Here is a 118003-nt window from a genome sequence, read left to right as displayed (position 1 = left end):
AGGTAAAAGAGAAGGTCCTCCACTGAAGCCTAAAACTGGTGGTTGGGCTTAACATCGTGACTGCTTTGTGGTCAGGGCTACGATTTCAGCAGACCCAATCTTAGACTCCAATGACAGCATTGTTATGGTTATGTATGTGCGTGATGGTGAATTGCTCTATTTCTTGATGATAGCGATTCAATATCTGTTATGGCTTCAATGGATTACAGATGTGGGTTGAAAAAATGACATGACACAGCAAGTGCTTGGTATGTCATTTAAGGAATTGAGATTTATAATGTTTAAAGTCAAAAAGTTTCAAAGCCTCACTTGTTAATATTCTGTCAATTGTTTACATACAACATGCAGAAAGAATTTATCATATTTCTTGACTTGTCACTCAAAAGAATTAGTTTGAGCTATGTTGGGAACATGTGGCATCACGGTTTGATAGATATATTAGTCTCGCAACTTGTGATTTTTTTTATTTTTTTTATAAGAACAATCAACCATAACTCACCCATGGTTTTATTATTCGCGTTTCACTTGTTTTTAGGCGTTAAGTGAAACGTGCGTTTCATATTGGAGCGTCTAGGCTAATATCCACGTGAGTTTCTTTTGCAACTTATATTTCTAATTAATTAATCAAACTAGAAAAACACAATTTAATTTAGATGGTAAAAGCAAAACTGAAAAGCAGTGTTTTTTTCTTTCTCCAATGATACTATTATGTTTCAGCACTGCTCATATTTTCTTTTTCTTTTAGGGTGTCATTAAGTGAAACGAGCATTTCATTAATCGTCCATATATCTCGTGTAAACTTTCTTTGTGATAAGACTTTTTGTGATAAATAAATTTTCAGAGTGCAATCCCATAATTAAGTGTTTATAAATCACCAATTATCATATAAATATTATGGCTCTGAGTCTTTTTCAGTCTTCAGATAAGTGAACTATCGTGACTTAGCCATCAACTAATATCTTTTTTTAAACTACCATACATACATTACTAGCTGAACTCATTGACAATGACATTAGTTAATTTCTAACCAAGTGACTTTATTTAGGGAGATCGTTACCCTTAAAATAAACATATACTTTCTGTAAATTATAATATCCATTTTTTTTTTAATAAATTGTTCTTATTATTAAGAGGATAAGAGAGAATTTGAAATTATTGCAATAATTTAGAAAAATGAGGAATTTCGAACTCGAGACGTATGAGTGAAAATCTAACACCATATCCTAAGTGTATGTGACTGGGTATATGGCACTTGCAATTTTTGTGTCGGTTATGGTAACCGAGTGAGCTGGACATGGCAGCGTGGGACTGAATTCGAAAAGGTGAGAAAAATTAAAAACACAAAAAGGTGTTCATTTTGTCACATTCTTATTACTAAAAATTCAATAAAGTACATTCATTAGTATGGTAACTTAACTATTTAATTCCATCTCATTAAACTAAAAAAAAAAAAAAAAAAAAGACAATTACAAAAAATAAGGGAAAACTATTTGGAAACCTTGTCTAGAGAGACCTGAGAGAAAGTGACGACTTCTCCTCTCATTCCACTCCCTCCTTGATCTCTAAAGTTCATTTAGCATGTAATTGATGTTCAATTTCAAATTCAGTGGTAGCAATTAGCAAAGCTAATGGAAGAATCAAAATGAAAGAAAAAGCATCATGAAAGAAATCAAGATGAAGAATGAAATTTTGGCAACTCACCATTTTCTTCTTTTATATAAAAGATACATCCTATTTGTAGTGAAAACAGGTCCCGGCAACCCCAGTTATCCTCAAGAAGTATTTTGTCTGACTTTAAAAACATAATCCGTGAAATTATATCTATTAGCTAAGAACAACAAAAAATCTTCATGCATCACTTGTACAGAAAGACATCAGGCATATAAAAGAACACGCAAGCATAAAATAAACAAGCAGGGAAAACCAAAAATACAATTGAATAAACTGTCAAAAGAAGATGAATAAATGAAAATTACAAAACAAAGAAACGATGAGAAACCAATTGCTTTTTAGATTGCTTGCCATTTTTAGTTCTTCAATTTAGAGAGGAACCATAATTCAGCACATGAATAAAGCGAAAACATAAAGGATACGTGGGATAAGCTGACAGCCAGCCATCCCTGCGTAATGCATTCACTTCTGAACCCCAAACACAACGAAACAAAAATTCACACACATGAACTACTGCTTCCCTATGTAATAAGAATTAAAAGCATCTCAAAACAAAATGGTAAACTATAAGAGCACTGTAAAGGTAAAATTGCAAGAAATCTAATACTTGGAGGGCAAGTACTAATCAGACGAAAATGAAGGATTGAACTACCTTCCGTGGAACTGTGCCTTGGTTTTTTTCCCATGCTTACAGGAAGCTTTGCACTGAGCTCTTATAGCCCAAATTTTCTTTGAAGGGAAAAAACACAATTTTGAAATAAGATTTTCATAGTATACCTTAAAAGAGAAGAATTAGAAAATGAATAAGAGAACAATGAGTACTTTTCATCATATATTGTTAGAGTATGTGGTCCTCTGGTCCAATGGTCCTGCAGCCATATTTACTTTATAACTCTTTCTTTTAGTCTAAAAAACATCTTGGATCTCAAATTAATATGAATACAGATTCATACTTTATAACTAAAGATCTTACTGCTCATGATAAGATGAACAAAACGCCATTTATCGCATGCATTGCATTGCAATGACAATGGAACATCTCAGTAGACATCCCCACACAATAAAGTTTTTATTGCTACTTTGATTTTTCCTTATCCTTTTCCTGAAGCATGAGGGAGTTAATTTTTTATTTTTATTCCAATAACGTTATAGGGTTGCAAGGATATTATCAATTTAAGTGATTGTATTTGATTGGTGGAACTTCTACGTCTATATTTCAGGTTTTCAATTTTAGCACTGGGAGAGTCATTCATAAAATGTTCGACATTTTAGCACTGGGAGAGTCATTCATAAAATGTTCGACAGCGAGATTACCTCCATGAACTATGCTCACAATGAACAGCTCATTTTCTGCAGTGATGGGACAGTATTTTTCAGTCATTCGCTATTCAATCAATTCAAACCGAGGAACAGGCAACATCAAGAGGAGGATCTGCCATGTCAGGATCACTGTCGTCCAATTAATACAAAAAAATCAAGATAAAAACGATCAATTTACATAACAGCCTTTCATTTCTCAACAACCAAGCAAAAGAAAATACCTATCCGTTAAACACTCGATTTGGGAGTAAATGTTGCTGAAACTGGGGTTCAATCCCCTCAACCGCAACAACCGAATCGAGGTGTGCAAGTCATTGAAAAACTCACCCAAGATTTCAAAGCTGCATAAAGAAATAAATAAGCACATAAATTAGGCTACCCAGAAATCAAAGAAATCAAAATCACACACAAATATGCAAGACAACTCAAATCTGACATGAGTCTTCTTCGGAGTTTCATCCATCCATGGATCCATTTGGTCTGAGCGTCGCTTCTGGGTCGTACAATCTTAAGATCTGCAAAAAGAATTTAAAGAATCAATTTTTACGATTGAAAAGCCAAAAATGCTACAAACTCCAAATTACCGAGAACCAAAGTGGAGTAACACTTACAGGTCACGAGAGGAGATGAGGACGTTGTCGGATTTCAGGGCGAACCGGATCATGGAAATTGCATCTCGGATCGGGCTTTTGAACTTCAAGGGAGCTCCGCTCATGGTGGACCCAATCAACTATCTTTCTGTCCCCGCAATCGTGCAGCTGCCCTCACCCTCTCTCTGCACCCAACTCCCTCCCAAATCACGCCCCCACAACATCCCATCAGTGAAGAATCAAATCCAAAAGTAAATTGCAGTTAACTATTATGGTAGTTCCTAAAGTAAATCCCATCATGTTTTCCAAAATTTCTCGTCATTTAGGAAAGCCACTAAGCCTGTCTACCCGTACTGTGCACCTAATTAGTTTCCTCATTCTTCTTGGAAGTTGGAACATACATTCCTATTTCCTTATTTCCTTTAGGAAATAGGAACAAGTAATTGAGTATAGGGTGCACCCATAAATAAAAGGGTATAGCCTATTTTCTAAGGCACATCTATTCAACCTTCAATTGGTCTTCTGATAAAGCATCGATATCTTCTCTATCTCAAGTCTCAACCCAGAAAACCAGAAAACATTAATCTTTTCAATTCTTCTGTTAAAAAATACACCTCTTCTACTTTTGACATCATGCAATCAGGCATATGCTATTTTATGTTGTTCTTACTTTTTTTTACAAAGGCTAAAACGCTCAATCTTTTCCTAGTTTCTTATTATACCATTCCACCAAAAAACTGTAACTTTTTTTTATCATCGTCAACTGATCTTTGATGTTTTTTCTTTTTTGCTTGTCAGATTGGGCGAACTTGCCAACAGATGTTTTATCTTTGATTTACGATAGGTTGTCTGCTGCATCAGATTGCGTACAATTCATGGCCGTTTGCAGGTCATGGCGTTGTATGAAAAAAGACAGAAAATATAAACGTGCTAGGTTGACAACTCCAATGGTCTTCGTTTCTGAGAGGAAAGAAAATACATGGAATGCATATGATTTCGTGAACAATCAAGTCCTTGGTTTTCAATTAAAATTACCAAAGACGCGATTTTGTGGGTCTTCCAACGGATGGATAATAACAGTGGAGAACTTTGTTGTAACCCTAAGGAATCCACAATATGATGTTAAAGGGAGGACAAGGAGGCCTTCAATCATTCGTCTTCCTCCACTAAAACCTCAAATTAATTACAAAATACGAGGTTATGCTAAAGCTCATTCTGACTATTTTGTTGTCAAGGCTACGATGTCGGCAGACCCGATCTCAAACTCCAAAGATTGCATTGTTATGGTTCTGTATGAGCCTCTTAGTCAATTGGCTTTTATTCAGCTTGGTAAAGACACAAGGTGGACTTATATTGATAAGCATGGTGATGAAATCTATCCATGGATTAAAGATGTTGTTCTAATTGAAGATAAGATTTACGCCGTCGATAGTCGGAGCAGACTTTGGGCTTTTGAATCTACGTCCAAATCCACCATAGATGTACAATTGGTTGCTACTGGAATAGCAGAACGACCTCAGAAGATGTATCTTGTCGGTTCAAAGAAGAAAGGACTATTGATGATTTACAGATTTAGTGAGTATCAATGGTTTACTCGCGAGTCGAGGAAGTTTAGAATTTTTGAATTGAATTCTAATGACGAGTGGATTGAGAAAAATGATTTAGGTGATATTGCTTTGTTTGTGGGTGATAACGATTCAGGATCTGTGGTTGCTTTAATGCATTCAGGATGTCAGTCAAATTGTGTATACTTTGTCAATGACAATGATGGTATACAATGTCGGCATACGTTTGACGATTTTGGGGTGTATAATATCAAAAGTCAAAGCGTTACAAAATATGCTCGTTTGAGGAACCCAGTGAAGAGGACGAGGTACCCTCCATTTATGTTTCAACCAACCGTTTACATGTAACAATTTATTATGTCCCTTAGAATTATTTTAAAGTTAAGTTACTGTGACTTAAGGAATAAGGGGTCTTGTTTTTCTTCTCTGAGTTTACCCCCTTTGTCTTATCAGATTGGGCGACTTTGCGATTGAACTTTTTTATATGAATAATTTTGACAGTTTGTAGATGATTTATGGTCATTTGCATGTCATGGCGTTGTCTGATAAAGAACGGAAAATGTAAACGTGCTAAGTTGACGACTCCATTGCTCTTGGTTTCAGACAATAAAAAGGATACACGGAATAAAGTCCATGCATTTATGACTTTCTAAAAAACCGATTTTGTGGATTGTCAAGAGGATGGTTATTAACAATAGATGAAAATTCTTTAGTAACCCTAATAAATTTAGGCTTTTTATATTAGCACCCTAAAAAATGTTGAATGCACCCCATATTAAAATTTAATATTAAATGACTTATTTACCCCACTATGCAATGACAATTTTGACCTTACTAGCTAGGTTTACAATAAAAATAAAAATTTCTAACTACACCCTAAATCACTTTTAGCGTATTATTTATCTTCTTAACTATCAACATCATCCCAACCTCCATTGTTGAACAAAACTACAAACATGTTGATTGAGAAAAATTGTTTTTGACGAATGGAACACAAAATCTATGTTTTAGAAGTTTCACATGAGGTAAGACTTCATATTTTTCATGTATATTGAAAAAAAGTTGTCTAAAATGTTTTTCGGTAAAATAAGTTTTGTGAGGAACTTTTTATGAGTCCTTCCTAGATTTATTTTGGAATTGATTTACTCTGAAGGGTTACAAATTAACATGACAAAAAGTGAGTATTTGTATTACGACATAGATCACTAAGTGTGTATCAAAGCTGTACAAGCAGAGCAAAAATATCATATTTCTCGGAAAAACACCAGCACCAAAATCCCAACGTCAGGAGGGTGGGTGGCTTCCCATCCAGCAATAAATTGGTAATAACAATACAGATAGAGCCTAAAACTTGAAGTCCCCTCTTCTTGTTTTTCCCTTCCTTGTCTTGCTTACGTTTCCTCTTCTTCTCGTTCTCTGCGACCATGTCACTGAAATCTTCCTTCTGACTTCGCAGCTTCTCCTCCTCCCTTGCTTCTTCGTACTTGTTAAATGCGACACACTAGTTATAAGCTATCTACTGCTGATAAGGTACATTGTTAAAGTAACGTACAATTTTTTCATGTCTCGGACTTACTTTGCAGGCAAAACAGTCTCCATATCATCCAATTCTTCAGGTTGTATAGTGACCTCAACTTTATCTGCTTTTTGACCTCTAAGCAGCTCAATATAAGAGAACAATGACAAATCAATCAATAATACCCAATGAAGCCATTGCTGATGTTACCCTACTTAACGAAGGTAGACATATGTCGACGCAAACTATACTAAGATGATTTCAAATCATCATTTTGAAATCATTTGGCAAACTAAACGTTCAGATGATTTGAAATCTTTCGGCAAACTAAATGTTCAAATGGTTAGATTCAGTTCTTGAAAATTAAAAATGAGTGTTATAAGATTTGAGAAATGTAGAATGTATAGAAAATGTGAGGTGTATGTACAAAATATAAGGTGTATATTGAGAATGTGGGGTGTGCGGGTATTATGGGAAAATACGTGGGGTGTATTAAGATATTTTTAAGTGAAAAAGTAAATGTGAGATGTATTAAGTATGTGAGATTTATTTTATAATTTATAGGGTGTTAATATAATAAGCCTAAATTTATTAATTTGGGTTCAAATTAGAAGAAAGGCTCCTTCACTGAAGACTAAAACTGGTTGTTGGGCTACACATTATGACCAATTGTCATCAACGCTGCGATATCAGCAGATCCGATCTTAAACTCGACAGATTTGCATTGTTATGGTTATGCATGTGGTGTGATAGTGAATTGCTCTATTTCTTGGTGATGACGACTCAATATGTGTTGTGGCGTCAATGCATTCCATATATGGGTCGAAAAAATGATAACGACGCGATAGGTGCTTGGTATTCATTTTAAGGATTTTGGGAGGTATAATGTTAATGTCAAAGACTTACAATGACTCACCTGTTAAGACCCTATCAGTTTTTTACATGTAACATGCAGAAAGAATTTATCATATCTTTTGACTTGTCACTCAAAAAATTAATTTGATGTATGTTCGGAACATGTGGCATCACGGTTTGAAAAATTATTCTCGCAACATGAGATTTTTATTTGTTTACAAGGACAATCAATCATAACTCACCCATAGCTTTATTTTTTGCAATATCACTCAAGCCCTTAACGGAACCTAATTCACCTATTATTAAGGCAAAGAGTAAACTGCCAATTTCCCCCATGAACTTTCACTTAGCTTTCGATTTTTCTCCTAAACTTTTTAATTGTAAAATTATGGACTTAAACTAATTTTTTTGGCCGATTTCCCCCAATCGTTAGTTTTCCATAGATTCCATCCAAAAATGTTAACTCTTATCACAAGCACACCACGTGACACTTATTTGTGGATAAAAGCATCACTTCACTAGACTTTCAGACACAAAACTATAGAATCACACATATTTGCACAGGTTGACATTGTAGAAATCTAGGGTTTCCAATTATTTTAAAAAATGAAGTGATTGAACTATCGTTACATGTTGTGGACAGGCTTCCAATGAGCAAAAATTCAGATGAAATGAATAAAAACTAACATCAGGGGAAAATCAGCCAAAAAAAATTAGTTTGAGTGCTTTATTTTCCAATTGAAAAGTTTAGAGAAGAAATTGAAAGTTAAGTAAAATTTCAGGGGGGAATTGATAGTTTACTCTGAAAGCAAATGAAACTACTAGCAATACATTCACCTCTAACATCATATAAGTTCAAGTAAATCATCCTTTGGTTGTTCTAATTTATTATTATAAGTACATCTACAAAAGGCAAACACCGGTACACCATTCAAAATTTCACATTAATATCTTTATATTGTCGAATGAAGTTTGCAACCCTAGCTAGCAAATGGACTACAAATATTTCTGGTTAAATTTTCGTGGACGGGAGGAGCATTGAAACTGGGCACAAATTTCTCATATTTAGTTATATCACACTTGAAGAAGGCGAAATTGATGAGTATTCCACTAAGGTAACATTCAACACATTTGGATAATGGCAATCCAACTAGCATACTTGCTATCCACACTACCTCCGCAGCAGCAGCAGCCACCCTTGTAATCACGCTGGTGCCCGGCACAAATCTCTCTCTCAAAACTGCAGCTTCAGTCAGTCACACCATCAGCCGTCGGTGTGAGAATCTCTAAGGCTGGTGCCCAATTGTGTTAGTGTTTGTGTGTTCACTGTGTATTTCAATGGAGGTTTTCTACATTTAAACCGAAAACAACCATTAAAATAAACATTTGAATTGTTTCTTTGGCTCCAGGTTTCGGCTGAAGAGGTTACACACCAACAAACTGGGTGTGAGAATCTTGACTTTATTTGGGAATTTTGGTTAGGGCTAGGTTCAAAAAACTGAAAACTGAAAAAAATCGAAAACCGCACCTAACCGAACCCGAAAAAAATGAAACTAAAACTGCCAAAACCGAACCGAATCAAATCTGGTCAGCTCGGTTTCAATTTTTAAGGTACAGAACCGAAAAAATAATCATATGCAAATAATCAATAACATGTTGGCTATTTGAACCCTTGACCTCCAGGTTGGGTAGTTGCTTGACGCCAACTTGACTATAATCTTTGTGTTGTTATGATTGTACCGGTAATATATTTATAGGTTTCTAATATTTAACACTTCATAAAATTTCTTAAGTTACAAACCCAAATCGTCACTTACACTCCCATTTCAGTTTTTCACATTTTCTCAAACTCTCTATCCCCTCCGCTGCTTCCTCCCTCCCTGAGTCTCTGCCTTTGCTTCCTCAATCTCTCTCTCTCTCTTCCTCCAAATCACTCTCTCCAATCTTCTCATGTCCTCCTCATGGATTCCTTCTTCCAAACCATGATTTTCCCTCCCCCCCCTTTCAAATCGAAACCCCTCTGAATTGGGAGATTCAAATCCGGGTTTTTCGATCTCTCACAAGTAATTTTTGAATCAAAATGAATATGATTTATATTGTGATTTTCTGAATTAAAATGGGTTTTTTTTTTTTTTTTTTTTTTTTTTTATAATTATTTTGTTGGGGTTTTGCATATTATAATCTTCCAATTTGGCAACAAATGCATAAGTGTTGCCATGGCTGACGAGAGGTTTGGGACTAAAATTAAATCCCGAAGGTAAAAATCTCTCATGGCTACTATTTAGTTCTATTGGGTTTATTTTCATGGAAAAATCAAAGATTTAACACATGCATGCGTTTTCTCTGCAAGAGCTCCTGGATTCACAAATATATTGAGTACACGGTACACCTATAAATAAAAGGGTTTAGCCTATTTTCTAAGGCACATCTATTCAATCTTCTCTATCTCAAGTCTCAACCCAGAAAACATCAATCTTTTAAATTCTTCTGTAAAAATACACCTCTTCTAGTTTTGGCATCATGCAATCAGGTATGTGCTTTTTTATGTTGTTATACCATTCCACAAAAAAACTATAACTTTTATTATCATCGGCAACTGATCTCTGATGTTTTTTCTTTTTTTTCTTGTCAGATTGGGTGAACTTGCCAACAGATGTTTTGTCTTTGATTTACGACAGGTGTGTGTTGCATCAGATTGCGTACAATTCATGGCCATTTGCAGGTCATGGCGTTGTATGAAAAAGGACAGAAAATATAAACGTGCCAGGTTGACAACTCCAATGGTCTTTGTTTCTAAGAGGAAAGAAAATACATGGAATGCAAATGATTTTGTGAACGATTCCTTGGTTTTCAATTAAAATTACCAAAGACGCGATTTTGTGGGTCTTCCGACAGATGGATAATAACAGTGGAGAATTTTGTTGTAACCCTAAGGAATCCACAGTATGATGTTAAAGGGAGGACAAAGAGGCCTTCAATCATTCACCTTCCTCCACTAAAACCACAAATTAATTACAAAATACGAGGTTATGCTAAAGCTCATTCTGACTATTTTGTCGTCAAGGCTACGATGTCAGCAGACCCGATCTCAAACTCCAACGATTGCATTGTTATGGTTCTGTATGAGCCTCTTAGTCAATTGGCTTTTATTAGACTTGGTAAAGACACAAGGTGGACTTATATTGATAAGCATGGTGATGAAATCTATCCATGGATTAAAGATGTTGTTCTAATTGAAGATAAGATTTAACCCGTCGATAGTCGGAGCAAACTTTGGGCTTTTGAATCTACGTCCAAATCCACCGTAGATGTACAATTGGTTGCTACTGGAATAGCAGATCGACCTCAAAAGATGTATCTTGTTGGTTCAAAGAAGAAGGGACGATTGATGATTTACAAATTTAGTGAGTATCGACGGTTTACCCACGAGTCAAGGAAGTATAGAATTTTTTAATTGAATTCTAATGACGAGTAGATTGAGAAAAACGACTTAGGTGATATTGCTTTGTTTGTGGGTGATAACGATTCAGTATCTGTGGTTGCTTCAATGCATTCAAGATGTCAGTCAAACTCCATATACCTTGTCAATGACAACGATGGTATACATTGTCAGCATACATTTGATGATTTTGGGATGTATAATGTCAAAAATCAAAACGTTACAAAATTTGCACGTTTGAGGAACCCAGTGAAGAGGACGAGGTACCCTCCATTTATGTTTCAACCAACTGTTTACATGTAACAATTTATTATGTCCCTTAGAATATTATTTTAGAGTTAAGTTACTTGGACTTATGGAATAAGGGGTCTTGTTGTTCTTCCCTCTGAATTTACCCCCTTAAGGAATATGTTGCTTGTATATGATTAATTTTGACCGTCTGTAGACGATTCATGGCCATTTGCATAAGTCATGGCATTGTCTGATAAAGAACGGAAAATGTAAACGTGCTAAGTTGACGACTCCATTGCTCTAGGTTTTAAGAATTTTTTACTTGTGACAGAAATACGGATGATACACAACGTGTTTTTATGCAAATGGTGGAAAATTTTAATTTTTAAGTTATTAACCTTTTAACACACATAACACATCATTTATATAAGGACATATAGTGTACTACCTCATATGACGGTCACATTGAAAAATCTCTCATAGGTTTCAGACAATAAAAAGGATACACGGAATAAAGTCCATGCATTTAAGACTTTCTAGAAAAGCGATTTTGCGGATTTTCAAGAGGATGGTTAATAACAATAGATGAAAATTCTGTAGTAACTCTAATAAATTTATTAATTTGGGTTCAACGTAGAAGAAGGGCTCCTTCACTGAAGCCTAAAACTGGTTGTTGGGCTACAAATCATGACCATTTTGTCTTCCACGCTACGATATCTGTAGACACGATCTTAAACTCCAAAGGTTTTAATCGAAACATAAAATAACCACCAAACATCAAAATTCCAAAAACCTAAAACACAAAGCAAACAATTACAGTAAAATTAATATTTAGCAAAATCAAATGAACAAACAATGTATACAAATTCCTTTTCCTAGCTTCTTGCACATTCTAAATTTGTGGGAACCATATACAGATTATTTTATTTTACAAAATTTATTAAGCATTTAATTAACATAACAACATTCACAATTATAGTGGTTCTCTATGGTGCAATTATAAATTACAGTGGAAATGTAAACTTGCAATTGAAGTTTATGCACCTGATTGAATTTAAAATGTTTACATATTAATCGCAGTTATGTTGTTAAACTCTAATTCCACCAAATTGAACTCTACAGTTCCTTATGGGATCAAATGAAAGTTGTATATGAAACCTATTTTAGTCTAGTATTATAACTTTTAACCATATTAATGATGTTGAAGTGAATAATTAAAACGAAGAGTAAACATAGTCATACAACAAATTAACAATGGCATGCAAAAAACTTGCTCGTTGGACAACTCAACCCTGTATTCCATCTCCTCATCTATCATACCAAAAATCTGCACAATTGTTTAAATCCAAATTCAGGTCTTTCCAAAACCTGCATGAATTATTTGAAAAACACGAAGTTACAATAATTCAAAACCAAAGAAAAGAATATCCATTGCTCAAGGTAAAAATTAACCATCTCGTTGCTTCCTAGCTCTAAGGAAATGCCTAGGTTTCACTTTTACTAATGTCGAAACACCGCCACACTTCATGTAAATTAGCCAAACCAGAAATCAAGGAAATCAAAATCCACCCAGAATCAAAGAAATCAAAACCCATCCAGAACCAAAGAAATCAAAATCACACACAGATATGCAAGACAACTCAAATTTGAAGCCTTACTTTTCGGGTAGCTTGGCGGCTGACATGAGTCTTCATCGGAGTTTCATCCATCCATGGATCCATTTGGTCTGCCCTTCGCTTCTCGGTCGTACAATCTTAAGATCTGCAAAAAGAATTTAAAGAACCAATTTTTACGATTGAAAAGCCAAAAGTGCTACAAACTCCAAATTACCGAGAACCAAAGTGGAGTAACACTTACAGGTCGCGAGAGGAGATGAGGACGTTGTCGGATTTCAGGGCGACCCGGATTATGGAAATTGCATCTCGGATCGGGCTTTCGAACTTCAAGGGAGCTCCGCTCATGGTGGACCCAATCAACTCTCTTTCTGTCCCCCTAATCGTGCAGCTGCCCTCACCCTCTCTCTGCACCCAACCCCCTCCCCTATCTCCCCCAAATCACGCCCCCACAACATCCCATCGGTGAAGAATCAAATCCAAAAGTAAATTGCAGTTACCTATTATGGTAGTTCGTAAAATCCCTTCATGTTTTCAATTCCAAAATTTCTCGTCATTTAGGAAAACCACTAATTAGTTTCCTCATTCTTCTTGGAAGTTGGAACATATATTCCTATTTCCTTGTTTCCTTTTGGAAATAGGAACAAGTAATTGGGTATACGGTACATCTATAAATAAAAGGGTTTAGCCTATTTTCTAAAGCACATCCATTCAACCTTCAATTGGTCTTCTGATAGAGCATCAATATCTTCTCTATCTCAAGTCTCAACCCAGAAAACCAGAAAACATCAATCTTTTCAATTCTTCTGTAAAAAAATACACCTCTTCTACTTTTGACATCATGCAATCAGGTATATGCTATTTTATGTTGTTCTTACGTTTTTTTACAAAGGCGAAAACGCTCAGTCTTTTCCTAGTTTCTTATTATACCAATCCACAGAAAAACTATAACTTTTTTTATCATCGTCAACTGACCTCTGATGTTTTTTCTTTTTTTGCTTGTCAGATTGGACGAACTTGCCAACAGATGTTTTGTCCTTGATTTACGACAGGTTGTCTGTTGCATCAGATTGCGTACAATTCATGGCCGTTTGCAGGTCATGGCGTTGTATGAAAAAGGACAGAAAATATAAACTTGCTAGGTTGACAACTCCAATGGTCTTCGTTTCTGAGAGGAAAGAAAATACATGGAATGCATATGATTTCATGAACAATCAAGTCCTTGGTTTTCAATTAAAATTACCAAAGACGCGATTTTGTGGGTCTTCCAACGGATGGATAATAACAGTGGAGAATTTTGTTGTAACCCTAAGGAATCCACAATATGATGTGAAAGGGAGGACAAAGAGGCCTTCAATCATTCGCCTTCCTCCACTAAAACCTCAAATTAATTACAAAATACGAGGTTATGCTAAAGCTCATTCTGACTATTTTGTCGTCAAGGCTACGATGTCAGCAGACCCGATCTCAAACTCCAAAGATTGCGTTGTTATGGTTCTGTATGAGCCTCTTAGTCAATTGGCTTTTATTAGGCTTGGTAAAGACACAAGGTGGACTTATATTGATAAGCATGGTGATGAAATCTATCCGTGGATTAGAGATGTTGTTCTAATTGAAGATAAGATTTACGCGGTTGATGCTTGGAGCAAACTTTGGGCTTTTGATTTTACTTCCAAATCCACCGTAGATGTACAATTGGTTGCTACTGGTATAGCAAATGAACCTCAGAAGATGTATCTTGTCGGTTCAAAGAAGAAAGGACTATTGATGATTTACAGATTTAGTGAGTATCGACTGTTTACCCGCGAGTCGAGGAAGTTTAGAATTTTTGAATTGAGTTCTAATGACGAGTGGATTGAGAAAAACGACTTAGGTGATCTTGCTTTGTTTCTGGGTGATAACGATCCAATATCTGTAGTGGCTTCAATGCATTCAAGATGTCAGTCAAACTGCATATACTTCGTTAATGATAACGAAGGTATAAACTGTCGACATACATTTGATGATTTCGGAGTGTATAATGTCAAAAGTCAAAGCGTTACAAAACCTGCACGTTTGAGAAACCCAGTGAAGAGGTCAATGTACCCTCCATTTATGTTTCAACCAATTGTTTACATGTAACAATTTATTATTTGTCCCTTGGATTATTATTTTAAAGTTAATTTATGAGATCTTGTTTGGAACGTACACAGGTACATGAACTAGTTGATAGTCGATATATATATATATATATATATATATTTTTTTTTTATTTTTTTTTATTTTTTATTTTTTTTTCATTAAAAAAATTACAAAATCTAGTACAATTCAAGATAATCAGCTGATAAATTACAAGATGTTGGGAGAGGGCGGGAGGGAGGGGAGGTTCATTGGATGAATTAGAAAGGGGAAAATGAGTTCAGGAAATAGCATCAATTGTAAGGTTCCTTTTTGGTGTAGACTTGTCTGTAAATTTATCAATATAAGCTGATCTAGAAGAGTAAAGAGCTTACTGTCCTAGGAAACTAAACAATGACATGCCAAGGGAAATTAAACAAGATAGCGCTTGCAGTAACTCATAACTGAAAGCAACTGAGTCCCAGGAAAAGAAATACAATGCACTCCTCACTGCGTTGTGCTTTCCAACCAAATTGCAACAGTATACTGCCAAGAATTAGAAACGAAAATGTTGATTCATTAAACTGTCAGTCCGCCTATTGCGTCAAATTCACGTAACTAGAAACTAAAATGTAGCTATGCATATGTGTTCACCTGTAACTGTGCGCGTGCACGTGTCTAGTTTTGTGAAGATGATGAGAATATCTATCTCTGGGTGCTTGCATATGTGTTGGTTTATGAACCCCAGGAAGATTATAAAAATAACATGAAAAGAGAGAGCAGGGAAAGCCGAAAGAGAGGTGGTGGTGAGTGCAAATGGGCAGGGAGTGTGTTTCAAATACCAAGTGAAACCTCCAGTACTTTATCTATGTTATAATGCGAGCGTTGCCACTTCTCGTAACCAGTATAATCACAGCATAAATGCAACACACAACAAAGCAAAACACTTAAAAACTGCAGTTTATATATATATGGATCTTTCGCACTAGATAAGTAAGATAAACTGATACATGGAGTAACTGAGATACGGTCGAGCTCCATGTGGTTACTTAATGAATTCAGCAAGCTTTCCAACATTTCATAAATAACTTACTAGAGTTCTGTAAATTCTGATTACAGCCTTTGGTTTCCACGACTTTCCTAGCCATGATTGCCTCGCCGAGTGACCACAAGTGCTGGGGAATTATTACTTGTACCTAAGGAATAAGAGGTTCCTACACACTCGATGTCTCTACGACCTGACGGATCTAGGGTTTAGAAGTACCTACTCCCTCCTCCACCTTTGAGCTCTTCGTCTTCTTCTTCAGCTCATTCTTGGTTGGAGTCCTTATATGCGTAGCAACACACTCGTGCGTGTGGTGCTTCGGGTACACCGGGTAAGAGCACACCGGTTTCTCCAAGCAAATGTAATGCGTTCCAAGGTGTTTGGCATGGAAATGGGTTTTCAAGCTTTCAAATGATAAGTAGTTCTTGCTCTCAGTGGTACAACCATCACAATGAAAAGTTCGAGACATTTTGGAGCTCGAAAATGTAGGGTCTGGGAGAGAGAAGTTATAACAGAGGAGTTTTTTAGGATAAAGGAATTAAATTGATGGACTTAGACAAATGCAAAGAGGAGGAGGGATTTTATAGGGCAAGGAGATGTTAATTGCTTCGGAAATTCTAATTACTCGAATTAAAGATTTTCACCCAATGTGAAATTTTTTTTGCGGTCAACTAGGTTGAGTAGGTCAATTAATCTTCCATTCATATGATACTTGACTTCAATTAATCACACAAAGATGTAGCAAAAGATTTATCCAAAATGAAAAAGCAATCATTACAGTTGCAGGGCAGCGAGAAAAAAGATAATGGTGCCGTTTTGTTTTTAGGCGTTAAGTGAAACGCGCATTTCATATTGGAGCGTCTAGGCTAATACTCGCGTGAGTTTCTTTTGCAACTTATATTTCTAATTAATTAACCAAACTATACAATTTAATTTAGGAAAAATTAGAATGCTCTACATCTTTTATATAATTGTTAGATTAAACATTCATCTCTTTTAAAGATTTGATTAAAGTGCTTTGATCAATTGCCACCTCAATAATTTTCTACTTATTTAATTTCCATGTCATTAATTTAAATGCATTTATATAGAGGCATAAGGTAGGTTAACAACTAATTGCCTATAATATAAGAATTTAATTTCGTCAATCCCTAAATGACATTTTTTTAATAAAATAAAATAAAAAATTAATTAATTAATTAATTCCTCATTACCTTATTATCAGTATTTAAAAAAAATAAAAATCTCTTTCTATTAAAAATGTCTCAATAAAAGTTTTCAATACATATTTTTTCACATATTGATATATAAAAAATATACTTAAAACTTATGGTACATTTGAGAACAAAAGTATTGACTTTTGGTATGTTTAAATTTCAAATATACCGAGAAACCAAATATATCAAAAATTTTAATGTACCATAAAACCAAATGTACCCATTGTTATGTAACCATTTTGGTACGTTTAGATTTCAAATGTACAGAGAAACCAAATGTACCAAAATTTCAAATGTACCATAAAACCAAATGTACCCCTTGTCGGGTAACCATTTTGGTACGTTTGGATTCCGAATGTACCAAAAGACCAAATGAACAAAAAATCACAAATGTACCACAAAACCAAATGTCTCTATTAGATAACCCTTTTGGTACATTTACATTCCAAATGTACCGAGAAATACAAAAAATCAAATCCACTATAAAACTAAATGTGTCCATATTATAGGAAACTAGATGTAGCTATATAATCAAACAAATTTTTATTATGTGTTGGGTCTTCTAAATAATAAAATCTGACCATTTTTTTAATTATAAATATTCTACTATATTCACACAAAAAAAAAGTAAAATTATAACAAACAATAAAAAAAATGCATAGAGATGGATAATAAATGCATAAATATAGGGATAAGAGGGGAAAGAAAAAAAAAACGAAATGTCTAGGAAAAGTCGTGAAAAACTAAAATTCTAAACAAAATTGAACTTATGTAAAAAACTGAAATTAATAACCAAAATTTTAGGAAAATGTTTGATCAATTTTTCAAAAAGAGCGTATGTTTAGTTTAAAAAATTAAAAACGAGACGCCTATATCAAAACGCCCCTTTAATTTAGATGGTAAAAGCAAAAACCGAAAAGCAGTGTTTTTTTTCTTCTCCAATGATACTATTATGTTTCAGCACTGCTCGTATTTTCTTGTTCTTTTAGAGTGTCATTAAGTGAAACAAGTGTTTCATTAATCGTCCATATATCTTGTGCAAACTTCCTTTGTGATACGACTTTTTGTGATAAATAAATTTTTAGAGTGCAGTCCCATAATTAAGTGTTTATAAATCACCAATTATCATATAAATATTATAGCTCTGAGTCTTTCCAATCTTCAGATAAGTGAACTATCGTGACTTAGCCATCAGCTAGTATCTTTTTTTTTTAAACTACCATACATACATTACTAACTGAGCTCATTGACAATGACATTAGTTAATTTCTAACCAAGTGACTTTATTTAGGGAGATCGTTACCCTTAAAATAAACATATACTTTCAGTAAATTATAATATCCATTTTTTTTTTAATAAATTGTTCTGATTATTAAGAGGAGGATAGAGATTTTGAAACTATTGCAATAATTTAGAAAAATGAGGAGTTTCGAACTCGAAACATATGAGTGAAAACCTAACATCCTATCTACTAAGAATTTGGACCACATGCAATTGATTTGTTCTCATCCAATTGATTTGCTCTCTATTTACACACAACCAATGCAACCACCTACCCACAAACCATGCATATAATCATAACCTTGGGTTCTTTGCTCTTAAGTCAAGGAAGTGGACGTCTCTTGAAAGTGAAACGAATGTCACTTTCGATTTTTGTAATCGACCAAAATACGCTTTGATTATTTTTTGTAGTATCTTAAACTTGTAAATGAGAAATTTTATATACGATTTCTGTAAGTGACGAAATTAATTTTAATTCACTACAATAATTCCATTACATAACTTAACCTAAATAGCTCACACTTATTATTGTATCGAGCTAAAAAGAAAATCTTCAAATGAGAAAATCCACCTAAATTGTGGATGCAGTAATACATTGTGTCCTCCAGCTCTGCAGCAAGCAAGAACAGAAGAAAGAGTGAATTCATTAACCTGCAGTAATTAAAAGATCAGCACCCAAAGCATCATTACTTGCTAAGGCTATTGCCACTTTACCGGAACAGGTAGTTTGTGTGAGGTCGGTCCCCTTCAAGATTTGCTGCAGAAATCATTTATTTTTTATCTGCTATATTATTATTACTTGTACCGGTCTTTTTCTCTAAACAGCTTGATCACTCCTATATTGTCATCCCTGGGTGGTGTGTTGGTGTTTAAAACATCCGCAAGGAATGAACGATAAAAAAACAACGCGGCTTTTGCCTCGTTCCTCTTTTATGGAGATATTTTTCAAGTACCCAAAATACAGGGTGGTACAACGCACATTATTATATAAGTGAAGGAACACTTGAAAAATAAAACTTCCCTTGACTTATGTTACAGACTTCAAGTTTTGTTCGATGTATTTATTCTTTAAGGACTTTGTATTACAAATGGTTCTCAAAATTGGCATGTTCACTCAGTTCGGTCCTTCAGTTCAACTACAATCAATGTCGTTCTTGAATTTAAGTGAATACCTAAGGCTGAAGAGAATAATATCAACTGAAATTGAAAGTATAATCATCCATATTGTAACAATATGCTCTGCAAATTTATATATAATTGAAATAAGTTATGAGGTTTTATAGACACATAAGGTATGTATCACCAGAGGTTTGCTATCATAATCCAAGAAGCACTTTCTGCCAAACCAGTGGTTCGAAATAGTATCTCTTGCTAGTTAAAATCCGATATGCCTATTGCAAGTACAAGCTGAGCAAAAATTTCACGGTGCTTCAAGCATTTTATATTTCATGCATTTTAATCCTCAAAGCATAATTTATGTGTTTTTTTTATCAAAAATTTAACAGTTAAAAAACAAAAGTATCATATTCCGAAACAGCGATGAAAATCCCCAAGTTGAGCCATATACTTTGTTGTGAGGTAGGTCCCTCCTCCAAATTTGCTGCACCAATATGAATCATTATATTAGGTCCAAGTCTCGTTCTTTGACGGTACCATGTATCTCTGAACGTCTTGAACTCATCCTGAGTGGGGTGTGATTCAAACATTTGCAAGGAATAAACCATAAAAAACAAAGTGGCTTTTGCCTTCTCACACAAGATAGCCTCCTAAAGTAAAGTCAGTGGCCCACTTGTAGAAAAATACAACCATTCTACAGTTCTACTAGTAATTTTTTTTTACAAAAAATCTTCTAATAAGAATAATATTATGTGATAACCTATTACCAGTAATATTTTTTTAATAAAATATCTATTTTCAACTCTTGTAGATGACACGAGTTTAATTATAATTTATAATGACTCGCACAGTTTGCAACTTACTCAAATTTATCACTACGTGCAATATATTATTGTATCAAACAGTGACGGTTATAATCCACCTAGCTAGACTATGGACGCGGTAATTAAGATTATATCGGTGCAAGTGTGATTTTTATGCACTTTCATAAACGACTTTCACATATGTCACATTGCTAATTTGATTGCAGTATTAAACAACTAAACATACATTAATCATAAATTAAGGTGGATATTTCAATGTGCAATATGGAGAAAATTAAAACTAAAGAGGATTTAAAATGGAGTTAGTTCATTCGTTTAACTAAAAGTCAACGGATTTCATCGTAACGAGTTATTGACTTGGGCACCGGGGCTCATATTCTTATTGCTTCATTGGTTTTGTGGCAACAAATGTGCATATCATATATGTCCGATAGTGAATAATGTTTCATAAATACCATATAGACATTACTTGGTGAGCTCGTTGACAATGAGTTAGTTAATTTTCCAACAAACAAGTGATTTTAGGAAGATTGTTACCCTTGAAATAAACATAAATTTTCTACAAATTATAACCAAGTGTGAAAGTTCAATGTTGTTCTCATCCAATTTATTATTTTTTATAAATTATTTAAAAGGAGGTCAGAAAAGTCAAAACCATTACAATAATTTAAGAGAAAAGATAATTTCAAACAAGAGACGAGACGCATGGATAGAAATCTAGCATTCATATCCACCAAAATATTATACCAAATGTAATTTATTTGTTCTCATCCAATTTAATTGTTCTCTATTTACACACACCCAATGCAACCACCCACCCACAAACAAACCATGCATGTAAGACAATCATAACCTTGGATTCTTATAATCGACGAAATAACCTTTTAAGCATTTTTAGTGGTATTCCTAAACTAGTAAATGAGAAATTTTATATACAACTTTATAAATCGTGAGATCAATTCTAATTCACTACTGCTTGTCCATTGCATAACATAACTTAAATCAGCTCACGCTTAAATGTAATATGTTGTTATATCAAGTTTAAAAGAAAATCTTCAAATGATAAAATCCAACTGGATTATGGATTCCAGCTGCAGCAAACAAGAAAGAAGAAAGAGTGAATTCATTAACCTGCAGCTGCAGTAATTAAAAGATCAGCACCCAAAGCAATGAAAGCATCATCAGTTGCTATGGCTATTGCCATTTGCCAGAACTACTGGTACTTTGTTGTGAGGTTGGTCCCCATCAAGATTTGCTGCACCGATCATTTACTTTTGATCTGCTATATTATTACTATTTGTGCCTGTTTTTTCTCTGAGCAGCTTGAACTCTCCTATAGTATCATCCTTGGATGGAGTGTGTGGGTGTTTAAAACATCCGCAAGGAATACACAATAAAAACCAACATGGCTTTTGCCTCCTTACACAAGATAGCCTCCTAAAGGAAAGTCAGTGGCTCCACTTGTAGAAAATTACAACCAATCGACTAGTAAGAGTTCGATTCTTATTTATAATGACTCGCCGGTTGTGAAACTTAATCAAATTTATCATCTCTTAGTGTAGTATATTACTGTATCAAACCATGATGCATAAAATTCGCCTAGCTAGACTATGGATGCGGCAATTAAAATTCTAATAGTGCAAGTAGGGATGGGCAAAATAACCTCAGGCATGGGTAACCGTGGTTACCTGTCCATTTGAAACTCACGGTTATGGTTATGGGTAACTGTTTAAAACAAATAAATACTTATGGGTATAACTATTTACTTGTGAAATTTAAATGAGTGATTATGATTATTACCCGCAGGTACCCATTTAACCGTTCATTTTAATATATGTAAATGAAAAAAACTAAAAACTCTAAATTGTTCGACCTCTCCCATACTTCTGCCGCTCATCTCTCTCTCTCTCTCTCTCTCTCTCTCTCTCTCTCTTTCATCTCCGCCTCGTTTTGACTTCCATCAACTACAAAACCCAGTTTTCTCTTTTTATTTTTATTCAAAATTCAATGATTTATATTTTGGATTAATTGGATTGGAGGTTTGGATTGGTCAGACATGTGATATATAATTGAGGAAGGGAAGCAATTGTTTGTGGTGCCGCTGACTATCCATGCGAGAGTCCTAGACTGCTTCCTAATTTATTTTCATGGACACCGAGTTGCTATTTTGAATGTCTCTGTGTTTGTTTTATTCTCTTTTTCTTATAATATTAATTGATTGCCAACCACACAAGTTTTGTAACGATAACAATTTGCATGACGTGAGCATACGACAATCGTAACATTTTCCATCAATGATACAATAATATGTATAAGTTTTTTGAGGATTTAAAATATTAAAATACGAAAATACATGTTAAATATACCAATAACAGTATTTAATTGTCAGAAAAAAAAAACTCATGACAAATTTCTGTTTTAATTTTCAAGTTGTTAAAAAAATGTGACGGGTGAAAAAAAGGGGTAAAATGAGTAAAAAAGGGTAAACGAGTTTAAAACGGGTAAATGGTTACGGTTATTGGTATGGGTATAACCGTTTATATAATTACCCAATGAGTAAAGGGTTATGCAGGTAAGAGCTTAAACGGTTATTGGTAAATAACTGCGGTTCCCTGCCCGCCATAGCCATTGCCCATCCTTAGGTGCAAGTGTGATTTTTATGCACTTTCATAAACGACTCTCACGTTATTCACGTTGCTAATTTAATCGGAGTATTAAACAACTAAACAAACATTAATTGTAAATTAGGGCCGACATTTCAATGGGCAATGTGGAATTCATCGTAATGAGTTATTGACTTGGGCTCCGGGACTCATGGGCTTTGAGGCGTTCGTGTTAGCCCGATAGGAATGATCACTAAATGGGCCGAGAATTCGAACTTCAGAACATATCTATTGGGCTTATGGTCCAATACAGTTTCAACCTTGGTCAATCTCAAGTAAAAAGACCATCCTATCATATTGATTGGAAAATGATCATTTTTCTAGGGATCCGGAATATTCTATAATTACATTCGTTCATTTTACATCATGCGATAATAAATTATTTAAATTTTAAAATTTAAAATTCAAATATAAATAGTACCTAACGAAAATTAACCGTACAATATACGATAAACGGACACAATCACACGATCTCCCGAATCTCCAGGAAGAGGATCCGGCGAGGATCCTTTTCGATATTGATCAACTTATGTGACGACCCCCTCCCCCACCAAAAAAGGATCAAGAGTAGCAGTTACATTATACTAAACTCAAGAACATGAATGTTGGGTTTGCTTGGAATGTCAGCAAACTAAAGCGTAAGGTTGTCGCAAACTGAATCCTTGTCGGAGTCATAACTTTTCTGCTCTCTGCCACTGACCTCCTGCTAAGCCAATAAGCCCTCTCTAAAACCGGCGAATAACTTTATGAAACGATAGTGTCATTATGGCAGTTTTATATGATCGCAAATTAAGTTTTATTGTTAGAGTTGAAAAGTTAAAACGCATGATAAATGTAGGACTTGCTTGAATGCGATGATTGTGGCATTCTTATTATAGGTCAACCTCTCCTCAGTAGTCAATTACTTTTTTGGTATCTCAAATCAATCACACAATGTAATGTGATAAAGTTAAAACGGATGACAAGACATAATTGAATTTTGAATATCGTTATAGCCTTTCTGTCACAACCCGTCCCAGAATTTTAATTCCGAGGACGTGAAGTTATGAAAATGCCCTTAAACGGGACTAAGGGGCGTAAAATTTGTTGTAACTTGATGATTTGGGGATTGGGTAGGAACCCCACATCCCTCAAATCTCTCCCTCATTCCCGTACCTTGTCTCTCTCTCCTCCCTCACAAATCTCTCATTCTCTCTGTAAGTTCTTTCTCTCTCTCTCTCCTTCGAACTCACACGGACCACCCACAAACCACCCCAAAACTATACCAACGAAGGATCTAAGACCACCATCGTACTCCTGAGGACCACACGAACACGATGGTACCAATTTCAGGTGAGTTTCACTTCGGAAAACATGGATTTCAATTTCACTGTGCGTGTGCACTGTTCATGCACACGTAAAGATTGATGTTTTTTGGGATTTTGAAGCTTGTAGGAAGCTTGGTGAGGTCCTAAGGAAGCTCGGAGTGCTTCGTTTGAAGGATTTGGACGTCGGGATCACGAACTGTAAGTCCGGCCGAATTTTCGTGATTTTTGGAAAAATTTGATTCCGTTGTTTTTAGGCCCTAAAACTAGTCCAACGTGGTAGATTATGATTAGGGCTTCATTTTGGTATAGATTACATGAAAAATGGACGAAAGAACAAGGAGAATGACAAGTTCAAAGTTTGGCCGGAGCTTTCGGGGCATTTTCCGGCGAAACCACGGCGAGTTAGGGGTCAAGGCAGGTATGGATGTGTTCGTCTCGTCAATACCTTCATTTTGATATATAGTACGTCGAAAATGGTTAAGAAATGAAGAAGTTATGACACTTTGAAATTTACCCAGAAATTCCGGCAAAACACTATTTCCGGCGAAACCAGTCCGGCGACGCGAGGAAGAAGATGCGCGCGTGGGCAGCGCGTGAACAGTGCGCGTGGGGGCGCGTGAGAGCTCCAAATTGAGTTCTGAAAATTGTCACGCGTTCGTGACGTCGTGTAGATCACCGTGGTATATTCATACACCCAAATTGAGCAACGTATGAGAAAGTTATGGACGAATGTTTGGTGTATGCGCGTTAAATAACGTCAATTTGGTTACTTTTTGTATAGGTGAAAATTATACAGAGGAAGAATGTAACCAAGCTAGGGGAGGTTCAGGGACCTATGAAACGTCGATGTGATCAGTGAGTGGGCAGTTATTTTTCAGTATATATATATATACGTATGCTTGACGTATTTCCCAGAAAACGTATTTTAAAAGAAATACGAATTAATTATCCTGTCATATATGCATCATATTTTAATATGTGCATTACCATAATTATGCATACTGTTGCATGGTGCTGAGGAGGCCCAGGTAAGCTACATTTGAAATACATTTGATATACGTATGAAATACGATTGAAATACTATCATCACATGCATTAGTAGTGGCATACATTTATATATGTGTATTTGGTGCTGTGGGCGCACAGGTAAGTGCCAGGTAAGCGGTGTTCACGTTGTTATGCATTCCTGTTTATTATGCAATAGTAGTTTGAGATGCTTAGAGAGTTCATAATCTGCACCCCCGGTGTTAGTGCTCCCGCCCGAGGCCAGGGCACAGCCTTCACGTGTATGTTCACCAGCACCGCATGCTCGCCTTGGATCCAAGTTAGGTGCAAGCCTGTCGTACAGACCACATTAGGTGGTTCCGACTTGTAGGTGACCCGCGATTTATCGCACAGCTTCACGTGATCGTAGCACTAGAGCATATATATATTACACCCAGCCTGTCGTACAGACCACAATAGGTGGTTCCGACTCGTGTGCAGATTCAGATGTTGAGTTGAGCGTGGAGCTCTATCTACAGCCGTACAGGTCACGTTAGGTGACTCCCGGCTGCTAGATTATATGTTATTGATGTGAATTACGCTTGAGCATTTATATTTGATTATGAGATTCTGTTGTGGCATATTCTCGAGCATAAATGGCATATTGTGGAGCATGAATGGCATACTATAAGAGCATGATTGGCATATTTATACATACGTATATATGTTTATTTTCTGGGAAACTATATTTGTTTTACGGCGAGGGGTTAGTATATTCAAAGAGAAAAGAAGGTTTTGAATACGTACGTTTTGCTGACCCACTCAACTTTGTTTTGCGCCCCTCCAGATTCAAGAATTGCAAAGGTGTGGTGACTACGAGGAAATTCAACGGTGTTCTGACAGAATGGACCATATAAGGACTCATCTTCGGGTGTTGTATTTTAGAAGTTGTATATTTTAAAGCTTCCGAACTGTGCAAATGGTTACGTCACTCTCACGTGACGGCCAGCATGCCCTCCTTCGGGACGGGGTGTGTCAAGTTGGTATCAGAGCCTAAGTTTCAATCTTGGACATCTTGAGAAGTTCTAGTGAATTCTGTCAGAACTACACCGCCTCGTAGCAAACCACGTAGTTAGAAGAATTTAGTCTCCCTGATTTAGCTGTTAGGGGAAACTATTATTTTGGTGATTCAGTATATTATTTAAAAGGGACATTTTAAGATGGGTTATGAGTTGAATTTGAATCACCTTATGAAATGATGAACCTGAGGGAGCAAAGTGATGGATTAACCAATTGGAAAAGATGTTTTAGATTATGCAAGTCAAAGGAATCTTCCTTTTGACAGAAGGGTTGAGACGACTACCTGGTTTGAGTTATGAACTTGTATCCTGGTGGAAACAGGAGTATAATGCGTTGTCACCAAAGGAAACAGCCGATTGAGAATTGTTTAAGGACTTGTTTAAAGAAAAGAATTATTTCCTTTGGCATCTTATGATGGTAGAAAGCAAGAGTTTGCAAATGTGAGACAAGGAAAGCTGACGATCAATGAGTATTATAAAAAGTTCTCAGACTTGCCTTGTCCCATTCGAATATTGCCGTTATTTTGATTGAAGTGTTATATTGTTTTAGGCTGGGTGGCATAAGGCAATGGTATTTTGGGTGACCACTATCCATTGTAATTCTTACCAGGAGTATACAAGATGTTGTTGAGCCTTAAGGACTCTGAGAACATGTTCAGCGAGAGTAAAGAAGAATGATAAAAGAATGGGAATCAAAAGAGGACGATAAAGTTAATGATTCGTCATATCAAGAATATAGAGAGATTCGGAACTTCAAAAGAAGTGAAGCTAATTCTAGTTCTTTTGGCAAAGGTTTTAATGCCATTGACCAGAAGCGAAGTGATAGATGTATTGGTAATCCCAGATCTCAGAGACAAGGTGATTTTGGTAAAAGAAATGTACCCTTGGGCTGTAGGTACAATAATGGACACCTTTGAGAATATAGGCGAGAAAGCAGTGGACGTTTTACAAGTGGATAGATGGGACATAGAACTGCAAATTTTGTCCAAAACCAACAGAAGCCCTAGCAGTTTTCTTTGCCATAACTGGCGCCGATCCAGCAAGTTCCTGGATCTATTAATTATGGTCAGTTAGGCCGTGGTGTACACGAGCGAAGTATTTACACTAATAGAGGTTGTGGGAGACAACAACAAGCCCAGGGATGTGTTAACCACACATCACTGCAAGATACTCGGAATTATTTGGATTTGATTAGGAGTACGATAATTATTCTTAATGACTTAGCTAAAGTCTATTTGTTGTTAATGTAGAAATTTTACGTTATTAATGTTATTACCTTGAAAGTAGTATTTAAACGCGGTCGAGACGTGTGTATGTATTTCCTAATGAGTGGCAAAATAGTAATATTACACCCTCGAGAGTTGTTGCTTACTTATCGAGACAACGATGATTTATCAGTATTGCGGGCTGCAGACCGTAATATTAATAACTTATTCGTGGATTCGTTAAGCAAGTAAACCGATAGGTTATCCTATGTTAGTATTGTACTTATTCAGAGTGCTCAGTATTAATAGAGTATGTATTGTTGCTAGCTACTTTTGTTCCATTAGATTGTAGATTTCGATGTTATTCTAGAGCATATTATGTTATATACATGATATGACGAGTTGATTATGAGCCATATATGCAGCCGAGGGCTGAGTTGATTAGAATGAAAAAGTATGAGCTATGTTTATAGCCGAATGTTGAATGGATTATATATTATTTTCCATCGGTCTGGATGACTAGAGATTACTTTTGTAAGTATGCAAAGTGAAGTGAGGCAGACCGTTAATTATGTTGTGAGAGCAAAGAGATTATTATCAAAAGGCTGCCAAGGATACTTATCTCATGTGGTGCTAAAAGATGTCACTTCTAGTAGCGTGGAAGAAGTGGGAGTAGTCAAACATTTACCTGACGTTTTCCCTGAGAATTTACCTGGATGGCTACCAGTTAAAGATGTAGAGTTCACTATGGATTTGTCTCCAGGTACAAACCATATATTATAGAATGTTGCCTTTTGAACTAAGAGAATTGGAAATTGGTTGATAAAGGTTTTTATTCAACCTAGTACATTACGTTGGGGGAACCCCAGTTTATTGGTGAGAAAGAAAATGGACGTTAAGGCTGTGCTTTGATTATAAGCAGTTGAATCGAGTAACAATTGAAAACCGTTATTCGTAACCTCACATTGATGGTTGTTTGATCAGCTTCTAGGTGGTTGTATATTTTCTAAGATGGACTTGAGGTTTGGATATTATTAGCTGAAGATTATCGGTGAGGATGCCCTTATGATAACTCTCAGGACTCGTTAAGGTCATTTCAAGTTTTGGTGATGCCATTCGGAGTGACGAATGCATCTACTACTTTATGAATTTGATGAATGAAGTATTCCAATGATATCTAGACCGATTTGTTGTTGTTGCTATTGAAAAGATTGATAAGACTAGAGAAAAGTATGCTAAACATCTTAAATTGGTATTGCAAAGATCGAGGGAACGTCGATTGTATGCTAAGTTTAGCAAATGCCAATGTTGGATGAATCAAGTAGCATTTTTGAGATATATTATGTCTGCTTCAGGTATTCAAATGAATTCATAAAAGGTAGCAGAAATTGAGAATTTAGAACAACCACGAATCGTGATTGGGATTTGAAGTTATCCTAGCTTAACAAGCTATCATGGACGGTTCGTGAAAGATTTTTCAGTCATTGCTTTGTCATTGGCAAGATTGTTGAGAAAAGAGGTTATGTATGAGTGGGAAGGAAGTTGTGAGCAAAGAATTCAACAACTGAAGTATTTCCTCACTCATGCACGTATTTTAGTATTCCCAGAGATTAGTGGTAATCATAAATTTTTAGTGATGTTTCTTGAATGGTATGGGATGCATGTTGATGCAAATGTTAGGGTGATTACATACGTTTCACGACAAAAGGAACCTCATGAAATGAATTACCCTATTAGTGATTTGGAAGTCATGATTACCATTCTTGCTGTGAAGTTATGAAGACATTATATTTGGTAAGAATGCAAGATTTTTACGAATCCAAAAAGTCTCCAATATCCATTACTTGGAAGGATTTTGATATAAGGCAGCGAAGGTGGATTGAATTGTTTAATGAACATGATTGTACGACCTGGGTGATCGTAAAATTGTTCTAGCTGATGCACTTGGTGAAAAGACGGTGGTAAGAGTTGATGTCTGGCACGCTTGCCAAGGTTGTCTTCTTGTGGATTGGAAATCAACTGAAGTAAAGTTGAGAATGGAAGTTTGAGAAGAAGTTGTAATTGCTAATTTTCAAGTTAAGTCTTTTTAGTAAGGTCGTACTCAAGACTCAAATGGTTAACGAAGAAAATTAAGAATTAACCAAGGTAAAGAAAGAAGGGAAAAAGAAAGATTGCTGAGTTCGAGAATAGGATGGTTATGATTGAACTTGAAGTGATAGTTGATCAATGTACCAAGTTAGTACATTTACTCCAGTGTTGAGTAACAACCACAGTGCAACAATACTTATATGTTTTATGGAGAAGAGATTTGGGTTACGGAACTGCTGAGTTTCTTAAGTATGTTGGTTGCACAGTTTCCAAAGTAACGCCATAAGGACCATGAAATGTGTCGATTTTTGGCTGATTTGTGGGAGAAATGCTTCTGGATAGAGAAGATTCGATCACGAAAGAGTTTTGGTAGGCCCTGAAACTATGGATGAGTCTTCTCAAAGTATTCAAGTGATTAAGTTTAACCTGAGAGTAGCCAGGAATGGCAAAAGAGATTAATAGTTGAACATGTCACTAATCGAGTGTTTAACGTAGATGATTTTATACTTTTGAAGTTTTCACTTTAGAAAAGTATGATACAGCTGGGAAAGGAAAGCAAATTAAGTCCTAAGTACATCGGACTTTATGCGATCATCGAAGAGTAGGTGAAGTTGCTTGAATTACTTCCAGAGTTATTGTAAGAGCATGATGTGTTTCATGATTCAACATTTTTAGAAATTTCATCACGAAAAGAAATAGTGAGGTTTGGAAAGGAGACAAATTAAGTCTTAAACACATCAGACCGTTTTTGAACACTAAAGGAATCGATGAAGTTGCATACAAGTGGTGATGTCTTCAGAATTGGCTAAGGTGCATAATGTATTATATTGCGATGCGTTGTCACTAGGTGGCAGATTCGTCACATGGAGTTCCGGTGCAACTATTGAGAATTAATCCGGATTAGACTGGTTGAGGAACCAAGGACGACATTGGATTGGAAAAAGAATGTATTGAGAATTAAGACAGTGTAATTGGTAAAGAATTTGTGAAGAAAACAGTCAGTGGAAGAAATTACGTGGGAGAAGGAGAATCGGATGAGAGAGATTTACCAGAAGCTATTGTATGAGTTTAGTTGATTAAGTTGGTTGTTGGAATTTCGGGGACGAAATTCTATAAGGAGGGAAGGTTGTCACAACCCGTCCCAGAATTTTAATTCCGAGGACGTGAAGTTATGAAAATGCCCTTAAACGGGACTAAGGGGCGTAAAATTTGTTGTAACTTGATGATTTGGGGATTGGGTAGGAACCCCACATCCCTCAAATCTCTCCCTCATTCCCGTACCTTGTCTCTCTCTCCTCCCTCACAAATCTCTCATTCTCTCTGTAAGTTCTTTCTCTCTCTCTCTCCTTCGAACTCACACGGACCACCCACAAACCACCCCAAAACTATACCAACGAAGGATCTAAGACCACCATCGTACTCCTGAGGACCAGACGAACACGATGGTACCAATTTCAGGTGAGTTTCACTTCGGAAAACATGGATTTCAATTTCACTGTGCGTGTGCACTGTTCATGCACACGTAAAGATTGATGTTTTTTGGGATTTTGAAGCTTGTAGGAAGCTTGGTGAGGTCCTAAGGAAGCTCGGAGTGCTTCGTTTGAAGGATTTGGACGTCGGGATCACGAACTGTAAGTCCGGCCGAATTTTCGTGATTTTTGGAAAAATTTGATTCCGTTGTTTTTAGGCCCTAAAACTAGTCCAACGTGGTAGATTATGATTAGGGCTTCATTTTGGTATAGATTACATGAAAAATGGACGAAAGAACAAGGAGAATGACAAGTTCAAAGTTTGGCCGGAGCTTTCGGGGCATTTTCCGGCGAAACCACGGCGAGTTAGGGGTCAAGGCAGGTATGGATGTGTTCGTCTCGTCAATACCTTCATTTTGATATATAGTACGTCGAAAATGGTTAAGAAATGAAGAAGTTATGACACTTTGAAATTTACCCAGAAATTCCGGCAAAACACTATTTCCGGCGAAACCAGTCCGGCGACGCGAGGAAGAAGATGCGCGCGTGGGCAGCGCGTGAACAGTGCGCGTGGGGGCGCGTGAGAGCTCCAAATTGAGTTCTGAAAATTGTCACGCGTTCGTGACGTCGTGTAGATCACCGTGGTATATTCATACACCCAAATTGAGCAACGTATGAGAAAGTTATGGACGAATGTTTGGTGTATGCGCGTTAAATAACGTCAATTTGGTTACTTTTTGTATAGGTGAAAATTATACAGAGGAAGAATGTAACCAAGCTAGGGGAGGTTCAGGGACCTATGAGACGTCGATGTGATCAGTGAGTGGGCAGTTATTTTTCAGTATATATATATATACGTATGCTTGACGTATTTCCCAGAAAACGTATTTTAAAAGAAATACGAATTAATTATCCTGTCATATATGCATCATATTTTAATATGTGCATTACCATAATTATGCATACTGTTGCATGGTGCTGAGGAGGCCCAGGTAAGCTACATTTGAAATACATTTGATATACGTATGAAATACGATTGAAATACTATCATCACATGCATTAGTAGTGGCATACATTTATATATGTGTATTTGGTGCTGTGGGTGCACAGGTAAGTGCCAGGTAAGCGGTGTTCACGTTGTTATGCATTCCTGTTTATTATGCAATAGTAGTTTGAGATGCTTAGAGAGTTCATAATCTGCACCCCCGGTGTTAGTGCTCCCGCCCGAGGCCAGGGCCCAGCCTTCACGTGTATGTTCACCAGCACCGCATGCTCGCCTTGGATCCAAGTTAGGTGCAAGCCTGTCGTACAGACCACATTAGGTGGTTCCGACTTGTAGGTGACCCGCGATTTATCGCACAGCTTCACGTGATCGTAGCACTAGAGCATATATATATTACACCCAGCCTGTCGTACAGACCACAATAGGTGGTTCCGACTCGTGTGCAGATTCAGATGTTGAGTTGAGCGTGGAGCTCTATCTACAGCCGTACAGGTCACGTTAGGTGACTCCCGGCTGCTAGATTATATGTTATTGATGTGAATTACGCTTGAGCATTTATATTTGATTATGAGATTCTGTTGTGGCATATTCTCGAGCATAAATGGCATATTGTGGAGCATGAATGGCATACTATAAGAGCATGATTGGCATATTTATACATACGTATATATGTTTATTTTCTGGGAAACTATATTTGTTTTACGGCGAGGGGTTAGTATATTCAAAGAGAAAAGAAGGTTTTGAATACGTACGTTTTGCTGACCCACTCAACTTTGTTTTGCGCCCCTCCAGATTCAAGAATTGCAAAGGTGTGGTGACTACGAGGAAATTCAACGGTGTTCTGACAGAATGGACCATATAAGGACTCATCTTCGGGTGTTGTATTTTAGAAGTTGTATATTTTAAAGCTTCCGAACTGTGCAAATGGTTACGTCACTCTCACGTGACGGCCAGCATGCCCTCCTTCGGGACGGGGTGTGTCACTTTCGTTATAAATTTTTGTTCTTAAATTATAAAGAATAATTTGCATGTAACGAGTTTTACAACCTCATCTCTCTACATTTTTCACAACTTAAATACATATATGCCTCAAATTGTAAAGAATAACTTGCATATAACAAGTTTTACAACTTCATTTATCTGCGTCTTTCGTTACGTATAACACATGGAGATGAAACATGCGACAAGTAAGTTGGTTTGATGGGTTTGGCATATCTTATTAGTAGCTCTACCTATAAAATTAGAAATGATGGAGTTTCTTAGCTTTGGCACGAAGGGTTGAGTGATGGGTATACTCGATCTCGCTATGATTACGATGATGACGACATTGCTTCTTTCTCTTTTGGGCCACTTTTCACTAATCTAAGATTGAGTGAAATGTGCAGTTGGTATAGGCCATCATTATTTTCGTCTCCAACTAAGTATCTCACTTCACTTGTGGCCCAAAGATATATTAACGAAAAAGCTTGATATGTGACATCTAAACCATATAATTTCCCAAAGTTGTTGAAGTGTTGATAAACAAGCATAGACCACACTTCATGTAATTGATTTTATATCTAATAGATGATGTGAGAGTCCGAATCACGATTCATATAGTTATCGACGATTTGTTCTAAATTTTTTTAAATACCTGTTGTTATTTATTATTAATAAGAAGAGAGATTCGAACTTAAAACCTAGTACAAATTTAAAATGAGTAATACGATTAGACTTTCTTAGAGTTAGTTTATAATCAAAGATATGTTCTAGTACTAATATCACAAATGATAACACCTTATAAAGAAGAGAACACAATTTCTTGTGCTCAGATGACCGTATAAGTGTAGCGATCACTAAGAGTGAGATATAAAAGAAAAGAGGATGAAACCATAATATGAAAAAAAAAATAATATGACTTGTATGTGTGACCCAATAACCACATAATATAAGTCAATCTAAGAATTAAGACCTGATCCTATAAATATAAACACATGCCTTGTGATGTATCCAAAGTTTTGAGAAAAAAGAGAAAAACACTTACTTAAAAAGCACCCGCTCCAAAATTAAGAACATAAACACATACTAAAATTTCTTAAAATTAAAAACTAAAAACTAAAAACTAAAGGTATCAGGTTTGAAATCTGCTGCTGGTGTGGAAGCCAAGCTTGTAGCCATGGATAGGTTGAAATGCTTTTACGAGTCTTCCCAGTCTCAAAAAAAAAATGGATAATCCGTGACTTGTCACCTATTGTTCTTATAAAAAAAAAAAAAAAAAGTGCCACTCACATGACCTATTATTTCCAGTCACGTGTGCCGGTGAGAGACTCATGTGCGACTCCGCAAGACTTTCTCTGTGCACCATCCAAACCAATCCGACATACCCCACACTACCGCTGGCGCGTAACCGTCATCCACCTCAGCGCGTAGATAACAATCTCTGCAGTCGTTTCTCAAGCGTTAAACACCGCGTCCCTGCAACCACACCAATCCCTCCGTATTCCCTATCATCTAAACTGTCAATCCCAGTTGACCCCCACATAACCAATCATATCAACGGCTTACATAAAATCATGTACCTATCATGAATGCAAGAGGGTGGCAGACTTCTGCCTCCCAAAATTACAGGTTCGCTTTTCAAAATTTAAATTCCCACTCAAACCAAACGGCGCCGTCAAACTCGTCCGTCATCTCACCCCGCTATAAATCCCCAGACGACAGTCCCTCACTTCCCCAAACCCTTCGTCTTCTTCCGTGACCATTTCTCTCGACGAGAACGTTCTTCTCTCTCTGCCTCTCTCTCTCTCTGCAGTCACTCTCTCTCCTCCACCGCTCTCCAAAATGCGTGAGATTCTCCACATCCAGGGAGGCCAGTGCGGCAACCAGATCGGCGCCAAGTTCTGGGAGGTCGTCTGCGCCGAGCACGGCATCGACTCCACCGGCCGATACCAGGGCGACAACGAGCTCCAGCTCGAGCGCGTCAATGTCTACTACAACGAGGCCAGTTGTGGGAGGTTTGTCCCACGCGCCGTCCTCATGGATCTCGAGCCGGGAACCATGGACAGCGTCAGATCTGGGCCATACGGCCAGATTTTCCGCCCGGATAACTTCGTTTTCGGCCAGTCCGGCGCCGGAAACAACTGGGCCAAGGGTCACTACACCGAAGGCGCCGAGTTGATCGACTCCGTTCTCGACGTCGTCAGGAAGGAGGCCGAGAACTGTGATTGCTTGCAAGGTATAATTCGAGTTCGATTTTAGTTGCTAGATCATTAGATCAGTGTGCATTTTCCAAAATTTCGAGTTTTTGGATACAATTTCTGCGTTATAGTGTCCGAATTGTGAGGTTTATGACTTATTTGGCAACAGGATTTCAGGTTTGTCACTCTTTGGGAGGCGGGACTGGGTCCGGAATGGGAACTCTTCTCATTTCCAAGATCCGAGAGGAGTATCCGGACCGAATGATGCTCACATTCTCCGTGTTTCCGTCGCCAAAGGTGTCTGACACCGTCGTTGAGCCATACAATGCAACTCTCTCTGTTCACCAGCTTGTTGAAAATGCAGATGAGTGTATGGTTTTGGACAACGAAGCTCTCTACGACATTTGCTTCCGGACACTGAAGCTCACTACTCCCAGCTGTGAGTTTTCTTTTCTTTTGTTTGTATAATATATCCTGTTGAATCGTAATTGAAATTTACCTAGTTGAATTTGAATATGTTTATGCTATACTATCTTGGATTCGGCATTAGTATGTGGGATTCGATATTGTGTTTAGTATGCTTATGTGAAGTAAAAAGGAATTGAATTTTGACTTGGTTGAATAGTGATTATTACATTGGGTTTCGAGAGTGAATTGTTCATATTATCTTTGTTTGTATCCGTATCCAAAGTGCAGAAGATTCAAATTGTATGCAGCCATAGTTATGCACATGGTGCAACCAAAAGGTTGCTCCTTTTGTGACAAAAAGGTCATAGGTTCGAGTCTTTGAGACACTTTTTGCAAAGTAAGAGTAAGGCTGCGTAAGATAGACATTCCCCCTGACCCTTGCAGAGCAAGAAGCATTGTTGGCTAGGGGTTGCCTTTTTTTTATATTGACAAATTGTGGTTGAGTCCCCTTGCATTGGTAAGGTTATCTTGCTGGTCCTTTTCTTTCGGGTCACCATTTTATAAGTTATGCAATTGGACTAATTGGTCCTGCTTATAAACACAGAAGCCTTTAGCCTTGTGCTTATAGGTGGAACACTAATTACTTGGCACCTTTGAAATTTTCCTTCACTTGTATTCCGTAACTTCTTAGGCACTGTTTCACTCTTTGATGCACCATTTTCCAAATGCCTTTTGAAATTGGCCTTAAAATGGCTCTGTTGTTACATTTATATCCTATAAATGTTTGTATTTTTTGGTTCCTGCTGCTAAATTGTGAAACATTACATAATCTAACCAATGATTCCTTCTTGGTTCAGTTGGCGACCTCAATCATCTTATTTCTGCTACCATGAGCGGCGTAACTTGCTGCCTTCGTTTCCCTGGTCAACTCAACTCAGATCTTCGCAAGCTTGCTGTTAATCTCATCCCATTCCCCCGACTGCACTTCTTCATGGTTGGGTTTGCTCCCCTCACATCCCGTGGATCACAGCAGTACAGGGCCCTTACTGTTCCAGAGCTCACTCAACAGATGTGGGATGCAAAGAACATGATGTGCGCCGCTGATCCACGTCATGGACGGTATTTGACTGCTTCAGCCATGTTCCGTGGCAAGATGAGCACCAAGGAAGTTGACGAACAGATGATCAATGTGCAAAACAAGAACTCATCCTATTTTGTTGAGTGGATCCCAAACAATGTCAAGTCCACTGTTTGTGATATTCCACCAACCGGTCTGAAGATGGCCTCGACCTTCATTGGCAACTCCACCTCCATTCAGGAAATGTTCAGGAGGGTGAGTGAGCAGTTCACTGCTATGTTCCGAAGAAAGGCTTTCTTGCATTGGTACACTGGAGAGGGAATGGATGAGATGGAGTTCACCGAGGCAGAGAGCAACATGAACGACCTCGTTTCAGAGTACCAGCAGTACCAGGATGCTACAGCCGATGAGGAGGGGTACGACTATGAAGAAGAGGAGGAAGTTCAGGAGGAGGCTTGATCTCGGATCTTGATTCTCATCTGTTCTCTGTTTTGCTTCAGTTATGTTGTGGATTTAATTATGGTTTTGTTTCTTAATTCCTTATTTGGGGTTTGGATTGCTGGATTCTCGTCAGTTCTTCGGCCATTATTCACCTGTTTGGTTTTTTTTCATTTTTCTTAGTTTTTAGATGGTAGCAGTTCAGTGGTCTGAAAATATGTTTATTGAATCTGTTAATCGAGTCTGTGATATGAGGTTGGTGTTAAGTAAACATTGTGATGATTAAAAGTGCATTTTGTTTGATGGTTGATTTATTTCATGGCCTCTTTTAATCTTTGTTTTACATTTGAAGGGCTTCAAAATTTCTTGATGACTCAGTTAACTCGCCAAGAAATGACGTAATGTAACAGGTTTGGGGTCAATTTGTTAATAAGTTTGGTTATTATTGAGTCATTTGTTAAGAAACTGTTAATCAGTTGGATTGTTATCACGTCATTCATTAAGAATCTGATAAGATATCGTTTGCTATATTTTGATATTAGGTATGATAATTTTTTGCATGATCTGTAACCGGACACGAAACGATACGATCTATTAACGAATCGTGTTGTTATTGAATTATTTGTTAAGATAACGAGTTTAACACGATACAATCCGTTAAAATAATAAATATAACACGAAAATAATACAAACACGATTTATTTATCAGCCATTCATTAGTACCATCTTTTGCATTGTATTCATGAATTGATAGAAAGTACGAAAAGCAAAAAGAAAAAGATAGATAACATGTGAAATTCTGGAAAAGTACTAATTTCTGGATTTGTTTGCATGTGGGATGAAAGAAAGGCTGATGGGTTCCTTGTAGATAGGGTTTTCAGATTACATACATTTTTCAAAAAAGTACGAAACTTTTTTATACTTTGGTGTCAATAAAATTTTGTGTGTGATGGTCGGATCAAGTAGACTGTTCAAACTTCAAACCACACACAGACGGTCTAGCATTTGCGTTACGGTATGTACGAGGTCATAGTCATTCAGCCATACTTTCTATTTCCTCGTCAACGTTAATTAATTTATTGTGGACTGTTGCTCCTTTGGATGGTTAAATCTGAGTGGTCCTCCTTTGAATGGAGTCTGAGTGGTGATGGAGGAGTAAGTTAAAATTAAAGGCATCATACTAAATACTAATGTGTGCTTTCAGTTGGATGTCTCTATCGTCCGGGTCCCTGGGGGCCAAACCCTAAACCCACCAAAATGCCAATGCTTATCAATGAACGCAATTTGACAGACAAACTGACGTGCTCAAAAGCATATGCTTGGGCAATGTCTTATTCAGTGAGCAGAAATAAGAGAACGATTGTAGAAGAGAAAATTAAACTAGTAAAATTCACTAAATTATTGTAACAGTTAACAAATTCAAAACTTTCTCTGCTTTAAATTATTACAATAATTTCGAATCATCTCCACCTCTTAATAATATTGTGATATCAATTTGTCCAACGTTTAGGACGATCAAACTACAAAGCTATTGGTGTGTCCGCTAAGTTAACCGATACATATTTTCTTTTGAATATTTTTAGTTTTCAAATTAATTTTTCTTAAATACATACTATCGCTCTACTTCTTAAATACTCTAAAGGAACCAGAGTCATAGTAAAAAAATGTTCTAACCATCAAGGTAGTCTATCACTTGCCGTTTTCCAATTAAATTTAAATGTTGACTTATGCCTCAGTACTGTATTTTATTTTTAAGTTTTAGCTTTCCATATACCAAACTAAAAATTACTTTTTATCCTCCCAAAAATGACGCCAACTCAAGGAACAAACAAAACACATAAAAGTTGTAGAAAAATATCTTTATTATCAAATCCATCCGAATATTAAAAGCATACACAAGCTAGAACACAGTCTTGCATACACACATACACACATACACACATATATATCTCATCTAATTAATCTAAGTTGTATTTCTGAATTCTGAGTTCCGTATATATAATTTAAATAACACATAATGATATTCTGGTGTAAATTATCAAGCCCGGCCGGAAACTCAGAGCCCTTAGTGCATGCATGCTGGTGTACTTAGCAAGGAGCCTGTGCTGGGGCAACCTCCACTGGTGGATAAGCAGTTGCCAACTTCCCTGAGTTGATTGGTCCTGGTGCTGTCAATTTCGCATTGATTGGTCCTGGTGCGACATATCCAGAGCTACGAATCTCCGACAACTCTCGACGAGCATTTGCTCCTTGTGCTGCACATAGTGTTGGTAGAAATACACCTACAACCAAAAATGTTATTCCTATTAAGATTTTTCGAAAATGTTTCGTTGCTTGACTTATGTTGTTAGATTGTGAATTGAACAATTATTTACGTTGATATGTACAAATACGCAGTTTGAATTTACAGTCTTAATTAACAATATATAGTTACCTTCACCAGCAGCAAGATTGAAGTAAAGGTCAACAATGTTGGGGCAGCTGCCGTAGCACTGAGGGGAGCAAAGTTTTTGTGTGAAGCGAGACTCCAGGAGAGAGTCTGATGAGATGCCGTAGGATTTGCGGTCAAGCCCACAAGACTTGATGCACGTCTCGCTCTCGATCCAGTCCTTTAACTTATCGGCCTCAATTTCCGATGTTCGGCACGTGTATGCTTCCTCCCCGCTTCTTCTCACGTGCTTCTCAAGCACACAGCGTTTGCCGGACGATGACACCGCGAATGCGCATGCATCGTGGTCTAGATTCTCACATGTTATTCCTCCTGCAAGCATGCAATGTATTACATATTTTTTGCACATAATTGGCTAGTTATCTCGATAAATATTCGATAGATAACAGCATGTTTGATAAATATTGTTGGTTTTCAAGAAAGTTAAAAACCGACAATATTTACTAAACAAGTTTTCAATTTTCAAAAAAAACAAAATTGAAAACTGAAAACAAATTAATATCAAACGATCTAGTAATTTTTACCAAAAAAAAAAAAATGATCTAGTAATTAACACAAACAAACCTAGAGTGGCTTGGACACAAACGGCAAGGGAAAGAGCCAACACTGCGATGTTCTTCAAGCACATGGTAGAAGCCATCTATAATTAGAACAGAAGAAGCTAGGGTTTGTGAACTTGAGCTAGAGAGATGAAGAGGAGGAGAAACTTGTATTGTATGTTGTAAAAATGCATGGTGGGGAGAGCCATTTTATATAATCGTATGTTTACTGTAGTATATAGGAAGAGAAATATATATTTAAATTATTAATTTACAGATGGTGGTCGACTTTGAATATGTGAAAAAATACACGCGAACCCTACTTTAGATTTTAGTGGTGAGATAGAGGACTCCACGAGCGAACCCCGTGTTCGAGGGGTTTCTCTATATTGACCTTAACACCAATTTTAACTTACAAGTCAAATTGTATATGTCGCAACTTCTTTCCTCCGTTATCAGTGGCGTAGATGCATGGTTTTGTATATATGTATATCAATATACCAGCCGCTGTAGTCAGGTCATGGGAGATTGTGTAGGTATATGCTTAATTAACATAAGATATTTTTCAGTGTGCCGGAAATACAGGCTAATACACCAAATGTCATAATACAAGTGGTTAAAAATTCTTTTTCAATTATTCAACCACTTATATTATGACAGATAATGTCCCAAACAGTATTCCTGGCACACTAAAAAACCTCTCGCTTAACACAGAGTTTCATAATCACTAGTGTATATTATATATGCCATATTTTGTACCCATAAATATACTTATACTATTGGCACATGTAGCATGACTCATGATTGGAAATGCTAATTAATTGAACGCTCTGTTGTTTTTTAAGTTAATCAGTTATGCTGGTGATATAATCTATGTTATGCTTCTTCTAGTGGAAAAAAAAAAACCAAATTAATTTATGCTATTTTACTTAACCTACTTTGCTAATCATTATGGTCATTTAATGGAAAACAACAAAATTAATTATTTGTTTAAATAACATCAGTCAATCCAAAAAATAAAAAATTATGGTATTAAAAAAAAAATAAAAAAAATTCCACCATGTAATCAGACGTATCTCTCTCTTTCTGTCTATTTTTTTTGTTTTTTGAACAAATGATAGTATCTACCCTAAGAAAGTGGGAGAGTATGTAACATCCCACATCGCCCAGGGGAGTGATCCTTATATGTATATTTCCATCCCTACCTAGTACGAGGCCTTTTGGGAGCTCATTGGCTTCGGGTTCGATAGGAACTCCGAAGTTAAGCGAGTAGTGCGCGATAGCATTCCCAAGATGGGTGACCCATCGGGAAGTTCTCGTGTGAGTTCCCAGAAACAAAACCGTGAGGGCGTGGTAGGGGCCCAAAGCGGACAATATCGTACTACGGTGGTAGAGCGGGCCCAGGAAGTGATCCGCCCTGGACCGGGATGTGACAGAGTAGGCTAAGCCTTACAATGAGTTTGCCATAATAATGTGGTTCAACTTCGTCTTTGAGAATCGAACGTAAGACTTCTCACATACAAGTAGAGAGAAATACTACTATACCGTAGTACTAAGTGACTTTTCCTTTTGTCTATTATACTCTAATTACACCCCAAAATTTTGTCCTCCATTACACACTCATTTTCTTTGAATTTTGGTTCAAAACTAATGCATGTTATTTTATCAACTTAACCAACCTCATTTTCAATGTAACGAAGAAATTCACCTCAACATAATTTTATATTTCAAAGGCTTTTTCGTCAAAATGCTCTTTGAGATTCGCATAACTCCTCATTCTGGTCCTTGATAATGAAAATCAGTAAAAGTGGTCGCTGAGTTCGTCCACCGTAAATCATTTTGATTTGTCTGTGAAAAATCTGTTAATATTCTCGTTAAATTATCACATGAAGGACTATGTGATTATTTTAAATTGTCACATGAACAACATGACCACATTTTTAAGAGTATTTTTGTCAAACTAACCCATTCACTTAACGATGATATTGACAGATTTTTCACGGACAGATCAAAATAATTTATGGTGAACAAAATAAAAAATCCTTCTATCGATTTTAAATATTACTAACTAAAATAAAGAGTTATGCAATTTCAAAATTCATTTTGACGAAAAGGTTTCTATGATTGTATTAGTGAAGTCAATGGAGCTAACGTTCCTCACTATTTGATAACGACGCCTAAATGGCAAAAGGCATCCCATGTAAAACCAATCGATACTTTCTTTTCCTTTCAGCAATAGTTCCAGTTCCAACGAACACAATCACAAAAAAGAGTATTTTTTTTTTATTTTTTTTTTAACAAACATAGTATCTACATTAAGGAAGTAGGAGAGTGAGTTAAGCCTTACAATGAACTTGTCATAATAATATGGTTTAACTTCGCCTATGACAAAAATCAAATATAAGACTTCTCAATTACAAGTGAAGAAAAACACAACTAGACAGTAATACTAACTAACAAAAAAATACTAATTAAAAACGAAATTTTATACCAACAGATAAACAAGAAAAGGCATAAAGTTTGTCTTAAACGTTATGATGTATGGTAAACCAATTAATAATTTAGTTCGATCTATCAGCCCAACTTTCAGTTGTACCGTATAAATATAATATGCATGGCTAAAAGCTGTCCATGGCTATGGCGCCAACTCACTAATCTCGACCATTTTACAAATAGGACAATATTATATATGGATTAATTAACGAAAAGTCCGAATTAATTAGGCGTATCTGCGTATGCATGCAAAGTTGTGTACGAAACTGGATGATCTACCACGTTGTACGCATATGCGCAATGTCATAAACATATTAAATTTGATTTGATGTTGATTTCTGTGATGATTCTTGGTTTTTTTTTTTTTTTTCCTAACAATATTATCTACACCAAGAGAGTAAAGAAGTAGGCTAAACCTCATAATTAAATAATAATAATATGGTTCAAATTCATTTTTAATGAGAATCAAGTCTAAGACATCTTATTTAAAGTGATGGTTCTTGTTTTTGTCCTGATTAATTTCAGATGATTCATATTTCATAGGGCAGCAGGTGTATGTCTTATGGACAGATCTTAAAGCCGGTCTTTCGTCAATTCTTGGTCAGCTTGGTGGAGAGAAAACTAACACATTATATCGGAATAAAACATACGTTTCCCTATTTCATGGGCCATGGCAATTACCGGTATTTGGAAGAAATTATTGAAAAGTAAAACGTAGACCGGCTTCCGTAAGACCTTGTTGAACATTATATACAAGAAAAACTACAATCTTTAATTTTTTTTTTTTTTTAACACAATAAGGTGGTCTGTTAGAATTTTATACATGTAAAAACCGTTGGTTGTACGTCTCGAATATTCAACATGTTTTTATACTACAGTTATATATCATCTTATGTGGCATTTGATGGAGACAGCCACATCATTTAAATTAATTAGAACTTAATTTAAATTAAAAATCATTTAATAAACCAATAATTAAAAAAAAAAAAAAAAAAAAAAAAAAAGCTGGACTCAGCCGATGCTTTGGCGGGTGAGTCCACTTTGCTTTGCTTGGGAGCTGCATATTCTGAGCCTTTGGAGGGAGATCCTTTTGCTGCATTTATCTCTTCGCTTCGAATTTCCAGTACAACTTCACCTCCATTGGAAGAAACTTTTCCGACGTGCTTACTTCCCCACCTTTGAAAAGCTTTTCTCTTTCTATGACCTTCATTGAAACCCTACCACATCAAACATCACAAAAATCTTACATTAAACCCCAACTAAACAAAACACCAAAATCAGAATGGCATTCAAAAATGCGAATTTTTCATATTGTAGATAAATCCCAAGTTCCTTCTTTTCTTTCAGGATTAATCAAATCTTTATTTTCCAAATTAAATATTGAAGATTTATATCGATGGCTTTCTAACAACACCATAATAAACTAGTTTTGATCGAACTCTACAACATTAAACATCACAAAAAGCTTTCACTAAACCCCAAATAAAGAAACGACGGTACACCAGAAACAAAATCACATTTAAAAATTCTGACTTTTCAACCCTTTAGGCAGATATATCCAATCTCCATCGTTTTAACCAAAGATTGAAACTTTGCAACAAGTAATCTACTTCCCTTAACTGGAAAAGAAGTTAACTTGGCGCCAAAAAGATCAAATCAAACAGTACAAAGTGTCTAAAACAGTAAGAAATATTATTCTTATTCACCTAAATATATAAATAATTAGACTCACCACACCAGAGCTATTCACAGAGCAGAGACCACCCCACCAAGGAAAAAAACATGGAAGATCATTCCAGCAAGTTCTTTGATTCAATAGTGGAAGAAGAAACGGGAGAAGAAGCAGGATTGAACGGAGAAGGAAGGAGAAGACTCCTCGCATGCCACAATCACCATTTAATTCTAGCTTTTTTTTTTTAATTATTGGTTTATTAAATGTTTTTTAATTTAAATTAAATTCTGATTAATTTAAATGATGTGACTGTTCACATCAAATGCGACATAAGATGATATAAAAATATGGTATGAATAGCATTACTGATTCATAAATATCCATATTATAATTTGAGTAGTATACTAATATGACGTGATTCCAGTTACATGAAAATAAATTTATTATAAATGTTGACGAAAAACTACCTCCATATAACATGGAATGCTCTCCCCCGTGGTTTGCGGAGTCAAAGCTTTGAGTAAACAATGGTTTGAGATTGCTGTTGTTAGGGCATGGACTAAGGCGCAGAAATAGTTGTTAACCGACTGAGACATCAGTTTAGACATTCAAGTCTGAATTCCTTTTTGCCTACTAATTCCATGCCCATTTTAATGTCTGGGGAGCCATGCTTTCCTCAATTCTTTGAATTACCCCGAAATTAACTCCGGGTGTCGGAACAAAAGTGTGATTAGACCTAACTTTCTTTTGAATTTCTTGTCAAGCACTTAAACTCAAATGATTACGTTAAGTATTAAGTCATAATTAACTCATGGGAACGAGAAAAACTGTCCCACAAACAGTAGCTCCTAGTTTCTGCGTTTGCGGACGAGGTGGAATGTACTGTATGCGACACAATATATAGTATATTGCACATTTATTGATTCGGACATTGTTTTTAGGCCAAATTTTTTTCGTGATTCATGTGGTGACACGATACTTTTAATGTGACTCTCGTGGTGAAAAAGTTGTTAATTAAACCCTCGTAGTGAGCCTTGTTAGCAATTGAGGTCCAATTCAAGCTTCCATTATTCTTCATTCAAATAAAAGGAAAACTAATAAAAAATGCTTGAAAACTTTGAGTTTTAATAATAAGGACAAAATAAAAGGTAAAATGAATAATACTAGGATTGACTTTTTATTTGTTTATTTTGTGGAAAATATTTTTAATGACTTTTTGTTATGATGAACCACAATATATTGTGGAAGACATACTTTTGTCTTTGTGTGTGTGTGTGTGTGTGTTTTTTTTTTTTTGGGTTGGATATATGCTTTTGTCATTAGTGTGCAAAATACATTATGGTATGAGAAATGATGACTTTCGTGAATGGTTAATGTAAATTATCTCCCCTTTGTTTCAATTTGCTTTGTACATTGGAATCAAATGCCAACTCACAAGAGAAACAAGTGCATGTCATAACTCACCCAGAAAGAGCACATGTATACGGTATACCTAAGTCATGCTAGATGTCTATGGAATAAGATGTAATTTGAATTGAAATGATGAATTTGACTCATCCACATGATAGTCACATGAGTTTATTTAACGGATCATTAACAGAAGTTTGGATTTGGACCTCAATTGCTAACAGGGCTCACCACGGAGGTTTAATTAATAACTTTTTCACCACAAGGGTCACATTGAAAGTGCCGTGTCACCACAGGGATCAAGAAAAAAAAATTTGGCTTTGTTTTTAATACAAATGATATTTTTAACTAAAGGGTGGATAGAATAAATTGGTATCAAACTCATCATTTACGAGATTCAGACTTAAGACCTTTAACTTATAAGAGGAATACTAATAGACTGTAGTACTGAGTAACATTAAATTGCTTTGGACTTTAGTCTCAATTTAATTTAATAAGATATGATAATTGATTTGGAAGACTTAATATTTCGCCTTTGTTTGCATGACATGAAACATGCTCTCCTGTTCATTTGGTTAAATCTAAACGCTCACTCGTTAAAAATGATGTGCGGAAGAGGATTTCCATGCATGGGACTTGAGGTATTGAATCGTAATTGACTTCCATGCATCGAACTGTGAGTCTGTGACTTTTAGACATGGTTTGGGCTTCTGTTAAGAGCTATCGTTAAGAGGGTTTGGGGACTTTTGGGCTTCTTAACCATTTCATTTTCCATGAGATCCAATTGCAATTTTTCAAACATTTTTGTAATTATTTTTTTCCAATAAATATGCATTTCTCTTTATTCTCAAAAACAAGAAAAATGAAATACGCACCCCTGGTTAGTAGCAGGCAGTTATAATATCCATTATTGCAATGAACATTAGGTTACAAATCTATGGATCCTCAAGAGTAATCATGCATCGCCTTCTTACTCTCCGAGATTCTATTTCTTGACGTCCAAGGCTTATGATGTGTATATATAAAAATATTTACTTTATGAATGTTTTAAATAACCATATATATTAACATTTCTACACAAATTACTATCAGAGACCGTGGATGAAGAAAAGTGAGTACGTTGCTCCCTTAGATTTGATCTGAATCGATTAAACCTCACACTGCAAGCATGAGGGAATTAGCCACCATTCCAATCCTTCACACTTTCAGCGTGAGCTTTGATGACGTGCTAGAGACATGACCACTTACTTACATCAATTAATTTGACAGATGACACAATATACACCCTTTAATGTTTTAATCTTGGGCATCCATTACAAATAAGAACAAACATAAAAACTTAAGAACATTTCTAACTAAGAACCCAGAAACTGATTCTTCAAAGCTTCAATTCTTCGATCTTGCACCAACAGAGCTCATAGCTCAGCAATTTGAACATGGGAATATGATGCTCTGTACGGATTGGTAGAAACTAGTAGCTAGCGAAAGACAGTGATAAATAAATATCCAGTGTAATGGTGTTACTGTTGCTTTAACTTGTTTTTTTATTGATGATTATTCGTTCATTAATCATGCGGGGTTCCTTCACACCTGCCATGTCTTTGAGTATATATGTTCATATATTTGGCCCTGATTCCAGAACGACAAAAAAAATGAAGGGTTCAGAGTAGTAGTTCAGCTCTCATGCATACGCATAAATAACATATGTGTGTGTGTCCATCAGCGAGGCCCCATGGCTCCATGGGGCAAGAAAATATCCGACAATAATTACTGCTTTGATGCTAAATTTCTTGATGAGACGTTGACTTCGACATTTGTCTGATAAAATATCTCGTGCAGGATTTTGTAGTGTAAGAAGACTGTTCTTAATCTTATTTTATTTGAATCCAGTGATTTAAAACATCACAGTTTCTTGACAATGATAATATGCATGGCTATGAATTTCTATAAAAATATGGATGAATTTCTATAAAAAAAATGGATGATGAAATGATCCATCTTTTTGCCCTGCGTGATCACAGCAGGCGCATGGTGAACTGAATTGCACGGAGACTCCGATGATAATGGAACAACCATTATCAAACTAAGAACGAACCCTATCAAGAAATTAGCACAAGAACAAGTAACCACACACACACACACACACACACACATATAATTCCATAAATAATATTGACGAGTGATATACTCATCAGCTATATGCTTATGATCAATCTAGCACTTAGGTGGATATATTATTTGCAACTATTTTCCAGTTAAAAAAAACCTAGCCAGTGAAGTTTCTGCAAACATTTCATGCTTCACCCTATAATAACCAGCTGCGAATTAACTAAATTAACTAAATTATAATCATGAAGTTAATAAGCTCTCAAAAAATTCATCAAATTAATTCGCAAAGTAACGAGGGTTTACTTTTGATTTCATACCTGGATAAACCGATTATCACATGAGTTAGAAGTTTAGAGCAGATGATGGAAACGTCCGAAGGGATTGCATGATCCAACTATTTACATAGACGAAAACATAACCCGCCATGTCTGTATTGACGATGTTTGACATATATGATCAATTAGATCAATGCGATCCCTTTGGAAGCCTCCACCTGCACTAGATATATATTCTTCAAAATCCTAGCTCTCAAAAGAAATATGCATATGGCGTATATGGTGATTCAAGTCTCAGGAACTGGTTATTTGGGTTCTTGATGAGAAGGTTAGCTGTCTTTTAAATGCACAAGCTAAGCCCTTTTTGTTCTGTTCATGCATTTCGTGTGATGGGAAAGTTCATTTGCGTATGAGTCATGAGAATCGAGATGCTTATTTTCCTATCAGTCTATCTTTTCCAATCTACCTAGTTACTAAAGGTCAGCCAACTACTTTTCTCAACAAGTACTGTCAGAATCCACACGCTTTCAAACCACATTTCAATAATATATTAGCTACGTACGTGATCAATGATGCATACAATTAATATTTAAAGAGATAAATCCTCTTAAATAAGAGGACGGATCCATGATATCATTTTTTTATATAGGTTTTTATGGGACTTACTTCGTAATGTATTTTAACGATCTGAGTCTTCTATCTTTTAGAAGATCATTCATAGCCTAGGTCATCCTTGAAAAAAATTAGACAAATTCATTACCATTTAGATATTCATTTGTAGTAAAAAAAATAGACGAATACAGTTCTACAAAGAAACCCTAAACTCTTAAGAGTTTTAGATTTATGTGATTTTTTGTAGACATGATTTTTTAGGAAATATCTAAACGATAGACGATTCGGATCGTTTAAATACATTACAAAGTGGGTCCTACAAAAACATGTGTAAAGAAATGGTGTCATGTATCCGTTCCTCTTAAATAATAGGGAACTTTAACGAAAAACTCCTCGTATTATTTACTTTAACGAAAAATCACATTGTTACACTAAAATGTCAATTCTGGTACCATTCACCTTATCATTTTTTTTGTCTTTATCGTTAAAACTCAAAATTTTCAAAACCTTTTGATTAGTTTTTCTTAAATAATATGACATATAGCGACAATGCCATGCAATACAAAAATATGATCTCGCTAATACTTTCTTTTCAAATATTTCTTCATATACCATAAGTAAGTTGTATGTAAGGATTATTTGGGCAATTAATTAATGGGGGGTATTATGTATGTAATAACGAATGAATACCACATCATATATGAACATATGTGGCCTACGGCATTCAATCGGTTCAAAAGTAATCAATCTCTAAACGGGGTATAGTAGTAGTAAAGGGAACCGACAAGATAATATGGGGGCAACTGCAGAATTGCATTTGCATGTTCATATAAAGCAGGTAAAAGTTGTAATCAAATATCTATTCTTGCCACCAAAAAACTCAGCATTATTCCCTATATAGAAAATGACATTTTGCTTTACACGCGTGTAATTTTCTCTTTTTAAATTTAATTTTTATTATTTTAAATATTTAATTGTATTAAAAAATTAATTTACTGTCTATAATTTGAAAAATAAAGGTTAGTAACTCTCTTTACGTCGGGTTGTTTTCTTTTGATTATTTTACTAATTTGTCTTATTTAATTAAACTATTCTTGTTCAGAGTTGTAAGAAGGGAGGGGCATTTTGGTACTATGAATGAGTTACCAATTTGCCTTCTCCCTTCATATATATAGAGAGTTTTAATTATTTTAGTATATTTAACACTGTTCATGCATGTTCACACGTATACATACACGACTTTATTTATAGTAAAAGAAATTAATGTTGTTAACCTCGATGTCACATGAACAAATGTTTAATTGCATTGGGGTTGATTTGAATGTGATCGAAAAGACATTTATATTAAGACAAAATTAAGGAAGCCAACTACCACTAGCAAGTGCATAGTTTAATTTGCAGCTTAACCATGACCATACCCCTCTCAAGTCTCAACATTGAATATGACACATTTTCGTTTCAATCATTCATAAATACGGAAAATTATATATATTTTTGATCGTATACACAAGTTTTAGTGTGTCAAGTAAAATAAAAAAATATAAACGATGTAATCTCAATACATTCCTTGAAGTAAATCAATTGAACTTTTCAACAATTCTCAAGGTGATCGGTAGTTTTTTTCTTTCTTACAATCGATATTGAATGAAGGGAGAATCTAAAAATCTCATATTTAAGCACGAATGCTCTTAACCAATTGAGTTACAAACTCTTTACCGGATAATATCATTTTTAAATTTAACGGATTGAGGTGATGTTTCTCCTGTTTCAAACAAAGAGATGATGTTTCTCTTAACAAATCCAGTCTAGAGGTTGCCATTCGGCCCAAATTACGGACCAGGCCTACTAAGGGCTAAAATTTGGTCCTTGTTAATCGGCCCGTATTAGCTTAATAGGGTTCAATCGGCTGTGTTTGAATTAAAGGAAAAAAAAACCCTGAGAGCCTGCAACTCTCGCCTGTGCAGTTTTCTGATCATTTCCCGCCTATCTTTGCCGCTCCTCAACTGAGAAGAAGAAGATGCCGGCGACCCACTTCGGCGTCAAGTACGCCGTACACATCATCACCTCCCACTTCGGCAATCTTGTCGCTGTACTCTCTCTCTCTCTCTCTCTCTCTCTAAAGCTTCCACCTTTCCCCCCTCTTTTTTCCTAATTTTTCTGTAATGATTACTAATTAATGTGTTTACGGATGCAGAATGTGTGTGAAAATCTTCTGAAACGAGGACCCCTAACACTGAGACTCCTAATTGGGTTCACGGAGCTCACCCCTCAGCAAGTCAAGAACTCCCTCCTCATCCTAATCCAGCACAATTGCGTTCAGCCCTTCTCCGTCGACCAAGCAGGTACTTCTCTCACACCCTAACCCTAACAATCTTAGTGTTCGTTGAAAATTTTGTGACCCCTTTTGGGATTTGATTGATTTGATCAATGTGCATGATAAAGTGAGTGACTTGGTTTGTGAATGTGATTCAGAGGGCCCGAAAGTCACTCAGTATGTAGCGCTGTTCGATAACATACTCCATCGATGGAGGTTTGCCAAATTCATGACGGTTGTTTCCCAGGAATTCGATAAAGAGGCTAGTTTTTTGCCTCTTTTGGTTTTGACTTTGGTTTGTTGTTTTTAATTGATCAATTCTCAGATTACTGCCTTTTGCTCATTGTTTTGCAGTGTGAACTAATTATTAAGGATTTGCTTGAGAATGGTAGGCTTACACTAAAACAAATAACTGAAGGTAACCCTTTTCTCAGCGTTTGATTGCATTTTTTGTTGACTGGTTTTGCTTGAATTTACAGCTATTTGGGTTCTTGCGTTTGAGCGTACAACTAGTATCAGTTCCCATAACTTGCTATGTTTTTGTTTTGTAAATTATAGGTTTTTGTTTTATTTTTCAAAGCAGGAGAATATGCAGTTAAGGATACTGTTGAGAAAAGCTTTCTTAAACTTGTGAACGCTCATTTTGTGGAACGCTGCCCTGCTCCTGAAGCAGTTCTTGAAGAAGCAAGTAAAGATGCTCCAAAGAAGCGAGGTCCTAAGTCTTCCAAGGTAAAGACTCCACTTGTATGCTTGAAAATTAAGAAAAGAGATCTTTAGTTATGCACCTCCTTAAGTTGCACATTTTTTACTTTGTTTTTTCAAAAGTGTATTTTATAAATCATTTTTGGAATTTCAACAGATTGTTGAAGTACCGGAGACTATAGAACAACGTGTTGTAGCAGCAGCAGCACCTTCAGCAGCTATGAGATTTTCAATCCTGACTGATTCTGAAACCGATGCTCATGGGGGTAGTTCTTCTAGTATGAGTACTGGGGACAAGGTTGGTATAAGTATGGTCATTTTTAGACACCAGGGATAGTTTGTTCTAATATAAAAGTTCTTGAAAAGCTACTCTATCCTAATGTGCTATTTTCTGCATTTACAGCGAAAGCATGATGCTTTGGAGTTGGATGAAGAATTTGCTAATAATGAAGTGGTTATTTGGCGTGCTAATTTTGAGGAATTCATTCGCTGCCTAAGGCACAAGGTCAGTTTTCTGTCTGCTTTCTTTTGAATTATAATTATCCATTCATACTAATGAGAGCAGTTGGATTTTCTGGTTAAACATTATATGTTGAGTATGTTTTGGCATAATCTGGATTTGTTTATGCGGATGCTCTGTATGCTCTATTGATACTAACTGGTAGAGATAGTTCAGTTTTCGATGACTAGAAGAAGGTCAAGAGTGAGTTAAATATTGCCATGCTTTTCAGAAACTACATGTTGGGTTTCCATTTGAGTTCAAAGTTCAAACATTTCCCTCTTTTGTAAGTATAGAGTTTGGTTCATTGAAATGAACCTTAGAGTAGACTGAACATCCAAATGGGCATTGCTTGGTTGACAAAAAAGAATTAATTATGCAAGGGAAAGGGAAATCCTCCGTGGAATGTCCAAATACTACCTGAGTTCTTTCTCTGCATTATTAATTGTGTTCCTATACGTAACCTTATCATTTTACGAGATGCATTCCTTTATCTTTTGATATGGTTCTGCATGGTCTGCCTGAGGTGAAAGTAAATTTTCGTTTTATGGTCTAGGCTTGCGTTGAGAATGTGAGAGCACGTCTGGATGACGGAGCTGCACTTGTCTTAAGAGCAATGCTTAAGTCAACTAGAACTGCAGAGAAGAAAGTAAAGATGGAAAATTCAGGTAAACTTGAAGTATGGATTATTGCGTGGTGAATTGGTTATTTTCAGTTCAATTATTCGGCCAAGAAAATGTTGATGAATTTAGAAATAACATGATACGTTAATAATTTCTATAGGCCAAGACAGTGTTGATTCAGAACTACTTAAAATACAAACAATTTAACAATAGTAGTTGGGGAGGAGTATGATCAAACAAAAAAGAAAAGTTCGAAAATTAGCCAAGGAATAACCTTAATAAATTAAACCAACAAATACAAATAATAATTATTTTAGAAATAACATGAAACCTTAATAAATTAAACGAAGGAATAGTTTCGTTGATTGTTTTGCTGATTGATTTTGCAGTTCCTGTATCATTCAGTACTATTTATGAGGAGGTGATAAACAGTGAAGCTGGTCGTAATTTGACATGTGATCGCGTCAAAGCTTCCCTCAGCCTGTTGTGCGATGAAAGAGATGTAGATGAGGATGAATCCTATAGTGTTGGTACAATTCGCTTCTTCTCATACAATTGATTTCTGGTTTTTATTTTTCCTTTATCTTTCTTATGGATAACATAGTAACAGATTTGCACTGAGTTTTCATTGACGCATTTATTTCTTGTACAGACTTGAAGAAAATTCTGGAGCTGGCTCAGAATGATGAGGTTTTATCTGATTTTGTTCTTTCAAGATATATGAAAATTCATTTTTATTCACCAGGACCGATGTCTAAGTACCTTTTCTTTTCTGCAGGTGGAGTCAATTGTTTTGAAAAGATATGGGAGAGATGCTTATAAAATGTTTAGGCTACTGTCGACTTCAAGTCGTGCACTTGAGACGGATAAGGTAATAACTTTGTTATGATCTCCACCGCTCGCATCTGTACGATGAATTATTCAGTTTATCATGAGCGTTGGTAGCATGACCACAGAATTTAACGTGTTTGGGGCAAGTCAAGGTTTTTGTTGTTGTTAGAATAGCACATTTGATATTTCAAATACTTACCCCAATACTTTATAGATTTCAGATATGACACTTGTTGAAAAGAAGGAAACTCCCACAATTCTCTATAAGCTGTGGAAGGATGAGTACTTGCTTATGGAGGTAAAGCACTTCCCTGTTATATGTACCACATGCACACGCACACGCAGCCGTGCTAGTGTTCTTACTTTTGCTCTCTACGACAATGTGTCATCTCGTTGCAGAGATTAGCTGTGACGGGAGCCAGACAGGCACAGTTCTTGGTGTGGAAGGTAGACAGGCCCATTGTTTGGAAACATGTTTTAGATGAGATGTTCCACGCAGCGCTGAATCTGAGTCTTCGACTGGCGTACGAGGACGAACAGATTAAAGAGGTTCGTAAAAACACACAATGTTATGGTTCTAGTATGTTCAGTTCGGAAACGGTTCACATTCGTATTCTGAACAATCGAAGTTGTCTCATATTTGCAGGTGCAACTTCTCCCAGCGCACAAGCGAACGGGGCCATTGGGGAAACAATGGCAAAGATTTAGAAATGTGGTTTATGTTATGCACGCATCCCAATTGAAGATTGATGATGCTATCATGCTCTTCCATGACTTCTGATTCTACACTAATTGTAACTCTTATTAATATGACTCGAAAACATTAAAGAATATTGCTTTGATCACTTATATTTCTATAAGATGCTGCAATGGCAGCATGGTTTATATACAGTTTGCATATACACGCATGCAATAAACAATATTAAAGGTGACAGATAAACAACAATAAATGTGGCAGAAGCCATGTGATTGTCTGGCTGGGATTATTCCTTCTGTTGTCCAGGTTGTACAGCAGATAGTTGAGTCCAGGTTGTACAGCAGATAGTTGAGAGAGTTATGTAGGTAATGGACTGTGTTGTTATGATCCTTTCGGTTGCAGATTGCAGCGGGAAGGTTGTGGTTGAATTGGTGGTGCTGACGTGGACCTTTCGTTAGGGTGTAGAGATTTATCCAAACTAGGTTTATCACGCCCCCGCAAGCTGACAGGGCGTTGACGAACAGGAAGCTTGGAGATAAGATAATGGAAGTGAACAGATGACAACCCTTTGGTTAAAAAATCGGCAATTTGGTCTGTGGTAGCCACATAACCAACTTCGATTTCCTTGCGAATGACCTTGTCCCAGATGTAGTGATAATCCACTTCAACATGGCGCATGCGAGCTTGATAAACGGGATTGGAAGCAACAGCAATGGCGCTGATATTATCACACCAGAGACGAGGTGGCTGTAATGGAAGATATAGATCACGGAATAGATTGCGAAACCATGAGAGATGGGCAGAAGTATAGGCAAGTTGACGATACTCCGCCTCTGTGCTAGACCGTGACACTCCACGTTGCTTTTTCGAACTCCAGGAAATTAAATTATCGCCAAGAAATATGCAGTGACCGCCAGTGGAACGACGGTTATCAGGGTCGCCAGCGTAGTCAGCATCAACGAAGGCAGTTAGAGTGAGAGGACTGGGTTTGTAAATTAAGCCATGATCATGTGTGCCTTTCAAATACCGTAATATGCGTTTGACTGCAGCCCAATGTGCAGTAGTTGGAGAGTGCATGTACTGACATACTTGGTTGACAGCGTAAGCAATATCAGGACGGGTAAAGAGAAGGTATTGAAGGGCGCCCACAACACTGCGAAAAGAAGATCCATCGGAGAGGGGCTCACCATCATATAAACTTAAGCGTTTACCACTGGGAACTGGCGTTGAGATGGGCTTGGCGTCAGCCATATTAGTTTTCTGTAGAAGCTCCAAAATGTACTTGGACTGAGTGAGATAGAAGGCAGAAGGCGTCCGGGAAACCTCCATCCCCAAGAAGTAGTGTAAGGGCCCAAGATCTTTCATTGCAAAATGAGTACCAAGCTGCGTGATAAACTGAGACAAGTGAGCATTGGTGTTCCCTGTGATTAAAATGTCATCCACATAGATGAGAAGATAAAGGATTGTTGAGCCATCAAAATAGGTGAAGAGAGACGAGTCAGCTTGGGAAGCAGTGAAGCCCAAGTCTTCTAATTTCTGGGAAAAACATTGAAATCAAGCACGGGGTGCTTGTTTCAAACCGTATAGGGACCTTCGAAGTCGACACACATGAGAGGGAAACTGTGGATCAATGAACCCTGCAGGTTGGCGCATATAAACTTCCTCATTCAAGGTGCCATGAAGGAAGGCATTTTGAACATCAAGCTGGCGGATAGGCCACTGAAAGTGAAGAGCAATAGAGAGAATGAGCCGAATGGTGGCATGGGTGACCACCGGACTGAAGGTTTCGCAGAAATCAATGCCTTCTTGCTGATGAAAGCCATTTGCAACTAGTCTAGCTTTAAAACGCTCGATGGAACCATCAGAGTTCTTTTTTTATGCGATACACCCATTTATTTGGTAACACATTCATAGAAGACTTGTAGGGTACCAAAGTCCAAGTGCCTGTACGCTGTAAAGCGTTAAATTCATCTGCCATTGCTTGGCGCCATTGGGGAGACTTATTGGCCTGGGAGAAACATGTGGGCTCAACCAAAGTATTAGTAACAGTAGTGATGCAAGCATATCTGGGATTTGGTTTTCGAATTCCTTGTTGACCACGCGTGATCACGGGATGAGGCCATCAATTACAGTGCCTTGGAGGCTCTTCTTCTTGGTGCAGAGAGACGTCAAAAGCTTCATACTATGTTTGAAACTGGGCCCACTGCCCTTGCTGCTGGAAGAGGTCGTTCAGGCTCTTCCCGTGGTCACGGTGCTCCTCGCGGAGGCCGTGGTCACTTCAATGGCAGCCGTGGCCAGTTTCCTCCTCGTCCTCAAGGCCAAGACCACTATGCTCCTCCACCCCGACAACCCCATGATGGCGTTCTTGGTGCTCCTCCTTCTCCAACCCAATCTGGTGGCCGTATCCAATGCCAAATATGTCGTCATCACGGCCATTCTGCAATCAATTGTTTCAATCGCCTTAATATGGCCTATGAAGGACGTGTTCCTGCTCCACGTCTCCAAGCTTATGCTGCTGCTGCACCGTCTCCGGCATCTGCCTCTCCCTCTGGCATTCAAAACTGGCTTTTTGACTCTGGAGCCAATGCACATATCACCAATGATTTACATCAAGTTTCGAATCCTCGTCCCTACAATGGCACTGACAATGTTAATGGCGTGGTGGATGGATCAGGTTTGCACATTTCTCATGTTGGCACTTCTTTTCTTCACACACCCAATCACTCATTTACCCTTCCCAACACCCTTCACTGCCCTAATGCTTCTACTAATGTTATTTCCATCAATCAATTTACCAAAGACAACCATTGTTCACTAACCTTATATCCCAATTCCTACCGTGTTCAGGACCTTCAAACGGGGAAGATGCTTTTGCACGGCCGGAGTAAAAATGGTTTTTATCCATTTTCAAGTTCTTCTGTGGTCAACCATGGAGTCTCTGCATTTGTTGGTGTTAGAGTGTCGGATGCTATTTGGCATTCTAGGTTAGGTCACCCTGCAATTTCTGTTTTGCGTCGTCTAATTTCCCAAAATAAATTACCTTTAACTGGTAATGCAACCTACGACTTTTGTTCATCCTGTCCCCTTGGCAAAAGTCATAAGTTGCCATTTAATTTATCTTCTTCCCAGTCATCGTGTCCTTTGGAATTAATACATTCCTATGTATGGATTTCTCCTTCTTATTCAATTAATGGTTACAAGTATTATGTTGTTTTTGTGGATGACTTTTCTCGTTATGCATGGCTCTATCCTTTAAAGTTAAAATCTGATGTTTTTCAAACCTTTGTTCATTTTAAAAAGCTTGCAGAAAATATGTTCAACACCAAAATTAAATTTTTTTCAATCTGATGGTGGAGGAGAGTTTGTCAATTCCTCTTTTAAACACCTTTTTTCTCAACATGGCATTCATCATAGACTCAGTTGTCCTCATCATCCCGAGCAAAACGGTCTCGCAGAACGTAAACATCGTCATCTTGTTGAAATTGGCTTAACTTTACTTGCTTATGCGTCTCTTCCTCACACTTTCTGGGATGACGCTTTTCACACTGCAAATTATCTCATTAATCGTCTTCCCACCAAAATCTTGAATGGCGTCTCCCCTTTCCAAAAACTGTTTTCAAAATCACCCCAGTATGATTTTCTCAAAGTATTTGGTTGTGCTTGTTTTCCCTATTTACGTCCATACACTGATACTAAACTTAAGTTTCGATCAAAACAATGCATTTTCTTAGGATACTCATTAAATTATCAAGGTTATAAAGAATATTGCTTTGATCACTTATATTTCTATAAGATGCTGCAATGGCAGCATGGTTTATATACAGTTTGCATATACACGCATGCAATAAACAATATTAAAGGTGACAGATAAACAACAATAAATGTGGCAGAAGCCATGTGATTGTCTGGCTGGGATTATTCCTTCTGTTGTCCAGGTTGTACAGCAGATAGTTGAGTCCAGGTTGTACAGCAGATAGTTGAGAGAGTTGTGTAGGTAATGGACTGTGTTGTTATGATCCTTTCGGTTGCAGATTGCAGCGGGAAGGTTGTGGTTGAATTGGTGGTGCTGACGTGGACCTTTCGTTAGGGTGTAGAGATTTATCCAAACTAGGTTTATCAAACATGACTTAATCAAAAGCGTTTTTAGTTGTTAAAGAACACTTTTGATCCATTCCAAATTGGATCGCATAAAAAGCAAAGTTCGTATTTCATAACTGATCTCCCAAAATTGTAGCAGCAATGTGTGTATCATGAAAACGGAAAAAATCACTCTGATCAGAAAACTCACTCGTTATAGCCAGATTAGCGTCTCCCGATCGATTGTTGCTGCTTCAATATGCCACCGTCGTCACCCCATAAAAGACTGGTTTGGTGCTGCCTGCAGAAAACATGACGAAAGGAAACCTTAATAAAAATGGGGATTAGTTGTGGGATACACATCATATTGAATTTTAACTATTCAAACCGTTTATTTTTCAAATTGTACCTTATAGATCATCTTTGTAAAACATTAGCCAAATCGAAAATATTTAAGACATCTAATTGGATTAAAAAAAAAAAAATACTCTCTCAAAGAAAGGCATGGGGCATTACTTGTTATGTTAGGTTCTTAGTATGAGTTGTCTACCTTTTCTTCTTTTACTTCATGGTTCCAGAAGTGCTTTTTCAACTCTCAAAAAGAAGTAGACCTTCTTTCGTCCTCACTTTTGTTCAATTATAAATAACATCTAATTTGATTCAAAAAAATTAACGAATATTTTGTTATATGAGAAACAAACACCAAGTTCCATTCATTGGCAGCAAACAACTATAAAGTAAACAAACAAGATTGGAAGTTCACTCCCACATATATACTAAATCAAATGATTCCGGTACTCCCATCCTTGCAACGTGCTCTTTAAACATTGTTACTTTGGTCCTTTATCAAACTCCAATGAGTTTGCCAATATACTTCCAGTGAAGAACAAATTCTTCCATACACAATTAAACTAGTTATTCAACGAATAACCGTGACATGCAACTATGAATTGAATTGAAAACACAATAGTCTTAAACAGAAATAACATAGGGCAAACAACACTCCCACTAATTTAGCATATCAACAACTTAATGTCTAAAAGACTTTCTTATAGCAGTAGAATTAGCCAATTTCTAACTGGTTAGCCACAATGATTCTTTATTGCACACATCCTTTAAATAAACCAAAGGAATCCTTACTGCATAAGCGTACATTAGGTTAATATGCAAGAATAACTTGATTGTAGAACAACACTTTTGATAAAATTTTGAAACATGCACGCTTTACTAGCCACTTTACTACGTCAATCAGTTTATACATAAGCATATTACCATAAAATTTCCTAAGCATGCAAATTAATCACAATCTCAATAAAAGAATATCACAGTCTGTCCTCCACAAGATATCTCATCTATTTCTTGGCATTCGTTTCAACATGTACGATGGATACCCAAAATATATAATCAAACAGTAAGGGATAATTAGACCTACAGAGATATAGGTATTAATTTTAGGTCTTATTAACATCATACTCGTTATTAAAGATCAACATGCAACCATCCAAGGCAACCATCTGCAAGAGACAGAAGATTGACAATGCACACATACATCATATACTTATGCAACTTAATCATGTTGTCATTGTCAGAAGCATGATTTAACGGTAATTCTTTCAACAATCAGTTGCTATCAACAATTAGTTGCTAATGTATTACACATACATTCAACATAGAAGGAAACCTTAATACATATGGTAAAACTTTAGTTCATTTTCATGTGTTAGGACGATACAAAAACAACTCCCACATACATTTAGAACACTGCCTATGGAACAATTTAATGAGTATGTAGCCCAAAACTTTTTACTTTTATTCTCCCACTTGGGAAAACACTCCTTCACCAAAATTAGTCATAACATACATATTCAATAGGTACTAAATTATCAGAAAGTAGCAGGAAGTACGGTGCTGAAAAAACTTGCACCAGTGGTAACACATTGTCAAGAGCTACACTGAGTTTTGGAAGAGTTTGTACCCAAATGGAACAGGGGTGTGGAGTTCTACTGAAAACTCATGGCACACAGGGTCAAAACATATTATTACTATGACTCATTGAGTGAAAACTAGATGCAAACATATTTCAGGGGTCCGTATCTAGTATCATACCGAATACAGTTTCTATGTCATGCTTCCAATAAAATTGATCCCCAAAACAGCAGAATCATTGGTACAGAAAACATACCCAAAAACTATGAATTTCGCCTTCTTCATCTGCTCCGCTATATATTAATTTTCATTATTCATGCATGATTATGTTACACCTTTGGGCAAGAAACATAAACAGCCATAATTTGATAATAGATTATGTAACCTTATAGTATAACAGTCATGTAAAAGATTAAGAAAACAACCAAGATTTCAAGTCTTTGGACAAGAAAACAGTCAACTTAATTCTCTTAAAAATGTTATACCCATCTCAACCCATTCATACATTCCTCTCTTTGGAAAAGAATATTGACATGTTATGAATTTTTAAAACCATAATTTACATAATCCAATTCTTGAAGTCTTTTCACTTTGGTGAAAAAGATATGTACACAAGTCAGCATTGCGAAACTTCACTCATATATTTTTCTTGAAGAAGTAGAGGTTAATGTAGAAAATATTATCGTAGAAGACTTTATATTTATACAATTAACATTGATGTATTAATCTGTTAAGAATAAAAACATCAACCCTACATGCAACTTTTATTTATTTATTTTTTTTTTTCAGCCTAAGAACTAACGTTGATTCTCTATATGGTCGTGGTAGTGGATTTAATCTCTTCTAAAATCTATTAGGCTACCCCAACTGTACAATGACAGTTTGCTTACACCACCAAATCCTGTCATCCGTGAATATAATCATAATTGGGTTGATTTCATCTTTTTTCCGAACAGGACGACTTACTGAATTTGTAGTGCTGTCATCTTTGAGAATTTCAGTGAGCATTTTCACGGTAGATGAACATTGCTGGTCACCAGCAGCAAGGCAAAGGACGGCCACACATTGAGCTATTGAATACAAAGCTTGCTTTGCAACCCCACCCAACTGAGGAGATGGTTTAGCACTCAAAAGAAGAGAGTCTAGCAAGGCATCAAAACTTGTATTTGCAGAATACACCAAGGAAGCGAAATTTTTTTGCAAAGCCTGCATTATTCAACAAAGCATGTTCTCAAACATGTGCAAAGTTTCAATATCATAACAAAACACCCGCTAGGTAGAAATTTTTTACCGAAAGGGCAAGCCCCTGCACCAATGAGCTTCTAATTAACGGTAGTGCTTGCGGAAGAACTTTGCTTCTAAGAGCCAAACCAACAACTGGGCTTGACCTGTCCACCATCAAGGTGCAGCAGAGTTCCAGGGCAAGGGCCGTCATATGCAAGTCCGAATCACTGTAAAGGGGTATTGAAAGGAAATTAGGGTTCAGAAACTAAACCACCCAGCTACTGATCAGACAATACTATGAATAGAACAAAATGAAAAAAAGGTTGAAGCAGCAAAAGAACCTTATCAGTGTAGCAAGCTCTACAATAATAACTTCATAAGCTGCTGAACCAATTTTGTTGCCGTAAGCAATAATTAGGGAATTCAAGGTCCCCAATTTGGCCTGTCTTAAATGCCGATTGGCCTGATTTCCACAAAGGCAAAGAATGTTAGAAAAAATTCCATACATGTTTGAGGGGTTCTAAAACAAATGTCATAAAAAATAATTACCTTCACAGCTGAAAGTCGAGTGATCTCGTTTCCCATTCGATCAACAAGCACAGGAAGGCATACAGGTAACTCAACATCAAGGTTATCCCAAATGTTGACACAACTAGACCCATGCAAGATATAGCACATTCCTTGACCTCCTGAATAAGAAATTCAGGTCACATTCGTAATACATGGGATGTGAAGCAGAGTTGGTCACAATCTCATCCTTTTTCTGTATAAGATCCCTCAGCTTGAGGTAATCATCCACAACATTTGTAAGCTTTAGCTCCCTGATGAAATTCTGGGGTCGCATACCAGTATCGACAAAATTTTGAGAGTAATCATTCTGCTCTCCTCTGGAAGGAGCTTTACCAGGAGGTCCACTACTTTTATGAGGAACCCAACCACCTTGATTTTTATCAGCCGGAGTTCCTCGTCCCATTGGTCCTGCAGAATTAAAACCAGGGCTAGATATGTTTGGAGGAACTCCCCTTCCATGGCCAGATCGGTTAAAAAACATGGCAGGGTTTGTCAGAGTACCCCTGTTAGGAGGAAATCTTGGGCCTGATGATCCAGGAGGGACCGAGGAGAGACCAGGTGGGACACCTAACATATTCATGTCAACTCCCCCGAGCCCCAGGCCGCACGGTAGGAGAAAATGAAGGAATGAAGACACCATGGGACATCGGTGGACCTGGAGCAGGTGACATGCTAGGTGTAAGTGGCTGCATAGGTCCAGGTGGTGGCATTCCAAGGGGGCCAAACGGCGATTCCATTATTGGAAGTGGCATTCCTACCAGTTGGCTATCTCTTCCAGTAAGCCTGCCCCTTCCTCCTCTACCAACTTTCCCCCCTTTCATCCCATGGAAGAATTTCTATTGAAGAAACCTGGCTCCGCATTTCCACATGGAGGCTGTGAACCACCCCACAGAACTTTGGCCACCAGTACCATGCCCAGGCATGGAACCTTTCTGTCCTCTTCCTTTGCCTCCATGGGCATCAGAGTCCTTCCTCCATGAATTCTGATATCGCAAGGAGTTAATATCATCTGTATATCTTTCCTTTGAATCTTCCCTAGGTGGCCCAGATCCATACATCACTCCTTGTTCTGTCATCCTGCAGATATGCCCACTCTTCATCACTCGGTGCTGATTTCCCATCAGACTGCTGACCAGCTTCGGTCCTCCTAGCAAAGTTGGATACTGATTCTTCTCTTCCTTAATCTATAGGTTTAGTTTGGATCTCATTCACATCGTAACTTTCATTTGAAATTCTAAATTTTGATGAGGTCTTCACAGCTCCACCACAGCTTCCATCTTTCCTATTACTAGACCAACCGTGAGGCCTTTCATTGTCAGTCCTCTCACGACCGTGTCGTGGCAGCGCTCACTCCCTACCATGATCATAATTGATGTCCCCATTTTTGGAGTCTTTTTCACTATTGCCGGGTTGCCTTCTTTCCAGTTCTCTTTGGAACCTTCCTGGTCCTTACTCCTGCCAGTCCACTTATCATCTCTGCCTTTAGGTCGATCGTTCCTATAACCATCTTTTTCCAGTTCCTTCCTCTTAAGATTAAAATTCCTGTCATAATCCATCTTAAAGTATTCTGAATCCTGATAACGCCTCCCACTCCTATCAGGTGTCCTCAACCTGGTGGTACTTCCTACTTCTCTAGGACCCTTGTCTTTCGTCCCCCCATTTGTTTCTTCATCTGCATTCAAAGACCTCTCCTTGCTTTCAGCAACATCCCGACCAGTTGGAGTTCTCTGCTGTCTATGCCCTTCAGTTTTCTCCCTGCCTGATCTATCTTCACAAGTGGCAGGACTATCCCTGTTGTCTTCTTCCAGTGTTTCTGTCCTGCTTTTGCTCTTACTCTTTTCCACATCAGGTTTTCTCTCTTCCCTGTTAGATTTGGTAGGCCTATCACTGTTTGAATCCACACCACGGATTCTCCTGTCACTGGGTTCATTTCTCGCAGAGACACTCCTCTCTTTAGAACTCTCATACTTAGGATCAGAAGGCATACTGCTTCCTGAATCAGATTTTTCATAATGACTTTCTTCTGCCTTTCTCCCACCTTCTGATTCATCCCATCTTCTTCTTGAGGTTTTCACCTGTTCAGAAGAACCATGCGTCCTCTCGCCCTGCTTTCCTTGCTCTCGAATGCCTGGAATCTCTACCAAGTGTCTTTTCGGGCTCTCCTTCATGGGGTTTTCCTCTTTACTCCTACTTTCACTCTGAGTATCCTCATGATGTGTAAGCTTTGAGCTCGTTTTCCTTCTATCACTTTCTTCAGCTCGAATTGACCCTCTACTTCCCGACTTATCTCCGCCATCTTGCCTGTTCTCTAATCCCCCGTCCTGATACCAACTGCTCAACTTTTCTAAACTGCTCTCTTGTTTTTTCTTCATCTTCTTAGAACGCGACTCTTTCCTTGAGTCATAATCATCTTCATCGCTATCTGCAATGCTAGAGCCACCTGATCTCTTTCGGCTCTCACTTCTGTCCCCATAACTTCTCCTTCCACCGCTCTCTATTCCTCCCGTGTCTTATGCATTGCCAGACTTTATTGATCGGCTTGACCTGTGCTTCCTCTTATCACTGCCCTCCCACTCTTCATCGTCTCCAGCCCTATCATTCCTCAAATCTGAGCTATCCTCCAACTCTCGTTTCACATGACTTCGACTATGTTCGGGAGAATCCATCAAAACCCTAAAGCCTTCAAACTAACAAACATAATAATTATTACTATTATTTCTGATTTGCCTGATGTGCTTACATCAGGAGCAGATACTAGAAAGCCTAGTAACAAAATGATCCTGGATCCATTCCAGATGTAAAACATAAAATCAACACAAGTCAACGAATCCACTTAAAAATAAGAGAGCTATAAACAAATCACAATTAACCCCGAACCCCATTCGATTGACTTAACCAACAATCAAACTGAAATACCAAAAATCCAATTCAAGTTTTTTTCTTTTGCAATAAGAGAGTGCTTCACACACAATTTCAACCAAAACCCTAAAAGAAAAACAACTAAACCAATTCATTTTTTCATATTAATGCTAGTAATTGCACATAAACACACTAACAATAACACAATTAAGAAAAAATTGCAAGCTAATCCACCTAAAACCCTAAATTCGCAGGGGTTTGACGTTGACATTGCAATACAATCCCACACATGCCCTAAATACCAAATACAGTAGACACCAGGGTTTCGGAATCTCAAATTTTGTAAAATTTGAATCGGACTTACCCGAGAAAGAATCCGCCGTTGATAGGATTACAAATCTCGGGACCCTATTCAACCTGCAAGCAGCAATAGAAATGGCCATGGAAGAAGAGGAAGTAGAAGCAAAGCTGCTTTTGTATTTATATTCTTTATATCAAAATAACCACTGGACAAAGACATTACACTCACAACCCTACTTGTAATGGTTGATAAGAGAATCATCTGAGTCTCAGCCGCGTTCCAATTTGCTTGGATTATTGCTTAAAGAGAGTAGTGAAGAAGAATCAATAGGAAGCGCCGTCTTTAGGAACAAGGGTTTAACGACGGACGAACTGGTGGATGAGTGCAAGACCTTCTTCTTTGGTGGTCATGACACAACAGCATTGGCAATCACATGGTCGAGGCTACTTCTGGCTATGCATCCGGAGTGGCAAAACCAATTGAGACAAGAGATTAGGGAAGTGATTGGAGATATTGAAGTTGATGTGGACAGGCTTGCTGGACTAAAGAAGGTATTCCATAACTAATTAATTAACGATTAATTATATCGAATCAATTGTTTACATGCATGCATCAATGCATGAGTAGTTGCTAGTTGTGTCATGTACCTGAGCTCTACGGTGCGTGTATGCATGTGAGTCTCTGGTGTCTCTGGTGTAAAGACTAGGGACCATCTATGAAATATACTAATAAAAACTAGACAATTATTAGGCAAAGATATTAAATGCAATATGAGATGAGTAGAACACTCATCGTTGGCTAATAACTTCGGAAAAAGTAGAGATTAGGGAAGTGATTGGAGATATTGAAGTTGATGTGGACAGGCTTGCTGGACTAAAGAAGGTATTCCATAACTAATTAATTAACGATTAATTATATCGAATCAATTGTTTACATGCATGCATCAATGCATGAGTAGTTGCTAGTTGTGTCATGTACCTGAGCTCTACGGTGCGTGTATGCATGTGAGTCTCTGGTGTAAAGACTAGGGACCATCTATGAAATATACTAATAAAAACTAGACAATTATTAGGCAAAGATATTAAATGCAAAATGAGATGAGTAGAACACTCGTCGTTGGCTAATAACTTCGGAAAAAGTAGAGGTTTCACTATAAAATCAACTAAAAATATGGGGAGTAGCCTAATTTACTTATAAGCTTATGCAAGGTCTTCCATTAAGGTGGTATTCATTCTCAACACACTCAAGCCTAGAACGTGAACAACACAAATCGGGTAATATGGGGCACGTGTGCATGGCCGTTGAGCTTCACGCGCGGAACAACTTGCTCCAATACCATAAAAAAAATTTAAGTTTGACCATATAACCAATTGGCAATATGGGACTACCCCAACTTACCTATAAGCTCATGCAAATTTCCTTCCCACATCAATATAAGATTCATTCTCAACAACTTCATTAGCTACTGACATGCCTTTACTCTGAACCATTACCAACTGATACGCCTTTTACTCACCTTTTTCTGCACAACTAGTGTCGACAGCTATTTTGAGTTTTCTCCTCGTATAGTGATAGAGTTGAAGTAACCCAAGACAATTTTTGCTCCCTCTTTTATTTTCTTTCCAATTTGATTCAATAAAATCGCTTCTATCTGTTTATTTATCGTGTAATTAACTTGCAGTTGGGATGGGTGATAAGTGAGGTACTTAAGACTGTATCCCTCAGCACCAAATTCCCAACGGCAAGCAAGAGGGAACATCCGAGTGAATGATGACCTAACAGTCCCCATTGGAACCAACATATATGTGGATCGACATAGTCGGCATGCGCCACGACCCAGCCCTATGGGGCGACGACATCAACAAGTTCAAGCCAGAGAGGTTCAAGGACGGCATCCATGGAGGTTGCAAGCACAAGATGGGGTACTTATCTTTTGGGTTTGGAGGAAGAATGTGCATTGGTCGAAATTTAACCTTTTGGAGATGAAGGTTGTCCTAACCCTAATTCTATCTAGGTTTTCTTTTACCATCTCTCCGACATATTGCCATTCTCCTTGTATCATGCTGACAATGAGGCCTTTTATGGATTGCCTATAGTATTTCAGCCGCTTTAATCTCTTTGGAGATGAAGATTGTGCTAACCCTAATTCTGTCAGTATTTTTATTAAGAAATAAAGTAATAAACCAAGGATTTTCAGTTATTAGTGTTTCAAGTCAAGCCCTATTGATTAAATAATCGTTTGTGGTTACAGTCATCCTCCATATCCACAATAATGTTATTCTTACCACAATTTTATACCACATTTATTTACCATCTTAGGTGCCAAATGATTTGGACAACCACATCATCTAAATTAATTAGTATTTAATCAAAATGTTAAACAATAATTAATAAAAATATTGTTAACTAAATAATGATTGTGGTATATGAGGAGTCTCATTCTTCCACCTAAGATTATTTAAGTATTTTAATTAATAAAAAGATTGAAATTAAATGATATAGCTTGACCAACTCATTTGCCACCTAAGATGGTAAATAAATGTGGTATAAAATTGTGGTAAGAATATCATTATTGCCTTATCCATGGTTTTCTTCCCTCTCCTTTTCCGACCCTTCCCACCTAGTTCCAACAATCCTCGACTCCATATATTTTTGGATCTGCACCGACTGACCATCAACGCTTTTTGACGCAATTCTCTTGATCGATTTTTAATTTCAAGGACCATCTTGATGGTGTGGGTCAATTTCAAGGACCATTTGTAATAAAAACCCTATTCTAAAATAGCCATATTATACTTTTCTTGGTTTTATCTTTTTATACTACAAACGATTGCATAAAAACTTATATTTTTATTTTAGAAATGGTAAACCACCATGTCTTCAACTTAACCAACTAGTAAAAGGCCTCCGCGATATTAGTAGTGAATCTTTTTATATATATAAATTGTATATTATTTTGTTATATCTATGACGCAAAGCTCCATTCTCTAACAACACCAAAAATGATTTCTTTGAAACGTACATTTTGCTCATAGTTGCTTCCGATTCCAGTGTCGAATCAGAGGCCGCTTTGGATGTTTCGTAACCTGGCCTGCCATTGCAGCGGCTAGGTATGAGGATTTTTTGTGTGATAACTAGCTAAGGCATGCAAATTGGGGTTTTAGTATTCGTTTGAGTGTATAGGCAGGTTGGGTGAATGTTTTGGTAGTTTGAAGAGCCGAAGATTTATTTATACGAGTCTACTCCTGATTTCGTTGGGAAAACTATCTTGCTGGCCTAGTTAACCCTTACTTTTTCCATGACTCTATTTTCCTTCTTTTTTTTTTTCTTCCACCTTTTATTTTATGTTCCTGCTTTTGACTAGAAACAATAAGGGATTATATTATATAGTCCCCTTTACATGCTGATATGTATAGGCAGCCAGATGAGCTGGGCAATCGATGGAGGAGTTATTTGGAGAAGGTGGAAACTGAAGGCGATTCTGCTTTGGTTGTTGCGGCAGTCAGCAAAGACTAGTTGATACATTTATTCTTGGTCCAATTAAAACGACAGCAGATTCGTGTCGGACTGATCAACCGACCAATTGCCCGTCGGTATCTCGTGTGTGTGTGGGTACGTACCATTCTTGAAACGTTGGGGTTGTTGTTGTTAGAAAAATATGGTCTAATTGCTATATTTTATCATATAGAAAATTAAGAAATAATTCATGCAATTATATATTAAAATTAATGCATGCACATGAGTAACCAATATTAAATGAACATGACATAATGGATTAGAAAAACTTGGAAATACGGTCGAGGTAAGTGTTGGACACTTTATCCTTCACTACGGTGCTCATGGTTGATCGGCGCATGTCTCCCAAGATACAACCACCACGTCCTTGTAATAGTAGCACTCCAAATCATAAGACTCCATGTACCACAATTGTGTTGAAAACTCTCAAATATTTAGTGCACTCTATGTATAATTATTTAAAACAAATGAAAAGTTTTTTTTTTTGTGATTATAGGGGGCTTCCCTATTTATAGAATATGAGATACCTCTTTGGAAAGTATGTGACTATTTGTAAAGAGTCAAAAGTTGCAACTCTTTATTTGAGTATACACATATTTTTACCAAAAGGATACACTTCTAATTTCCATTCAATTAATAAATTTAATATAATAATAATATTATTAAATTTTCCAACAATTCCCTACATGAATGGAAATTGACTCAATACCAGCAAATAACAATGCAGACAGTAGAGAGAGAATTCAATAGGAAAAGTACTGCATCGGGATATGTGGCTTTTGTCTTTGAACTTTTTGTACTGAATTACTATCGGATTTACTTGGCTAATCAGTGAACGTTATGTCTTGAACTGCTCAACCGTTTGTGTAAACCAAGACAATTGTAATCACACAATACCCTTTCAGACACCCCATGGTTGCTCAATTGTGTTCATTTTGACCCTGAACAATTCTTGGTTTCTCATTAGTGCTTTTAGAGAACTAAGCCCTTCAAAAAATTCTCATAGGAACGACCTCATTCCTCACTCAAGATAGGTGACTTCCCATTAAGAGTATCCTACAATACCCCACTTGTTATTTCCAAGTATATGAATCGTTAAAATCAAAGTTTATCCTAAATATGCTGCAAATAACACTGTTTCATCATAAGATATAGGTAGGAGATTATCTTCGCAGTGCTCCCATTGAATCATCCACAATTCGGTTGTCCCTTTGAACCTAGATCTTGGGATCTCCAGTCAGCTAGGTTGGGTTGCCATTATAGCAATTCTTAAGACGTACGCTTTTAACCAATTCCCCTCGATGATACAACTTACTCTCTAGTCAAACCTTTAAAAATTGGTACCACTAGGTTGACTACTCATTCTATGGCCATCACAAACTTTATATCCATACATGGAAATTATTTCCTTTGAGAGTAGTTGTTTTCCAATGTTAAGTTTTTCAAACATATATTGGGACTTACTAAGTAATTTGCCTATGCTTGGGTAAACTCTCCCCACGTTTAAGGTATTTATTATTGAAAAGCCTATAACCCTTCAATACCTTAAAAATACCATTGCAAGAGATAATCTTTATCTCTTTTTAGAAGCAAATTACTTTTTCATTCTACTTAAGTTGACATATAATCCAAAGATAACTACGTCACTCCCCCACAATTCACTCACTTTGTGGTTGCTTTTTAATGCTATTAATAATTCACTTTCATACTTTAAGAAGTAAGAACATGTGATAGATAAGTTCTCCGTCTATCTTCACTTGCCAAGCCTTTTAGCCTCATCAGCCCTTCTAGTTAGGAAAACTTGGCACTTTATTTAGAGGCACCTTCATGGTTCTTAGCACTTTAAACTCTCCAAGTTCTCATGGCTAATGCCTTGTAAACACATTTTAAATACATTTGTAGTGTACATAATACAAATTAATCCTAAAAGGGACAAATGCCTTTCTACACTTACTCAAATACTTTTAGTATCCACAACATCTCTCACTTCTTTTAAATTTGGACGATTGTACAAATGAATGAATCATGTCCATAAAACCTTTTAAAATATATGGAAAGATACAAGATTAAACCACCACACTATCGTGGAGAAAAGCTTGATGCAATTCTTCAACGTTTTGTATTATTTCACTATTTGTACCACGTTAGAAGAATGAATGAGTGAAGTTTGATAGCATACCAAACCTAGCAATTCTTACAGTACATGAATTTGCATCAGCATGTCGAGACACCACAGTCCCGTAATATGCTCTTTTTCCAAAACTTCGCGACATAATTTCCCAAATTCCTATGGGAACATGTATATGGAATTGTCAAACGGTTGCATCCCCTCAGACAATCTTTGGTCTTTGATTGAAATGTCAAACTCTTTTATCTGGAAAATACAATATTTCCAGATTCTGCAAACCAATTCTTCTATGTCAAAATGGTTCATCCATTGTTGAACCAGAATTTGTTCATCCCTCCACTTCTAATCAAGAGGTCTTGTTATCAAATGGTGCGATGGGTTATACCTTGGCCAACCTAAACAAAAATTGTACTAGCCACAAAAAAACCTTCTAAGACTTCTAATCTGATATTGCAATTGTTCCTTAAATCTCTATGCTTCCTTCGCAAGCGCTTCCGATTTCTTCAACAACAAACCAATATATATCACCTTCTTTAGTTCACTAGTACAAAAAATACTTTGCGCGACACGGATCCTTCATCGCGCAAAGTCAAAAAACGTTGCACAAAAATTAGCCCAACAAACCTTCGTCGCACCAAGGCAGTGAAAGTTGGGTTTGCACAACGCAGTATTCTAACCAAAATGTTCAGTTAGGCGGGGAGGACTTAGGCAGCTGTCTAGGCGCTCGCTAGGCGTCTGAGGCGGGCTAAGCGGCAGTCTAGGCGGTTTGAATCTCGCTGAAAATCCTAAACTTGCTGTTATTTTGGCAACGGATCTACAACTTCCGATCTCGTACGTAGCAGCAGAGCCCAGACGAATTTCTACAACTCGTCTATGTGAAGATGAGGGAAGAGAGAGAGATTACCACTGAATTTCTGCAACTCGTCTATGTGAAAATGAGGGAATAGAGTGCGAAAAAAGAGAGAAAGAGACAATTAAACATTTGGGATCTCAAATCAAGGGAAATTCGTCGGGGCTCTGTTACTACGTACGAGATTGGAAGTTGTAGATCTGTTGCGAAAATTCCAACAAGTTTGGGATTTGCAGCGAGATTCAAACCGCCTAGACTGCCGCCTAGCCCGCCTCAGACGCCTAGCAAGCGCCTAGGTGGCCACCTAAGTCCTCCTCGCCTAATTGAACATTTTGGTCTAAATTGAGTCGGAGCTCCTCCACCCAGCGCCTAGGCGGCCGTCTAGGCCGATTTTTAGAATATTGGTTTTAATTATCAAAACCATGGACGCTGATGGTTTTGATGGACTGGGATCTCAAATATATATTTTACATTGAAACCATGGACCCAAGGTGGTGGACGGGTGATGTGAAAGAGGTGAGGTGCTAATGGTTTTAATAATGAAGACCACCCACTATGTGGGTTTTTTATATTTTTAAAAGTTTGGGATATATATATATATATATATATATATGTTATATAAATTATTTAGATAATATTTTGTTTTTTTTTCCTAGGCAAGCATATTATATATGTACATAAAACATTCACATATGTATGTTCTTCTATAAGAAATAACATATTAGTCAATAATTATTTACATTTGATATAGTAAATTTAATTAGTTCATAAAATATATAAGAAATTTATCTAAATCCGCCTAGGCCGTCTAGGCACTAGGCGCTAAATCGCCGCTAGACTAACGCCTAGCGTTTTTTAGAACCTTATAGCAACAAAAAAGTAACCTACGTCACACAAAGTGGTTTTGCGCAACACAGAATCTATGTCGCGCAAAACTACTTTGCGTGACGGAGCAAATTTCTTCCCGCAAGTTGCCGTCACACAAACATATTTTTATACTAGTGGTTGCTACCTTTTCCTCAACCTACAAGCTTGCGACAGCGGCAGCTGCCTGCTTTGCCTTCTCCTCTTCTCGCGGCCGCTTCTCTTCCTTTTGCATTTTCTCCAACTCCCACTTGCGTTGCATGTCCTCTTCCTTCCGCATGTTCTCCAACTCCTTGCGCGCGCTGTAAGCATCCCACAAAACAAAAACAATCAAACACATAATATAATTTGGCTATAGAATACAAGGAGCATATGGATTAACAAAAAATTTATAAAACAAAGTAATATGGAGGACGACGGAAATAAAGGTCCTTTACCATTCACTCTCCGGAACCCTAAAACCACTCAATTCAAACGATTTTTCTTTTTTTTTTTCTATTTTAACAGGGAACAAGTTCCTTAAAACACATTTTTCGCTCGTGGTGCCTTTTGATTCCAGTGTCAAAGTTTTGGCACACATTTTTGTGGGGTTTAAACTGTTATGTATTTCAATGATCAAATTGTTTATCTTTTATGTTTTACCTCAAAAATCATGTCTATATAAAAAAAAATCACCTAAATTCAAAATCATATAACCGTTAGATTAAAATTAGTATTTATTTGTAAAACTGTATTCGACCATTTGCTTCACTACTAATGAATGTCATCAGGGACGAAGCCGGAGATTTATGTGAATGAGGGCATCCTCAAACAACAAAGTCATAATTAAAAAGCTCAAGAATTTGCTAAACACAATACTTATATATTAATATTTAAGTTTTTCATACAACAGTCCCTTACAATATCCCTCGACGTGTTTTCATGTTTTGAAAGAGTTGCATGACAACATCATTACCAATACCATCAAATATCTCTCTCTATAAAAAATAACCATGTTATTATTCATCCATTGATCTCTCATCCGATTTCTCAATCGATTTTTCAAAATTTTCATGGCCGAAAATGCTCTTTCAACGGTTGCAGTAGCAACTGGAAGAGTTAGTGCTAATGTCATAAGCAAGTAAACCAGCGAATACACCTTGTGTTTCTTGCATTGAACCTTTTTTTTTTTTGCAAGATCTCCAATCTCTTTTAAACCTAAAAACTCAATGCTAGACCGCATATCCACAAAGTAAGTCTCAAGTTGAATCTTAAGTATCACCAGCTTATTCGTAGAGAAGTCTTTAGGATAAAACTGGGCAAGACGCAATAGCTTTTGACTATCAAAAGCAGAGAAGGAGTCGGCTGGACATAAACATGCCAAACAAAGAAGTAACTCAGTGTTGGTCTCATTGAAACGATTATTTAGTTCTTGAATCTACCAATCCAAAACAACATAAAATATCCCAACATAATAATGATGCATATTTGTGACTACTTGTGCTTTTCGTTGCCCTCGTCTTCGAGAAAGAAACATATCATCCATATTAGGCACATCAATATCATATTTAAGACAAAATTCTAAGACTTCACTAAGTAAAGAATCCCAACCACTTTTCCTCATTATCTCCAACCTTTGCTTACAAACTCCAACCAACTTCATGGCATTTACAATATCCTGATCCTTCCTTTGCAATGCTTGTGACAATTCATTGGTTATTCCTAGTATATCTTTCATCAAGTGTAGATTAAACACAAAATCAAATGATTGAATGGAATCCAATAAATTATTCGCTTCACATCTTTGTTGAGAGCTTACTCCATCATCTGCTATTACTTCAAGTACATCAAGTATGGATGAAAACATAGTCATTATACTTACTAAAGTACCAAGGTGTGAACCCCAACGTGTTTCTCCAGCACGTTTCAAAGTAGTTTCTTGATTTTTGCCTTTCCCTCTTGTAAACTCACCATTGTTTAGTGTTTCAATAACTGCAATAGATTGCTTCTCTCGAAGATGATCACAACGCTTCGATGAAGCTCCAACAAGATTTACCAAAATAGTAACCATACTAAAAAGAGACTCAATTTGGATGTTCTTCTTTGCCACAACTATAAGAGCTAATTGAAGTTGATGTGCAAAGCAATGAATATAATAGGCACAACCACTTTCTTTCATAATAAGAGCTTTAAGACCATTGAACTCATCTTGCATATTGCTGGCCCATCGTAACCTTGCCCACGCAACCTAGACATACTCAATTTATGCCTAGAAAATACCTCATCAATGGTTTCCTTGAGTGAGAGAGCAGTGGTACTAGTAACATGCTCAATGCCAATAAAACGCTCAACAACATGCCCATTCTTATCCACATAACGCAATACAATAGCCATTTGTTCCTTCGTTGATACGTCGCGAGATTCATCAATCAAAATAGAGAACAACGAAGTGCCAACATCTTCAATAATAGCCTTGATCGTCTCAGTTACACAAGCATTTACAATGTCTTTTTGAATATCTGGTGATGTCAATTTGTGATTCTCTGGAGCATTTTTCAAAGTAACGGTTTTCACATCCTCATTGTGGTCGGCAAGAAACTGTAGAAGCTCAAGAAAGTTTCCATGGTTGCTTGAATGTTCAGATTCATCATTACCACGAAATGCAGGCCCTTGTCTCAAAAGAAATCGACAACAATCAATTAATGCATTCAACCGAGCTCTATATTGAATTCGAGCTTCATCATGAGTTTTAGAGAATAAAGACTGGATATGTTGTTTTTGACTCCTTAAAGCTTCAAAATTACTCCATGCTTGATTGTGTGCACTATTGACACCTCCAATATGAGTTAGAAGTCTTTCTTTCTTCTTCCAGTTAGAAAATCCTTCGCCAACAAAGAAATCACCACCTGCTTGTTCTCCAATGTTTGGTTTAAAAAGGTAGCATCTTTTTCTACACTATATTTCAACCAAGTAGGAAAATCATCAAACCAAGTAGGGTTGAATCGTCTTTGCATGTCTCCATATTTCTTGTAAGGAAAATTATGGATTTTAGGTTGTTGAGGACCAGCTAGCACATACGTTCTTCGTACTTGATCTCGAATATTAGGATTGTAATCCAAAATTCGAATTTGCATACCAGGATCTGATGGAAGATTTGATAAAATAAATTATGTACTATCTTGTCCCTGAGTATCATTATTTTTCTCAATAACTGGGGATGGCGGCACTGATATTTTTTTTAAAAACCTCTCCATGATGTTTTAGTCTGCAAAGTTAGTCATATTGACCAATAACATATAAGGTTCATATATAATTTGTAGAATTTATAGAATAAAAATCTCAATAAAATTCTTAGACTCTTAGTCCTAGAGCATCCATATCCAACCAAGGCAACAATTTAATTAACCAATAGCAATAAGCATACAAATTATTCAACAAATAAACATTTAATTCAACTAATCATATGAATAAATGTATACCCATATTCATAGAATTCGTAATTTCATAATTTCATTCATATCATTAATCAATAATCAATAAGTCAATAACCGTATTAGTGCATTACCATATCCATATGATTCTATATTTCTATACCAATTAAACAAAAATTCGTCTTAAATAATTAATTAGGGTTATGGATTATAGATTTAGGAATTAAATAATTTACCTAAACATATATATGTCGGCTAGAGTGTGGCTGGCTAGAGTGGCTGGCTGCTGGCGTGGCTAGGAAGAACAACTTTGCTTCTGTTCTGTTCCGTTTCAAGCTGTTGGCGTTAGGGGAAGAGCAGCAACAAGCTGCTCTCTGATTGGCAAGCGGCAAAGGGCAATGAAAACAAAACGGAGGGATGGAATTATGGGACCGTGGGGACAAGCGGTCCCCCACTATAACATACTTTTCTTTTTTTCTTCAAACATATACGAAACGACGCCGTTTCGTTAACCTTTTTTTACTTTTTTTTTACTAGGACCAAAACAACGTCGTTTTGGCCTGAATTTAAATAATATATATATAGTAATACCCAGCTCTGCTTCTGCAAAACCAGATCGGAGCAGAAGTGCAGAACCAAAAAAACTCAATGGGGGCTTTGTTGCTACAGAACCAGATCAATTTAAGTAGCATGCCAGCATCAGAAAAATCTCAGTGGGGGCATCCGCTCCTCTAGGCCCATGGTAGCTCCGTCCTTGAATGTCATAATGGTTGTGGATTTGTCTAATTTTTTGTAAGGATAATCTATGAATAATGTGCTAAAATATAAACAATTTAGATCTTTAAAACACATTAGGAAGTGAGTCCTCGAAACTGAGTGTCAAAATATGTATCAAAACATGCGTTAGAACGCTTGGAGTTGTAATTGATATATGCTTACTAATTAAAATAAGAATTTTGTTTGAGTAAATTTTTGTGGGCGTCATGTTTGCACATGGGCAAAATATTTAGTCCAATCATTTTGAAATGAATATAATCGCTGTAAACGTTTTTCACCAACTACATAGAGCCAAAGATTAAATTTATTTTCTTAAGGATCTCTCGCGACGGCAGTCCATGTTAATTTATATAATTTTTTTTTTTTAAGGTTTGTTTTTATTGTTCAAGTTCATTTCTGGCCAACAAGTTGTTATTCAGAGTTCAGGAGATAATTTTCTGCTGTGAATTATATCATGGGATGACGAATAAATTGACATTAAACTCACTATTTATAAAAGTCGAACTTAAAATCTCTTATTTATAAATAAATAGAAATAACATTAAAGTAACTCATTCACAAATTGCAAAAACTCGAATTGACATGCATGTGGGCATAGAGGGACATGTGATCATACTTGTCAATGCAAACTTCCGCCTTCCTTTGATTGACGAAACTGCACCTACAAAACAATCAACACATTTGATCAAAGACCAAAAGCCTCACACGCCCACTATGAGAGGGGGGTTTGGTCAAAGGAACTCCGATGCTTAGTCAGAAACTTTAAGAGAATGAGTGTTTAGTTTTTATGTATAGCAAAATGGGCAGGGGTGTTTTGAGCAGTCGTGGTTCTCTGCCTGCTCTATCTCAGATGCACGTGGTGAATGAGAATGCTCATTGCTCATTTAATAAGAGCAGTCTTGTCTTTATTGAAAAGTAATCTACGTTTAATCTACGTGTTAACTCCATAATTTTTTAGATTATTTTTTACTCCACAATACTCATTCGCAATTTAACGTTTTTCTTTTTCGGAATGTTAGATGTTTTACCCGCATTTTAATGTTACAAACTTTAGGGTTTATTTAAAGTCTGCACAGTGATCAGTAACAATAATTAGTTTTCTAGAACTACTTATGCATTTGTATCAAAATCTTAAACTCTAATGTGAAAAGGTACTAGATGTATGTTCTAACACGCTTTCTCACTGTTAGGTAAAAATAAATAAATGAAGAAAACCCCCAAAGTTTCTCGTTTGTAATGCTTTTGGTGAGTTTCAGATTCAAGGCAACTCCTAAATTTCTAAATTGACGATCGAGGGCAACAAATTTGAAATTAATTTAAGATGTTGATTTAGACTGTTTGTGTTAGAGAGTTGTGTTCGATTGCCTTTTGGAAAAATAAGCCACAGAAACCACGAAGTTATTTCCGAACCCGCTGAACTACATAACGTAAGTCTAAAAGAGCATCTACCTGCATTTTAAGTGTTAAGAAAGTTGACATCATCACTTACATTTTATTTGTTTAATATACTAATTAACAATTTAACATGGATATTGCTATTTGAGTACACAAAACTAATGCATTTATTGAAACATTCTCAAAAAACAGGTGGATCTAAACCATTGTATGTGAGTCTGTATTTGAAAATAGGGTGGTGCTATCCATACACTCATTTTTACCTCTTACGCATCTCTTGTTAATTTCTATCATTTGATATTCTTTGATTCATTCGATCCAAGTGCCGAAAATTAAGAAAGGTGTTAGATTTACATGTCCAAGTACTACCACCTGTTAATTAATAAAATATTCAAATAAACCATCACCAAATATATTAGCGAGGATATCAACAAATATGTCAGTCTTTTATGTTCAAATATTTTTGACAAGTACTTTTACATTTCTTATGAGTGTTTAGATTTTACAACATCCAAAGATTCTAATTAAGAGTGTTGTGGAGACTTTTAGTCATCAAATGGCATGAATGATGGTGTGAATTATAACTAATATAATAAATAAACAAATAAAGATTAAAATTTAAAAAGAATAAAAACAGGGAATGTCTCTCAAACAACAAAAACCCTGAATCGTGTGGATTCGCAGTCAAAGTCTACCAAATCTTTTGAGATTGGGGGATGGAGATTCGCAGCCAAAGTCTACAACATCTTTGGAGACTGGGGGATGGAGATTCCTTTGAATTCCAGCGATATGATTAATTACTTTCCGCCACCTCAATTTTTTGACATAATATTTTATAATATTGACATGAGAATTATGCCAAATAGATGAAAAAACAAAAAATCTATGAAGAGTCTCACTTTTAAGTGGAAAACAAAAGTGAAAACTTTGCAAACGTGAACAAGGAGGGAGGAAGCCATCCATTGCTTTGGTGAAGTAAGTCATCACAATATGCATGTAACATGTTAATAACATGGATTTTTTTACAACAAAACTACAAAACAAATAACGATATATGCATGTAAAATGTAAAATGTTTGTCGCATGGATTTTTTACAACAAACTACAAAACAAATAACCATGTGATGGTTGGATGTTAAAATTTCACGAGGGAATTGTAAATGAATTTGGAAGACAAACCATATTTTCATCGCAGATAACATAAATTTTTGGGAATAGTACATATTCTTGTTTGGATTTCCTATTAGCCCTTTCTTTTCAAGGCAGACCAATGGTGCTATATAGGCCATGTCCCATGTTATTCACACAAAGATGAATTTTGTCAAAGGGAATATCGCATAACTTTTTTGCTATTGATGGAGAGTTGCAGACCTAAACGGCAGAAGAGGAAGATGAAGGCTAGATCTAGTTATTTTAACTTCACAAAATTCCTTTATCAAAATAAAAATATTTTATTTGAAGTCATTGCCACGTCATGTGGAAGTCATCTTAACTTCTAGTTGGAAGTGTCACATGTAAATGGATTCAAGAGCTTATAAAAATGTTTGTCTCTTGAATTTTATCTCATTAAATAATATATCGTCAAATATATTAGAGAGTATATTATCAACAAATATGTTAATTTTGTATGTCCGAATATTTTTATTGAGATAACACTCCCTCATATTAATCTAAATAAGTATCTTAGAACAAAGATAAGCATTAAAAAATTTAGGGTAAATCTCAATTTACTATCCTCAAGTTTCGTGGTTTTCAACATTTGGTACATGAAGTTTTTTTCGTCACAGAGTCATAATTTTGGGACAGTATCATACATCATTTAGTCTGGCTGTTAAGTCTTCTGTAAACTGATGATGTGACGCTCATGTGTACAATGACTGAGCGTCACGTGTCTTTAAGAGATCCACGTGGAAATTCAAAATTCAAAATCTTTTTTTTTTTTGGAAACCAAAAAAAAAGAAAAAACTAAAGGTTTTGGTCATCTTCTACCTCCCCCGACTTCCCTTCCTCCCTTATCCCTCCATTCTCTCCTCTGCACCAACCCACCAAACCCTCATCTCCTCTCCTCTTGGACTCGTCATACATCCATCCTTCCCCCTTCATCTTCGACTCCACCCATCCACCCACCCAACCCTCCTTTCCGTTGCCTTTGGGGTACTGAAAGACGCCGTCCTCGGCTCCGGTGGTGACGGCTGTGGCGCTCGACGACGGTTTCTTCACTAAGAACCCATGCAGCCATTCAAATTTAGGTTTTCTTTTCGACCTGTTTCTACGTACGACCATTCGTAGTCTCAATCTAATCTTGACGTCCAATTTAATCCAACGGTAATTAGCAAGTGAATGAAGAGAGACAGAGAAAGAAACCACTCTGCAATTGCATTTCTTCAAGACAGAACCCAGACAAACATCCGAAAGGGTTGCTGGGGATCCAAATTTTGAATTTGATGGTGTTGAATTTCGTGGGTTTCCAATTTTTGATGGTTTGGGATGTGGGTTTTTTTTTTATAGTTTTGTGATGGTGAAAAGAGAGTGGATGTGCAGGAGTCGAAGAAGGAGGGGAAGCACTGGGTGCAGAGGAGGGAGGAGGAAGAGGGTAGATGTGCAGGAGTCGAATAGGGAGGGGGAGCGCTGGGTGCAGAGTGGGTGCCGAGGAAGAGAGAAGAACCCAGATTGATGTTTACTATTTCTTTTTCTTTAATTTTTATAATTTTTTAATATTCACGTGGTTTCCGATCATTGTCCACGTGGCACCACATTATCAAATAACGGTTAAAACAAAGAAACTTAAAAGTAATAAACTGATATTAATTCAAAATTTTAAAAACAAACTAGTGGTTGAAACAAAGTCAACGCGACCTCCCAATGAAAACAAACTAGTGGTTTACAAACTAACTAGTAGCCTCTAACTCTCTAAAGCTATAAGCTAATTTGAATGCAACAAACGTGATTTTATACTTGGACTATTGTACCTTCCATGATGTGATGACTTGTGAGAGAGAAAGTAATGTCAAAATAGTAAACTCGACTTGTGAGAGATAAAGTAATGTCAAAATAGTAAACGAGTATTACAAAATTTGAAACATGATGTTTTCAACGTTTTGCTTCAAAACTTGACACGACTAAACGACGTCACAACTTATGTAGTGTGAATATGAATCACACGTTCAAAAAAGAATTATTTTAATTGATAATCCAGTTTAAAGTTTGGGTAAGATATAATAGTTATTATTTTTTAGGAAAACTAATGAAAATAGTTTGAAAACCTTGAGTTTTAACGATAAGGACAAAATAAAGGGTAAAGTGAATAGTATCATGATCGACTTTTTAGTGTAAAAATGTGATTTTTCGTTCAAGTAAATAGTACTAAGAACTTTTCGTTAAAATTCCCTTTTGTTTTTTTTTTAGGTGGTAAACGGACATGATCTTAAAAGTTTAGAAGGTGGTATTTGTGCAAGTTTTTTTTTTTTTTTTGTAAGATTGCAAAGCCAGTCACATTCCAACTTTGCTATCATAAGTAAGTGATTAAGTGACAATTCCACTAATAAAAAAGAAAAATACAATTGTCAAGGGAATTTTCTCAAAATAAACAAAAAAAATCTTAAAATTAATTAAATTTCATCAAAATTCATAAATTTATTAAATTCCTCAAAATCGCAATTGAATACACCCTCTTAACGAAAATACACAAATACTTTGAATTCTTGCATGTCATGCAGAATCTAAGTATATATTTCTCTTTTAAAAAACGTGTCAAATTCAAATTTACACTTGAAATAAAGGAGAATATGGAGAAACGTAGAAACTAGAAAGGTATGAAAACCGTTTGCATGCACTTGTAAATTCAACTAATTTACACTTGAAATAAAGGAGAATATGGAGAAACGTACGTGGAAACTAGAAAGGTATGAAAACCGTTTGCATGCACTTGTAAATTCAACTTTACACTTGAAATAAAGGAGAATATGGAGAAACATACGTGGAAACTAGAAAGGTATGAAAACCGTTTGCATGCACTTGTAAATTCAACTTTGCACTTGAAATAAAGGAGAATATGGAGAAACGTAGAAACTAGAAAGGTATGAAAACCGTTTGCATGCACTTGTAGTAAAATAATCACCATGGAATTAGCATACAAGAGCGTGTGGCAGAAAAATCAATTTTATTCTTCGCATGCATGATTTTTAATGTTGAAATTAAGCTGTTCTAACTGTCAATGTTGTTACTTTTAAAATGATTCAAATAAAAAAAACAATAAAGGAAATGAAATCGGTGATCAGCTTTAGAATTTTGATCGGAAAAGAATCAAGACTGGGACTTTCACCAGGATGGACGAGAATGCGTCCCTACTGCCTTGTCCTTTGGAACCATTCTACGGCCCAGGCAAAGCTAGGTAGAAGTTCATGCAGAGCACAAGTTTTCTACGTTATCTTATTAAATACATATATGCATATCGCTAGGTTGCAGTTAACCACGTTCTTTAAAATCATGCCTGTTGTTGATACTGAAACTTACGATTCGTGATAGGTGGTCGATATGATCATCATTGTAATGTCAATATTTTAATGTATCATAGATCCTTAAATTGTCATCTATTTCATGATGCAGAACTTGAACGAACAGATAACATGCATTATTGGTAATGATGGATAGGAAACCAATTTGGAGTGTTATGACCAATCAAATGTCAAGTGTATATTATATAACAATTTGCACAGTTTTATTTCAAATGGAAAAAACTCAACTACAAATACAATATATTAAACATAAACACTTAATGAGATTATATATAAAATCACAAATCACTGATTTATTTCTTGAAGATAGAGGCTTGCAGAAGCAATCTCCTAAGATAGAAATTCGTCCCTGCACCAGTGCAACAGTTCAATGGACGTCTATCTTGCAGGATACAACTATCTAATCCAAGTTCTTGCACTCGAACTCGGATTCTTGGCGAATTGGTTGTGGTGTTTCTCTGTGAACTGTGAAGGATTTGATGGAAGATTGTTCTTCTTGTTTCTGATCCGACAACCATATATAATGGCATAAATGAGCAGTTGAAACCGTTCATATTTATCTTTAAGAACGGTTACAACCGTTCATGTGATCGGTTTTATCATTTCAGGAAAAAAAAAAAAAAAAAAAAAAAAACTGAATGAAAAATTCAAAAACGTAAAAATGATACTTGGGTTTTTCGTCCATCCGAGCCCAAGAGCCCCAAGGCCCATCTTTGACATTTAATATATGCACCCAAACCCTCCAAGTCTCAGGCCCAAGGTTCATGGCTTTGGCTCAATTCATTTCAAACTATAAATGAGTGAACTCACTTATAAAGAAGAAGTTATAAAGTGGTTTGGGCGATGTGGGACTTGGAGTCCCACATACAACTCAAGTTCCAACGTGGAGTTCGACGAAGAAAGAAGAAGGTAACTGATTGGTGGCGGCAATCGTTACAAATTCGGTTCAAACGTGAAAACCATGGTAGTCCGTTACAAAACTGTAAGGTGAGCATGAGAGATTTTTCAATGTGATCGGTACATGAGATGGTACATCATGTGTCACTGCACAAATGATGAGATATGTGTGCTAAAAAGTTAATAACTTAAAAAATAAAATTTCTCGCCACTTCTATTAAAACACGTGATGTACCACTTGTGTAACCGTCACAATTAAAAATTTCTCGGTCAGCAATAAAAGATGCATGAAACACATTACTTTAGATAATTCCCTCTAAACTGATGCACGTTTGTCTCACAGCCTCCATAGAAGTTTCTCATATGGAGCTCCTGGTTAAATATGGTCAAACAAAATCTGTACGTAAAAGGATAGCAATCCTAACATTTGTATACGTGGTAACATGCTATTCGACAAATGCGTTATTTTCATCATGTTAGCAGGTCCCTTTCCATGTTAGCAAACCTGTTACCTAAATGCATTAAATGTTACTTTTTTTTTAATTTTGAAAAAGAAAAATTTAACAAAAATTAAATGAAATGATACATGAGAAATGATTAAATGATTAAATTTATAGTAAGCATACATCATAGTTATAATAGTAAGCAAAAATGTTCTCGTGTCCTATTTTCACATAGCACACGTAAGTCCATGCAACCCTAACTCCGATGAAAATTTTGCACCAAGTGATTAAACGTTCTCAAAAAATTTGCATTAAGTGCTTAAACACACAAAATGTGTTTAAATATATCTTGTGGTAGGATATTAGATTTACATCCATGCATTCCTTGTTCAAAACTTCTCAAACCACAATATCATTCTAATAATTTCGAACTTTTCCCACAAAACAACTGCCCACTGGAACCACAGGGGTAGTACAAGATAATATCTGATGTTATAAAACAAAAAATTAGAAGAAAAAAAATAATGTTATAAGACCATATTTTTAATTACATTGGTCTACCATCTTATTTGACAATTGATGCATACAACTAACTAAATTTATTATTCACATGACATGTATATGTTATATGATATATCAATGTGCCACAAAAATACAATCTCTCTAGCATTTAAAAAAAAATTGAATTAGAAGGAGTGAAGGACGGTGAGTCGGCGCCCACGCAGACGCTTGAGAGAGAACGCTTTTCGGCCGCAGGCCCGGTACTAGTACGAATTGAATGATCAAATCCTTTGACAAAACAAAAGCAGCTTGTGGTCAAAAATGAAAACACGCTGGATAATTTTATTCTTTAGAATAAACAAAATTAAACAAAGGGCATTTTTTCATCTTATTAAAAAAAAAAAATCATCATTTTTCAAAATATATATTTTTTAATTCAAAACTAAGAACATCTCCTGAGAATTTTTTTTTTAATTTAAAAACTTGTTTAGTATAAAATCTACAATTGTTTTTAAAGAAACAAATCTCATCCTACACCGAGAACTTCTAAATTCAACATAAAGTAAGAGGAGAAAGAGCATCAGAGGAGAGAGCACATCAAAGGAGAGAGAGGAGAGAGGAGAAAGAAATAGGAGAGAGGATAGAAGAGAGAGAGAGAGAGAGAGAGAGAGAGAGAGAGGACAGAGAAATAGAAGAGGATAAGGATGTATAGAGAAGATTGGAAAGGAAAGAGAAATGGTAGAGATAGAAGAGAAAGGTTAGGTGTGAGAGGAAAAGGAAGAGAGGAAGGGGAACTTTAAATTTAAAACTCTAAATATGCTAAGTCTTAAGTTTATTTTGAGTTCGGTTTTTGAAAAAAGTTTTACCAAATAAGTTTTCAACACTTAGAACTTGAAAAGTGTTTTTGAGTTTAAAAGTTGAATTCGAGTAGAATACCAAACAAACCTAAAATTGCTAACTTGTAATTGGAGAAAAGGATATAAAACGAATTCCACATGCTAATAAAGCTTAATATTATTAGTGTGTTATTATTCTTTATTTATTTATTAGCAAAGCAATATCGATTCAAAACTACAACAATGCAAGGGAATGAGGTTTTTTCTTTATTTTTTAGATGATCGATAGTTTATTCTAAAAAATTGATCTAAACTATAAAGAAGAGATTCAATCTTTGACGCATGGAGGAGAACACATTGCCGTAGTACCAGTAGGCTTAGCTAAATTCACATATATGCGGAAATAGAACTTCAAAGTACAAAAAGCAGACACAATTTTCTAATCAATTGTCTTAACTCATAGCTATAAACCAGTAAACTGAGCTAAATTCACATATCTGGAAATAAAAATTCAGGACACAATTTTATAAACAATTGTCTTAACTTACAGCTGTAAACTAGGACTTAGCTAAGTTCACATATGTGGAAATAAAAATTCAACGAAGGTGCAAAAAGAAAACACCATTTTCTAAGAGTTGTCTAACTTACAGGTATAAATCAGCAAACTTAGGCCTAGTTTCGTACTGAGGTAATTCTGAAAAAAACTGGGAGCTGTTTTTGTGTTCGGTAAACATTCAGCTTCAGTTTTTTTTCATAGTTTTGAGTGAAAAAAAGCCAAAAACAAGAAGCTGCAAAACCCAGCTTTGAAAAATCAGTTTTTTTTCACATCTGTTTCACATAAAAGTTTACCAAACACTATAATACTGCTTTTTTTTTTTTTTCAAAAGCACTTTTACAAAAAAGTTTACCAAACACTCTGCTGCTTTAAAGATCACATCAAAAAAAAGAGGGGATATGGCTACTTATTCTCACAGCATAGCAGAAGCAGCTTTTTTTCAAAGCACAACAATACCAAACCAGCCCTTAGCTCAATTCACATACGCTAAAATAAAAATTCAACGAAGGTACAACAAGCAGACACAATTTTCTAATCAATTGTCTTAACTCACAGTTGTAAAGCTGCACGACAAACATTTAAGGCTCATTTGGAAGTTCTTTTAAAATAACTTAAAACACTTTTACAAAAAATGTTTTTGGATTCTAGAAGCACTTGAAATGTTTCATATAAGAAGCACCAATTATGTGCTTCTTGTGAAAAACAATTATGACTGTTCTACTAAGATTCATTTGCGTTTTTACTGAGAACTAGTTTAAAAAACATTTTCATTAAAAACGTTTTCTGCCATCTTAAGAATACTTCCGAACAAGTTCTAAGTTACTAGCTACTACAATAAAAAGTAAGGTGGTGCATCCACACACTCATTTAAGTTTTCACACATGTCTTGTTAATTTATATCATTTAATCTTCTTCAATTCATACAATCCGACAATTAAAATTTGACAAGATGTGTGAGAAGTAAAGAAGTGTGTGTGAATAGCACACCTCCTAAAAAGTATAGAGGAGAAAAAGGAATACCTTCAAATCCATTCAAAGGAAGCCAAGGCCCGCCCTTACTAAGACGACGCCAAGTCATCAATTAAATAAGCCACCCCATAGAAGTTCTGTAGGTCATGGTCAAACTTTGGAGTTCCGACATTTTTGAAGCGATTCAGCGTCGTCCCTCCTCCTCCTCCTCTATAAATACTCCCTCCATTCTCTTCTTATTACTCACAACTCACAAAAATATAAGCCTGCATATTACTACGCACGTTAAGAAAGACAGAGAAATGGAGATCATCATTCGATTTTTCATCATCGCCATCGTCATGGCGCTGCTGTACGTCTTTTGCAGTTTAATATTTTCCTTGTGGGTTTTTCCAGCTCTTGCATATAGGAAGCTCAAGAAAAATGGGTTAGATGGTCCATCTCCAAGTTTTCCATTCGGAAATATCAGTGAGATGAAAAAGGAGAACATCAATGTTAAAAGCTCAAGTATCTCCCATGACATACACTCGACTCTCTTTCCCTTTTTTGCTCGCTGGCAAAATTCTTTCGGTACGTATACTCACACGCTTATGGGCCCCTTTGATAATCATCTCAGAACACTTTTGCACGTTCAAATATTCTTGTCAATAAAAGGTATAAAATGATTGATTTGTGTTTGTGTATATTTGCAGGAAAGATGTTCGTTTATTGGTTGGGGACGGAGCCATTTTTGTACATAGCAGATCCAGAGCTACTGAAAAAACTGTCTACGGAGGTGACAGCAAAAAACTGGGGGAAGCCTGCGGTGTTCCGACGCGATAGAGAAGCGATGTTCGGTAATGGCCTAGTCATGTCCGAAGGCGATGACTGGGCCCGTCACCGCCATGTTATCACTCCTGCTTTTAACCCAACAAACTTGAAGGTATACATCTCTCTCTCTCTCTCTCTCTCTCTCTCTCTCTCTCTCTCTCTCTCTCTCTCTCTCTCTCTATATATATATATATATATATATATATATATCTCTCTCTCTCTCTCTATATATATATATATATATATATATATATATATCAAACAGAGAGTATCAAAATAAAGTACTTAATATATTTTTTTCATTATAAATTAATGACGATCAAGCTCTTACTAACTCAGGTTAATAAGAATAGGTATGGTGTATTTTTTAACTAGAATGTGTAATTCATAAACAAACCGGAAATAAGCAAGTATTATGTTCCACAAAAATAATATAAACCTTAATTAGTGAAGCACATTTGTTCTTCTAGTGCTTTAACTTTAACTTCTTTTTTTTATCAAACCCACTAAATTATATTTCACATTCAATCAATGGTATACAGGCAATGGCGAGCTTAATGGTGGAGACCACCAACAAAATGCTAGACAATTGGACGACCCTCGTAGATTCCGGCACTCAAGAATTTGATATCGAAAGAGAAATCACAGCAACCGCCGGAGAGATCATCGCCAAAACCAGCTTTGGCATCAGCTACCAAAGTGGCCGGCTAGTGTTCGAAAAACTAAGAGCCTTGCAAACGACACTATTCAAAACGATCCGTTTCGTGGGAGTTCCTTTCGGGAAAATGATGCACCCTAAGAAAGCCCTAGAGGCCAGAAAACTTGGGCAAGAAATTAACCAATTGTTCTTGTCACTAATTGACGAAAGACGCAAAATGATCACAGGGTCGGGGCCGCAGAACGACCTGCTTGGCTCGTTGCTTAAACAGAGTGAACATGGAGGGTTCACAAAGTCCTTAACTACAAAAGAAGTTGTGGATGAGTGCAAGACATTCTTCTTTGGAGGTCATGAGACAACTGCATTGGCAATCACATGGACAATGTTGCTCCTGGCCACCCACCAGGATTGGCAAGATCAGTTGAGAGAGGAGATTAGGGAAGTGGTCGGAGACAAAGAAATTGACGTGAATATGCTTTCTGGACTAAAGAAGGTAAACCTTTTTTTCCCCCTTTTTTCTTTTATTCAATAAGACACGTTATTTGAACTCCGTAAGATTGTACAATCACACATAAAAGATTGTTCATAATTTAAATGTGAACTTCAAGAATGCTTCTTTAATAAAAGACACGCTCCATAAACACTATCATGGGACAAACTAGTATACCCTTTTTTTTCTTTTTATACGTCACACATTTGTCTCGTCATATTATATCATGCATGTTATAAACTTATATATATCTGGTGCATCAGAATTTCTATAAAGATAAAGTCTAACGCTTATAATTCTATAAATATAGAACCAATGCATGGTTATGAAACTACGTGGACCAAATACCTAATAGCTTGGTCCTTAAATGTTGGTCCTGTAGAGATTTTTTCAGCATGTCCGAAATACAATCACATAAGTCATATGTAATTATACTAGTGGAGGGACACTTAAAAAAACTTTTTTCTACTAATATAATAACATATGACGTGACATCCCATAATTAATTTGGTTTATGAAGAGATTTTTCAATATGTTGAGAACACAACTCGCTACTAAGTATCATAATACAAGTGGTTAGATATACTTAAAGAAAAAAATTCAATCATTTGTATAAGAAACTTGATGTACCAAGCGGTTTTCTCGTCATATTGAAAAAAATCTCCTGTCTGAGCAAATATGCAACCCTAAAATCCTAAAATAAAAGAAGAAGAAAAAAAAGGTCAGACATATTTGGTCAAATGATCAGCGGTCAAACAACAGAGTGATACATTTCCACGCTCTTTGGCACGTGAGAAAGGTGCTCATGATATTCCCATTGCATCCTTTTTGCTCGATCGGAATACAATAACACGTCACTGTCACATATAATAACAGAGCAACAATTTTTTGTATGTGTGTGGATGCCACCTGGCAATACCCCAGTGGCTTCACCGTCCAATCAGTAATCAAGCATCTTAAGTTTTTAATAATGATTAGGGAACTAATAGACTCTGAATTTAATCGTGCAGATGGGATGGGTGATGAACGAAGTCTTGCGGCTATACCCTTCAGCACCAAATGCACAAAGGCAAGCCAAAGCCGACATTCAAGTGAACAACGACCTGTCGATTCCGAGTGGAACAAACATGTGGATTGACATCGTCGGCATGCACCATGACCCGGCCCTGTGGGGCGACGACGTCAATGAGTTCAAGCCGGAGAGGTTCAAGGACAACATCCACGGAGGGTGCAAGCACAAGATGGGGTACTTGCCTTTTGGGTTTGGAGGGAGAATGTGCATCGGTAGAAACTTGACTTTCTTGGAGTACAAGATAGTTCTAACCCTAATTCTATCTAGGTTTTCGTTTACCATCTCTCCAACATACTGCCATTCCCCTTCTATTGTCCTATCTCTGAGACCTTCCGACGGCCTGCCTCTAGTACTCCAACCCCTCTAGACACCTGGGCCCCACGTTTTTATCACTCCTAATTGCTATTGTATCTGGTATGTAGGAGCCCTAACCTTTTCCCCTCGCCCTTTTTTTGGTTTTTTTACCCCAACTTAGGACGAGTTTTATGTACGACAGTCCGCAAGCAGCTTTCTGGGTCACGGCCTGGTTATTACGCTATTATAGGGGGCCGGGTTTGGTGTGTGTAACCGCACCATCACGTGTCCTTAGACTATTTCTTAGAGTTTCTCCCTTCGCCTTAGGGTTATTCAATAAGTTTTTATTCGTTAATAATTGTTTTCAAGTGGCATTTCATTGTAAGCTATATTGAGTATTTGGAAATTAGTGGCATTGATATACTGAATAAAAGCAAAGGAAACAAATACCATTACATTTCAACGAGCAAAGAATACGACCGAACCGGTCTTTAATTTGTAGTCCTTCTTTCAGTGCAAAATATGTTACAAGTCTCAAGGGGACGACTCTTTTAGGACCCGAGGGTTTTATGTCACTATGAAGCCAGAAGATGAGTATAATCACAAGCATTACATATCCACGAGGTAGCGAGAAACGATCATTTTAATGCCATACAAACTATCCCTTAAGACTAGCTCACTCAATAACAGGGTTTAGCAAATTTGATTGTGATATTGCTATTCATATTAATCTGATCTCTGAGAACTAAAATGGAGTAACTCTAAAAAAGAGGTAAACTCGGTGGAAAGCGAACATGCATCCATTGCCTCTCATGTGTCGCCAAATGTTGCCAACTAATCTCATCGAGCAAGGAAATTAATCTTCAGGTCGTAGAACTTCTTCTTGGGAGGCTCCCCATCACCTTGGAAGACAGTATAGTGAATTCTCGATCAGCTTTTATAAGTATGGAGAAACGATCTCAGATTAAAAGGTACGTATATTAGGAAGTACGCATATCTCATATTATATGGCACTTATTTAACGTGAGTTGTGGTCTGATGTTGATTAATTAGTAGTCTACACTTTTTGTTTTAGAGTTAAAAATTCTCTCTTCTGGTTCATGCAGCTGCAAGATCAAATTGAAGACGGAGCTGAAGTAAAACCTTAAGTTCCATTACAATCGCGTATATGACACCAAATTTGAGTCTCAATCTTATTTGATCGATGTAAACAAGGTACTTTTGAGCGCTGTTTTTTTGTTTGAGTATGAAATTCTGTTACAACAGGGAAGTTAAGGATGCATTTTCGTCATACTAATTATCATGTAAACACGTTTAATTATTGGACGTTGCATTGTTTACTGCCATGGACGTTAGGACGTTAACACTGGAAAGCTGCATTAGGCATAAGTCAATTTTCTACTACATTAACAAAGATGTTTCGACCTTAGACATGACAACATCATATAAGGTTTTCATAGCTGACTTGAGCAATTGACAGACTACTAATTACTCAGATAAGAACGACACATAAAATATATTGCTCTAATCGAGCAACCTGGCTAATTCCTTCTTCACAAGACCCTTAGCCTGCTTTCTTGACAGGCCAATCTTTCCCAGGTCAGCAAGCTGAAAAAAAAAAATAAAACAAAAAGAAGCGGTTAGACGAAACTTTGGATTGAACTGAAAATACAGATAATTGGGGCACCTAAGAATTTTTATTTGAATTGAACTGACATGCAAATACATGAGTATTTGTATGGTTTTGTGTTTGAACTTTGGACTGTTTTCTAATCATGACGTAGACAATCATTGCTTTATCTGACAAAGTCTTGCAAACGAAATCTCTCCTCATAAATTTGAAATTCAAGGGTGGAGTTATTTTTATTTGTTTATCTGTAACTTTACGCCTTTACGGTTTCTGATATGGCTTCGACTCAACGAGGATGACTGCCCATTTCTTTCTTCTATGGCTTCGACTCCTGTGGTACAAAATGACTTGGTTTTTGTACCCGTGGTACCTCCACTTTTGCTGCCCGCTGTTTCTGATGGCCACCCAGAGTTGGCAACTATCACCCACGTTGCACTCTGCGCAGCCCGTGCCTCCTGCTGATGGGACTACACCAGAGACTGATGAGAAAGCTCTGCAGGGCTGTTATCTTGGGGTAAGAATGCTTGCTGGAAGATGTGACCAACGAAGCTTAATGATACTCGGAGCACCAAAGAATTTTTGTTTGAATTCATTTTTTTTTTTCTTCAGATGCATGGGCATTTGCATGGTTTTGTGTTTGGACTTTGGACTGTTTTCTCAAGCGTGACGCAACCAATCATTGCTTTATCTGAGAAAGCCTTCCAAACGAAATTTCTCCTGATTTCAAAATTAATCTTATATGGAGACTCTTTCTATTCACTTTTGGTGTTGCTCCACTTAATTCACTTTTGTAATGCAAAAGCAAGAAATTGATGGTAATCCTGAACTTTGAGAGTCTGATATGAAGAGAGGGCAGCAAGGACAGATAGATGAGCGGTGGAGACGAGAGAGAGGGCAGCGAGGAGGGAGAGATGAGTGGGGGATGGGACGTTTGAGAGTCTAAGACTCTGAGTCTGGCGAAGAGATTGAAAATTTAGGGTTTTTATTTTATTTTTTTTTTTTTAATTTTACATATATTAAATTAAATGGGTAAATAAATACTCGTTATAACCGTAGATAATACCCATAACCGCCCATTTAAATTTCACGGATAAAATTTGACGGATAAACAGTTATACTCATAACCGTTTGTTCGTCTAAACAGTTACCCATAACCGTAACCGTGAACTTTAAATGAACGGCTAACCGCAATTACCCAAACGTATGAGTATTTTGCCCATCCATGGTCAGGTTTAAAAAGTTCAATTTTTGCTCGATGTTAGAAACCTCAATCAAATGAAAAACATTTTTCCCTCTCGTTTTATATTGTATGACACTCGAGTTATATTGAACTAAAAAAATGAAGTCATTGATTTGCCCGAGAGGCCACAGTTACCGCAAGCAAACACATTAATGACGAGAAACGCATTTTTATTATGTTACTAATACTTGTACTTGCTCTGCAAACAAAACGAATAACATTACAGTTCAAAGAGCAAAGGATACAACCGAACTGGTCTTTAACTTGCAGTCCTTCCTTCAGTGCAAAATAGGTTATAGGTCCCAAGGGGATGACTCCTTTAGGACCCGCGAGTTTTATTTCACTATGAAGAAAGAAGACGAGTATAATCACAAACATTACATATCGACGAGTGAGTGATAAACGATCGTATAAATGTCATACAAACTGTCCTTGAAGCAGTCGAAAGACTCGCTAACTCAGTAACAGGGTCTAGCACATTTTATTGTGATATTATTATTTCACGATTGTTTGATCTCGGAGAATTGAAATGGAGTACCTCTAAAAAAGAGGTAAACTGGGTGGAAAGCGAACGTGCATCCATTGCCTCTCATGTGTCGCCAAATGTTGCCAACCGATCTCATCGAGCAAGGAAATCTTCAGGTCGTAGAACTTCTTCTTGGGAGGCTCTCCATCGTCTTGAATTACGTCATTCAGAACCTGCACTCATAAATATGATCAGCTTAGACCGAGAGAATATTTCCAAGCAAATACAAACCTTGCAACTACAAATGACTAGAGGACCAGATTGTATGTTTCTACCGCGTTCCTTACTTCTTTTCCGGTTTTGCTGGCTTGGAACTTATTACATTAACTTGTTTATTGTGCTGACATAAAATTAGAACTACTCAAGCAGTTCAATCAAAAAGCGTACCAGAAAGTGCGAATGATACTGATCCTATGAGATTATACATGGAATTAGGTGAGATGCAGTTTGTTTTTCCAAAGCTTAAGCTGGGAAAGAGAAAAATACCTTCAGTGCGGTTCCATGCCTTCCAGCACGTTTCTCACGTAGTACTGAGAGAGTTCCGTATTTGGAGGACTTGACTTCAACCCATTTTTGAAGTTCTTTAAAGTTGTTTTCAAACAAATCTGAGCCTGGTTTTGAAAGATCTTCAATCTTCTCTCCCCCTTCTGCAACTTCAGCCTCTGCAGGCTTATCACCCTGCAACAATAATTGGTAAGCTTGGGCTCCATTTAATTGTTAAAGACACATAAATGAAAATTCGGAGATAAAATGCATAAGAACGTCACCAAAAAATGGGCATAAGAAACAAATTGACCGTATAAGGAAAAAAAACAGTATAGTGAGTTCCCGCTCAGCATTCATAGGTATGGGGAAATGATCTCAGATATGAAAATACGTATATGCATATCCGCATGGCAATCGTAGAAGCTTTTCTATGAGAAATGGAAGAAAATAAAAAGTTCCTCACAAGTTTTTAAGCTCAACATCCTAGAAAGAAGTAAGCTTTACATAACCAAACATATAACCATCTGAGGTTGACCAACTCAAGTAAAATCTGGCCGTGTAACTTTCACATACTTTATACCAAACTTTAAAAACAGAAGATTAACCTTAGATGACTATGAAAGTACTTCGAAAGAAATTAACTATTCCAACCTGCAAAGATTCAATCTCTGCTAGTGCCAGTCCTTTCTGGTACAATGCCTCTGCTAATTGATCACGGGTTGTCTCCATCTTCTTTTTAATTTTCTATGACAAGAATCAGTAATATTTATTATTAACCTATAGATAAACTTATGAAAAAATGCTGGTTAGATTTGTTGATTCTCTGAAATAATTTTGGCAGCTCTTCGCAATGGTTTCAAGAAAGACAGAATAAAAACAAGAAGTATGCTTTAACAAATAACACACCTCTGCCTCTTCATCATCGGGATCACTTCTTAGTGCAAAAAATTTTGCCAGCTCATCTCTGTCAACACTGTCAACCACCTCATTTGCTGCATCAATAACCTGCAAAGCAAAGCACGTGATAAATGTTATTAAATCACTGCATAAACAAACCCCGCACCTTGAGCTTAGAAAGGTTGTATACACCTACTATCTATACAAACTCGAATCGGTTCATCATGTACTGAAAAATGATGAAGATGGGTTATTCAGCATGGAGATCCATTGCTCATGAACAATTACCCTAAACCCAAAACATGTGGCGAGGTAATCACGTGGCAACAAACCCCACAACTTCTAGAAGTGGAACATGAATTATATTTCTTCACTTGCAAGTTGCAAGTGAATAAAAATTTACAAAACTACATCATTCTTGGTCATATGGTTGTACTATGCTACCTCTTTTTCATGGGAGATTTTGTCCTTGTCATTGTTCCGAGAAAGTACAGCTTCCAATATCTTGGCAAGCAATGGGGTGTATTTAGGATATTCAGACTGAAAAGAGAAACATAAGGTACATGCAACATGTGAGCCATAGATGCTATAAAAACCTAAAGCATAATATAATAATCTCAATAGCTTGCCTCAACAGACTTAATAAGCAGATGCTCAATTTGAAACCAAATATAATTGTTACATACATATCTATACATGCACTGACTAGAAGTACAAATTAACAGGTCAAAATTTATAGTTCTGGAACAGATTTAAATTAAGCTCAAATGTGAGTGTCGTGTCCATGTGTAACATATGCAAAGTTAATGACATGTCACTCAGAAGTCAGAGCCCCACTAACCACGTTGAATGAAACAAACTCAATGTAAGAACCCTACCATATCGACAATGCCGGAAACTGAGATCAAATAAAACTTCCTTTACATGTCATCAAATGACCTAAAATAGTTAATTCATGATCATAGACACCTAAATCATTTCATCTATAGCATATGAGCTCTAACCTTGAGAGAAGACGATAATTTATTCCACTCCATGCATTCTTCCTCAGTACCTTGCTTCAGGCTTGCAAGAACTTTAATCTTTGCATCCCGTACCTGATTCACAAAGTACAAACAACAAGGATCAGTATATCAGGTATAAAGATTTGTGAACCTCAGAATCTGACAGGAAGACAAGGAGCTTTTATAATAAAGCGCCAACGTAAAGAATAGTATGAGGACTCATTAGACAAATCTGTTACCACTTTGAAAAGCTGTAAATAAGGGTAACTGAATGCATATGCTCAGTTCTAGAAGTGCTACAGAAATATTAGGTTTCTCAGCTTGGTATGAGCCACTTGAAATTAAAAAAATCTATTAGTTAAGTCAGTGAATTTTACTACAAATCTCCACCCAAGGGTCGGATACAGGTGGGAATGAGTAGCATTCTTTCAAACTTTTCCAATTTCAAAATCATAAGTTACCAACCAGTTTTACCTAAAGTAACCCCTGTAAAGATCTGATGCATCCAGAACAGATGAAGAAACAAATGTGTCTTACATACCTCTTCTTCTAACCGCTCAGAAACAGGCTTGGTGGAAGTAGAAGAACCTTTTCCTTTTTCCTCGTCCAGCTATAATTGTAACGAGAACTTTTTATTATGTACACATGTTTTTGTCAGCTAAATAACTAATGAAAATGGTAGATCAAACCAAAGCTCAAGTCAAATGTTCAGTCACATGAGGACAAATATGATGTTGTCTTAGGAAACTAAGGATTATATATAAAAACCTTATTTGGTGGCACTATATAAGAAATTTGATAAGACACGGGGTTCTTAAGCGGATTTTTCCGCTCTCCCTTATCAACATATGATAGCTTCCCATACGAGATGGCTCCAAGTAATACAGATCCTTGTGGAGAAAACTGCAAAACATATCACTAGAATTAAAATCTTTAGTGCTTACATCAAATTAAAAATAAACAAAGAACAGAAAAATACCTTTAGAAGCTTGTCTTTGGATGGTGGACCTAAATAGAATGCTTCCTTTTTCCTACCAAAGATCAAGAAGTTAAATAACATTGCAAAATGATATCATTAAACCACAAGAACAAATTATTCAGCCGCATACCCTGGAACTAATACCGAGGACTTAAAACTACTGTTTCCCATCAAAGGGCCATCAGGTTGGGAGAAGAAGCTCAATCGGATTACATCCTGGTTTGAAAAGAAATCAGAACATTTAATAAGTAATGAAACATAGACGCATTATCCAGGTGTATACATATTACAGATGTCTTCTACAATTTTGATTAAAACTTAAAACAGAGTTATGTTAAGAAAAGCACATCACTGTATAGAATAACTCTACCTTCTCTTCCAAATTTCTCTCGATGAACAACACCAGCTGCTTCAGTTTTTCCAAGTATTGCACATTGTCATGTCTAAGGTTGAAACACCTCATATTAGATGATGTGAATAGCAGCAACGTTTGTTAATCTAGTGGAAAATTGACTTATGCCTAATGCAGCTTTCCAGTGTTATATTCATATTAAGATGATTTCACATTTAAAAATTAACTTCAATGAACTTAAAAGGGAAACTGAAAGATAACTTGTGGTAATAAATTAAGTCCTAATTGCAGGTAAATAAAAGCATGCACAGGCATGCTGGTTTGCTGTCTCAAAAAGAGGACTATACCTTAGATATAGCCGTAAATTGTACTCTCCCTTGGGCAGTTTTGATTTACTCGGATAGGTGTCTCCCATTGCGTATATACGCTATGATCAGAAAGGGAAGAAAGTAAGAAACTCTAATGAAAGGAGGTCACTAAGGATTTCTCTAAGGACTTCAATGAACTTAACTTCCCTGTTATAACAATCAATTTCAAAATTTCATATTCAACTATGACAAAAAACAACGCTACCTTGTTTGCATCAGAGATCATATAAAATTGTGACTCAAATTTGGTGTCATATACGCGATTGTTAAGTAACGGAACTTGAGGCTTTACTTCAGCTCCGTCTTCCAATTTGATCTTGTAGCTGCATGAACCAGAATGGTATTTATTACTGTAAAACACAAAATGCAGACTACTAATCAGTAAACATCAGACCATAACTCACGTTAAAGTAAGTGCCATAATACGTTTTTCTGAGGGTAGTTTGTCACGATCTGTTGAGAGAGAACAAAGTTTAGACTCAACCGGCCGGTATGGAATTCGTATCTGCAAATTGATCTCAAGGGGAAAAGAAAATATTAGAACACAAGGGTACCAAGCAATTAATATATACATGTACGACTATCATCATCTATTATGGGGGAGCAACTTCACCTTATTTAGAATAGCAACCGGTGCAAGTGTCTCAGAAGCCAGTAGAGCTTCAGCTTCAATTCTGGTCGGCCCTTCACTTCCATCAAGTACTACTTCATCTTTATTAATGTTAATTCCATGAAATACAATCTGAAAAAGTTATACAAACCCCATCTGTAAGGCTTTCTAATGAAGTTCATTATAAGATATTTCCTGCCTTTTTTGTCGCTTAAGAAACCGCATTACTGACGAAAAAACTAAAATTAAGTTGTTATTCAAGGTTTTATGGTTATATTAAAGAGAGTAATAAAAGAAGAGATTTTCAAAGAATGATGAAAATTCAGTTGAAGAACTAGAACAAAAGTCTATGGGTTGGGTGAAAATGCAGTTTCTCTCAACTCATATAATATTAATAAAAAGCATAACTGGAAATCTGAAAATATAAGACGTTACGTAGAAATCAAATGCGGTACAACATCAGAATAATAGGGAAATCTAGAAAGTTAACCACAAAGCAAATTCATGGCATCATCAGTAAATGTAAAAGGCTAAAAGATTTTGGTTAGTAAACAATTAAAGTATTGCAATTTTACTAGATATCCCAAGTCTAGATCTTAACAGCATACCTCAAAATCCACAATAGTTGTTTCATGGCTTCCTATGCCACTCAACCAAAATTGAGCAATAGCTAATTCCATTGTTTGGCCACCCACAACAGGAAATGAAAAGCTTTTGGCACCAGGAGAAGAGAATGTTACAACACTCTCCCATTTAAGAGGCCTTTGCAGGGGACATAGCTGGACATTGCAAGCATGTTAATGCAGATTTAGACCATCTGATATAAGTTTTAATTACTGCAAGCTGTACCTGAACAGAGTCAACAAAAAATCTTCTTGTTGTATCAAATCCTGATGTTTGCATAGTTGCTTCAACCCATGTAGCACCAAGAGGTACTTCTATAAATCTCCTTTCTATGTGGCCTAACATCAAGAAGAGAAATTTCCACCATGAAAGAATAGTACAATATGATCCATACCATCCACTAAAAACACAAGTAACACTGCTCATACCTGGCAAAAATGACATCCTAGAGAATGACAACAGTGGAGGTCGACTTATCACAGCTATAGGCTTTGTTATGGTAACAGGGATTCTGAATAGAGGGCCACGCCATGGTGCTTTGCAATCAACACCATAGAGTTCGAAATAGTGCAGACCTTCACTAAGCTTAGTGGGATCCACTACTATGCTGAAAAGAACCAAAAAGGAACTTGTAAGTGATGATGAATAAGCTGACGCTCAACTTGTCCAGAATCTCAAGACAGCACAAAAAAACATTTATAAAGTATTGTACAAGCAGCTCATGCACATGCGGCTTTGTTCCATGTGCATGCACATTTTGATGCATATGTGTTCCAATGATGGAAACTTACACCAAAATAAAGCTCAAGACCCTGCCCATTCACTCTGTTTTGGGGACTAGTCCACAAGCAATTGGCTGTGCCATCATTTGAGAGCAGGTAGCTCCACAAGCATATGCACTCACAGGAAACTATGTTCTATATTCCAAGCCAAATATAAAAGTATGACAACACACAAATATGCGCATGCAATGCAACAGCTAATTCAGGCATTCTTTTACTGATACAGCGACCACACGTGAGAATTAGCATAGCAGAAGATCAAGTTCGTTAATTTCACACATGAAGAAAACTAGGGGAAGTCTTAAAAGAAAAGAAAAAAACAAAAAACCAGTAACAAGTAAATTATAGCATACATGTGGACAAATTAATATGAAAAAAGGCACATTTAAGTTGTGCAAACTAACTTGAAGCTACGCCCATTATGAGTAAGAAGGAGAAAATCAGGAGCCCTCAAAACTGCCTTGTCACTGGAATGTAGCTCAATACACTCTTCAAAAGGAACCAAATCTTCCAAATTGCTAGCACCTTCATGAAAATTCGGTTCAACTTGCACTGTCCACTGTTAGAAACACCACATCAGCTATGATAGAACTGGTAGATGCTATGAAAGTGGAAACAGAGACGAAAGAAATGTTTCCAAAGTTGTTCTTACAAGTTTAAATAAAAAGAAAGTAAATTTATAATAGGAGGGACACAAGTTGAAATCAAAAGAAAGTTCATAAACATATACATAAAACTTGACTTTGAGTTCAAGATAGCATCATGAAAGAACTAATTCATAACCTCAGATTGATAACATTCTACACAAAGAAATTTGCTGCCTCTCAGGTGTAATAAATAATCTCACCTCAGTTGATTGTTGGAAAGCACTAGCCTCCCGTAAGTAGATTCCTCGCGATGTAGGAGCTGTCATCAAATCACACAACAAAGTAAGTTCGGAGCATCAACGTAACCTAAAATCAAAAGAACGATTCACAAGCATGGAACTATTACCAAAACCTAATAACTAGTTCATTTTAAAGTGAAACCTGACTATAAAAATGAAGATCCATGATATCGGACTTAATACTAACATGCAGAAGGCCATCAACAAATCTAACAAGAGTTTGACAAATTTAGCCTTTTCTATACGAGACATGTTTAACAATTTTAAAATAGAAGAAGAGAATTTTGGAGAATATTATCCTATCATGCAAGATAATAAGAATTGCTGTAAATGAAGCCAAACAATTCTGTGCTTTTCAATGAAGAGTGAGGGCAGTGGGAGCATGGAACTTACTTGTTTTACCAGACTGATTTATCTGTATCTGATACCAAACACATGGTACATCCCGGCACTGCCTTAGATATTCATGTGCCCTGAAAATCAGTAAACAAGCAAGATATATATCAAAATTATATGCATAGATCTATAGTAGAAGAGAGTGCAAGCTTAGATCAAAAGTCTAACTTGTCAACTTGCATAAGCCCTTGTCCAGTTGATAGTTTATCTTCAGGAAAACTGCCTATAGGAACAGATGTATTTTCAAGAGCCTTCCTTACACTGTATGGACTCACAGGAATACCCTCAGCCTGCAGAAAACAATAGATTTAAGAAGTTACACCAGAAAATACATATTTGTACCAACAATGTGAAAAGAGCAGACAACAAGATTACTAATGCAACAAAACACAAGTACCTTCAATGCACTAACGAGCAGTGCAATTCCCCCACAAGCAGATGGAGATGACATTGATGTTCCATTCATGAGCATGCGTTGCTGAAGAGTCCATGTAGGAACAGGAGCAACAGCTGCACCAGGAGCACTTATACAGACACCAAGAGCTCCATCACTGGTTGGCCCACGACTAGACCTGCCATGGAACCAAAAGATTAACTTAAAGGAAGCCGAAAAAGGGAACTTGTGTTTAAAATTGATAGTCATAAGAAGAAAGTTAATATACCAAGTGTACTCAAGCCCTTCGCCCGGAGCTTCAACTACACAATGAGCACCAGCAGCCATTGCAGGAGAGACATATGCACCAACTCCTATAATGCTTGATGTGGTACCACCAGGTGCTCCAACAGTGCTCAATGCTGGCCCACTATTGCCAGCACTACTCACAAATATTAGATGGTGCTTGTTCACAGCCTAGTTTTAGCACCGCGTAGAATATAACATGTGTGAGAGCATGAAAGATAAAAGGAAAGGGAAAAAAAAGTAAGCAGTTATCTTAGACAGAGTTGCCAATTTAGAAATAATACTTCATCAACAAGGTCAACAAAACGCCCATAGTCTGGCAGCAGTGTAGGTTCTCCATAACTCATGTTGATCAAATCACATTTATGCTGCACAAACATTGTAAAAGCCATCATTATAATCATCTATACAAGGCAGTGGAGTACTAGTATCACAATGCTGAATCCTAAACAAGACTTGGGCAAACTAAAATTGTTGATTATCAGAAATATTAGAAAATAATAGAATTTAAAAGCACCTCCACAGCAGCAATCAAGGCTCGAGTCAAGCCAGTTCCAGTCTCCATTGAACCTAAACGCGAGTCTCCAATCTTACAAGATATTATTTGTGCTCCAGGTGCAACTCCATTCAACAGGGGTTCCTAAGAACACCACATGTATCATAAGTATATTATCCTAGCTTGAAAAAAAGTGCAGTAAATGTTTAAGCCTGCATAATAGTACCTTCGGGTGGAAAGCAGTAGCAATACCAGCAACATGAGTGCCATGTGGAGAGCTATCTGTCACAATACTAAGGATATTCCCTTCATCGTATACATTAGCAACAAATGTACAGGCATCTAATTTGCTAAAAACACCATATTTTCGTTCTATCCTGTAAAAAAGTTTATACAAGTAATTAACTATAAATTCTATAGAATCAATCCATTATCATGGCCACTGTACTGGAAACTAAAACAACAAAGACAAATAAGTTTGCAACTCGGAATCAGATGAATAATGTGGTCTCGAGAAAATTAGGATATTTTATTACAATAAGTTTCTTTGTCTCAACTTTCTAACAAAACTTCCAATAAACCAACGCAACCATACCTATAATTAGTTAGGGGCACAAAGTTTGCAAGTTTTCCACAATCTGGGTTATCCTCAAGAGTTTGTGTGTCAAGGGCAACCCTCCATACTTCTCCATCATGCCATACAACGGCATCTATGACAGGACCTTTGTCATCATAGCTCTAGAAGACAAAAAATACCATTAAGACTTGCATAGGAATTAAATTTTTTTAAATAAATATATATTTTTCACTCACATCAGCTTGATTTTGTAGGTAATCAACTCTATTTTGCAGGTCTTCCCTAGCTCTTTTCAAGTTAACGTCATCCACTCTACTGTGTTTCTGAAAATGGTAACATAGTAACTTACATATTTAGGAGCAACATAATCCAAGCATATTGCAGGAGACTACTTCTGCTAATACTGTATTTTGAGGGAAGCAGATGGAAAGCTTTGCACAGAATTGATGAGATTATGGTGAATTATGTCAGAGACGCTTTCCAACGTTAACGGATGTACATTTCGAATGACAGACTGATAGCAGTTGAATCCATCCCTTTCTATACAGGTACAGTATTACAATGAACTTATTTGAACAAGAAGGTATAAAAACTAATAGACTCGGAAGCCATTTCCCAGTGAAAAGAAAACCATTTACATCCAAAATAAGCTAATCCTCAGAATAGTAAAAGTGCATAATGTGCAACCCAGGTAGACAATAATGCCAAAGAGGAAGTGAATATTAAGCTTATTTGCAATTGAAAAAAATAACAGTTTTCATTTAATTAACACTTTCAGTTGAGTTTAAGGTATGCTTACAACCAAATTAACAACACAGGATGGAGTACATAAGTAATATTTGCTCCCAGTAAAGAAATTAAGAAGCAGCATATTCAAAAACCTGATCAAATTCTTGAAGATGTTTAACAGCCTTGGCAATTTCTTCTTGGTTTTGTTCATCCCATTTCTTCCTTCTTTCTTTCTATCAGTGAAAACATAAAAGCAAAAGAGGGAAAATTTGTCCATTATTATCTGAAGTGATGATAGAGACTACAAATAAAATTTGAATCAACTAATCAATGGGTCATAACGCTTACCTTCAAGCGAGAAGTCAATGTATCGGTAAATAGCTCATATACCAACTTATAGCCCACATGCCATTCACCAGAAGGATTTTTCCATGAAGAGTCGACAAACAGAGATGCTCCTGTATTAAACTTTGCATTAAAACCCAAGCACGGCATTTTTAAAACAGAGGTTAACTTACAATTAGATATCTTGTTTATGCTAAAGATGGCTCTAAAAATTCCGGTCAACCAAAAGTATCTCAAGGAAGATGCAGGAATTCTAAACGATAATAAAAAGAGAAGTACATACATGCATACACACAAATAGATCAAAAAACTAACCTGAAGCTCCACGAATACAGCCGTTTTCATCGGCCTTGACTACCTTCGAAGTATCAACATCGCCACTCCCGGTGCTGATAAAAACAGGAGTTATCAGATTAAATCAAAGGTTCTAGTAATACCAATTCAATGCTCAAATAAATTAGTTTAATTACAGTTACCAATCAAGAACATCTAGGACTTTCGGCTTTCCATCAGATGTAACTTGTAATCCAGAAGCAGCTGGATCCACTCCAGAATCTGATTCAAAGTTTCAGTTCAACAGCTTAATTTCCTCAGCTCAGAAAATCAATCCGATACTCGATAAACTAATTTTCTTAATCACGCCTAATCACAGCTATAATCACACGTTTTGTTTCATATTAGAGGAATCAAACATAACATATACGTTTAGAATTAGAGCAAATCTCCTTCCTACAATTTTCTTTCTTCGTTTTGTTTTCTCCCAAACAGAAATTAAGCGATTGAAGTGATTAAGTTACCGAAGACAGCGATAAGGGCGCCGCGGCCGTCGTAGTTGGGATGCGCATCGATGAATCGATCGACGCCAATTTCTTTCTTCGGCATAAGGGAGGCCAAGAACGTGGACTCGTTGAGCTTGAAATTGGTCAGAGCACCATTACCGTCGCCACCGCCTCCGCCAGCACCGCCGATTGCAGAGCAAGGCATTGCCCAGACCCCACCACCACTGCAACTTCTGCTCCTGCTATTGCCACTGCCACTCCAGTCTCTCTCTCTCGGTCTTCTCGCTTTGCTTAGCTTTTTGTGTCTAATGATGAGTGAGAAAAATGGCGAGTGATATGAAGGTCGTGACGAGGGCAAATGCGGCAATTTGAACAGAACCACTGGGTTTTGCATCGTTTTATTCTAATTCTTAAAATCGATGAAGAAGGGTGGTTTGGTAATTTCGCACTGCTGGCCGGTGGTGATGTGCCGGTGGAATGCGGGGGTATGGAGACGGCTGGTAGAAGTTTTCTCTACCTTTTCTTGGATTAGAAGATTTTGTTGGATGGGGAACGGGTGGCGAGGTTATCGTGTGCGTGAAATTACTTGATTGGCCCTTGCATGGATTGCCAATGATGGACGGGAGCTTCCCGTTTGTGTATGTGAAATACCGACGAGGCCCTCGAAGTAAACTATACTCAAGGAATCCGGTGAAATTAATTTTCTACTAAAAAAGTAATTTTGAAGTAAGGAGAACCTGATAATTTTGACGTAAGGGAGGACGGACAAAAGATACCATTGATAGATGCTTTGAAGTTGATGAAGCACGAGAAATTAGGAGTGTGCAGCTGGAAAGTGATTCTCTCCGGATCCGTTCCTCTTAATTTACGTTTGAAGATACGAATTATTAAAATTTAATTCAACGGTTAAAGTTTAATAATTTTTAAAGTGGGTTATTATAACTTTTAACGTGAATTTTTGTTTGTGACCGTTAGATCAAATTTCAATTATCTGGATCTCTAGACTTAGTGGATTAGGAGGAAGAGATCCGAAGAGGATCTCTTTCCATGTGCCGCTAAGCAAGTTTGGGTTGAAGATAAAGGATCGTTTGAATGTACTTTTAAAATGACTGAAAACGTTTTTAGAGAAAATATTTTTGGATTCCAAAATCACTTAAATGCTTTATGCAAAAAACATAAATTATGTTCTTTTTTCAATAAGCATTTAAGTAATTTTCCAAGATGTACTTGCATCTTTCTAAAGATTAGTTCTAAGAATATTTTCACTAAAAACACTTTCAATTATTTTAAAAGAACATTCATACAATACAAGTTCTAAATTAATGTGGCCCAATAGGATACAAGTTCTAAATTAATGTGGCCCAATAGGAAGAAAGGAATTTATTCCATCAAGTCTGGTTACAAAGTAGCGCAGGATCTTAGTCGCAATGGGGAGTTAGGGAGGAAAGGTAATAACGAATCGAATAAAGTGTGGTCCATTATCTTGGAATATTGATGTTCACCGGAAGTTGCGCCACTTTGTGATGCTGTAAGAATGTGTGGGCAGTTAGGGCAAATCATTGGCGAAAAGGAATACGACTTGACACATCTTGTCGTAACTATGGTGTTACGGAAGCGTCCTAGTGTCATATGTTTTTTCAATGCATGTATGCAAAGGTATTTTGGTTTGAGAGTCTAATCCAGCTTGATTATAATTTGGTGCTAGTTTGGTCGAGTTTGGCTGAGTTGGCCTTTTATGTTTTGTTAAAGTTTTTTTTATTAAGGTCTTCTTGAATGTTATCTCGAATATCCTCATTAATATTAGTGTTAATTCTTAAAATAATAACGAAATCGCTATCTTTTCGTCTTAAAAAAATGTTTTGGGATCAAGGACTTGTAATTTATACCAAATGGCAAGTTATTGAGTTTTAAAAGTTATATGTGTAAACAAATAAAAAAAATTATTATGTTTCAGTGTATAACATAGTCGATGGACAGAGAGTTGAATAAACGGTCAATGATCTAACCCTAAAAAATAATGAGGCGTAAGAAGGAGAGTTTCCTTGAAATTGAGTAGGATACACAAAGAACTATTTGTATTCGTGACTAATTGGAGAGAATCAAACATTGAAACTATCCTAATTCTAACCAGATACTCCATTAAGGGTGATTTTCTTTGGGCTTCAATTTTAAAAGGCCTGTTTACTTAGCAATAAGAATTTTGGGTCAGATATTGTTCAAACCCGATAAGAATCTTGGGTCAGATAATGTTGAACTGGAAGTCAATTTTTTTCCATAGAAAAAAGGGATTGAAAATAACAGGAACACTCAACATTCCACAGGCATCCATTTGAACAAAAATAAAAATAAATGAATTTCTAATTTATTGATGAATTAAATCGAATTGCAATAAAAGAATACATGCTTTTGTTTGTTTTTTTTCCTATTTTCTACTAAGCTATATGCCGTATCACTTTGTGTACTTGTATTCCTGCCTCTCCTTGAAAATGTTGGCCTAGTTATTAGCTTTTTGTATCTTCTAAAGCGGCCTGTAATAATTTTTTTAAGGTCAGTTCAATGGAATTAATGAAAAACAAAAATACGGAAAAGTCTTGAGTGCAATATACATGTCAGTAACTTTCCAATCACGCGAAGAAAGATACTAACAAGAGATATATCCCGATTGTATATAAGAATCTCTCCACAATTACTCCCCGAAAATCACACAAGACTGGTACCTGAGCTGATGGGATGAGGTTATGGCAAGTAGTGTCACAAGGATATGGGCAGTCAATTTCCTTTGTTACCCTTCTGCTGAAGTACCAGTCACCCACTGCTCCTGCAATTGTCTGTAAAAACACCTTATTAGTCCACAACCTTTACCCAAATCTTCTTACTTTCTTAGCATATGAAATGAGAGAGGATCCCGTCAGATCCTTCAATCACATCCGTTTATCATACATCGTACAGTCAGTTTTTGTTAGGAATTGTTTATATTCAATTTTAAATAAAAAAATTTACAATAATTTTTAACCGCACGATATACGATGAACGGTGTGATTGGAGGATCCGAGGATCCTCCTGGATATGAAATTACATGGATTTCCTTAAACTATAGCAATATTAACAATATTACCTTATTATGTACCCTTGGAGAATCATCACCAAACCATGTGTCCTGAGACTCACTTTGGCAATGAGCAAAACATGAATTGAGGAAAATCCCTCCGCTTCTCGAATATTTGTAGAACAGTCCCATTGCAACGATCATATCGCGCCTGTATTCTGACAATTGAAGAAAGGAAAAAAAAAAAAAAAAACGAGGATTCAGATGACGCGCGTTCATAATCTTGTTGGTTAATGAAAATCATGCAACTGGAAGGAACGACAAAGGAAAGAATTGAAGAACCTTGCAATGTATTTAACTGTTCAGGGTTGCACGCTGCCGGATTCAATTTGCAACGGTTCCAATGTCCGTGCGGATCTGCTGAGGCCGGCACCAATATGTGATGGAACTGTGGACATTACAAGGTCTATTGATTAAGAAGGACTAATTACGTGCATCACGCGACAAGAGATGCAGGGAGAAAAAGGGTATGAAAGACGTTGCAGCTAGGTTTACGCCTACTCAATAGTTCGTACCTGGTAAACATCATAGGCTGAGTTCAATATGAAGAAAGGTGTTGTGATGAACTTCAATGCATACTGTGGAAAGAAACACTGCATCAAAGGCAAGACAAATGTTAAAATAACATGTGATTACAAACCAAAGACATGCATTAATCGGCTAAGAGTTCAGGGATGGATGCTACGAAAATCTTACCAGCTCGGGATAAATGGAATTCTTCGTGCAGTTCTCGTCCAGATTCTTCTCTACTCCCTGCCATCCATAGACTTATAAGAACATGCGAAATATATAATCGAGAAAAATTTGGTTTGTTTCAGCATTAGAACATGTTACCTGTAGAGTCACAAGATCTTTTACGAAATACCTCATGGTGTGGTTCAAAGTTATATCTCGTCTGCAACAAAATGCGACACCGAAATTTCAAGATATACACATTAATTAACTGACATTTACTTTGGAGTTGGAAAATGAACGTAATGAACTTACTCATCGAGAAAGAATCCGGCGTCACTCAAGCATTTCACACTGGTATTGCTTGGTAAGTAGTTAGTGAAGCTGTTACAGTGCAAAAACGATGCTAAACCCCCAGCAGAACAACCTGATAGCAAAGCCTAGAAAACAAATGGAATGCAATGAGTAGTTGAATTGGAATGTCTAAGCTCGCATCGAAAATGTCTACGCAATTTCTTTGATCCGCGTTACCTTACGTGCTTGTCCTAAACCTTTCGGCAGAAGATCAAGGATGATTGCTTCCCAAATCTTTTGCCCTCTAAAATAGAGCAATGATGTCTGCCACATTCATTTCACACGCGCATTACATGCAAAGAAATGATCGGTTAATTAAGTATATAACGTTGAATTTTACAGCAGGGGCGACATTGATATGAAAATATTGTTGATAAAAGTGTGAAGGTTAAGAATGTAGGAAGGAAATATTTGTTTAGAGAGAAATACCCCATTATTAACTACTGCATCTCCAGCAAATGAAGCTCCATCACAATATCTAAGCTTCACTCGGTTCCAGTTGTAAAAATCTGGTTCAATATTAGAACATAACGGTTAAATTTAAGAATATAACAATATCCCAAATGATTTGAGTGCATGATTTTCACCGAAAACGTTTTCAATCATTTTAAAAGCATTTATAAACGAGCTCTAAATAATTATGTTAGCCAATAAAAGCTATCAAATAATTCACATATCAAGCTTACATATTCGCTCCGCACTTGGCATGTAGATGCAGACCAATAAGAAAGAGAGACAAACATGTAGGTTTAGGCTTTTAGCCCACTATTGCACCGTGCAAACCAACAAATGAGTAGGAAAGAAGAATCAAACTCAACACCATTCAAAAAAAGACTCACAACCACTAGTCTAAAGCTTAGAGGTTGTTTGATAGCCATTTCGTTTTAAAAAAAATTGAAATCTTGTTTGGTAACTACTTGCAGTTTTCAGTTTGCTAATTGAAATTGAAAGTAGTTACCAAATAAGATTTCAGTTTGTAGTTTTCAAAAAAGTGAAAAGTGAAAACTAAATTTGAAAACGAAATAGTTATCAAATGACCCTTTAAGTTTTCAAATAATAGGCCAACAATATGTATCAAACTTACACCTTTCTCATGTAGAAATCAGTTAAACCCATAGGAAAAGAGAGACAATCGTATAGGTGTGACCACAATACAGACCAGCCAATATTTAAAAAAACGAGCCCTAAGGGGTGCCTAGGCGGCTTTGGAGGTGGGCCGGTGATGAAAACGCCTCTACCCAACGGGAGTAGGCCTAAGCTCACCTAGACGTGGTCGAGGCATGCATAGGCGACTGAGGTGGACCTAATGCGTTCAACTGGGCTTTTTTTTATCCTCTAAAAAAAACTGCCCAAGTTCAAGTTCACCTAGCCTATATGACATACCCTCCAAGTTCAAGTTCAACCATACTACATGACATACCTCCAAGTTCAAGTTCAACCATACTACATGACATGCCTCCAAGTTCAACTAGACTATATGGCATACCCTTCAGCTAGACTATATATTAATAATTTTAGGTTGTGAGGCTATCGCCTAAGCGGGCTTATCCGTGAAACGCCTTGGCTTCACGTTTGCTTTTTAAAACATTGAGACCAACAAAGAAATAAAGAACGTAAATCAAACTCAATTCCGTGCTCAAAGAAGGCACACAACTACTAACCCTGAAAACTTAAGTTGTCAGATAACGAGTCAACAACGTATACAATGCTACAAATTGCAAATTGAACGTATTGGAAGATAAGATAGATTAAGTGGTTGAAACTATGCCATCAAGGACTGGACTAAGAGGTCAACATCTTTGAGTTACTGTAGTTTTGCCTACCCAAGTAGATTCAGAACTTTCAACTGGACGACCAACAGCAAGAAAAAATGACAAAAATGGAAAGGCTGGACCTGGAAGGATGGTCAGCTAGATGAAGCTCCCACTCTGAGAAAATAGCTGTCATCTCTATTTTTTTCACGTGAAGGGACAACAGAAAATGCAAAGGAAACATGGACTGTCCGCCATGCACAACTTCCCACTAGATCACAAGACCCACATTCTTCAAATGCATGATTAACAAAAGTGCTAATCTTTTCTTTTCTTATGATTAAAGATCTAAGTAATTCAACAGCATTTGGAATTAGTCGTAAATTATGAAATCGTTAAATGCAGAGAAACAAATCTCTCTTAGCTGTATGTCAAAACATATAGACCTAAATTATGAAAGCAAAGTATGGGCTAAAGCATGCGGAAATGTGATGGCATGTATGGACCACAAGATTGACTCGTATGAGTAAATGGAAGGAAATTTCGGCAAGGTTGTGTGACTATAGAATGAGATTTACTTTGGATATTTGTGTCCAGAGTTTGAGAGATCCAGATTAAGAAAGAGAGATATTCAGAGCGTTCAAAATTTTGTGAAGTGAACCAGTAAGATGACTAATGGGGTCACATGATTGAGTGATCTGAATTTTTCAATATGTAGGCTCTGAACACAGAGATCTGAAGTGGATCTCAATGCTTTGACTATGACATCTCTTGTATTAAGTGTCTCGGTGAGATCACTAGATATGAGTTAAACTTGGAGAAACTTAAGTTAAGTTGTTCTATTATGACAATTTCACACTAAGTAAGACTAACGTGTAGTAGAATGAAACTAAAATATAAAAGTCTTGTGCTTTCGTGAAATGCGTCTTTTGTGATTATGGACATTCATACCCAGGTTTTTGTCAAGTTAAATAAATGACTACGTATTGCAGATGATTTAATTACCTGGATTAAGAGATGCATTATTGCTGAGGATTCCAGAAAAGACTTCCCACTTGGTCATATAACGTGTTGATCCTCTTCGCGTGCTGGCTCTGTCAGAGCATGATTTTACATCATTGCACCACCCTCCACCCTAATTCAATTAATCAAACGGCTATGATTTAACATCATGATTTATGATTACGAATGCAAAACTTAAAGCTTGATCATAAAGTTTCCCCTTTGGAATTGGAACCCCACACACCAACTTACCTAACTGGTTTAAAATTGATCAACATTGCGTAGTTCACAAGTGAACACAAATGTCACAAAGTAGAGGCCCCAACGAAGAGAGATTTCAGGAACACGATCCGATAGATTAAGTGTAATAATACAAATAATTATAAAATTAAAAAAAAAATTACACTTAATATATCGGATCGTGTTTTCGACACACTTTATAATAAGTAGTGCAGAAGAAAGAATCGAACTGAATACACTCTTAATTAATTAATTACTAATCTCAACTCAATAACTTTAATTTTGTATTAGATTTTCATAAAAAATAAAAAATAAAAAAAAGTCATGACTGCGATCTGTTCCCGAATTGGCAAACCGGACAAAATCAATTGTTGCTTTCAGCCAATTAGATGATGCCACGACAGCAGTGCGGCTGGGCCGAAGCCGCCCACGGTAATAATGCAAATTTGTATATAGTAACGGGCACAAGACACAAGACAAAGTAAAAAACAACGGTGTCGTATTGGTTTGGTTTCCCAATTGTACTCGGAATCGGAAGTCCAAGCACAAGTGGAAGTCACGGGTGACTCTGGTGAGTCACGACTTGTGGACAAAAGTCAATTGATTTAAAAGTAACTACTTACTTTGCGATGTAGTATAACAGTATCTTAAGTCGATTATTCTTAATTGTATTTATTAACTTTAACTATTACGAGATGCTTTAAATATTACGAGATGCTAACCACGGTGTGTTATTTGCTTGAGAAGATATTATAGTGACAATTTATAACATGCATCCATGCAATAACTAGACTTTAACTTTTAATTACTGTAGCATTATTTCAATTTGATTATTAAACGTATTAACTTTAAATATCATTAGACGTTAACCATTATAAAGTATTGACTCGAGGTTAGGGGTGGATGGACATTGAGACTAAGGTGATCCCAGACAGCCGGACCACCCGAAGTTTAGTAATATATATGTAAAGGCCTTCCAAATATTTATTATGAGTTCCTTTTTACCTACTAAGTGCTTAATGTAATGCATATTAGGCATATCTCAATAGGTTATGTCGACAACACTCCGATGAATTTTCTTTATATCACTCATCAGATTACTTCGGTATATGTCGATATGTGCACAATATGATTAGCAGACGACAAGAAGCTCATCAAATGCTTGACAAAATACTTTAGTAAATAAACTGAATTTTTTATTTGCACTCCATCTAAAATACTTTTTTTTAACATGACTCCTAATGTTCGAATCCTGATCCCCTTAAGATAATGTTATAATTGACAATTATTCTTAAGATGCATCCGTCAAATAACTAGACATGTGGCGAGATGCAACTGAATAGAAAGAAAGCACTTTTGCCTCGCGGACAGGCTTTTATATTTTCAAAATAATTATAAAAAAAAAAAAAGAAAAAAAAAAAGAAGAGAATTACCTCAAACTGCAAAAGCCAGTTTCTTGCTCCGGCCCCGAATCCTCTGTGCAGATGATACGCAGGCAAACTCCCATCCAAGCAAACTAAATAAATAAACAAACAGAAAACCATTTTTAATCTTTCTTTTATTACATAATTACAAGTTGTTGAGTTAATGAGAAGAAACTTACAAGCTCCGAGAGCGGAACCGCGTTGGACAATGGTCATCTTCACCGTGAGGCGCCGCTCCTCGGCGTACATGCGCCGAGGAACGCACGCTAGCAGAGCAGTCGTGATGGCGACCAGGACGGCATTGACATGCATCATCGTCTTCTTTATACGCTTTCTCTTCTCTAACGTCGATCTTTCACAGCCATACGTGAAACTCACTGTATGTAATGACTAGCTTTCTTGTGCAGATTTGTTACCAAAAAGAGAGAAGAAAATCGAGGCTTGAAGGAGATGGAGGTGTTTGTCGTGTTAATGGTGGAGCCGTGGAGGTGGTGGGTTTTATAAGCCGATGGAGGAGGATGATGGGTGGTGGAGGTGGTGGCCCTGGTGGGTCACAATTCTCAAGTTGGATTGGGTTTGTGGGCCCCACCCGCCCGACTTATTTGTATGATGGGCCCTACTGGTTATATGCATTATGGTTTCGACCGTGGATGGTCAACCCAAAACCCAATTAAGAACGGTGAGATTGTGGGTTGGTTGTAAATGGGGTCTTAATCTTTGGGTTGGTTAGAGGTAAGTTAGGTGATTAACCACTTTGAATTTTGGGGGCCAATACGTGGTTTTCAAGTTTGCATGCCAGAATTTGCGGTCAAAGTTGATTACAACATAGTTTACTTCTGCATTCGATTCAAGTTCGAGTCTCGTTATTTATAGTTGGCATCCAATAATTATTTGATCTAAGTAAAACTATGTTCCTACTCTATTGAACTTGTTACAAGGGATGGTTCAAAATTCCAATTTTTATCCTTGTCCTTATTGAAAAGATAAACAAAGTATTGATAATCACTTAAAATTGACACGAGGAAAACCACGTTGATATTATTGATTACATGACATATTTTTATTGTGAGTTAAAAAGTTAAGTTGTATGCATGTGGTTCAGTATCCTAGTAGATAGCAGGTTGTTGGGTTTTCACTCGTGCATCTCGGGTTCGAAACTCTTTCCTTCCCCTCTTCTTCTAAATTAGTGTGATAGTTTCCAATTCTCTCCACTTTCCTATGATAGTAATATAAAAAAAACAAAAAAAGTTTAAATGGATAAATTTGGGAACACATGAATAATTTCCATAATCTATTGGGTCCTCTTGTTTGGGTTGCTACTTGCAAGGCTGTTATATCTAAGTTTCTAAGACGATAGATCTATCATCTATCAAGCCTCAATTATCATAATTAATGAAGACTTGACATGCGATTTGCAACTTACATGCTCCATCTTTGCATTTAATTTTCCTTAATGTTGTGCTTTTAATTAGTATGTGACATATTTGCTGTCACATCCCCGCCCGGGGGAAATCACTTCCCGGGCCCGTTCCACCACCATAGTACGATATTGTCCGCTTTGGGCTTATCATTCCCTCACGGTTTTGTTTTTGGGAACTCACGAGCAACTTCCCAGTGGGTCACCCATCATGGGATTACTCTAGCCCCCTTCTCGCTTAACTTTGGAGTTCCTACGGAACCCGAAGCCAGTGAGCTCTCAAAAGGCCTCGTGCTAGGTAGGGATGAGACTATACATTTAAGGATCACTCCCTTAGGCGATGTGGGATGTTACAATCCACCCCCATTAGGGGCCCAACGTCCTCGTCGGCACACCACGACCAGGGTTAGGCTCTGATACCAATTTGTCACATCCCGGCCCGGGCGAGACCACTTCTCGGGCCCGCTCCACCACCGTAGCACGATATTGTCCGCTTTGGGCTTACCATTCCCTCACGGTTTTGTTTTTGGGAACTCACGAGCAACTTCCCAGTGGGTCACCCATCATGGGATTGCTCTAGCCCCTTTCTCGCTTAACTTCGGAGTTCCTACGGAACCCAAAGCCAGTGAGCTCCCAAAAGGCCTTGTGCTAGGTAAGGATGAGAATATACATTTAAGGATCACTCTCCTGGGCGATGTGGGATGTTACATTTGCACTAACATAAAGCTTTTGATTCAATTATCTGAAATATAGTCGATGTTATAAGCTAAGGGAAAAAAATATACAATCTAGCTGTTATAAAGTTCACTTTTTAAAATTATTGTATAAAATGTATGTGTTTTCTTTTATACCTGTAAATACTATACGAAAGTTATTTCTTCATTTTTTTTCCAAACTTTGTTACAAGAAATTTATAATTTAGATGGTTAAGAATATTTACTCATATATTTGAATTTTTTTTGTTTGACAACGCTCCCTAGAAATATAATAAACTTTTTTTTTTTTTTCAAATTCCATGAGTCCAAACGAGGCCCAATATGCCAATCCAGCAATTACTCCGTTGCAAGTTGTAACGCAGCAAACCCAACCCAAAGATGACAACATAAAAATAAGAAAACTAATGAAAATGGTTTTAAAACTTTGAGTTTTAACGATAAAAACAAAATAAAGTGTAAAATAAATAGTACCATGAATGACTTTTTGGTGTAAAAATATGATTTTTCGTTAAAGTAAACACTATCGGGAGTTTTTCGTTAAAGTTTCCTAAAAATATTCCATCATTAATTGCAAATAAAATAGGGAAAATAAGAAGAGATAAAGTCAATTACATTGCGACCCATGTATAAGATAGAATCAAGAATACAACCCATTGTTGGGGGATAAATTCAGAAAATCGTGAAAGTGTTGGGGCGAAAATGAAAAACTAGAAAAAGTTGTTTCCCATTGTATAGAGCTCCGAGAAAAGAGACCTGCTTTGCTTAACCAGATAGGAAGCAAAGGTTTTTCAAAGCCTTCAAAGTCCAAGGTTAGTCCTTTCAACAAATCACTTTTATAAACTCCAAATTCTAATTCCAATTGGCTTAATTTTCTCAGATCTTTAGCTATAATTGTATGTAAATTGCTAAGAAATCTCAAAATTTGGTACTTGGTTTTGTAAATTTACTCAGGCTTGCTTGTTCCTTTGGGTTTTGATAAGGGGTTGTTTGTTTGATGGGGAAATGTAGGAAGGGAAATGAAAATTTGACATTTTGAGTCTTACCCTTTGTTTGGTGGCTGAGAAAATTGAGGGAAAAGGGTAGGAAAATGTTAGAGATTGATACTTTTGTGTGAGATTAGAAAAGAAAATGTTAAAGTTTGATACTTTTGTGTGAGATTGGATTAGGGTCCTAACGGAATTTCCAAAATAGTCAATTCAACGTGCCCAATTGTGGGTACAAAGTATAGCTGAGATAGGATTTTGTAAGAAAGAGATGCAAAACCAAGTTTTTGAGATTTTTAAATCTTTTGCAGAAGTGAGTTAGGCCGTCCTCCGACGCCCAAGTTCGAATTCCCCTCATTGTAGAGTAGAGTAGTATAGAATATCGCCTTGTCAAAAATCTCTTCCTTCTCCCATTGATGTAATATGGTGTGCTCGATATGATTTTGAATAAGGAATCGAATCAACTTGAAAAGTTGGCAATAAACTCTTAACATTTTTCTCCTTGATGTTTGGCAGGTTGCATAGGTTTCTCTGCTCAAGTGTCGGACGGAGAAAGCTTGCAACTTTGGTTCCAAATTCTCTGACCGTTTGTGTTACTTTATATGCATTGAAATCAAGTTTGAGACAAGAATAATAAATTGTGTGGTCGATTAGTTATGGAGCCTCTCTGGAAGCTTTTTTATTTGCTGGAGCCTGCACCTATTACTCTAGTTGTAACGGCAGTAGGCGTGACTTTTGGATCTGCATTTCGTGCTCTAAATTATGGGAAAGAAATGGAGAAAAATCGTGACTTATCTGAAACATCAATTACATTAGATAGGTCCCAAGCACTCATGATACCGGTGATGAGCTCTATAAGCTTGCTTTTGATGTTCTACTTGTTCACTTCCGTCTCACAACTCCTCACTGTATTCACAGCCGTTGCCTCCGTCTCCTCCCTATTTTTCTGCATGTCTCCTTATGTAGCCTATTTGAAGTCACAATTTGGTCTTGCTGATCCATATGTGTCAAGATGTTGTTCCAAGTCATTTACGCGAATCCAAGCGCTGTTATTGCTGTTATGCATTGGTACAGTTGCTGCTTGGCTTGTTTCTGGACATTGGGTATTGAACAATTTGTTGGGCATTTCCATATGTGTTGCCTTTGTGAGTCATGTCCGTCTTCCAAACATTAAAATTTGTGCGATGCTTCTTGTCTGCCTATTCGTATATGACATATTCTGGGTTTTCTTCTCTGAGAGATTTTTTGGGGCGAATGTCATGGTATCAGTGGCAACACAACAAGCCTCGAACCCAGTTCATACTGTTGCAAATAGTTTGAGTCTTCCTGGACTGCAAATGGTAACGAAGAAGTTGGAATTGCCTGTGAAGATTGTCTTTCCCAGGAACTTAATTGGTGGAGAGATTCCTGGAGGTGCCAGAGACTTCATGATGCTTGGTCTCGGTGACATGGTATGACATCCCTTTTCAACAATGTAACTACTGTAACTTAATATAACTAATGATGGCATTTCTTT

At 36.7% G+C, this 118003-nt stretch overlaps 12 protein-coding genes, 3 long non-coding RNA genes and 3 pseudogenes across 18 annotated transcripts in view; 10 read left to right on the top strand and 8 right to left on the bottom strand.

The window, feature by feature from the left end:
- Nucleotides 1-1336: 1336 nt before the first annotated feature.
- LOC125468737 lies at nucleotides 1337-2399 on the bottom strand. The gene is made up of 2 exons (XR_007251123.1): nucleotides 1702-2399; nucleotides 1337-1562 (listed from the first exon to the last, which is right to left on the bottom strand). It is a non-coding gene; the product is annotated as an uncharacterized LOC125468737 (long non-coding RNA).
- Nucleotides 2400-4258: 1859 nt separating this feature from the next.
- LOC103934940 (F-box protein At2g17036-like) lies at nucleotides 4259-5494 on the top strand. The gene has a single exon (XM_048565060.1). It carries the CDS (start codon nucleotides 4355-4357, stop codon nucleotides 5492-5494), a length of 1140 nt encoding a protein of 379 aa, XP_048421017.1. The 5' UTR covers nucleotides 4259-4354.
- A 4543-nt stretch (nucleotides 5495-10037) lies between these two features.
- On the top strand, nucleotides 10038-11259 carry LOC108868188 (annotated as a pseudogene).
- Nucleotides 11260-13641: 2382 nt separating this feature from the next.
- On the top strand, nucleotides 13642-14921 carry LOC103960587 (probable F-box protein At1g44080). The gene is made up of 2 exons (XM_048565857.1): nucleotides 13642-13651; nucleotides 13807-14921. Exons 1-2 carry the CDS (start codon nucleotides 13642-13644, stop codon nucleotides 14919-14921), a joined length of 1125 nt encoding a protein of 374 aa, XP_048421814.1.
- A 16357-nt stretch (nucleotides 14922-31278) lies between these two features.
- Nucleotides 31279-31713, top strand: LOC125468876. The gene is made up of 3 exons (XR_007251220.1): nucleotides 31279-31337; nucleotides 31449-31557; nucleotides 31658-31713. It is a non-coding gene; the product is annotated as an uncharacterized LOC125468876 (long non-coding RNA).
- Nucleotides 31714-34882: 3169 nt separating this feature from the next.
- Nucleotides 34883-37592, top strand: LOC103960568 (tubulin beta-1 chain). Its single transcript, XM_009373060.3, has 3 exons — nucleotides 34883-35392; nucleotides 35524-35793; nucleotides 36620-37592. The coding sequence occupies exons 1-3, from the start codon at nucleotides 34999-35001 to the stop codon at nucleotides 37297-37299; spliced, it is 1344 nt and encodes a 447-aa protein (XP_009371335.1). The 5' UTR covers nucleotides 34883-34998; the 3' UTR covers nucleotides 37300-37592.
- Nucleotides 37593-39113: 1521 nt separating this feature from the next.
- LOC103934926 lies at nucleotides 39114-40471 on the bottom strand. The gene is made up of 3 exons (XM_009344693.3): nucleotides 40292-40471; nucleotides 39713-40039; nucleotides 39114-39560 (listed from the first exon to the last, which is right to left on the bottom strand). Exons 1-3 carry the CDS (start codon nucleotides 40365-40367, stop codon nucleotides 39367-39369), a joined length of 597 nt encoding a protein of 198 aa, XP_009342968.2. The 5' UTR covers nucleotides 40368-40471; the 3' UTR covers nucleotides 39114-39366.
- Nucleotides 40472-46940: 6469 nt separating this feature from the next.
- On the bottom strand, nucleotides 46941-48659 carry LOC125468939. Its single transcript, XR_007251291.1, has 2 exons — nucleotides 48265-48659; nucleotides 46941-47467 (listed from the first exon to the last, which is right to left on the bottom strand). It is a non-coding gene; the product is annotated as an uncharacterized LOC125468939 (long non-coding RNA).
- Nucleotides 48660-50736: 2077 nt separating this feature from the next.
- On the top strand, nucleotides 50737-58711 carry LOC103934923 (DNA-directed RNA polymerase III subunit RPC3). 2 transcript variants are annotated; one of them, XM_048565401.1, is made up of 15 exons: nucleotides 50737-50923; nucleotides 51029-51176; nucleotides 51307-51410; nucleotides 51503-51566; nucleotides 51729-51877; nucleotides 52008-52148; nucleotides 52254-52355; nucleotides 52906-53017; nucleotides 53362-53502; nucleotides 53625-53662; nucleotides 53751-53843; nucleotides 54018-54101; nucleotides 54203-54352; nucleotides 54450-54625; nucleotides 58623-58711. In XM_048565401.1, the coding sequence occupies exons 1-14, from the start codon at nucleotides 50852-50854 to the stop codon at nucleotides 54582-54584; spliced, it is 1533 nt and encodes a 510-aa protein (XP_048421358.1). In that variant the 5' UTR covers nucleotides 50737-50851; the 3' UTR covers nucleotides 54585-54625; nucleotides 58623-58711. The 2 variants fall into 2 exon arrangements, with proteins under 2 accessions (XP_048421358.1, XP_048421359.1); XM_048565402.1 differs by having other exon boundaries at nucleotides 50738-50923; nucleotides 51732-51877.
- On the bottom strand, nucleotides 54882-56478 carry LOC125468987 (uncharacterized mitochondrial protein AtMg00810-like). The gene is made up of 3 exons (XM_048565856.1): nucleotides 56431-56478; nucleotides 56081-56219; nucleotides 54882-55921 (listed from the first exon to the last, which is right to left on the bottom strand). Exons 1-3 carry the CDS (start codon nucleotides 56476-56478, stop codon nucleotides 54882-54884), a joined length of 1227 nt encoding a protein of 408 aa, XP_048421813.1.
- On the top strand, nucleotides 56627-57718 carry LOC125468853. Its single transcript, XM_048565406.1, has 2 exons — nucleotides 56627-57174; nucleotides 57348-57718. The coding sequence occupies exons 1-2, from the start codon at nucleotides 56685-56687 to the stop codon at nucleotides 57386-57388; spliced, it is 531 nt and encodes a 176-aa protein (XP_048421363.1). The 5' UTR covers nucleotides 56627-56684; the 3' UTR covers nucleotides 57389-57718.
- On the bottom strand, nucleotides 58668-62268 carry LOC125468852 (cullin-associated NEDD8-dissociated protein 1-like). 2 transcript variants are annotated; one of them, XM_048565404.1, is made up of 4 exons: nucleotides 62069-62268; nucleotides 61795-61954; nucleotides 61470-61709; nucleotides 58668-58878 (listed from the first exon to the last, which is right to left on the bottom strand). In XM_048565404.1, the coding sequence occupies exons 1-4, from the start codon at nucleotides 62233-62235 to the stop codon at nucleotides 58849-58851; spliced, it is 597 nt and encodes a 198-aa protein (XP_048421361.1). In that variant the 5' UTR covers nucleotides 62236-62268; the 3' UTR covers nucleotides 58668-58848. The 2 variants fall into 2 exon arrangements, with proteins under 2 accessions (XP_048421361.1, XP_048421360.1); XM_048565403.1 differs by lacking the exon at nucleotides 58668-58878 and having other exon boundaries at nucleotides 61168-61709.
- Nucleotides 62269-62276: 8 nt separating this feature from the next.
- LOC103934925 lies at nucleotides 62277-65826 on the bottom strand (annotated as a pseudogene).
- LOC125468854 lies at nucleotides 65700-67570 on the top strand (annotated as a pseudogene).
- Nucleotides 67571-87354: 19784 nt separating this feature from the next.
- On the top strand, nucleotides 87355-90900 carry LOC103934938 (cytochrome P450 714C2-like). The gene is made up of 4 exons (XM_048565103.1): nucleotides 87355-87683; nucleotides 87806-88035; nucleotides 88466-89074; nucleotides 90082-90900. Exons 1-4 carry the CDS (start codon nucleotides 87416-87418, stop codon nucleotides 90508-90510), a joined length of 1536 nt encoding a protein of 511 aa, XP_048421060.1. The 5' UTR covers nucleotides 87355-87415; the 3' UTR covers nucleotides 90511-90900.
- A 2560-nt stretch (nucleotides 90901-93460) lies between these two features.
- Nucleotides 93461-105326, bottom strand: LOC103934922 (tripeptidyl-peptidase 2). The gene is made up of 34 exons (XM_009344689.3): nucleotides 104841-105326; nucleotides 104520-104598; nucleotides 104359-104432; nucleotides 104047-104156; nucleotides 103851-103931; nucleotides 103206-103292; nucleotides 102988-103130; nucleotides 102619-102769; nucleotides 102414-102536; nucleotides 102181-102264; nucleotides 101880-102067; nucleotides 101615-101789; nucleotides 101386-101507; nucleotides 101215-101294; nucleotides 100783-100841; nucleotides 100340-100494; nucleotides 99582-99760; nucleotides 99379-99491; nucleotides 99138-99308; nucleotides 98533-98661; nucleotides 98324-98424; nucleotides 98125-98242; nucleotides 97899-97978; nucleotides 97570-97642; nucleotides 97330-97415; nucleotides 97200-97251; nucleotides 96989-97123; nucleotides 96762-96830; nucleotides 96221-96313; nucleotides 95661-95756; nucleotides 95226-95324; nucleotides 94971-95063; nucleotides 94320-94511; nucleotides 93461-94006 (listed from the first exon to the last, which is right to left on the bottom strand). The coding sequence occupies exons 1-34, from the start codon at nucleotides 105214-105216 to the stop codon at nucleotides 93848-93850; spliced, it is 4125 nt and encodes a 1374-aa protein (XP_009342964.2). The 5' UTR covers nucleotides 105217-105326; the 3' UTR covers nucleotides 93461-93847.
- Nucleotides 105327-107158: 1832 nt separating this feature from the next.
- LOC103934921 (pectin acetylesterase 9) lies at nucleotides 107159-113847 on the bottom strand. Of its 2 annotated transcripts, XM_009344688.3 has the most exons (13): nucleotides 113551-113846; nucleotides 113381-113463; nucleotides 111711-111840; nucleotides 109384-109463; nucleotides 109132-109218; nucleotides 108916-109040; nucleotides 108763-108823; nucleotides 108625-108681; nucleotides 108444-108521; nucleotides 108211-108316; nucleotides 107938-108086; nucleotides 107540-107650; nucleotides 107159-107350 (listed from the first exon to the last, which is right to left on the bottom strand). In XM_009344688.3, exons 1-13 carry the CDS (start codon nucleotides 113684-113686, stop codon nucleotides 107324-107326), a joined length of 1230 nt encoding a protein of 409 aa, XP_009342963.2. In that variant the 5' UTR covers nucleotides 113687-113846; the 3' UTR covers nucleotides 107159-107323. The 2 variants fall into 2 exon arrangements, with proteins under 2 accessions (XP_009342963.2, XP_009342962.2); XM_009344687.3 differs by lacking the exon at nucleotides 107159-107350 and having other exon boundaries at nucleotides 107357-107650; nucleotides 113551-113847.
- Nucleotides 113848-116181: 2334 nt separating this feature from the next.
- LOC103934916 (signal peptide peptidase-like 1) overlaps nucleotides 116182-118003 on the top strand; it is a 3019-nt gene continuing 1197 nt past the window's right edge. The window contains exons 1-2 of the mRNA XM_048565650.1: nucleotides 116182-116313; nucleotides 117004-117938. Coding sequence (XP_048421607.1) covers nucleotides 117144-117938 — 795 coding nt within the window. The 5' untranslated portion in view covers nucleotides 116182-116313; nucleotides 117004-117143. The remainder of the gene's footprint in view (nucleotides 116314-117003; nucleotides 117939-118003) is intronic.

Source organism: the organism of the source record quoted next, unplaced genomic scaffold, assembly GCF_019419815.1.
Source record: "Pyrus x bretschneideri cultivar Hongxiangsu unplaced genomic scaffold, Pyrus_bretschneideri_v1 Contig4, whole genome shotgun sequence".
Classification (NCBI taxonomy): Eukaryota; Viridiplantae; Streptophyta; class Magnoliopsida; order Rosales; family Rosaceae; genus Pyrus; species Pyrus x bretschneideri.
The sequence above is the reverse complement of the archived record's forward strand: the minus strand, read 5'-3'. Positions and strand labels throughout refer to the sequence as shown.

Coding starts and splice junctions, on each gene's coding strand:
- LOC103934940 (XM_048565060.1), top strand. CDS start 4,355: ATGTTTTTTCTTTTTTGCTTGTCAGATTGGGCGAACTTGCCAACAGAT.
- LOC103960568 (XM_009373060.3), top strand. CDS start 34,999: ATGCGTGAGATTCTCCACATCCAGGGAGGCCAGTGCGGCAACCAGATC. Junction 35,393..35,523: donor GAACTGTGATTGCTTGCAAG/GTATAATTCGAG, acceptor ATTTGGCAACAG/GATTTCAGGTTTGTCACTCT. Junction 35,794..36,619: donor GAAGCTCACTACTCCCAGCT/GTGAGTTTTCTT, acceptor TTCTTGGTTCAG/TTGGCGACCTCAATCATCTT.
- LOC103934926 (XM_009344693.3), bottom strand. CDS start 40,367: ATGGCTTCTACCATGTGCTTGAAGAACATCGCAGTGTTGGCTCTTTCC. Junction 40,040..40,291: donor TTGTGTCCAAGCCACTCTAG/GTTTGTTTGTGT, acceptor GCATGCTTGCAG/GAGGAATAACATGTGAGAAT. Junction 39,561..39,712: donor CAATCTTGCTGCTGGTGAAG/GTAACTATATAT, acceptor TTTTGGTTGTAG/GTGTATTTCTACCAACACTA.
- LOC103934923 (XM_048565401.1), top strand. CDS start 50,852: ATGCCGGCGACCCACTTCGGCGTCAAGTACGCCGTACACATCATCACC. Junction 51,411..51,502: donor CCCAGGAATTCGATAAAGAG/GCTAGTTTTTTG, acceptor ATTGTTTTGCAG/TGTGAACTAATTATTAAGGA. Junction 54,102..54,202: donor ATGAGTACTTGCTTATGGAG/GTAAAGCACTTC, acceptor ATCTCGTTGCAG/AGATTAGCTGTGACGGGAGC.
- LOC125468987 (XM_048565856.1), bottom strand. CDS start 56,478: ATGGCAGATGAATTTAACGCTTTACAGCGTACAGGCACTTGGACTTTG. Junction 56,220..56,430: donor GTACAGGCACTTGGACTTTG/GTACCCTACAAG, acceptor CTTCACTTTCAG/TGGCCTATCCGCCAGCTTGA. Junction 55,922..56,080: donor ACTTCGAAGGTCCCTATACG/GTTTGAAACAAG, acceptor TTTTAATCACAG/GGAACACCAATGCTCACTTG.
- LOC125468853 (XM_048565406.1), top strand. CDS start 56,685: ATGTTTGAAACTGGGCCCACTGCCCTTGCTGCTGGAAGAGGTCGTTCA. Junction 57,175..57,347: donor TGGCGTGGTGGATGGATCAG/GTTTGCACATTT, acceptor TACCGTGTTCAG/GACCTTCAAACGGGGAAGAT.
- LOC125468852 (XM_048565403.1), bottom strand. CDS start 62,235: ATGTATGGAATTTTTTCTAACATTCTTTGCCTTTGTGGAAATCAGGCC. Junction 61,955..62,068: donor GAGCTTGCTACACTGATAAG/GTTCTTTTGCTG, acceptor ACCCCTTTACAG/TGATTCGGACTTGCATATGA. Junction 61,710..61,794: donor TGCAGGGGCTTGCCCTTTCG/GTAAAAAATTTC, acceptor TGAATAATGCAG/GCTTTGCAAAAAAATTTCGC.
- LOC103934938 (XM_048565103.1), top strand. CDS start 87,416: ATGGAGATCATCATTCGATTTTTCATCATCGCCATCGTCATGGCGCTG. Junction 87,684..87,805: donor TCGCTGGCAAAATTCTTTCG/GTACGTATACTC, acceptor GTATATTTGCAG/GAAAGATGTTCGTTTATTGG. Junction 88,036..88,465: donor TTAACCCAACAAACTTGAAG/GTATACATCTCT, acceptor AATGGTATACAG/GCAATGGCGAGCTTAATGGT.
- LOC103934922 (XM_009344689.3), bottom strand. CDS start 105,216: ATGCAAAACCCAGTGGTTCTGTTCAAATTGCCGCATTTGCCCTCGTCA. Junction 98,425..98,532: donor CGGTTGCTATTCTAAATAAG/GTGAAGTTGCTC, acceptor ATCAATTTGCAG/ATACGAATTCCATACCGGCC. Junction 97,643..97,898: donor AATTTACGGCTATATCTAAG/GTATAGTCCTCT, acceptor TTTCAACCTTAG/ACATGACAATGTGCAATACT.
- LOC103934921 (XM_009344687.3), bottom strand. CDS start 113,686: ATGATGCATGTCAATGCCGTCCTGGTCGCCATCACGACTGCTCTGCTA. Junction 111,841..113,380: donor ACTGGCTTTTGCAGTTTGAG/GTAATTCTCTTC, acceptor TAATTGAATTAG/GGTGGAGGGTGGTGCAATGA. Junction 109,219..109,383: donor ATGCAGTAGTTAATAATGGG/GTATTTCTCTCT, acceptor TGAATGTGGCAG/ACATCATTGCTCTATTTTAG.